General features: G+C 33.7%; 10 protein-coding genes and 1 long non-coding RNA gene across 19 annotated transcripts; 4 read left to right on the top strand and 7 right to left on the bottom strand.

Annotated features, from left to right (window-relative positions):
• Positions 1–5,544: 5,544 nt before the first annotated feature.
• Positions 5,545–12,288, bottom strand: LOC114734608 (protein KRTCAP2 homolog). Of its 2 annotated transcripts, none has more exons than XM_028922228.1 (5): positions 12,173–12,288; positions 11,201–11,359; positions 9,843–9,894; positions 8,365–8,431; positions 5,545–5,920 (listed from the first exon to the last, which is right to left on the bottom strand). In XM_028922228.1, exons 2-5 carry the CDS (start codon positions 11,354–11,356, stop codon positions 5,830–5,832), a joined length of 366 nt encoding a protein of 121 aa, XP_028778061.1. In that variant the 5' UTR covers positions 11,357–11,359; positions 12,173–12,288; the 3' UTR covers positions 5,545–5,829. The 2 variants fall into 2 exon arrangements, with proteins under 2 accessions (XP_028778061.1, XP_028778062.1); XM_028922229.1 differs by having other exon boundaries at positions 11,201–11,364.
• A 16,070-nt stretch (positions 12,289–28,358) lies between these two features.
• LOC114734656 (probable membrane-associated kinase regulator 4) lies at positions 28,359–29,599 on the bottom strand. The gene has a single exon (XM_028922297.1). The coding sequence runs from the start codon at positions 29,561–29,563 to the stop codon at positions 28,496–28,498; it is 1,068 nt and encodes a 355-aa protein (XP_028778130.1). The 5' UTR covers positions 29,564–29,599; the 3' UTR covers positions 28,359–28,495.
• Positions 29,600–34,208: 4,609 nt separating this feature from the next.
• Positions 34,209–50,666, bottom strand: LOC114734619 (myosin-9). Of its 5 annotated transcripts, none has more exons than XM_028922246.1 (18): positions 50,463–50,666; positions 49,018–49,239; positions 47,764–47,859; positions 46,680–46,732; positions 46,253–46,349; positions 43,934–44,007; positions 42,248–42,323; positions 41,494–41,604; positions 41,216–41,292; positions 40,524–40,590; positions 39,229–39,327; positions 38,350–38,457; positions 38,093–38,223; positions 37,905–37,971; positions 37,723–37,790; positions 37,468–37,561; positions 35,625–35,695; positions 34,209–34,930 (listed from the first exon to the last, which is right to left on the bottom strand). In XM_028922246.1, exons 1-18 carry the CDS (start codon positions 50,562–50,564, stop codon positions 34,561–34,563), a joined length of 1,983 nt encoding a protein of 660 aa, XP_028778079.1. In that variant the 5' UTR covers positions 50,565–50,666; the 3' UTR covers positions 34,209–34,560. The 5 variants fall into 5 exon arrangements, with proteins under 5 accessions (XP_028778079.1, XP_028778080.1, XP_028778078.1 ...); XM_028922247.1 differs by having other exon boundaries at positions 39,229–39,294; positions 42,248–42,350; XM_028922245.1 differs by having other exon boundaries at positions 37,468–37,558; positions 42,248–42,350.
• Positions 50,667–58,646: 7,980 nt separating this feature from the next.
• On the top strand, positions 58,647–61,645 carry LOC114734618 (probable receptor-like protein kinase At2g39360). The gene has a single exon (XM_028922241.1). It carries the CDS (start codon positions 58,958–58,960, stop codon positions 61,397–61,399), a length of 2,442 nt encoding a protein of 813 aa, XP_028778074.1. The 5' UTR covers positions 58,647–58,957; the 3' UTR covers positions 61,400–61,645.
• A 14,906-nt stretch (positions 61,646–76,551) lies between these two features.
• On the bottom strand, positions 76,552–81,014 carry LOC114734613 (protein TONNEAU 1b). The gene is made up of 8 exons (XM_028922237.1): positions 80,755–81,014; positions 80,102–80,234; positions 78,896–78,984; positions 78,691–78,810; positions 77,404–77,534; positions 77,273–77,295; positions 77,032–77,188; positions 76,552–76,882 (listed from the first exon to the last, which is right to left on the bottom strand). The coding sequence occupies exons 1-8, from the start codon at positions 80,839–80,841 to the stop codon at positions 76,831–76,833; spliced, it is 792 nt and encodes a 263-aa protein (XP_028778070.1). The 5' UTR covers positions 80,842–81,014; the 3' UTR covers positions 76,552–76,830.
• Positions 81,015–86,971: 5,957 nt separating this feature from the next.
• On the top strand, positions 86,972–90,272 carry LOC114734640 (ABC transporter G family member 6-like). Its single transcript, XM_028922278.1, has 2 exons — positions 86,972–87,989; positions 88,875–90,272. Exons 1-2 carry the CDS (start codon positions 86,972–86,974, stop codon positions 90,044–90,046), a joined length of 2,190 nt encoding a protein of 729 aa, XP_028778111.1. The 3' UTR covers positions 90,047–90,272.
• A 4,322-nt stretch (positions 90,273–94,594) lies between these two features.
• On the top strand, positions 94,595–96,961 carry LOC114734624 (ABC transporter G family member 6-like). Its single transcript, XM_028922253.1, has one exon. The coding sequence runs from the start codon at positions 94,625–94,627 to the stop codon at positions 96,833–96,835; it is 2,211 nt and encodes a 736-aa protein (XP_028778086.1). The 5' UTR covers positions 94,595–94,624; the 3' UTR covers positions 96,836–96,961.
• Positions 96,962–97,957: 996 nt separating this feature from the next.
• Positions 97,958–102,255, bottom strand: LOC114734614 (nifU-like protein 4, mitochondrial). The gene is made up of 6 exons (XM_028922238.1): positions 101,984–102,255; positions 101,247–101,408; positions 100,123–100,298; positions 99,397–99,500; positions 99,167–99,278; positions 97,958–98,534 (listed from the first exon to the last, which is right to left on the bottom strand). The coding sequence occupies exons 1-6, from the start codon at positions 102,207–102,209 to the stop codon at positions 98,466–98,468; spliced, it is 849 nt and encodes a 282-aa protein (XP_028778071.1). The 5' UTR covers positions 102,210–102,255; the 3' UTR covers positions 97,958–98,465.
• Positions 102,256–105,969: 3,714 nt separating this feature from the next.
• LOC114734648 (constitutive photomorphogenesis protein 10) lies at positions 105,970–111,112 on the top strand. Of its 3 annotated transcripts, XM_028922285.1 has the most exons (7): positions 105,970–106,337; positions 106,401–106,576; positions 106,833–106,898; positions 108,419–108,696; positions 109,219–109,292; positions 110,276–110,423; positions 110,694–111,112. In XM_028922285.1, the coding sequence occupies exons 4-7, from the start codon at positions 108,492–108,494 to the stop codon at positions 110,789–110,791; spliced, it is 525 nt and encodes a 174-aa protein (XP_028778118.1). In that variant the 5' UTR covers positions 105,970–106,337; positions 106,401–106,576; positions 106,833–106,898; positions 108,419–108,491; the 3' UTR covers positions 110,792–111,112. The 3 variants fall into 3 exon arrangements, with proteins under 3 accessions (XP_028778118.1, XP_028778117.1, XP_028778119.1); XM_028922284.1 differs by lacking the exon at positions 106,401–106,576; XM_028922286.1 differs by lacking the exon at positions 106,401–106,576 and having other exon boundaries at positions 108,457–108,696.
• An 820-nt stretch (positions 111,113–111,932) lies between these two features.
• LOC114734644 (membrane-associated progesterone-binding protein 4) lies at positions 111,933–117,822 on the bottom strand. The gene is made up of 8 exons (XM_028922282.1): positions 117,634–117,822; positions 117,350–117,426; positions 116,964–117,035; positions 116,627–116,664; positions 115,990–116,033; positions 113,950–113,996; positions 113,198–113,372; positions 111,933–112,335 (listed from the first exon to the last, which is right to left on the bottom strand). Exons 1-8 carry the CDS (start codon positions 117,730–117,732, stop codon positions 112,162–112,164), a joined length of 726 nt encoding a protein of 241 aa, XP_028778115.1. The 5' UTR covers positions 117,733–117,822; the 3' UTR covers positions 111,933–112,161.
• A 1,010-nt stretch (positions 117,823–118,832) lies between these two features.
• Positions 118,833–120,137, bottom strand: LOC114734602 (uncharacterized). 2 transcript variants are annotated; one of them, XR_003739182.1, is made up of 3 exons: positions 120,111–120,137; positions 119,117–119,174; positions 118,833–118,867 (listed from the first exon to the last, which is right to left on the bottom strand). It is a non-coding gene; the product is annotated as an uncharacterized LOC114734602 (long non-coding RNA). The 2 variants fall into 2 exon arrangements; XR_003739183.1 differs by having other exon boundaries at positions 120,106–120,131.
• Between the last annotated feature and the right edge of the window lie 14,547 nt (positions 120,138–134,684).

A 134,684-nucleotide genomic window follows, 5' to 3' on the forward strand; every position in this document is an offset into this window, starting at 1 on the left:
ATACATACGAATGTCACTCGTTGGTTTGATTGGATCCTACGTACACAGTCACATGGCTGCTTGGTGTGCTTTCACCATATTAGGATATTAATTAATCCAATGAGTTGGACCTTTTAGGAGGTTTAAACGTGCATTTAAATATCCTGAAAATTTTTTTAGATATATTTAGTATTTTAAAATATTTTTTATATAATCATCAGTACCCTAAAATATTTTTTTTTATAATTTTACACTCAGCAATTTAGAGTGTTGGATTTTGGCCAAAAAAATTTAGAGTGTTAGATGCACGAACAAATAATTTAGGATGCTTGAAAAGAACACTTCAAGATGCTGGATATACTAAAATATAATTTAGAATTGTAGACACACTTGAAAAGAATACTTCAGGATACTGAATGTATCATAAATTATCTAAAGATACTGATTACTATTGAATACACTTGGAAAAAATATTTTAAGGTGGTGGATCCTTCTTAGAATTAGCAATCAATTTGGCTACATGCAAGCATGTGTATTATAAGATTTTTCCTTTCTTAAATTTATTATTCAAGATCTGATACTACTCAAATTATATTATAAACATTGTTAAACTTAATTAAAAGTAATTTTTCGATATGATTTTTTTACCCAACACTTGGCCTATTTACTTTTAATTTTATAAGCTGTTACTTTATGAGATTTTGTATTTAAATGGAAAGCATTATTAGTTTTTTTTAGCTTCAGTTTTTTTCCCGCTAATTAGATTTATACATAGTTAAGTGAAACTCTAAGCTAAGAATTCTTTTTTATTTTATTTTTTGGGAGACATTTTGTAATATAACAAAAGTTCTTGCAGTTTGAATATTGGTATAGATTCCTAAATAATCTTAAAGGCACATGCCCTTTACATAAATACTTAGTGCTCGCTCAATGCTAATCCACAATAAAGTTAACATATTACATATACCACTTTGGTCCCTATTATAAGCAATTTGTAACTCATCCTTATATATCAAAAAAATGATAGTTAAGTCATTAAATATATCTTGAATTGATGAGCAGATTTACGATCTAATTCTCAGACTTACTTGAATCTCCACAAATACATCTGCAATTTTCCTTTTTTATCCTTTGAAAATCCTAATATTTCTTTCAGTCCATAGAGAGTAAACGACAGCAATGATACAAGCAAATAAGATTAACTTTTAAACCAACAAGAGTTGGTTTAGTTGGCAAAGAATTGGCTCATAATCCACAATGTCATGAGTTCGAATCCCGTTGTCGATATGATGGCCTTGTTGGCGGGTGACCTGTGAGTATTTCTATAAGTGTTTTTTGAGCCTGGAGGCAAGTATCGACTCTAGTGAGTTCTCAGGACCCAATTCATCTAAATATGTAAGTATTAGAAAAAAAAGAAGAAAGATTAATCTTTTGACCCTACAGAATTCAAAAACCTCATAAAGCAAAAAAAAGATTAATCTTTTGACTCTACAAAATTCGAAAACCTCATAAAGCCCATTCCTGGTCAATACTATTTCTAATCCTTAATATAAAAACTAATTATAATTAAATTTGATTTTAAATATAAGACTCAATTCACTTTATCTTTCAAATTCATAATTTTTTTTTCCAAATATCTGATTATAAAGATTCTGGTTTTCCATCAAGAGATAATTTCGATACACATGATTAAATATAGTTGTTTAGAGAAATCTCAACATATTTGTTATAATTAAGTAATTTAATTAATTTTCTTCCTAAATCAGTTATCTATAACTCTTATATTAAAGATAAGAGGTATTAATATATCCATGAAAGCCATCCTTGAAATCAAAGCGCATTTATGATGCCGTAGGTGGTGGGAGTAGTGGTGATGGGGTCAAATGGCCCAATCAGGAGGGGCAAAATGGTAAATTAAGCATGCTGATAATAAAAAGGAAAATTGAAAAACGACAACTCATGCCATGAACTTGGTTATCATTTTCAAAGAAAGAATGATTAATGTAATGATGATCTTTTTAAGTCCCCACTTAGCCTTCCCAAACGTAAAAGCTGTGGAAATTAAAGAAATATTAGTGGCTGGCCAAAAAAGGAAAAAAAGAAGAAGAAGAAAGGCACATTTATTCCCTGGATTTAGTTAGGTTCATTTTCTGGGAAAAAAAAGTTAACATTATCCATGGTCAGAAAAATATGATTATTTCTATATTTAATTTTTTTTTGAAGCCAAAAAAAGCCCCCCTTCGTAAGTTCCCTTATCCATTAGTAGCTAGGGCCTACTAACACTCTTCGTAAGTTCTTATAGAAGAGTATAGCAAAGTCTCTCTCTCTCTGTTTTTTTTTAAATTAAAATGACAGACATTAATAGTATAAAGTTAAACAAATTAAATTTGTAACCTCTCATTTAGAAGGGAGTATTTATATCATTAGGTTACAAAACTTTTGATTATGGCAAACTTTCTTTAAAAAACCACTCAACTTACACAAATTACAAAAATAGGACTTGGCCTCGTGTGACTAATCTTAATGTCTAGCAGGGGCATCCTAGGCTCCAACATCATGGCCTCTTGGTTGGCTTGTCTTGCATATGAAACTTTTTTCGGAAAAAAAGAAAAAGAAAAATTTTAATTGAATTTGGCTTCGAGACATAAAAAACATTTATAGAGAAACTTATATATTACCCAATAATAAATTTTTGACATTAGAGACATTATTCAAATCCGTTAGGATCTTGTAATCCAATTAACACTAAACATCTTTTTTAAGATTTTCATAAGCGTGAGACTGTAAATTTTCATTGGCGACCGCGTATTGCTAACTTTACTCATGATTAATTTTGGCACATTAATATTTTGGGTTTAAATTCTCAATAAAATTAAAACTGCTAAGTGACTGTCAATAATGCAAATGGTGAATCCATACCTATGGAAAATGACCCAACATTTATTATTAAAGATAAATAATTGATAGGTGTGAAGATGAAATGACATTGACGGAGCTTATAACTTGGCTAAGCTCACAACGCAAGGTCAAGAATTTGGGTGCTTTAAGAAGTGAACCAATCATCTTTATGTCTCCCATCCCCATTTATCATGTTTGTTCTTATATTGCAGCAATCCTGGCTTTCTTGCTTTCTTCCCATCAATGTTCTTTTCTTTTCTTTTCAATTTCCTCCCTCAATGATCCAAGAAGATGATAAATTTGACCATCTAATCAGAAATCTCTCTTTTCTTTTTGGTCAAAAAAGATCACCATATCTTTTCCAAATTAGCTTGACTCTACTCCCACTTGCTCAAATTCATGCTTTTAATCTTTCTTGAAGTTTCAAATTAAATCCTTTTATCACTTGTTCTTAGCCAAAAAGGATGAGAAGAAAGGCATAAATTAAATCCGTTACTGTCAATCATGCGTTTGGGAAACAAATGAAAAACAATAAAATAGAACTATGATTATAACTCACCTTTTTCTCTTTATGGACCCATCATTTTATAACTTTTTTATATGTATTTATTTTTACAAAAGCATAAAATTCAAGTATTCTAATGTCATTGGTACATAGTGTTGATAAATTCGTGCAAACAAAAGGTATGGTCAATTTTATCTTTTCTGTGAAAGAAAGGTAATGCTTTAGTCATAGAAAGTGTTCACTTTTTCTCTCAAATTTTGACTCTTCATATCCAATCTCATGACCAAGCAAGGCCTCAAGTTGAGATAAATAACATACATAGGTTAACAAATCATACATGTTTGTTTATTAAGTTTTGTGTCTGAAAAAGAAGCCATATGATTAATCAGACCAAGTTGTTTCAGATGACCAATAACTAAATTATGATGAGAAAGTTAGACAATATATCAGGGATGATTGAAAATGAGAAACCATAATAGAAAGTTTGTATGGGACAAGGATCTAAACCCCTTATCTTGCCTTTCTTTTCTTTCTTTCTCTTTCTTTCTTCCGCCCCCCTTTTTTAGCCATTGCTTGCAACCAGAAAACAAAAAACCGGATTGAATTGGCTGGTTTAACCGGTCAATGATCAGGTTTGGTTTTGATGTTAAACTGAGGGGGAGTTGAACTGGTAGTAAATTGGTCAAATTGAAGTGAATCGATAAAAACCAGTGTGAACCGATAATGAACTGGTTTGGATGATTATGTTATTATTGGTTCTATTTTTTTCTCATTCAGATTCCAATATCTTAGCTCCTATAGATTTAAATGAATTTTAATGAGGATCTTGGTATCAATTAATATTAATTTTAGTTAATAATAAACTATAAAGATCAAATTTCTCAATATTGTTATACTTTATTATTGTTACAATCAAGCTATTATTATATTTCTTTATATTTTGTTATCAACCATAATAAAAAGTTTGTATAGGACAAGGATCAAAACCCCTTATCTTGCTTTTCTTCTCTTTCTTTCTTCCACCCCCCCTCTTTTTGCCATTGCTTGCAACTACAAAACAAAAACCTGGACCAAACTGGCTGGTTCAACCGAAAAAACCAATAAACCAGCCAGTGGTCTGGTTTGATTTAGATGTTAAACTGAGAGGGAGTTGAACCGGTAGTAAACCAGTCAAACTGAAGTGAACCAGTAAAAACCAGTATGAACCGGTAATGAACCAATTTGAATGATTATGTTATTATTGGTCCTATTTTTTTTTCTCATTCAGTTCCCAATATCTCAACTCCTATAGATTTAAATGAATTTTAATGAGGATCTTGGTATCAATGATTATTAATTTTAGTTAATAATAAACCATAAAGATTAAAATTCTCAATGTTGTTATACTTTATTATTGTTACAATCAAACTATTGTTATATTTCCTTATTTTGTGATTAATGATTATTAATGTTATTATATTTTGTTATTTTTAATTAAATTATACTATTTTAATATGACTAGTTGGATTCTGAGTTGACCCGATCTGACCAATTAAACCTTTAAACCACTACCTCAACCGATTCAATGTCTAATCCGATTTTTTACTCCTTGCTTACAAATAAAGAACTCAAGAATAAGTTGTAATTATAAAACTGTAATTTATGAATACGAAGTCATCCATAAGAATAAAAACAAAGAAAAATCCTCTAAAAAAAGCTTGAAATTACTAAATTCCAAATAAGAAATTCTCACAAAAATATGTTGTTTTTTTACAAATTCAGCTATCAAAATCTATTAAAGTATTGTTGTTAAACCTGATTTGTGATTTAATAATTTTAAATTTGGAGATTCTCCCTGAAAAACAATCGCAACTAAATTGATTGAGCCAATCCCCTTTTGTAATAATCACAAATTGATAAGTGCATTTGATTTTAGCAACATCTAAAATGTTAACCACCTGAAGCCAGTATTAGTGAGACGAAAAATATGACCAAAGATTCAAGGTTATTTTTCTTTGAATTGAATAGGATTCCAAAATTAAACTATTTTCTTTTGAATCTAAATTTCAATTGACATATACAACCATCTATAGTAAAACTAGAGTTCCTTATTATTTGTGTTTGAAACTTCGATCCTCAAATATGAAATTTGGTGTGCACCAATAATTGAACTGATCACTTGCTAAAAAAAATTTAAACTTTGAGCACTTGTTATATGGTTAGCTCACCATCTATCAAAACCATAGTACAAGATTTAGCAATATTCGTCCTGATGATCAAATCTAGAACAAAAACTACCACTTTCGTTATACCAAATCATGTGCTCTGCAGAAAGCTACAAACAACTATAGTTCAGTGATTTTGAGAGACATGCTGCAGCAAGTTTGCAATTTAAGAACAGCCAGACAAAACCATGATTAAAACCCTGATCACTGAGAGATAATCGGCTTGATTGATTATGCAGTCTTTCAGTGTTTTCTTGCTTTGGATTCACTTCTGGAAAGAACTGCCCCCGAGAGCTTGTTAACCTCGTACAGCAAAACAACTGAGAACAGGAAACTGCATTTATAGACAAAACGTTAAAAGGTAATCAACTTAAGGTTTGCCATGCAATACTTGTAGCAGTTAGAACATCTTTTTAGCATCTAGATAACAATAGGAGATTCATAATTGGCCCCCATGTTGCTCTGCTCCACTTTAGTAAAAGAAATTTCTTTTGTTAAATTAATGCATTTTCATATGCATAAGATAAAAAATGCACACACACAAGGTTCTAAACTATACCAGGGTAAAGATGAACAAGCTACTCTATATGAATTCATCTTATATTCCCCAAAGCTCCTGTTTCTTTTTAATACACAATGGTTTAATTCCTCCAATGAGCACGCGGCTTTATGAAAGAAATATGAAAGCTTAGTTTCAGGCAGCTTTCATTCATGTTACCAATACCATTCACGAACCTTTAAAAACACTGCTTTTTTTGGTACCGTGAATCTACCAAGGAGACATACAATGCAATCTACGAGCTTATATTATTGAGCTCTTGTTTTTTAAAACTATTTTGTAAAATAATTTTGAAACAACGTTTATTAAAACAAGTTCTTAAAAAAAAAAAAATCTGTTTGACAATATTAATTCGGAATCGGAACAGTTTTAAAGGTGAGGAAAAAAAAAACCAACTTGGTAAAATTTGTTTTGAGAATGTATTTTGCAAAAAAAAAAAAAAGAAGAAAGAAATCATTTGATTGTATTCTAATTTCACCTTTTTAGTGACTAATTTAATCAAAAGGACATAAAGACAACCATATGTATTGCAAGGTTATTGTGATAACTTGTTTGAATATAAACACAAAAAAAGAGAGGGAGTATACTTACAACTTAGTTAAGATCTATTACCATAACAAGACAAATTGGTTCAACTAGTTGTTACATCATGCCCACATCCAATTTTCAATACAATCTCTTTACATTACCATTTCCACTGCATCTTCATTGGGCAGCCTCGATAAGTAGTCATTACTAGAGCTTGCTCCCTTAACCTCAATGTTAGGACATTTGTTCATGGCATCAATTTCTACAGGATCTATTTCTTCCCATATCACAAATAATTCATCACACAAATTCCACTTCCTCACATAATTATAAGTAGCACAACATGCTGTCCCTAGAAAGTTTATAATGAGGCAACAACTTAAGAAATTTGTTTTTCAAGACTCCAAGCAATGCTCAATTATCTTTTCTAGAGCTGAGTGCCTATAGTTAAGTAACTCTTCATAACCCCCACATCATCTGCTATGGTCTTCTATATTATTATACATGATACGTTTCACCCTCATAAGAGGGAAGAAACCCTCCCGTGCATGGATAGCTGGAATCAATTAGATAGAACATAGTATGTAAATCAAACATTTACGATATACTTAAATCCATGTTTTATTTGCCTTTTGATCTAGTTTTAATGTCATTTGTTTAAGTCTGAATTTTGTTATAGAATTGTTTGGATGCAATTGATAGTGCATGTATAAAATGCAAGAGTTCCTGCTGAGAAACAAACTTCATGCAAAGGTAGTATGATTTTAATATGACGTTTAAATGTACATGAATTCAAAGTGGGAAGACGGCACACGGAATACATGTTGCTTTTTTAATACACTTGCTAATACTGTGGATTTTCCATTTAAAGGTGAATATTAATATGATAATAATGAGTTTTGTGTTAATAAAATAAACATTCAAAGTCGACATATAGTCTACAGATATAGGTTTTTTTTGTCTGGTCGATTTTGACTATCCACACATTGGAGGTTTTCTTTCCCCATACATGGGATGAAAACTATTGAAGAGTGTTATGCACAAGAATATAGAGACCAAAGTAAACAACTTAGGAGTTGTAAAGAGTTACTTCATTGTAGACACTCATCTTTAAGAATGACATGCCTTCATATAAACCTTTTAGATAGCAACTCATAGTATCAGCATATTATACAGTATACACAAGTAGAATTTGCACGACGAATTATTTAGAATATGGGGAAAAATGGATCATCAATAAATTAATGGTATGAATCAAGATCCTGACCTATAGGGAACAAACTCCAATAGTGACAGCTTATCAAGCTTATTCAGTGCAACGGAAATGACAATGTATAGAACAGACTTCACAGTTCTTTTTGTTTTCTTCCTCTACAATCGAGGGTTGAACAAGTATGTCATGGGCCATGGAAAATAAATTTATGCGGGTAATCAAATCCCAGAAACTACTTCCGAAGATGTCAAATATATAGACGATGCAGTTAATACTTCTCACAACAGTAATCATTTCTCTATGTTTTGTTTATCCTGTGTTTAGTTAGGGTGTTTTTGGAGAGAAAGGTAGAGGACGGGAGTTGCTCTCAGAACCCTACAACTTCCTTTACTCTCCCTCCTACATCATGTCATTTATTGTTAAAATTTGGTTGAAATGAATTCCTATTGGTCATTCGTCAAAAGAATACATAACGTACCATGTTGTGATGCAAACTCGGTGGACAGTGCTTGCAGCAATTAGAGCCACTGCTTCCGCTATTATGACTGCAGAAGAATAATGGCCTTGCGTTAGTTTGTTGTAAGCGAAACAATAGGCACCACAAGCCGACGCCACCATCAATTATACTCAACAGCACTAGAAAGAGCCATAAAATTGAATGCCCCATCCTCAAACTTTACTAGTCTACATACATGAACCTAAATAATAAGTTGTCTATTTGATGTTATTGGATCATTATTGCCGAAGGTGATGTGAACAGCAAGAGAGGATTTGAAAATAAACAACACACAAATGGAAAAAAAGCAGGAAATTAAGGACTCACATGTACAAACACACACAAAGAGCATGTCAATAGAAACAATTACAAAATTAATCGGAAAATCATCAATATTTTAGCCTCTATTGGAAAAAAAATATATATATATATATATTCAGTGAGCTAACCTTGTCAGCTGTTTATTTTCCATAGAACGAGTAGACAGGTCATATGAAAATTGATGTTACAATATTAGTGGTAATTCATGTTGATTTAGCATCTATTCCCTCTGTATCTTTGAGAAGCCTAGGAGAAAGTAAAGCAGCAGTTTTACAATATTAGATTGCTCCTTGATATTATGTAACTTGATGCATAGTCTTCAATGTTATTATGGAATTCATTTGATCTGGATTTTTGATAAGTCTGAACTATAGAGAATGGAAAGAAGAAAAAAAATTGGGAATGAAGGGTTGCACTTAGACGAAATCTGTTTATCCTCTCACTTCGTTTGTTCTCCACAGTAAAACTGAAAGACTGAACAGGTCATATAAAATGAGCTTTTCTGGCATTTGAAATACTTTTCTAATGTTATTTCAAATTTCATTCCATCTGGATCTACAAGATGTCTAGACTCTAGAGCAAGGAATGCAGACATTTTAAGATATAGTATTGCAGATTGATGAACCATGGTTTTTCTTTGTACTCACTCTCTTCTTTTAGAACTAAATTAAACATCCAGTTTTATGCGCCTGTCAAAATCAACATGAAGATATAGAAATAGTCAACATGCCCCTGACAATCTTTTGTATCGAATAAACATTTAATAAAGTTAAAAGAAATGAACCATGCCATAGGGCTATACTCCACAGGAATAAGGTTGGATTCTGCTGCAGCGGAGCAAACATGAGGACAGAAGTCGAATACAGGAACACAAACCCATTTACAACATGACCGATGGTCCATTGAACGTGAGTCTTTTAGAAGTCATAACATGTGCAAACTTATGAGTTTTATGATATATCTGACACATAAGTAAGACCATTAAATTAAATCCATAAAATCTTCATTTTAACATACACAGTGTGAACAGCTTTTCTTGATAACCACTCACCTATATTTAATATCCACATCTAATGAGTGATCACAAGAAATATACAGTTAAAGCTAGGTATCAACATTCATAATAAGCATGCACTCACCAGCACCCCACCCGGTTCTCGCACCAACTGTTTCCTGAAAATTTCCAATGAACTGCAGGTACAGAGAAGTCAAGAAAATATAGTTCCATTATAGTTGCGTAGGATAAAAAATGTATGCAGCAGAACATTAATAAAAAAATAAAATAGAAAACAGCCCAAATCAATGGAATTAATCATTTTTATTTATCTTGTGAACATAGGTTACTATAGTCCGCCTGGAAAACAAAATAATATTGAGGGAGAGTGAGCATACGAGTGAAAACTTAATCCTAGAGGTGCCAATTATGCAGTATATTAGACACGTTTCCACATGCATTATACAAATCTAAAGTGAGCCACATTCTTCGTGTCTTATGAATAGTCTGGCCTATTATAGATTTTGCATTTTATCTATGACCAATGATAAAGGACTTCAGACTTCTTTCTAAATCCTTTCAAAATATTTGGCAAAAAAGTAAACACTATTCATAGCATAATCTATTGCCAAGGTAAGATGCAAACAAGTCTGTCACTCTGAGTTCCAAAGAATAACCTTGCAAGAAAGACAAAGACAACATATATGCAATTAAATCAAGACACTCATTCAAGCAGAGCTGTAAATGAAAAGAAATAAGGGTTAATATTTCCCACTTTCTCTGATGTAAGCATGAATAACTTTTCCCTTCTAAAATTAACAAGTTTCAGATCCTCAGTTAAAAAAACAAAAAAAGTGTTCGGAACAAAAAGTTATCATCATTCTATCCCCAAAAAAAAAAAAAAGGTTATCATTCAACAACAACTGTAACAAAGCCTCATCCCATGGGTTAGGGTTGGCTACACGGATCAAGTGCTAAAAAGGATACGAGAATGAAGGATCAGGTATCCGCTTGATACCACAGTAAAAGAAACAAGAAAAAAGACACATTTTTTTTGGGGGGGGGGGATGGCTCAGAAGAACCGCCCAATCCCTGTGCATTTTGAATCAAGAAATCTCTTAAAAAAACATGAGCAGAAACCTTAAATAAGTTTCACTGATGGTGACCAACGGCAACAAATTCTGAAGTTTCCCACTAACCAATGTGCCACGTGCTAGAATCGTCAGAAACAGTTTTTCATTTCACTTCTTTGAAACAATAACAGTTTTCTTGCTTTCTTAAGGGTTCCAATTCGTGGTCTATGAGGCGTACCCTATAACTGCTATGCAGGGGGACTAGAGAGCTATCTCTATCGAACTAATTTCTTTTCCGCCTTTTTTTTCCCTTTGTTATTCTTTTACTGTTTCATTAATTTTATAAGCAATATTTATCAACATATCAAAAGAAAAATCAGAAGGAATTGCAAGTGCTGAGGGAAAAAGTCAAGGTAATTTTAGAACTCACAGTTAGAAGCACAAGAAATAGGAGAGAGCTAATGAACCCTCCAACTATAGTAAATAATTCTGTTGATGCTAATTTCCCCCTATAAACTTCTTGAAGTGAGAGAATGACAGTGAATAGAAGAAAGGAATATAGCATCGAACTCCCTGGCCCTGCCATGGACTTAACAGGCAAACAAACAGAAAATAGTGAATTTTCAACAATAAAAATACAATAATTGTGAGCTGCAGCACAAGATGCCATCAAAAAGAAAGATATATATATGGAATAAAAAAAATGAAATATTCGTAATTTCATAGAAATTACTATAAAACAAATATTATAGGTGAATTAAAATGAAGTTATTAGAGGAGAGGGGCGGGGAAAACAGGTGTCTATGTCCCTAGAATTTTCATCGTTGATAGCACAAAAAGCAGTTTAACTCTGAGTCAGATTGATAAAGAGGAAGTTCGTAACCAAGATTTAGAACTTGTTTAAGGCTAAAATTACACCAAGGTAACATGATAACCATTTCTGAAAGCAATAAAAGCCTCTGCACGTCCAAACAACTTAAACTAGCTTCGATTACTCTACAGTTAGATTCATGACTCTAGGCATGTTTGAAAGAGAGCCATCAAGCCATTCGATCAGACATAGAGATAGAAAATATGCCGCATTTCATTGGAAAATCTAAAAGCACTTAAATTCCTGAGTTAAGTGAATACGAAAACAATGCTGAACATATTAAAAAAGGAAACATAGGAGTACAAGTCATAACAAGCAAAAACTTAACAGAACCCTGATTTGATGATAAATCAGACACATTTTAGTCCGCCGAACAACAAGTCCGCCGAACAACAATTGTTGGTTGATTAAGAAAAACAAGTATCTTAAAATGTAAGATGCAATATCGGAGTGTCTTTTTCCCCTGCATTTTCTCAGGAAACAAACAGAGCATGAGGTGCAGTAAGAATTGGAAAAAAAGAACAAGCATACCTCAGAAATCAGAGGAAACTGATGTCGAGTTAGTGCTTTACGGCAAAAACTCTCGTCGGCTTTTGCAACCTCGAGCCCAGAATGGCGCTGCAAGCTTTGTGAGCGTTCCGTGGCTGACTCGATGTTAGATCTGGTCGACGGTCATCAAAAGGTAATTTCGATATTATACGGAATTTCAAGGACAAAGATGTCCAAGCAAATAGTTAGGAAACTACGTCGTTTGGGTACAAGTATGATGAGATTTGGGTTTCGGCCCATAGAGCAGCCCACGGAGCCCACTTCAACTGCGAGACTTAAAAAAAATGATCAAGCAGATATGCCAATATATATATATATATATATATATATATATATATATTTATATAATGTAACTACTAAAAGGATTTTATTGGGCAGAAACTTACCGATTTGATGTATTTTTATTTTGTTCTCTATTTTATAAACTATTTTTATTTTTTAATCATATTATAGAAAGAGAAAATGACCAAAATATGACTGTTGAATTTGAAATGATAAAATGGGCATACAAATATATGAAATGACTAAATGGGTATGAGATATCAATCTGAATTTTGACAATTTGATAGAAAGACTAAAGTGCCCCTGAACCTCTCTAAAGACATGAACATGTGGTAACTCTCAATACGAAAGTTGTAATTCAAATTACAAATATTATCATTATCATTACCAAGATAGTGAAATTGGCTCCAAATACATGTTACTTGGGTTTGAAAGAAACGAGTTGTAAATGACAATAGCGAAATGGTAACTCTCATTACGAAAGTTGTAATTCACATTGCAAATGTTGTTATTATTATTATCGGTGTAGTGAAATTGCTTCCAAATATATGTTACTTGAATTTGAAATAAATGAGTTGCAAATGGCAATAGCGAGATGGTAACTCTCATTAAAAAAGTTGTAATTCACATTATAAATGTTGTCATTATCATTACCAGGGTAATGAAATTGGTTCCAAATATATGTTATTTGGGTTTGAAAGAAATGAGTTGCAAATGGTAATAGCAAGATAATAACTCTCATTACGAAAATTATAATTTACATTACAAATGTCATTATCATTACCGAAATAGTAAAATTGGCTCCAAATACGTGTCAGGGGCATTTTAGTCTTTTTATCGAATTGTCAAAATTCCAGATTGATACCTCATGCCTATTTAGTCATTTCATATATTTGCATGCCCATTTTGTAATTTCAAATTTCAACGGTCCTTTTTTTGGTTATTTTCCCTATTAGAAAAGGCTAATTCTAAATTTAAAAACAAATTAAAAGTTCAATTACCAAACTTAATTTATATACACACACACATACCTATCAAAAGGTTTTGAATCATTAACCAAATCGTACCAGAGTTAGTTATGTTATAAATAATGTGCGAAAAAATATTGTTCATTTTGATTTGATTAGATAGAAGGATCAATTATCAATATACTCTAAAAGTGTGAGTGGGTGCACGAGTGAAGAATATGGCTTCTTTTTTTTAAATTCTTAAGCATATAAGCTTTTATATATATATATATATAAATTTTTTAAAATAAAATTGATGGGCAACCAACTTTCCATTTAGAAATATAATAAAACGAAGGGGGAAAAAAACTAAAGTGAGCTGTGTTTCAAAGCATTGGTGGACCAATCCAAACAAATGCCTTTACTCAATGTAAGAAGTAAGTAGTAGTATTATAATTTTGGGAAAATAACATTAAGGTCCCACAGAACCAAATATATAGCAAAAAAATTCCTTGAAATCTCATAATTTTTTTGAAGTCCCAAAGGGACTTAGACACAATTTTCAGAATCCTCAAATGGCTCTCTTGCCCCTAAAGTAAAATATGTTGGAGCCCTTCCTTACGAGATCAAACACGGCTGGCTGTCTTGGAGAAGTTAGAAAACGCAGTGTTGAAGGGAGAAAAGTTATGGAGACCTAAGTGTTGTGAATGCCGAGTTGTGAACGACGGAGGGAGAGGAGGTGAGTTTTGAAGGACGGAGGCAGAGAAGTCAAGTTCTGGGAACAGAGGTCGCTGAATGACGAAGGCAGAGATGGTGATTTCTGAGAACAGAGGTAGCTGAACGACAGAGGCAGAGATGCTGATTTTTGAGAATGGAAAGTCACTGAATGAAGGAGGCAGAGACGCTGATTTCTGGGAATAGCAAGTCACTGAACGACAGAGGCAGAGATGCTGATTTCTGGGAACAAAAAGTGACTGAACGATGGAGGCAGAGACGCTGATTTCTTGGAATGGAAAGTCATTGAACGACGGAGGCAGAGATTATGAATGATGGTTTGTTTTTCCATCCTTTTTCCCTTTCATTCTTTGCTGCCAGTTTGTTGTTTAAAGCATAATACAATTGGTCATATCAGATATTGAAAAAGTTTTAAGGTTCATGAGGGGAATGAGTAGTGCGTTTACCTTCTGCATAGTCTAAAAGCTTAATTTCTTTGTATTTTTCTCCCAGATTGCGTTGTTTCCCATTACTGAAAACTAATAATCAGAATTCCCTTTTTTAGAAATTACTAAGTACATTGAGCTTGATGTAGTAAGGAAACCAACTTATGATTGCAATATGAAAAATCGAAGAAGGCATACGGTTTGTAATTTTACTGTAGTGTGGCTTTAGTTTATAATTTTGTTGTGCACAAGGCACATAAACAATACGCTTTGTACCGAAATCTGTCTTAGTTTATTATTTTATTAGTTATTTATCTGTATCTCTGCTCTCTATTTTACTATCTGAATGCGCATTTTGAATTTTCAAAACCTAAAATTTTGTTCAAATTAAAATATCTCCTAGTAAAAAATTTCTATTAGGTTATTATTTATGTTGTGCATTGCATTGCACAAGGGGAAAGAAATTAATTTTGGTCCTAAACCATAGATAATAATCAAGACAGAGTTGAGAGCTGCTATATTGGGCAAGTTATCTGATGCTATTGTCTTTTTCCCTCTTCTTTAAATCTTGGTGTGCCATGTACCAAATATATGTATTTATTAAATTCTTCCATTTTTTGACTTGCCTTCTATATCATGCAGAATTAGTCATAGTTTGCCTTTTTTTTGGCAGGTTAAGAAAATGGGGAAGGATGGAAGCAATGCAAGTGGACAAAGGAGCTCTAATTTTTCTAGTTATGCCTTGTTCACAGAGGAATTCTATAAGAAAACCTTGAGAAAGTATAAATCCCTTGAATCAGGGAATCCACATGTGAGGAAGGCCTAGGATAAATTATCTAAAAAGAAAAGGGAGGAATATTGTCAAAGGGCTCGGGAACAAAGAGCTCCTACAAAGTCCAAGAAGTATATAGTTCCTTTCTACACAAGATGTGCACCTAAACAATTTGTACAAGTTTGCAAGCATGTCAAAGAAAGGAAGGACCTGATGGATAGGCTAAAAAAGATAGGTTTTGACAAGTTGGTTGAATTATGTTGCCACACAATTCAAAGAGAATTGTGTGGAGAGTTTATGTGTGTATTCGACCTTCCAACAAAAAGTATTTCCATAAGAGGGAAGAGAAGGAAAATGAGGGAAAATGATGTGCATGACTTTATAGGGCTCCATTTGAGGGGGGAAGAGATTAAAGTAGCTGTGAGTAGTGAAGATGAAGTGTTCAAGCAATGGAGGATTGTGTATGGCAATATTCCATACAAGAAGATAGCGTCATTGTTGACCGAGGAGAAACAAGATGAAAATTTTGAGATGCTGTTTGTCATGTATGCATTGGGAACATTGTTGTGTCCTAATGCAAGTATTTGTGTCACTGATTATTTGTTGAAGGTAATAGATTGGGTAAGTTTGATTGATCATCTTATGTGTTGAATGAACTATACAAGGGTATTGGAGTGTACAAGAAACAATTGGAAAAAGGCAAGTTGACTGAAAAGAAGAAGAATGTTCTAGGTTGTCTGTACTTCCTACAAGTAAGTGCTATTATAATTTGTATATTTTTTTGTCATTTTATGGTCTGAATGTCGTCAATTGCTGCTGTTAACTTATCATTCATGTCACATGAAGATATATTGTCTACAAAAGTTTCCACTAGGGGAAACAAAAGCTTCACATGTTAAGCATGCTCTTGCATTTTGGGATGAAAAGAAAGTGCAGGAAAGAGTTAACATGGAGAAGGAGAGTGATCGAGGATTATTACATCCGGCTAGTCAAGCCACCAATTTTGATCTAGAAAATTTAACTCACTTGGTAGGTGGACTTGGAGGCTTAATGGACAATTTTTTTTTTTGCTGTTGCTTACAGATTGAAGTTCTGAATTTTATTTGTATAGGAGATCAAGAAAACATATGCTCAATTAGTGTCAATGCTGGGAGAGGAAATGATGTCCCTTCAGTTAAGACTAACGAAGGATAGTGACAATGTAAGTGAAAAGGAGAAAGATGAGGAGGAAGAATCTGAGTCAGAAGAGGAAAAAGTTGTCAAAGGAAGTGAATCAGAGGAAGAGGAAATTGAAGAAGATGGAACTGAATTGGAAGATGATAGAAATCAAGAAGAAGAACAAGAAACTCAATCAGAAAAGGAGATGGGTGGAGAAGAAAATAAAAGAGAAGAAGAGGATGAGGAGGATAAAGAGCAAGAAGAGGACAAAGAAGATGAAGAAAATAAAAGAGAAGAGGATGAAGAGGACAAAGAGCAGGAAGAGGACAAAGAAGATGAAGAATAAAAGAGAAGAAGAGGATGAAGAGGACAACCAAGGGGAAGGGAAAAAATATGTGAGGAAATCAACAAGGGTGATAAGTAAGGGTAAGACTCTTAGGTGTCCATTTCTGGATATCAAAAGGAAGCCTGGGAACAAGAGAACAATTGATGATAGGCAAGCTTTATTTGATATGTGTACAGCAAGGTGTGATGAAGAGGAGAAAAAGCAGTAAATATTATGTTTTGGTGACCAAATTTATATTATGTTACAGAATTTACTGAGTTCATAATTGTTTTATTTGCATTAGATACTTTGTATCAATGTATTGATACTTCCTAGCCCGTGGTGAGCTGCAATGTCTCCAACGTAAAAAATGGATAAACGACAGGGTGAGTCACATGTATATAGTTAACATTAGAATGAGTTATTTGATGGTAGAGTTGTAATTTCTTTGTATTGTAATTTCAGTTTATGACTATGGTGGTGAAGACATTTGTTGGAGATCAAAAGGATAAAGAGGAGCGAGTCAACCTACATATATTTAGTGCAGATTTCATGCAAAAGATGGTGGCAAATCCTTCAAGATGGAAATGGAAGGACCATGAAAGGGAAATATTACCTAAATATATTAGGTACAATATAAGGGAATGCGATTTCCTTTTCGGTCCTACGTTATTTGAAGATAATTGGTTTTGTTATGTTTTGGAGACAAAGACCATGACCTTTTACGCCCTTGACTCATTGGTTGATAGCATCACATACATGAGATTACAAGCAGAGGAAGAACAAGCAAAGAAGGGGGGTCAGCAGCAACATGATGCCAAAAAGAAGAAAAAAGGGACAAATAAAGGGCACTTCAATCCAAAACAATTTTTGCCAACATAAACTGTGTGTAGTTATTTACTACTATTATACTTGTCCATGTCTACTGTTATACTTGTCACTAGCATCTTGCGTAGTTGTCACTGCATGCTAAGTTATTTACTACTGTGTTAATTGTCGCTAGATACTTGCGGAATTGTAACTGGATGCTGTATTAGTTGTCACTGGAGGCTGTGTTAGTTGTCACTGGATGCTGTGTTAGTTGTCATTGGATGCTTGTGTTAGTTGTCACTAGATGCTGTGTTAGATGTCACTGAATGCTGTGTTAGTTGTCGATGGATGCTTTTATAGTTGTCACTAGATGTTGTGTTAGTTATCACTGGATGCTTATGTTAGTTGTCACTGGATGCTATGTTAGTTGTCGCTGGATGCTTCTGTAGTTGTCACTGGATGCTGTGTTAGTTGTCGCTGGATGCTTCTGTAGTTGTCACTGGATGCTGTGTTGTTAGTGATGCCTTTTGATTATGTGCTTTTTTTTTTTCAGATGAACTGTTTTCATATGATGCGGCATGCTGTGAAGCTAGAATTGTTTGCCAATGAGGACAAAATTGACAATGAAGTGAAATGGGCTAAAGTTTATGTGCAGAATGATATGTGAGTGTAATTGTTCGACTGTGTTATGTTGTTTGTTATTGTTCACAATAAAAATTGCATGGTGCTTACATATTGAATTTGCTTGGCAGTGATTCATGTGGAGTTCATGTCCTCTCTTGGCTACAAGAGTGGGATGAAACTGTTTGTGATGCTGCAGGATATACCATGCTATGATACTCCAATAATGAATTACAAGAGTTGAAGTTTGGCTATTTGTGGTGGTTGGTTACCCATCCACATAATGAACATAGGGATGAAGTGATGTCGATGCTATCGGACTACAACAAGAACAAGAAGAGGAGATAGAGGAGTCAATTAATTTTTGTTTTGTTATGCTAGGATGTGTTGTAAAATGATTGACAACTAAGGGTGTGAGCCATAAGTAGCAATAGCTGAATGGTCAATAGGTCATTTTGTAACAAACTGATCAAATTATGCTTATAATATTATTACCTTTGTTATCAGATGTTATGATACCAATTTCTTGGGGGTTTTATTACATTTTTATTTTTTTGTTTTATATCTTTATTGATATTGACAAATTTATGTAATATTAATAAGTAATATAACAAGAGTTAATGACAAGTGATATAACAATTTCATAACAAATGAATATGTGGATATTAACAATTGATATTCAAAATTTTTACAATTGAAGGTGTCATTTATTTATAATGTTAAGTAATATTTATATTAAAATATAATTATTAAGAAGGTGTTACTCAAAGTTATGTTCAATTGATAAGGGATAGCGTCTTCATTAACAAGCTAGAGTGCTCCATTGGCAAGTCACAGTGCCACCATTGACAAGTCAAAGTGCAACGATTGAACGATTGACAAATCATAGTGCCACCAATGACAAGTCAGTGTGCCACCATTGACAAGTCACAGTGTTACTATTAACAAGTCAGTATGCCACCATTGACAAGTCATAGTGCCACAATTGACAAGTCAGTGTGCCACCGCTGACAAGTCACAATGTCACAATTAACACTTCATTAATAATGATTATATATAACAATATAACCAAAAATATAATATGACAGAATGATTGAAAATATCATATGTTACCAAAACAGGTTATGTAACTTAAATTCATATTGTTGACAACTTACATTAGCAAACTAATTGACAAGTGACAGTGCTCCATTGACAAGTCATAACAGGTCTAATGACAATACAGGGTGCAGGTAATGACAACTTAAATGACAGCAAAATCTAACATGCCAATTCATAGTCAACTTTCATTTACACCTTCATATACATGAAACTACACCTATTTCACAACTCATTGCAAAAAAACATAAGGGTTGCATGTAATTACGAGAAATTAACTATTAGTGTGTATTCATTTATAAAAAATTCCCTTCACACCCATTCACAAAATATTCCCTTCACATCCATATACAAAAAATAGCTGATTTTAATATGTTCTCGGCTGGGATTTGGGTTCTTGCATGTCTTGACAGTGTGTCCAGGCTCTTTGCATCTTCCACAATGATAAACCTTCTTATTTTGGAACTGAAATTCTATCCTATTAATCCTTGGCCTTCCTGGAGGCCTTCTAGTTATGGGTGGATGCAAGAATGTTTGGGTCAGCATATGAGTCACAGTAGATGCATCTGGCTGTGGATAATCATGTGTTACAATTGGCCTCACGCTATTTGCATATATTTTCTCCTGTGTGAACAATTTATAACAGTCATCTATATAATCATACATGCTATGATGAACTAGTTTGATTGCCACACATGCATGTGGACAAGGTATTCCACTCATTTGTCATGCCAAAATGTGCATCTGTGAGAAATAAGATCAACAATCACATAGATGATGTGTCCCTCACGAATTGTTTGCACTGAAATATGGTCATCACCATAATATGTTGCCTCTATATACGCACCTTTTGCTATTTGTTCCGACAACTTTGATTTAATATTGGGTCATATACCATTTTTCCAGCTTCTCATCCCCATTTTGCTAGCAACCATCTTCTTCGCCAACTTCTCTTGATGCTTTTGTATCAAAACTGGTCAGGCATGCTTCCTTTCTTTCAACATCCATGCATTAAAAACTTGGCAAGATTATTGGTGATGTTATCCCATCTCTTAAAAGGAAATTTACTTTGTACCCATCTATCCACATCCCCATGAGATTCAACCCATTGTGCCAATTGTGGACAAAACAATCTTAAATTTCCCATTGTAACATTAAACTCATTGTCATGCCTTGCATATGCGATTCCATCAAGTAAATTAAGTGCATTCTCCTTGTTATTTTTCTGAGGTTCGTCTCACACCTCTATTGATTTTCACATACTGTGCACTATAATTTTCTTTCACATGTCGATAGCAAAAAGCATGTCTCTCACCATCAAATACTGTCCTAACAACACCGATAATAGCATTTCTCTGATCTGAGACAATTGTCACTTATGCTAATCTGGTTATCTCCTTCAAATTCTATAGAAATCAAGCTCGTTCATCATTTGTTTCTCCGCTAACAATACCATATGCTAAGAGAAACAACTCATTGTCTGCATCAAATGCACAAGTGGATAATAAAGTTCTTTTGTAAAGACAACTCAAATGACATCCATCTATATAAATAATTGGTCCGCAACCTTGCACAAAGCCTTTAATTGAGCATCCATATGCAATGAATAGCCTCTCAAATCGGTTGCTATCTGAGCCTTCCCATCTTACGATTGTATCAGGATCAGTTTCCATTAATCTCTCACACATCCAAGGAGTTACCTTATAAAAATCTTCTACTCGACCATGTAATTCCATTAGTGCTCTCTTCCTGACCCTGTATGCTTGAGTATAGTTCAATTGCACTCCATATTCTTTATACAAGTCCTTTCTAATTTCATTAGGACTCTTGTCAACATTGCACCTCAAGTCATCAATCACAATTGAAGCAGCTAAATTTGACCTTCCTGAGTGAGAAACAATTAAGTTGTCATGTGCATAATGAATGTGTTCACTTTTATATGTTCTGATAGTTAAAAACTCAGTATCTTGATGTGTTCCCGTTGAATATGCACCCATATACCATGGACAACCATCAACCTTGCACTTCACAATGATCTTTTGCTGATTATTCTTAATAAAAAGGTATAAAAACTTCTAGGATAGGTTGTACTTGTATAATGTTTCTCAGAGAACAGTGGTATTTGGAAATATGTGTCCTTCTCCAATAATCAAATCCTTCCATTTTGTGGAATTCATTTGTGGTGTAGGTGTTGGGATCATTTCAATAGCACAAGGAATTGATGATGGCTTTCCAATCACATCAAATAAGGTAGGTGGAGACATAGACAATTCATTGACACCTCCAAATGATTGATCAATCCTGCAGGAAATGACAAGTCAGGGCGCATGCATTGACAAGTTAATAACAAGACAGTAACAACTGACATACCAAAAAATGACAATAACAGATTTGTTAAACTAAACTTACACATCTTGCTCCTCTATTGTATTATCCCTTGCTGCTTCTATGTGGTCCTTATTTTATTCTCTTCTACATACACATGACCACTTAATGTTCTACCCCATTATCATCTACCAACTCCGCAAAAGTTTTTTTTGTCAAAAACAACTAAGAATTTCAAAAGAAATGAGTTGTTTTCTTTTCCAGCAATTGATAATATAATCTCCTTCAATTCTTCATAACTTATGCCCTCCTTTATATTTGTTGTTTTTACACTACCTTCCACATATCTCATATCATCTTCTCTATCATTTATAAACTTTCCACCTATGTGAACAAAGCAAAATAGATACTTTCTAGATTTACTGCCATCAGTAATTTAAACCTGCATCAAGAATCACGTAATTGTCATTGACAAGTCAAGGAGCTATATTGACAATTGTCACGGCACGCATTGACAACACAATGTCCCATTTCGTGCTAAGGGTTTCCACCCACACTAACCTCCATCTTTTTCTTCCTTTGCCACAAAACTAACGTCAGAACAGAGTAAAACCACCCACAAGCAACCCAAAAACAGAACATCCATGATCATCCTACACACCCAACTTAAATCACCAACATACACCAACCAAAAATACAGCTTTTCTATTGATTAACTTGTGAATCCCATTCCCAAAACCACCCACAAGCAACCCAAAAAGACAAAAATGATTTTCTGATTTTCCATTTCCAAACAAATGCACAATCTGTCAAGAAAGGTAGGAGAAAAGAGGAAAGAAAGTTCCACACCTGAAGATTTATGGAGATTCATATGGAAGCTCTTTGGAGTTTATTAATAGTAATGGAGAAGGTACTTCATCATCAATGGCTTCTTCCCTCTTTCCCAGTGTCTTCTCTCTCAAGCATATTGCGCGTGAACTCCTCACCCACCGTTTTTGTTTCTGATGGCAAGGGCAAGAGAGTAATTTGAAGATTCTAAAAATTGTACATAAGTCCCTTTGGGACTTCAAAAAGTTATGAGATTTCAGGAGACCTTTTTGCTGTATTATGCTTGTGTGGGACCTTAATGTTATTTTCCCTATAATTTTGAACCTACTAAACCCAGGCTGATCAAATACATATTAAACTTTCTTTAATAAATTTTTCATTTTATGTAATTTATATCCCTCATGGTCAAGATCTTACATATATATAGGATGAATATAATTTTTAGTTCCTGAAATTTGAGTCTATGTTAGTTTTAGTCTTTTAAATTCTAAATTCATGGTTTCAGTTTCTAGAATTTAGTCCATTTTAAAATGTTAGTTCCCGAAAGTATAACAGTGTTAAAATATATTAAAATATCATAAACAGTATTAAAGTAGTATCGTAGACTTACCAGATGGCACCTAGCCGGATCTTGCGTGGATAATAGAAGGAGGAAAAAAGAACATGTCCTCAAAAAGTAGCTTTTTAATCTTCTGTTTTTTTTCCCTCACTATTCATTTTCAAGAGATGTTCACTGCTACACTTTGTTATCTACATAAGATCCAGTTAGATATCATGTGGTGAGTCCACATCACCACTTTTAACCTCATTGATGACATTTCAATTAATTTTAATACCGTTGCACTTTTAGGACTAAAACCATGGATTTGAAATTTAAGAGACCAAAACCAAAATATACTCAGACTTCAAATATAAAAAATTATATTAACCCTTATATATATATATATATATGTGCGCACGCGCGCTAAATGGAACCCGAGCTGTTATAAAATATGAGTTGTATTGTTACCAAATAGACTAATATTGATTAGCAAGTTAATATAGGCTTGATTTATGGGTTTGGCTTCAGGCTTATTTCTAAATTTTGATGAAATGTTGTCGACTTTTCAATTTTCAAGTTCATTTTAAGTTAAGTAGCTGGCTAATATTTTTCGTCTTTATAACTTAAACAAATTGCATATATTTTTAAGTTTTGCTAAAATTTTGTGCTTGTGATATGTTAAAGAAAAATTTACTTACTGATTGTCTATTGTTTTATTCTTAATTTATCATTTAACTTAGTATTGTTATTAACATTTTCAAATGTTTATTTTAAAATTCCGTTCTCCTAATTTAATTGAAAAGAAGAATAAACCTTCAAAATCTCATATTTTCTCCCAATCTTAACCCCCACTATTCATTACATGACAAATTACCGCATTCCTGGAAAAATATTAATTTGATCTCTATAATTTACCTAAATTTTTTAAGTTGGTCCCTATAATTTTAAATTGTATACTTCACTCCCTTCCTTAATTACATTTTTGGTATGTATGCTAATCTCTGATTTTGTAAGAGTTTTCAATTAAATCCCTTCAGTGTCATGTGGGAAATTAAATCTACAAGTGAGAAAAATGAGAATTAACACCTCATTCCCTTCCCTTCAACCCCAGGCATCAATAATGATCTTAATTAATCTAATGATTTTAACCTAATTAATTAATCAATCAGATTAAGGTCCCAGATGAACATCAAACCACACGAAGCTTTAAAAAAAAAAAAAGTTTCAGTCTTGGCATATGGTCAATAAATAGTATTAATAGAGCCACCTGATCGATGAAAAGCTGTCTGTCTACCTACAGTATACAATAACCTTTTTATTATACATATATATAAATTATTAATTATTAATGTTATCAAAGGAAATATCTTTGTGTTTTAATTATTACAATAATTTATTTTGTCTCAAGAGGCAGACATGTGGGCTTCCATGATCATCATGATTACTACTGTTGATTACTTTCAATCTTTGATAATTAATTATAGTTGAGAGAGCTGATGAAACACATTGATTATGTGTCTTTTGTGTATAATTATCTAAAAAAGTCATTTAATAAGTGAGGCAGGCTCATTCAATGAATGGCCAATTTGATTCTCAACCTTTACAGGTAGCCATTAGCTTGAAATTATCATGATGCCTCTGAACATGAGGCCTGTTATTTAATAATTGGTAAAGATGTATTAATAGTTTAATCAAACTTAAATTTAGCAGTTACATACATGCATTTAATTTATAAGAAAGAATGGAGCAAATTGGAAGTTATTTAATTTTGATTTGGGTTTGTTGTTGGGAAGGATAATATATTAAAATAAAAAGAGAGTTATCCCTCTTTTTTTTGCCTTTTTTTTTTAAGATTAAATTGCAAATTCAATAAGCTATAAAGTTTAATGGTATATATACATAATTTCACCATGTTTAATACTCGTCCTGTCCTTACTAGATGACTTAATTTAAAAGTTGATGTTTATCCTATATGTAAGACATATTTTATATGTTTATCAAGTTTTTTCTCTAATTAACCCTATTGATATTCCTTGAAAAATAATCAAGTAGGAGAGTGAGGAAAGGAATTAAGAAAGATGATTAGAGTGTTTTAAAAATCATATCATACTAACTAATTTAACTAACATCTTTAATCTATTTAAATTAGTTAACTAGGTATTATATTAAGAATCAGAGGAGCAATTTGATTTGGTTGTTTTTCTACCAAATTCCAAGAAAATTCTTTTTCTCTGTATTCACTTCATTCAGATGGCTTTCATAACATTGTGCAAGGAATAATTATCCTACTTAATGTCATCTAGTGTGAGAGAAACATTCCTGTTCATAACAGTATCATTTAGTCTCCTCATCGTGTCATTAGAGAAATTCTTGGCATTTTAGCCTTTTCATCTACAACCTTCTCAGGTGAGAGCACAGAGACGCTACTTACTTTTTTTCAGTCTAAATGCTCCACTAATGTTTAAAGAAGGATTGGTACATATTGATCCAAAGGAGTAAAGTTCACACAAAAATGAAGCGTCATGTCATCATTTGTAATTTAGGACAATCAGTACTATATTTTCTTCATGATAGTACTAAGGATTTCTTGGAAATCATTTGCATCAATAAGAACAGATTTAATCTAACATATTTCCATCCTGTTATTTGGTAAGATTTATGAATGATGTTGTCAAATTTTTCTAATCTCTTATCTTTCTTTAGCCCCCCTTCACTTTTTCATTCCATTATTACTAATTATATACTCTTCCAATCCTTAATATAGGATCCAATTCTTGAATTCGTTTTGGTCCTAAATATAAGACCCATTTATCATATTTATCAATTTTCTCTAAATTACCCCTATGGATACTCCCTCAACCATAGTCAAGTAGAAGAAGGTATTAAGAAAAATAATTATGGTGTTTTAGAAAAAATGTGTCATTTTTCTTATAATTAACTAACTTACTTAACTTCTTTAATTTAATCAAATTAGTTAAATGAATCTTATATTAAGGATCAGAAGAGTATGTCTGTGCATATTATATGAAGCGACCGTGTAAACTTATCCTCTTTTAATATCATTTTGACTTTCATGAAAAGCAAATTTTAATTTCCCTTTCTCAAGTTTAATTAAAATTTCCAAGTATATTCTATAAGTTAGCCAAAGAAATAGAACGATAAGAAAAACTTCTAATAAATTGATTAAATGTTATTGGGTCAATACAGTTAGTCCTTATACGTAGTTTAGTTAGATTTTAGTTTTGATCCCTGTAGCTTCAAATTGTTAATTTTAATTTCTATAGTTTTATAATTTGTTTATTTGAGTTCAATGAATGGTCCATATAATTTTAACAATTTTTAATTTTATTTTTATAATTAAATTCAGACCAAATTATCTTTATGAAATTATAAAAGGTAAAATCAAAATTAGATCAACAACCAACGATAATATCATCCCAATATTATTAAAGGTCTTAATAATATGATAACTGGGAAAAGCATAAAAACACAAATCATAAGTTGCAAATAAAAAAAGGAAACATCAAAATTAAATGAAAGTTCAAAATACAAAAATGGGAGAAGAGGAGACATTAAATACTCCCCCAGCCCTTACTGCATAGCCTATATGAAGAGTTGATATTAATGCTATATATGAGATCTATTTCATATGTTTATTATTTTTTTTCAAATTAACCATATTACAATAATCAAATAGTAGATGAAGGGAGTGAATTAAGGAAAATGCGTAGGGTGTTTTAAAACGAAAACATTATATTAACTAATTTAACTAACATTCTTAATATATTTAAATTAGTTAATTAGGTCCTACGTTAAGACCGGAAAAGTAGCATGATTAGTCAATTAATCTGGCTAATACATGTGGTTTGCATTGTTCAATAAGCACATGTAATCACTTTGAGCCAAGATGTGACCATGATAATTTGAGCTTTTAAAACTTAAAACATAAATGTTATAGCTTTGTGTTTCAGCCTTTCAACATTTTAATTAACATACATTAATTGGACTTCATATATATGTAAAAGAGAAAATCCTAAAAATATAACTCTAAAATTTCAATATCTCAAATCAAGAATAACTACAAAAATGTGATGTCATTTCTTTTTCAAATATTGTCGATTGTCATTAAAGTACAGTAATTAAATACGATTGATTTAGAATTTTAAAATTTAAAGTTTTTTTTTTTGTGGATTCTCCCTTTGTAAAATTTACACTCAGAATACCAAACAAGCATTGGAATTGCTCAGCATGAATGACATATTCGCATGCCTTTATCTTGCAATCAACATGAAATAAGAGAAAATACGTAGAAATTGGACTAAAAAAAAGATATTAAAATGCATAAGATTTCTCCCTTAAATTAATAATAATAATACAATTAGTAATTATACTCATTAGACATATATACACCATAACTTGTAAAAAGGAAGATTTTACTTAATTTTTTCCTTAATTTTTCATTTAATTAGTATAGTTAAACATTATATTTATTGAATCTTTATCATTAAAAAGGATTTAATGGAGTCTTTATTAAAATCTATTTCTTTATGCTAGATTAAACTTTAGGTGAGTAAAGGGTCTTAAGAGACTCATGCGGGTTACATAACTCAAAGGGTATCTTTATAAGTATTAACATTGAATCTTCTTTTAATACATTTTTTATTTCTACTACTAATTAATATGATTAATCACTTACCCCCATCACTCCACTAATTAATAGCAATGCCATATATATATATATATATATATGATTTATCTATTTAATTATATAAGCACCATTGTCATTTTTTCTTAATTAGGCAAATGTGCTTGTCTTTTTTATCATAGGTCTGTTCAAGACATTATCAGTCACTAAATGTGATATATTACATTTGGTTTTCAATATAAGAGCTAGATAGTTAATTTGAGGATATTAAACAAGTTAGCTATTTATAAAAAAATGTGTGTTGACTTCCTTAAATTATCTTTATTCATGCAATCATATATATTAAAACTACATTCATGTAGAAATACCTTACGATTAATAGAGATATTTTTGAGAACATATTATAAATTTTGGAAGACAAGGCAAATTGTTATCTTATATTTAGGACTGTCAACTAGTTGTTATATTTAGGACTGAAAGTAGTATATTTCAATAAAGATTTGAAATTTGGTTTGTGTGAAGGATTATTCCCTTCTGCTGGTTCCATTAATTAGTTAGCACCATTGTCCTTTTATCTCGTGGCCAAAAATTCACAGCAGGCAAATGCGTTCGTCAAAGACAATAAGTCTATTGGAGAAGATCGAAAATGCGGCATAAGTCATATATATTTATATTTGAGATATCAAAGTGCCACAAGTATAGTCAGGATAACAAAATTTAATAACAAAGGCCGAACATTCTTAAAACTAGAGGAATTACAAGGAACCAAATCAAAGTTTGAGATCATCATCGATCAGCCCCTACAAATCGCAGGTATTTGTTGAGCAGAAAACGAACATAAACTTGTTGTTCCTCCATTATTATCACTTATACTGATCTGAGACGACTTCTTACAGTGAGCAATGGCTCCCTGGATCGAATTTTCTCTCTCAGAGTTCGTACTACAACACCTCTTGAGGTTTTGATGAGTTGCACTAGATTTGTTTGGAGCTAAAAAAGAAGAAGATGAAGAAGATGAAGATTTGTTGTTTCCTGATTGCATCAACTTTAGCCCCACTGAGAATGACCTCCTGTGTCGATTATTGCTATTTCCAGTTCCATTTCCATTTCCATCTTCACTACTCGTTCTTTTTTCTTTATTGTTTGTTCTCTGAATCTGTCCAAATGGTACTTTCTTCCCTGATTTCGCGTTCTTGTTCAAGCCCTTTGAAGCTGAGCTTTCATCTGCAACTTTTGTTGAAACTGCATAGTAGGTTTCACAAGAACAGGCTCCAGATTTGCCAAAGAGAGACCTAAGGTAAGCCCTTGAAGCCTTTATGGTGGACCCTAAGGAAGGCTTTTTCATGAGCTTCTTGGTCCATGACTTCTTGTTCTGGTACTGATGCATTTTTTCATCACCGATATGATCATGATCATGATCATCATCACCAAACTCGAAGATATACTCTTCTGGGTTTAGTTCTCTGCTAACTTGGCAAGACTCAAATGGCGTGTTGCATGTGGTTGTGGTTGGTGTGGGTTTTGTGGTGGTGGCTAAAGGAGTACTGAAGAACTCATCTTGATCAAACTCATTATGAAAGGTCTGGTTTTTGTGATCAAAATCAGGAAAAGGAGAGTTTTGAAGAAGCTTTTCAACCATCTGTAACCTAGGAGGAAGATGAAGAGGAAGAAGCTTCCCTTTGTAGAAAAGCTCATCAGCTGGGGAAGCTATAGCTTCTGATCTCTCTTCAACATAAGTGGAGGACATTTGAAACTCAAACTCTCTGGGTTGTGACTGCGAGTGGCAGAAGATGGCATTAGAGTACGAACTAACTTCCATGTCAATGAAATCTTCACCGCCAACAAGAATTTTTGCAGCCATATCGGATAAACCAGAAAACTCTCTGATCACAGTACTGATTAATTAACTTGTAGGGTTTATGGGAAGGAGGTAGACAGATCAGGAAGCTAGCTAGTTGAGCTTTTATCGATGGAGAAACACTGGATTTATATAAAAGTTCACAGCATAGTGGCACATCAAAAAGTTGTAACCTGGAATTATCATTATTGTTTTTCTCAAACTAGTTGCTTTTTGTCTGTCTTGTGCTGGAGGCATGGGGGACCCACCCAACTAAATTTTGCGCCTTATCTTTCATTATTGTCGTACGTGTGTTATGTTTTTATATTGTTAGTGCTCTGTGCCAGATAGCTCAGGAAATATCTGATATATAATTCTATCAGTGATCATCCCAGAGATGTGGCTCATCATCATATTAGCTCAACTTCAACCTGCACGCACTAACCAAAAAGGAAAGTACACGTGTGTGTGTGTGCGCGTGTATGTAGGTGAAACTAGCTAGTTTGAAACGTGGATTTGCTTCAAACACAGAACGAAGAAGCAAGTTTGTGCATAGTACCTTTGGCTTTGAATATATTGAGTTTAGGGTTAGAATTACTTTGCCTGAAATGCTTCTTTTGGTCCATAATATAAAAGTTAATTTGGCTTTTAATTTGATTCTAAATATAAAACCACAGTCCTCTTTGTCTTTATATTTATCCATTTTTCTAAAGTAGTTCTTATAGTAATTACACATATTAAACATTCTATCAAATGGTAGTTTTAGCTAATAGACATGATTAACAAGGGTATTCTAGGAAAGACAACACATATTTATTACAAATAACTAACTTAATAATCTTTTTAAATTAGTCCACTGGGTTTTATATTAAGGACCGAAGATAATATAAGTGAAGAAAAACCGAACACATTAACAAGGTTATAATGGATTCTTTGGCTTTTACATTAGGCCAAGCAAATGTAGCTTAATTTGTGGATATTAAAAAAAATTAGATTGTAACAAATATGTTATAATTTCCCTCTAAATTATATATATTGAAACTACCTGTCAATGTAGAGTCTTCTTAATATGTGCAATTAGAAGGGACATACTTTGAGTAAAAAAAAATGTAAATTTAAAAAGTAAAGTAAATTGAGGTATTATATTTAAAAGAATATGTTATCAATCAAATTTAGCACATATATATTGCTATGATATAATCTTCAAATGTAAGGGAACTATTTCACTTGGACACGTGACATGCACATAATGATGGCTAACACGGCAAAGATGATTTTCATTTTTCAAGTGTTACTTAAACATGACTATACGACTAATCAGCTTACAACTATACGCAGATTTCCCTTTTTCTTTGTTCTTTGTACTATTTTATAGGCAGAGAAGATTATGTATATATAGCAGAGAAGATGATATATATATATATATATATATATATATAACGCCATATATATATATATAGCAATTATTTGGACTCCACAAACTAACCAATGGCTCTTTCTAAGTGATTATGAGTGTTAATTAGTGAGATATATATATATATATCATAAAGCAAAAGCATGCACTTTAAGAAAGAGTATAGTCGCGTTTGTTTCAAGAATCTTGGCAACTTAAAAACAGTTCAATGCACCATAATAAGGCTTTTCTTTTTTCTTTTTTTTTTTTTTGCTTTTTGAGTAAATGGATGAAAACGGGGAGATGAAACAACATAGTATTAGGTTAATTAATTAATTATTTTGGTGTGTTTGAGAATTAATTAATTAATTAATGAAGAAATGAAAAATGGGAAGCAAATTAAAGAGGAAATAAAGGTTATTTATTGAGCCGACAAGTAATGGTGGGAAACGCCGGAATGCATGCAATGCTCGAGACTTTGTTTCTTGTCCTTCCTTTTAACCTACACCTTTTTACCTTAATATCCCCCCATTCCTTTTCACTCACTTTATTAGCTTTTCTTTTCTCCTCTAAACACTCCACATAATATAATATAATATAATTGTTTTAAATAAATACATCCAAAGGTATTGATCCTAGTGAAATGCTTATGGCTGCTTCAACACAAAGTTTTTGGTTTGAATATATGTGTGTGTGTAAATGCAAGGAACCTAATTTGGAAGAGGTAACTATCCATTTGGGCTTAACCTAATAATACTGAATATCAGATGTTATAAAAAGATAGTCTCTTCTGCTCTAAATATAAGAACTATATAACTAATTTACTAATATTACGGAGATTACTTTAGTATGTTTTTTTTGATAAAAATATGTATTGGTCTTTTTGAAATATCCCTTTTGCTAATCATCATTTGCATCAAAATTAACCTCTATGATAAAATAATGGGGATAGTTTGAAAAAAGAATATTTTTTTTTTTTGGGAGATAAAATGAATTGAGATATTATATTTAAGATTAAAGTAAATTCATCAACTAGCTAACATGTTTAAAATCAGATGGAATATACATATATGATATTAAAAAAAAAACCCTAACAAACTTGACTATTGATGAGTTTTGAACCGTATATGTGACTAATTTGTTCAAAAACTCCTTATGAATAAAGAACCCATACTAGTTATTTATTAATCCTGATTGTATATCTATATATTAATTATACCTCAGATCTCTTACATTCATATTATTAATTCTTCTTCTTCTTCTTGCATGGTCAATTGAAAAAAGCGATAAATTAAAGAAAATACTTGAGGCTGTAGATAACGATTAAGGGGGTAAATTTTTTCCTTATGACAAAAAGAGACATTTGGTGTATCTCATGTCTTTGGTATGGTTATTAATTATATTGGAATTAGATAATTTAAGATCACTAGAGACTCGACAATAATAGGAGATCATTTTCTTATATCAACCTGATAAATTTAATATATTTTTCCCATGGTAGTTACTAGAAAAGTTAAACCCAAATAAGATAAAGAAAATTAAATTATAATCTCCTCTCTTGCTAGCTTAGATAATTTATGGGTTATTTTTATTTTATTAAAGAGAATGTTAGGTATAATGGATGTGCTAAAAGGAAACACAGAAGTTAAAAGTTTGTGTGGTGTCTTAAGGCAGTGTTCCGTGTTACCTGAGAGTTTGCTTATTACGTCAGGTAATAATAATTTATTAGGTTCACTTTTTTTGTATTATTAGTGTTGGACTTGGTGCAAATTATTGCTTTTGTAAATTTTAAAAGAGTACATTATTAATTTACTTTTTTGGCTTTTTAAAGATGAAGTGCGTGGATTGAGATTTTTTAAAAATAATTTTAACTTTCAAGAATATAATCTTTTCACAAAAGTAATCAACCAAAAAATGAATGGTATAGGTAGAAAGAGGCTATGGTACTCCACGAAAAAAAATAATAATTTTTCAACAGAAATCTCTTTATAAAAGTATTCAACCTGAATAGCCAAGCTTAACCTATATAATTTAGGATAAATTATTCTGTCACATATTTTATAAAAGATAAGGGGGTCAAATTATATAAAATTTGGACGCATACGCATTAAGCAAAAGAGCCTTTATAAGTCTGGTTAGAAACTGCTTTATTTTCTTGATAAGAATATTACTTCCATCTTTGTCTCTTCTACTTAAGGCATTCCAGGCCCCTGGGCAATCATAATGCTCTTCAAAGATAACACAATTTCCTAATCTTTGTGTCACTAAGTGTGTGCGCATTTGTGTGTGAGAGAGTCTTAATGTCCTTTTAACACACTTTAAATTCATTTCAGGGTTGATCTCAAATTTGAACCATTCACATTAAATTTGGATGGTTTATATTTGATTTGATTTAATTGTTATGCTTTAATATTTTAGAAAATTGCAAATAAAGACTCCCAATATATAAAATTGTGATTTGAGACCCTGAATTTGAAAAATAGCAAATAAGGACCAAGTCTTACTTTTACAAATATAAAATGTGGGTGAAATGTCTACAATGCCCCTTAGCCAAATTGTGACTTGGTATACTGAAGTTGTCATTCGCTAAAGTAAACTTGTTATTTCCCATGGTTAGCTCGTCATTTGACATACCCTCAGCCAAGTTGTGATTTGATCTACTGAAATTGTCATTCGCTAAAGTAAACTTGTCATTTCCTATAGTCAACTTGTCATTTGACTGAGAGGCATTTCAGACAATTCACCACGATTTCATATTTGCAAAAGTAGGACCGGTTCCTTATTTGCTATTTTCCAAATTGAGAGTCCTAAATCGTAATTTTACATATTAGGGGATCTTTATTTGTAATTTTTCCTTAATATTTTACTATTTTAGTGGTGTAATTGTTTGCTAGTAATCGCTACTTTGTTCTAGTCATTCGTGATTAAACTTCTAAATTACACTTGAATATTTGTAAATATAATGGTCACTCACTGAGATACTATCGTCCTTTGCTGGTCCCAGTTATCATTGTTATTTGCTATATGTTGTTCTAATGTCCTTCATTATATGAAACTTGTGATTGAAGCAACAAGTATTTGCGAAAATAGTGGTCACTTGCTTAGATAATAGTGATTTTTTATTCACCATACTATTCTAGTAATTTCAGATTGTTACCTCGTGTACTAGTTTGCACTATATATGATTGAAAAGTTTTAGTGGCCAAATGGTTGTGCATATATTTGGGAATTAACTAAAAGGCAGATCAAATTCCACTTTGATCATAGGGAAAGAAGTTCCAAGAGGAAGAAAGATAAGACTATATTAACATGCAGCCCAATAACGAGTTGCAGTTGTTCATAAGAGTGCTATAGTTTGATACTGCAACAATTTGATCCACACTGCAGCTCCATTGAACGGTTTATCTAGAGTTTTACATTTTCACTTTGTGTCATCCTTGAGCTCCTTACATCACTGAATTAACTACGAAGTATACAAAACACGACACAACAAACATGTACTGTTCAAATACAATTCATGCCATATCTTTATACAAGTGTCGGACGGGTATCGGGCATCTACTATAACTCTGATCTTGAAGTATCAGTTCTCCACAAATCAGCAAGTATGCATTTGGAGTAGATGGGCCTAACTGCTGGCAGCTGAATTTGCATGCTCCAATTCCTTTTCAAGCTCATCAAAATCCCACCCACCAACTTCCTCTGTTGATAAGTCTTGGTCAAGCTTTCCAGAGTCAGATTCTAGTTCGCTCAATTCAGCTTCATGATTCAGCGGCTGATCAGTCCTGGCTGCAGCTGATTTTGGCTCTTCATCGTTCTGTGTCTCTGAAGGCTCAGTAACTTGAGCTGTCGCTAATGTGCTGCCTTGTTTCCTTTGAGATGAGACTTCGGCCTCGCCACCGCGGCTCTCAATTTCTAAATAGGGCCTCTCGATAGAATCAAATTGTGTCTGTAACTTTTGGATAGCATCAAAAAGCTCTCTAACATGTTCATCGTTCCTGCGTCACAGAGCACAATATTCAATTGGCTACATTATATTGTTCATCTCATGAGTTGCACTCAATTTTCAATTTGGCTCATAGTTTCAAGTGAGTTATCAGATTTTGTCAATGCAATTGAACATGTCTATCTTCGATGTCCCAAATCTATCTTAGATGTCCCAAATGTGCGAGGTTCAAGCCAACAAGAAAAAGGATAAATGACGTGAAATCCAGTCAAGTATATGAAATATAACGCCCACCTCAGTGCGTGAGTTGGCATGGTTGATACACAACGAAAAACACCGGGATGGCACATCCTCATCAGTATAATTTAACAACCCATTGATGAAATTTTATCACTTAGTGTTAAAAATTGAAAAATATTAATAAAGCAGTAGTCCCAATTATCAACTAATAAATTATAGAAACCAAGATGAAAATTGAGTGAGATTTTGGTGACTTGCAGGGTAATTCAACACATTCAATTTTTGGATAGTTAAATGGTCAAAATTTATGGAGTTTAGCTGGGGTTGAATGGGCATGCCCAAAGCACCCCTACTGTAGATGAAGTTATATTGCAATCTCTTGTATATTCCTAACAGACAAAAAGATCCTGGTTAACGTAAAATCCCACATCAGCCTTATTTCAAACTCAAAAAGTAATCCACAAGTTTTAATGAGGAAACATAAGATCAAACACACAAAGCAAAACCTGGAACTTTTCTCCTGTTGAGCCTCAAAATATCGTTTCATGCTATCCACTACACTGAAGGTGGTTATAATCTGAAATAAAGGGAGAAAACCATCATTAAATAAAAATATATTAATGCACTATTTCTTTCCCTTTGTAGCCCATCAAACTCGTATCAATCAGACAGGAGGCAATTTCAACAGAACTTCAAATCAAACAATACCAAACAGACAAAAGTGAATTTGCACAAAAATTTAATATGCAACACTGCGAGTGATGTTTAAGAAGCGTAGGGTGTAGTCATAAACAGACAGCATCAAAAGTAGCCACCAAGCCAACATCACGGTGAAAAAATAGGAAATACATTCACTTTTAATGGCGAAGAATTGATGGTATGAAGACTATAGGCAGAAGGGAATTGAGAAAGAAATTCATTCAAGATTCATCAACAGCCCATACCTTTTCATCTGAACACATATACCAGCACTGAATAAAAGAAAGACAGTCCCAAATACATACTTGACCTTCTTACAACTTCTTACTTAACAGCCAAGCCATATTACTAACAACTACCCAATCCCTCATATCGATTCCAACTTGTAACAACAGATAAGGAAGGCCATGGCCCATGGATGGATAAGCCAATTACTTTTAGGTGTACCGTGGGGGAAACATAATTTCCGAAATACTTAGAAAACTACATAAAAAATATTTGGGTAGTGTTGAACAAGAGCCTCAATTTACTATAGGAAGAAGCAAAAGCTCTGAGTGAGTCCAGGTTCTATTAAATGGCAAATTTTGGGGATTTTCTAGTTGGCTGTCACGGGTGAGAGAGTGAACATGAGTATAACGCATGAGATGCTGTATAAAGAGGCAGAGAAGATTTTGGTTGGTTTCTGGGAGAGCCTATGCCTCTTGAACACAGAGCTGTGATGTGTCTGTTTATGACTAGTGTATTCCTCCATTAAACCTACACTTTGGAGAGATTTGCGATTCAATAATACAACTCTGGAACTGATTTCATCATTTAGGCATCTAGAAAATTAAGAAACAGCATTATGACATACCAAACACATAAAATCGCACATCTTATAAATAGGCTCCATAAGTATCTGGGAAATTTGGCCTTCAGCTTTTGAGGAATTTGATAGAGTTTTACATAGGCTATCAAAAGCATAACACAACCCTCCTCCGCTATGATAGGAACCGGGGGCCTTTACTAGTTTATACTTCAGTGAACTATTATGTTTTATGCGTTTTATGTTTTATTATGTGTCTTGTATTAATTGTGACAAGTGTCCAGCGTTGGTTACATCATTGTTAGCTTTATATGGATGAGATAAGGTAGTTATTTTCAGTTTATGTACCATACTATAAATATCATACATGTATTCTGCCAAAACGGGAGATGAATGAAAAGCATTATTCGGTTTGCCTTAAACTTCCTCTTCTAAAATTTCAATTCTGGTTCTAGGCTCTCTCTCTCCCCTCCCTTATCTTTCTCTTTCTCTTTCTCTTCTCCTCTCCTTCCCTTTCTTTCTGTCCTAACTCTCAAGATCTAACACTCTACGCAAGCTTGGGACTGACTATAAAACATAGGCAAGGTTCCAACGCATGCCTTACTGTGGAAGTCAGCCGAACTTTGATACAAAATTGATGGAACCTCAAGTAAACATCATATTACTTATGTATTTATGGGACTGCAATTCCCTTTAACAGTGATAGGAAGCAGAATTTACAAGCTCTGATGGTTATGGAGGTAGAAGAAAGAAACAAGATGGGTAAAAAGGAAGCAAGCTCTCTCGCTTTCAAGAGGCCTGAATCTCTCCGCAACATACCGAATACCACATTAGAACATCCATACCTTGGTTTCGTAAGCCAAATATTCCTCCTCAAGACTTTTCCTTGGACTCAGATTCGAATCCTCATTATCTGTATGGGATGGCATCCCTGACCTGCTACCTCAGGTGAAAGAAATTAAGAAAGTAGATAAATATATACAGAGACACATACAAATTTATTTAACTTTCAAAGTACTTCATAAAGATAACTCAGAAAGATTAGCGAGAATATGACATGGCCGAGCATGCAGTAGATTCAAAGACAAAAAGGACCTTACCCATGACTTAAATTTTTTAGGTTCTCCACGAAAGAACCAATACGGCTGACCCAAGGCTCCAATTCTTTCTGTGCATGACACAGAAGATTGTATTACAAAAGGGTGAGAAGCTGTGAAGGGTATAAATATATGGCATAATACATCCTTTTTCTGCGTCTGAGTCGGTAAACCAAAAGCAATACCTTGTAAGAAGTAAGAAGTTGAATGGCCAAGTTTACGAAGTATTCCTGGTGCTTCTCCAGCTCACCACTTTAAATATTAAGAATTAGAGGAAGTATCACTTTGTCAATTATCAGAAGCAAATAAAGGCAGAATTATTATGTTGAAAGATATCATATCATTCTCTAATGCAGTAAGTCTAAATACTTACTTGACCTGCTTCTCATGAATTTCTGCATTTGATCGCTGGAGATCCCAAGTATCTTCAAGAAACCTAATCCAGATGTTCAGAACATCTGCTTCTACCTTACATGAGGTAATAGATTTTGAAAGTTCATCTTCCTGTAAATAAAAGGTTTGAATCAATATCTCCAACATCTTGATGGTGAAAGCAACACTGCATTAAGGCAAAACTAAGCATGATTACACAGTATCCAACAACAGATAGACAAAGAAAAAGATTTATGCCTTTGTTTTCAAATGTTCAATAATCTGATTATTTGCCTCCTCAAATTGGTCCTTCTCCTCTCTTGCATCCGATAATCGTGCTTGAGCAGCAGCCAAAGAAGTATTAACCTACAGATAGGCCACACTTCAATTATTTAATTTAAGGAAAACTTCGTCAAACCATATTAAATCCTAAACATGTTTACACACAGATGAAAGGTTTCCTTACAAAGATGCGTAATCATTTTATGTTGCTAGAAGAAACATCTTATAAGGTCCATACGAATAAGAAGTTAACAAATAAACAACCCTATAGAGAATATGAAGATCAGACGAATTTCAGTATCCCAACACGAATTTTAGTCCATGCTTCTGCTATGCCTAAGTTATGGTTAAAGTAAGCTGTGAAAGCAAAGAGTTCTGAATCCAAGTTACTCTGGAGTAAAGGAGCATACTCCGTGGTAATACAGAAATGTAAACTATTAGTTGAGAAGTGAAGCCAAAGAGCTCAATTGAAAATTTAATTGCATCCCATAAAATGTCATAATCAGAAACATATTTGTGTGCCAGTAATGTGAAAATCTTTCATAAGTGAAGTTCCAATATTTATAAGCTGAGTTCTCATCATGGAAGAACCATTTTTATAAACAGATAAATAATTATAGCAAAGAAGACCAAAAAAGGTAGCAATCAATATTATAAGAATGATATATGCCATGCTTGCATCTCTGCATATATAACACAATAACTTAAGCCATGGTCTTCAGAGATGCACACTTAATATCAGCCTTTTGGTGGGTTCCGCAGCTGCCTCAGTCTGAAATTGTGGTCTGCAATGCCCACTCCAACCAAAAAAAAAAAAAACCTAAAAAAGCACAGAAAGATGACTGATAGTGATACCTTTTTCAATTCAGCTTCAAGATCATCTTTTTTCCGTTGGAGCTCTAATATCTCAGCAACTATTTCCTGAAAACAAGTAGTAAAATAAACTGAACAACACAGCCATTACACAATAACACTGCTATTAAAGGTTAAGATGGAATCACAGCTTGACAAAAGGGTATAATACTCTAAATTCAGACCCTATTCTACCAAAGGCAACACAGAGAAGTCAAAATACTTCTGAAGTGGAATATATGAACATAGACACCTCACAAGACACACGAAAGTAGCAACAGAGTACTTAAACATGCCTCAGCACCATGGTTATACAAGCATGATAAAACTAACAACATCTAAAATGGATGCACAGAAGCAGAAATGAGAACATGGATAAGACAAATGATAGCTTTCAATAGGCTAACTCTCTCCCAGGTCTTTTTCCAGAAAATCCCTCCTCCCTTTTCTTCCCTGTTCCCCTTCCTCCAAATGCTGTTTTTACAGCATCATCTCAGCTGCCACTGTCACTTCAACATCCTAAAATCCATCTTTTGCTCTTATGCATTCTATATTCTTTGAGTGAAAACCTAAGGCTGCATTTGGTGCGCTGGAATTAGGATGAAAGAAACAGAATCAGAAATGAATTCCTCCTTTATGCATGTTTGGTATGTCTTAATCATGATTCTCATGAAATCTGGTTCCATCAAAAGTCCCAGAATTGGACTCCATGCCCTAACCCACGGAATTGATTAAATTCCATAGATTCAGTCACTTAGTTGCATTTTACCCTCTCCCTTGCATCTGCATGGCCTTTGACTTCTCCTCCTCTTGTCGACTCCTCCCCCTTCCTCCATCTCCAACAGCCGATGTGAGTTGCCCCCAGGCCCTTCAACTCCTCCCTCTCCAATCAACTCTTCCAATGACATCCAGATTGCAAGAGGAGAAGCTCAAGATCTGGAGAACCCTGCGACTGAGGAGCTCATTAGATCTCATCTTTCTAGCTATTGCTCTGTGGAATAGCTAGTAGAAAGGTGGCAAATGGGTTCCTTATTAATGTCATATCCTATAAACATTTTTTTATATTATATGACTGAGTTTCTTTTCAATTCATTATTTTTCTAACAATAAAAAATGTTTTCATGTACCTACATGCTATTTCACTGGCCATTTATTTTCATTTTGTGTATAATTTATGCTGCATTTTAACATTGCCATGCAATAACATCAGGTACCATAGATCGCCGAGCACTTTTTGCAAGCATGTGCCCTGCATAATTGAAGACTACAGATAAAGGCAAAGGGCGAGAATACACTACCTTTTCTTTTCCATTAGCTTCAATGGCTTTGGCCTCACGAACTTTTAATGCCTCCTCTTTTTGTAGTCTGCCAAATTATAAAGGGCCAAAAAATTTGTAAAGGATCAAACACATCTGAAGGAAACTATGAACCAATGAGAAACTAAATACTTTTTTATTGATATTTATTTCACGCAATCTTCAACGTATGAAATGCAAAGCACTGAAAGGGTAATCATAGGGTAGTTTATATTCAACATTGGACTTCAGATTATCTACATGAATAAATTCTAAGAGATTCACATCTGAATTCTGGGTATCTTTCCTGCAGTTTTTTGAAGTTTCCAAGAAATAAAAAGAAAAACAGTATTATAGATTATTTCCTTATCCACTTTTTAAACTATAATCCAAAACTATTTTACTTGTTAGATGACCCCAACCAAAAAAAAAAAAAAAATCATTAGAATGCTTACATGAAAGTATCAAACTTCTCTTAGTTCCAGCTTGGAATGAAATTTACTCATCAAGAACTGAAAAGGAGATATTACTAAATTTTAAAGCAAAATGAGATGCTTTCACGAAATACGCTCTCTCTCTCTCACATAACAACGAAATACAGTTTCTACCTTAAGCATAAACATGATTTCACAAAGAACTGATAAATAACATGAAATGGAGAACTTAAAACCGAATTCCATGATTTGATTTTCTACCTGTTATCTGAAAGACGTTTTTCAGCTTTTGCAGCAGAGCTGGCGAGAGATTCCAACAACACCTTCAACTTGTCAATCTATTTGTAAAAATGACAGTAGTGGTTTAGATAGAATTTCAAATAAAATATCAAACCGTGTTCACTAATTAATTCCTCAACAATAGAACCTATCAAACTGCATTTAGCTAGAATTTCAACAAATGCAGTTGGAGCCAAAAATGCAGGTTCTGAATAATCCCAAATCATGTTGCTCTACCCTCTTCAAAGAAAGAATTATACCTTTTGGGCATGAATCTCTGGATATTTTCCCATATTTAGAACTTTTTTCTTCAGTAATAGTTCTTCAAGTCTGGAACAAATTCTAATTTGTGAAAGAGCGACTTTTGAAGCCTGCAAAATGGTTCCATGGTCATACTTCATTTGATAAATTTAAAAAATAAAAAGTTATATGGTACAAGAGAAAGTGCCCCAGTCGCTTCAAAGTTAAAAACCTTTACTTTCGTCCGACTGATCTTGCATGTGCCTTTTTCTTTTTGAAACTCTCCCACAAAGTTCCAAATAGATCTTTATGGGTTCATGATGGTTTATATTCTAAGAAATACATATTCAAGGAAAAAGGTAGCCAAGGACCAGAAGTTTTATGCTATAGCGTGGTAAAAATAAAATGCTCAATAAAAATATTGTAGAGCGAAAAAAACAAGGGCACCACTTGAGCTACACTGAGAAGATAGGGGTAGGTGAGGATAATAAAGGGGCAAAAAACAAGAATTCAAGAGCCAACAACCTTAAATCAAGCAACAAGTCTTTTTTGAGACAAAAGGTGGAAATTGAGATCATAGGATTCTGATCCATACAAAGCATGCAGCATGAGCTAATCATATTATCCCTTGTTCCTGGTAAGATTGATAGGCTAATTGAAGACTTGAATTGTGCCGCACAGAAGCATGTTTACATTAAAATATCTTAGTCATCTGGCAAACATCCTCCAGACCATCAAAGGCAATTGAAAGGGAAAACTATGATAGCCACGCACCTTTATTGTTTCTTCAGCTGCTTCATGCCCTTCACTTGAATATAACTCTGAAGTTTCCATCTGGATGAGCTTTCTCCTAAGATTAGAGGACTCATCATCTATTCTGCAGTTATGTAATACGATAAGATTGGACTTTAACTATATACTACTTCTCTCCAAAATTTAGATTTAATGTTACTGATACATGGGAATTCCTAATTCCCATGTATCAGTTACTGTAAATTTCCATCCAATGATATAAAAAATTGACACGCTTTCATCTAAATTTTACAGTTCTGGCCTTGATTATTATAAGCCACGTTTTGCTCCTAAATCAACCACAACCCCCTACATAAAACGTAAGCCCAATTTTAGATCCATCTAAGCTCCAGTCTCAAACTCTTGACAAGTGATAACCCTTACCACAGCCTTCTAAAATATTGATTTCTCACTGTCTTAATATGTCAAAGCCAGCCACAGTCTCATCACAATTAACGTGTCACCATCAATAACAGAGGCATCTAACATCTCCATTAAACCCATGTTGGGTTACATGCCAGAGAACCTGGGGATGAGTTGAGTGCAAGCACATAATATTCATTTAAGATGGTTCAAAAATATTTACAGACCAAGTGGGCTTCATACATGTCTGATGTAAATCCAGGCCAGAAAAAGCAGGGGAGAAAGAGAAAGCTGAAGATGATGGGAGGAAAAGAGGAAGGAGGAAAGCAAATGGTTCAAAAAAATGACAAGCAATTGCTGAGGGGGCTATTTATATTTTATAGGGACCCCACAACAAGAAAATAAAACAAACAAGAATAAGAAAAATAAATAAAACAGAAAATATTTCTAAGTTTCTAATTATCTAGAATTTCCTACGCCTGGTAAGTTTTCAATTTCCCAAATATTCTCTTCATGTTCTCCAGTATGTTCGTTTAAATGTCTGCATTTGGTCCTAACGATCTCTCGTTCCTTTCTTGACTATACCCTTTCATTTTTCACACCAATTTTTTTTTTCGCTTTCAGAAGGAGCTCTGGGGATTTCCAAATCTTTCTTGTACAAACTGTTAAAAATATACAGGTATTAGTAGCAATATGAAAAGTTTGCTCTCTCAGTCCCTCCAGACACAATCCTGGCCTCATAAATATTTAGTTGGAAGGTTGTTATTTCTAAATGAGACAAAATATATATATATATATTGACAAACTCGTTAGTGCACGCCAAGCTCAAGATAGTAGCATGCTGTGATTGTTGGAATGGGAAAAATGGAACAGGAATAAAATCATCAAGTCCACCATGTTTGTTAATGGCCAAAATAAATTAAAATTGTAATTTTAGTCAATAAACTTCTTGTACCAGCTTAAGCATATTTTACATTCGATCACAATTATACACAAGCTGGTGGCAGCGGAGAAGCAAGGAATGGAGGGAATCACTGCTTGTCATCCAAGTCCCCAGAAAAATCTAGAGCTACATGTCTTTCAAGTCTCCTGACATTTCCTAGGGGAGCCTTATATTTATTAACATATAGAAAACTCCTTTAATTAAAGTAAGAAAAGGCTAAAAGCTTCAAGTCAACCTATTTTCAGACTACATCAACAATCAACAAACTCTTCAATTTAAATATCAGATCAAACCTAAAATGTGTATTTACCACAGACAAGGTATGAAGAAAGTTCCAAGAAAACTCATTGATTCGTACTGACCTTGCAATATCAAAATTGATTTTCAACCCAGTAATGGCATCTTGTGCAAACTGAAGCAACTCCTCGCGCTTCATCTGTATTAGAAGCACAATTCCCATAGTTACAAAGCCAATAGCTATTAATCGGTAAACTGCACTACACCTACAGGCACAGAACATAAGTAAGACCCTCTGAAATGCCAACATGGAATTTCATCAAATTCCCTTTCTTTCATGATACAGAACTTTCTAATGTTAAATAAGTAGTGAGGTACGAATGGGAATTTTCTCCTCCAGGAACTGGGGTAATGTTCCTAGTTGAAAAACTTTCTCCTCCAAAATCCCCAAACTGGGGTAACTTCAGAACATAGAGTAGGGAGGACTTTGGAGGATTTGTAAAAGTTAGCTGAAAATCCATCATTATCTTCTTGCCCTCACAAATAACTCCCAAAGGTTTTAATGACATCTTGATGGAAGATTGAAGACTATTACTGGGAGTAGGAAACCCTAGAATCTCATATTGATTTAATGTTATGTTTTAGATTATTAGAATTTATCTAAGGATTGGGTTGTTGACAGAGCACGATGGCGTCGTGTGATTCATGTAGCCGACCCCACCTAGTGGGATAAGGCTTGTTGTTTGTTTGTTGTTTTGTTTGTTTTAGATTATTAGGATTTCTTGTTTTTCAGATTTGATTTGGATTAAGATTTCATTTGAATAAAAGTAATCTCTTAGATTACTGGGGTCAACTTTTATTTAAATATTGTGATTTGCTTGAACTTGTAGAAAGGGGGAGTTGAAAATGTTTGTATATTTCATTGCAGCTAATCAAGAGATATATAGTCAGCCAATCAATTAGAGCCAAAAGAATAGGGCTACAAAGAGACACGGGGGATCAAAAGGAATCATAAACAATTCTAACAGATAAATGTATACGTTTACATACTTATATATATATAGGTCTCCACACTCCTCTTTAAGTTGGAACATAGATGTAAATCATGTCCAACTTCCCTACAAAATACTCAACATCTGCAATCTCGAGCAAGTCCTTTGGTGAGAATATCTGCAATCTTCTCTCTTAAAGGAATGTAAGTTAAGCGAATGATACTACCATCTATCTTTTCTTTGTTGAAATGTCTGTCTATTTATGGGAACATGATAGTATAAGATACCAAGTCCCATAATAAGTAAAATGGAATGCTCAATGGGATATTTAAGTAGATTGGTTCTCCCACCTCAACAGCTAGCTTTTGGGGTAGGGTTCTCTAATCCCACTTAGGTACCCATCAATTGGCATTAGAGCCAAGCTGTCGGCGACTTCGTAGAGGGCCACCCATGGAGGGTTTTGACAGCTAGGATGTCGAGTGAAGTGCCATAGAGCGTAGCCGTTGAGACGTCGGCTTTCCATGGGGGCCAATTGATGGGGACTTGGTAGTATGGGATACCAAGTCCCATATTAAATAGAATGGGATGCTCAGTGGGGTATTTAAGTGGGTTGGTTCTCCTACCTTGACAGCTAGCTTTTCAGGTAGGGTTCCCCAATCTCACGCAGGTACCCATCACTATCCTAACATAGTTTCCCCCCCCCCCCCTTCCTCGTTGAACAAAGAGACTCAACATGCGTAGTTCTGCCATGCTAGACAGGATTAAGTAAGATGTTGATGGCCGCCATGCTATCTAAATAAAGTTTAATTGGCAAATACACGTGCTCTTCTTCAGTTCTTTAAGGGCCTTCCTCACTCATCCCCAAACACACCATGTGACAAGTTAGTTACTAGAGGATATATTCTCCCTTTTGCCCCTACCTATAGCTCATCACTATCTTTATCTATTTTGGCCACTCCCCTCTTTTTTCATATCTTTTCATAAACATTCCCCCCTTTGGGATAATTAGCATCACATCCATTAAAAACCATATCATTGAATAAAATATAAAAGAGAAATTTCACATATTAACCTCTAACTTTCATGCTCGGTAGCCAGTAGGCCATGTCCCTCATCATTTTACCCTTTTAATTTTCCTCTCTCAATTAATACCATCATTCAATAACTCATGCTTCTCCAATAAGTTTAAAAATTGTGGAGATCGAAGATGTATTTTTGTTGCCCATCCGAAAATGTTTGTGGTGTATAATATTACATATTTAATATATCTTGAAAATCAAAACTCAAAAGCCACTAAGGAAAATGCTAGTCCAGAACTTAAAAATTTTTTGCATGGTTGAAATTTTAAAATTTGAATGTAAGCTACCTCCAAAGATCCCACCAACTCAATAAAACATGGGAAACTTTGTGCTGTCCTTATGTCAAGATATGAATAGAGTCATTCATCCTTACCAATAATTCTTCTTGATAGTTCAAAAATGTTATTGCCAGATTCTGAATGCTTCTAACTATGGCACTATGAGCATCTTTTCCCCCAGCAAGACAAAGCCTACAGATTGTTGTACGGAATATTGAATGATGAATAGCAGCAATAGGGATAATATAGTATGCTTCCTCACAAAACATGTAGATTTCAACGAAGATGAAGATGAAGATGAAACTAGCTGACCTAAAAAAGTTATTTTCAAAAATAAAATTTGGTCCTTTAAGTAACACAAACATGCCCCAAATCAAGGAGCTAGTAAACCTTTGTATTTTCAAAGTCAAAGAAGAAATTATAAGAGAAAAGGAATAAGACAAACCTAATATTTTATCAAACTATGCGATATGCCTCAGATTACTAGACATGCAAGAGAAATAGAAAAGCCATGAAACTCACCTGAAGATCTCTAGGAGAACAGAAACCTCTTCCTCATTAGGAACTTCAAGAATCTGAGGCATAGAAAAGAGTTAACCCTGAAGTTAACCTCCATAATCAGCAATTACAAAATGATTTAGACTTGCACAGGAAGACATTCTTCTTCCATTTTTATGACACCATCATATTGATGAATCTGGAGTACGACTGTAAGAATAAGACATATTCAATTCAATCAAATTGTTCATCGCGGCAATGTGTAAGAAAATCAATAAACTCTCAAAAAGAACTAAAGTGATTAAATAAAAACCATTTTGGATTTTGATGTATTTAGTTTCTTTCAATAAGATTGAATTTGTAATGTATAATAATCTAAGCCTCGATTTCAAATCATTCAAACAGTTTAGTTAACAGGGTAGTTTCACACTGACTGGCTTTTAGCAGACACAAAAACAAGACGGCTAATTTGAAGAGTACCAGAAAGCTGGACCTCTTTCTAGCTTGTCCTCATGTTTGACCCCGTTGTTGGGTTACATTTTTGTACATTTGCTAAGGGGAAAGAGGGACTGCATGAGGTTTTGTTGCTTGGGCTGGAGAGATCAAGGTTTCTCTCCTGCAGGCCATGGATGATACAATTCTTATAGTTCTTGAGGATAGGCAAAATTCAAGAAAGTTATTTCCTTCTTTTTAAAAAAAATAGAAATTAAGAAAGTAACTTCTGTGTTGACGTTTGCAAGTCCGTGTCTGGCCTCCATATTAACCATTCTAACAGTGGGTTGTCATTTCACAAGGATGAAGGAGCTCAGATCATTAGGTAGGCGAAATGGCCCTAACATTAATGAGTAAGCACATAATACACATTAAACCATATCCATGAACAGATCTTAAGAAAGTGGCTGGATAGCACCATTCTACCAGGAAGGGTCAAAAAACTCTCTTAAAATATGGAAAAGAGAAACTTCAAGAATCAGGAAAGTTACAAAATGTTACTCTCCATTTTTTTGAGGACATAGGAACATATAAGGTGATAATCAACCATTTTGCATAATTTTACAACTCAGCACAATTTTACACAAATAGCTGAGAGTCACATCGTTATACATACCATTGATAATATAATACCCTCCAAAGAATGACTTCGAATGAAAACATCACGGAAATTTAATGGTTCACCTCCAACATCAGCATCATAATACAAAACCTGATCAATAGCATTAATAGAACAATCACAAAGAGCTCATACAAAAGGATACTTTTATAATCAATATTAAAAAAAATACATCAAAAAAATCAAAACCATCCATATCAATTACAAGAAATCATTATGCATATAATGATCCTTCACCAATTAGGAATCACTAATTATGCATAATGATAATCAAAGTATCTTCTAATTTGATGGCATAGAAAATAGGATTCAATTGAAACTCTGATACAACCCATAAAAGTATCATTTCGTTGAGTTCTTTCCCTCTGCAATACCTTCAAATAGGAGAATGTATATTGGAGAACTCAGGGAAACCTCTTCCCAACCCAGTCTTTGCAACATATTTCTAGACTTCTATTATGTATTGAATTATGGAGTTACCTCATTGTATTTGTCTCCCCCCCCCCCCCCCCAAAAAAAAAGCGATCATTTGTTGAGATCCGTTTAAAGGCCTTTGCTGTAGAATTGACAGACTGTTTTTCACATTAAGACTACCGATCCTCTTTTTTTATATTCTGTCTCTTTCTCCTCTTCCCATTATCTCCAACCCTTTTCTCTCTGGCCCCACATCAATGATTCACATATCTGAATTCTGCATGCTCAATTAGTCATTTACATTAATATTTTAACACTGAGCAGGTTCTTCCAGGGAACAAGTGCTGTGATCAAGACAAGACATCCAACAGACTCCATAAAATCGTAGTATGAACTCTAGAGTCTAAGAGTCAATCAGTCCGTATTTGGGGGAAAAATGAAAGAAGCCATGATTGATGTAATTTAGAAACAATACCATGAAGTTCATGGCAACAGAATACAACCGCTCCCACACAATACTGAAGAAAGAGAAAACCTATTCCTATTGAATGACAAAAAAGAAGCAAACTGTCAATGAATTCCATTATAGTGTAACACAAACACGTAAAGCTTTTGTGTAAACAACAGCACTATCAGGAATTAGGAAAAACAAGCAGTCTTAGAAAAGACTTCTAGGCTAGACTCTGTCTCAGCAAATTAGAAACTTTAGCATACCATGCTTTCAGACACCACATGATCATTAACACTCCAAAAGTCAGGTAAATTGAGGAGAGTGTAATAAGTAAAATTCAGTTAGATTAAAATAAATCATGCCTTGAATACAAAACTTTTATTTACCATAGATGGTTTCCTCAAATTCTCCTTTGCTTTGTCAACAGCAAAGTGCTTCTCAAGGGTCTTCTCTTTATCTTCATCCAAAGCAGTAGACATTTCCTCAACCTCTTTAAGCAAAACTAACCATCTTTTAAGCAATTGTACTCTTTCAGGGCCCTGATAGCAAATAGCAGCTTCTTCCAATCTCTCGACTGTCTTCTTAACACTTTTGAAATTTTGACCAGCCTGCAAGAAAACCCAAGATTTAGAGATCAAATTAACCAAAGCATCTAATATGACCTTCATGGTCAAATCATCTTGACATCAAAGAACATCAAATACTGTTGTGAATACGGCATTAAAATTAGAACTAGATAGTCCAGGTTTTATGGAATCTTCAGGCAGTTTGAGTATTTAATTTGCAATCCAAAGAACTTCTAAACTCCTTGCAAAATGTTGTCATAAAATGCTGGGAAACTACAACATGGGTAGAAAGAAGACTCGATCCTATTCCCTAAAAAGAATAAGAATACAAATGCCGAGAAACCTATCCAAGTGAAACTTCTAAAAGAATTAGGGATTTATTATTCCAAGAGCTTACTGTTGTTTAGGAATCTTAGTTAACCTTTATCAATATCTTAGAGCATATCTTATACTCAATGCATAGCTTCATATTACTATAAATTAAAAAACAATGTGTGTGAGAGTTCACTGTGCACAAGCCGCCTTATCTCTCATTGTTATCCTGAATGTGACAATTCATATCACAACAAGGGAAAATTAAACAGTGCGTTCCTCTGGGAGAACTGATAAGTAGGAAACACTATCGCAACCCCTCTGCTGGCTAGTTAAGAAAAATAGGATATTTCTGAGCAAACTAGCCTACTAACGGTGACTTCAGAGTCAAAACTTCCTTTGGAAAGCAAGTTGCCAAAATTGTAAACATCTCAATAAACGTTTAAGCGGCAAGCTGCCAAACTTGTAAACTATCCTTCTTGTATGTTATGAGCTTGAAGTTGTAGAGTGAGTGGCCAATCAACCAAACGAAGAAGAGGAAAACGAACAGTTAACCCGGTTAATAATATCACACTTTTTAAGAATTAATAATAGAACCCAATACTGCCCAAAATGTGGTTAACAAAAACATTTCTAATTGAAAATTAAACAAAGATAGCAAAACCTAATTTGAGAACAACGCCATGAGAAGAGAGCGAAAACAAAATTACTAAACACTACTCCCATGCATGAGTTAGTCCTCAAAATTAACAACTCAGTCAATTTGGCTTCCAAAATCACCAAATCACCTACACTACAACGAATTCGTCGTATCTATGGATGAATTCGGCATTTGCTAATTTTCGAAAGTAAAAGTAAAAGGGGGATAATAATTTACTATGTTTATTGTAAGAAAATCTAAGAATTAATGAAAATAATAAGAAAGACCAAAGAGATAGATTATAGGGCATTACAATGCGATCTTCCAGAACTTTAGCACCCTCGGCAACGGCTTGGCCGGCATGTTGAACGACGGAGTCAGCATAACTCACTACAGACCTCAGCCAGGACGACATTCGTTGGCAAGCTTTCTGATGGTAATTAACAAACTGTGAACCCAAGAAAAGGAGTAGGCGATGGATAAAGCAAATTATGGGGGTTGGAGAGTTGGGATTAATAAGAACAGTTAGAAAATGGGTAACTTGTTGACCTGTTGACTTCTGAGAATACAATCATAGAATATAAACAGAATGTCTATTGAAGGGATCAGGTAGTCAGAAACCAGCAAGAGGTTCGGCCTGAGATTGCGAGCAAAACTTGTGATGGCCACATTGGGCCCGGGCAATCCAGGTTTCACTTGGTTCCAAACACACAATGCAGGCTACGTTTGGAACCATGTAAATGCTATGCGAGATTCCAAACATGTTCTTGGTGGATGATATGCTGAGTTTTGTCGGAATGTTGGCTGAGGAAAAAAGATGCTGACTCGGACAAATCAATAATAGCAAACATACATTGAGTTCTAAATACAAAAATCTAATTAATAATACAATTTGTATCGTAAATTATATATTACCTCCGGTCCTAATTATAAAAGCCAGCTGACTAATTTGAGGAGATTAAGAAAGTAAGTTGAGTTAGTTATTTGTCCTAAATAGGTGTTGTCTTTCCTAAAATATCCTTATTAATCAAGTGTATTGACTAAAACTATCATTGTTAGAAAGGCTACTTTAGAAAAAAGTGTATAAATATGATAGACAAAGTGGATTGGGGTCTTATATTTAGAACCAAAATAAAAGTCAAATAGGGTCTTATATTAAGGACCGGATGTAGTATTATATTTAGGACCAAGGTAGTATATTTTAAGTGAATTAAGTTTTGAATTTGATATTAATTTTGATATTCTTCATTATATCAAGGGGTATAATATAAAATCAGCATGCATGAATCATGATATATACACATTGTGACTTATTCTATATTCTCTATGCACCATAGATATAAATCGTTAATATCCCGTCTAATTGCCGGCCAAAAAAGATATCTTGTCTAATTTAGTAAACACAAAATTCAAGAAAAATTTTATTAAAGGCCGCTGCGGCACCTTAATTTCCTTCCACCCCAAATAATTCTGAAACTTCACTGCAGTCTTTTGGGGCCAAAATAAAATTAACTTATGTAATAAAAAGACCTTACTGCCCCTTATAAACCCAAATTGAAGCTCACTCCCTCATCCAACCCTACTGCATCTTTCGTCTTCCGTCTTCACTGCTACCGCTAAAGTTGTATTGATCTCGTTATGCCTGTGGTTCTCATTTTCCTAATCTTCTCAGTCTATAACCATCATTCATGACTGCTTTATAGTGCTTCTATTACTCAATCTTTTTTTTTTTTTTAGGCATCTTCAAGATGTGAAGAATTTCTAGAGCTTCAAGAAACTTGTGCAGTTTCGGTCACTTGTTTTGGGAAAAAGTTTGTTGCTTATGCCATTAAGTTGTGCAACAACTGTGGAGCCCCTCTTCAAGTTTCTCAATCGATTTTGTCATTCCCTTCACCATTATCTCACCCCACTCTTACCTTCCGTCATGGTTCTTAAGTTTTTTTATGTTATGAATAACAAATATACAGTGTATTATCTAAAAAATGGTGATTTTGTGTTGCAAAAATTCTTAGTTGTGGTGTAAATTCATGAATTCCAGTTGTTCAGATAAATGGTGATTTTTGTATTATGAAAACTCGTATTTTTATTGTAAATTCACAAATTTTAGTTGTAAAATTTTTAATGAGATTTTGCCCATAAAATAAGAAATATGTCTTTTTTTTTTCATAAATTGAACTATAATATTTGAACTCATACTTATGTGTGCAAGATAAATGAGTTTGTATAGTGATATGAATAGATAAAAAAATTTCATGATAATTGGGTATTAGCTGTCCCAAGTATTGCATTGAAATTGCCTAACACTTGAATTTAAGAAATTCACAAGAAGAATTAGTGCATTTACAAGTTAATTGCAGCGATTTCATGTCTAGCCCTATAATAAGTAAAATTGAAAAATTAACAGTAAAAATTAATGCATTTACAAGTTTGAGGTTTTATGTAACAAGTGAAGTTACATGTTATGGATTTTGATGTGGTATTTAGTATCCTTATTAATGACATAATAATCATTACGTGAAGATGGTAAAAGTGATGCAAAAGTCACTAGATGGAAGGTATTGAAGGTTGAATTTTGGGAACGAAACAAAGAGAAGATATGTGAGATAAGACCAATTACAAATGCTGCTTTAGAAGAGTGGAACAATATGGCTGACATTGAGGTTTTATGTGTTGTATTCATTGCATGGTGGCGAGAAAATATCAATTGTTATATTTCAAATTGGTATCTGATTTAAGCTAGTCCTAAATGTGTTCAAATTTATGTATATAGAATTCGTACAACTTCAATTTTAATATAATGAAATATATATTATAATGAGTGTATTAGTCAGTTAATTCTAATATTTTATTTTGTACTTTCCACCAATTTGCAAGTCTAGGAGGGATTATTCACAACTGGAAAACGCAAATTTGCAATGGGAATAAATATATCAACAAGAGAAACATGTCCACTTGCAAGTGAACTAATTTAATTCAAGCAATTGTACATGATAATTTGAAAGTATGGAAACTACTATTCACAACTAAAATATGCTAATTTACAACAAGGATACATAACAAGTAAAACACGTCTATTTGCAAGTAGACTAACTTGTTCAAACATTTACATATTTGCCAGGCAATTTCAATGCAGTACTTGAGACAGCTTACAACCAACCGTCATGAAATTTTTTTTATCTATTCACAACGATATACAAAATCATCTATCTTGCAAGTATACGTACGAGTTTAAATATTACAATTCAATTTACAGAAAAAAAAAAAAGGACATATTTCTCATTTTATAGTCAAAATCTCAAAAAAAATTTTACAACTAAAATTTGAGAATTTATAACAGAAATACGAGTTTTCACAACATGAAATCACTGTTTATTTGAACAACTGAAAGTCATGAATTTACAACGCAAACAAGGATTTTCACGACACAAAATCACCATTGTTTAGATAACACATTGTATATTCATTATTCACAGCACAAAAAATTGAAGAACTATGATGGAGGGTGAGAGTGGGGGTGAGGTAGTGGTGAAGGGAATGACGAAGCCGCTGGAAAAACTTGAAGAGGGGCTCCACAGTTGTTGCATAACTTAATGGCATGAGCAACAAGCTTTTTCCCAAAATGAGTGGCCAAAACTACACGAATTTCTTGTAACTCCAAAAATTCTCCACACCTTACAAATGCGTAAAAGAGAAAGATCAAGTAACAGGAGCATCACAAAGCAGTCATGAGTGACAGTAATAGACTGAGAAGATTAGAAAAACAAGGGCCGCAAGCATAACAATCTCAACACAACTTTAACGGTGGCGACGAAGACGGAAGGCAAAAGACGCAGCAGAGCAAGATGAGGGAGTAAGTTTCAATCTAGGTTTATTAAGGGGCGGCAAGGTCTTTTTGCTACATAAGTTAATTTCATTTTGGCCTCAAAAGACTATAACGAGGTTTCAAAATTATTTGGGGTGGAAAAAAATTAGGTTGCTATAACAGTCCTTTAATGAAAATTTCCCTAAAATTTGTAATAAATTATAATTTTATGAAAAATATTAATACCAGGTTTGTAGTTTTGTTGTGTCAGATGCGTTCTTACTTCTTAGCCTGGGGTATGAAGAATTCTGCTCATGCTAGTACAAGTTAAACTAAACTCCTTTGTTATTTAAAAAAAAAAAAAACACTAGACCACGTGATTAGAGGAATTAACCTGGAACTCATCCACTCTAATTAGAACTATTTGGATAAAAACCAAATTATAGTTTTTAAAATAATTTTACCGTATACAAAATAAATATATTATAAGAATTTTATCTCGATTTACGTGAACATGCTTTTAATAGGAAAAGCCAAACACTCCCATGTTGGTTATCTTTTTTATTAGGTTAAACAGGATTGGATTAGATTAGAGGGGGATCAGATTGGGTTTTTAGGCTCGGTACATAGCCTTAATTAGTCTGGTTGGTTTAATATCGTTATTAGTTTTATACTATACCTTGTTGTATTAATTGAACATAGATGTGCATGAAGTAAATTACACACAATCTAAAGAATAAATGTTAGAGTTTAAAGTTCATGAATGGCAGAGGATGTGATTTAAGAACTTCCTTGCTTCTTTTAATTAAACAAACTAAAAGCAATTATACTTATTCCATGGCCCCTCTTGGCGTGTAGGCCGGGACAAGAGACCACTTATTAATTATTAATTAATTAATAATTGTAATAATGCATATCTCCCTGATTGACTTCAATGAAGAGCAATATTCTTTGTTCTAAAAATTAATTACAAAATCATATAATTATCAGCTTTATATAAACTTAAAGAGCTAAGGTGAGTCCAGCAGATACGTTTAGCATCTTAAAGTATTTTGCGATACTCCCAGCACTTTGAAGTATTTTTTTAGGTGTGTCCAGTATCCTGAAATATTTTGTGGTGCGTTTAGCACTCTGAAATATTTTTTCAGGTACATCCAACAGCTTAAAAAATACTGAAAAAATACGTTATGGTGCTTAATATACATTCATTTAACGGACCTTTTAAGAAGTGTATGATGAAATTAAAACTGCTCATGAAATAATACTTTAAAAGTAAAACTGCTTCTGAAAAAACTAATACTTTAGGAGCAAAGTTAGACCACAAAATATTTGAGAGTAATAGATGTACTAAAAACATATTTTAGGGTGATGGACGCAAGATAAACTATTTTACGGTGATGGATGCAAATAATAAGTATGATAAATTCATAAGAGTCACAAAAACAATCTATCTCATGTCAAATTAATAATTTAACTATAAATTGAAGTTACTTAGATGAAGTAATGAGTTATATTAGAATACATTGCTGTAATCAGGAAAAAAAAGAATATTAATTATATTTGTTTTTTTTGGCCAAAAATATTAATTATATTTGTTATTATTCATTCAATGGATGACCATCAAGTTTCAGTCATGCAGCTTAATACAGCTGGATGCAGTGCGTATCATGCAATGTTTTCTATTACTTGTCACTTTCTAGTGGAGAATTTCGCTTTCTCAGTTTTTTTTTTTTTTTTGCTATCTGGTGTTTTCTTTAAATATTGTCGCTTTTCTTTTTTCTTTTTACCCCAATCTTTAATTTCCTTTCTAATATTATGACTTTTTCACCTATATCAAATGTATAATTTTATAATAACATAAAACATAATTAAGTTAAAATTATAAATTATGAACAAATTTGTATGTTTATTGCAATACAGATAACAAAAATTGGTTGGTTTCCTGTTTTAAAACAGTAGTATTTTGTTTTGAAAAACAAAAGGAAAAGACATTTAAAAACTTGTTTTTTATGTATTCTGGAAAATAAAAACATAGAAAGAGGGAGGGAACATCATATTTTTATCAATGACAATCATACTAAGTAAATTATTCATTTTTATCGGGCGAACAAGTTAAATTACTCATTCACCTTTCATCTCATCGTTTTATAATGATTCGAATACTTTTTTTTTTGAATTTTTTATTTTCAAAATTTGTTATAAAACATTATTCTATACAACTGTGATGTGAACATAAAGATAAAGAATTGAATTAAACGAGCCAAAGATTTTTTTTTCCCCCCTTGTGCCCTCCGCGTCACGTGATGTGTGAAAATGCTTATGTTTTTATTAGTTCATCTTTTTAATGATATAAGGGTTATTTAATTAATTTGAATAAATTAAATAAGTAAAACAAATTAATTATAATAAATATGATACTACCTCCTGTCCTTAATATAAAACATCGTTTGAAAATATAAGATCCTAATCTACTTTGTCTCTAATATTTATACTTTTTTTTTTCTAGTCATTCTAATAATAGTCGCTCTATCCAATACACTTGATTAGTAAGAATATTTTAAAAAAGACAACACATATTTATTACAAATAACTAACTTAACTTATTTTCTTAATCTCTTCAAATTAGTCAACTAACTCTTATAATTAGGACTGGAGGTGGTATAATCTTCCTAAAATATTTAATATTAAATGATATATCAGTTTTTTTCCTAACATATCAATTTATAAGTTAACTAAATGAGTTTAGAATAAAAATAAATATGAGAGATAAAATAAATTAAAATTTTATATTCAATCCCCACAAATTCTTATATTAGGGACCGAATAGAGTATCATAAAACTGTAACTTTTGGAGGCCATAAATTGAATCCAACTTATAATTTCGAATTATTAGTGGGTGTCTTTCTAATTAAAAAGAATATAAGGGAGGAAACACATGCAGGCGAAGCAACGTTATCTGCTCAGGTTTTTTTAATTTATTTTAGGTAGAGACATGATCTTTTAAAAAATAGTTATATATAGATACCAGGGCATCCATGTCCGACATGCTTTTAAAACTTTCAAATCAATCAACACTTCCTATAAATATTTCAAAATTTATACTAGATTGTTCTATTCACAAATGGAAAAAAATTACTGGAAAAAAAAAACAAATGGAAAAAAAATTGAAACTTGGTCTCTACAAAACTTACTTAAAAATAGATTATACACAATAAAAATTTGGTTATACAAAAAAAAAAGAAAAAGATGATGTGCAAGGGAAGATAATTGCCTATAAAAGAATATGGATTATGCACAAGAGAAATTAAATTACACCTAACAAAAGTTAAATTACACAACATTCTTAAGAATCATTTGCTAATTAATTTTTAAACGAAAGATTTATTCTCAATTCCTGCTCTTATTATGTTATATTTTTCTGGTCTTATTTATAAGTCACTTCTAACATGTTTGTACAAATAAAATAAAACCCTTAAATTCATTATTTGTGTCTTAAAATTTAATAACTTTCTAATTTTAACTTTTAATAAGATATACTCTTTTTAATTCTAAAAATAAAAATTAGATAATTAATTTATATAAATTTTATAAATTATTTTAGGATATTATTTATTAAAATATATGTTGATTTTTTTAAAATATTCTTTTTTAATCATTTTTATATAAACTTTTTATCACCTGAAAGGGATGACAAAACAATAAATTTAAGAGATAAAATAAATAAAAGTCTTGTATTCAAATTTAGAGTGTATTAAATATGAGTTAATATTAATGGCCATTCAAATTTTACGAATGATAATAAATATATACTACCTCCGGTCCTAATTATAAGAGCCAGTTGACTAATTTGAAAAGATTAAGAAAATAAGTTAAGTTAGTTATTTATAAAAAAAATAAGTATTCTCTTTCTTAAAATATTCTTATTAATCAAGTGTGTTGGCTAAAATTACAATATTAAAAGAATTATTTTAGAAAAAATTGTATAAATATAATAGATAAAGTGAATTAGGGTCTCATATTTAAAACCAAAATAAAAGTTAAACAATGTCTCATATTACATACTAGAAGTAGTATAATATAAAATTTACAACACCAATCTCATTAATTCTCACATATTTTTTGGGCCAAAGATTCTCACATGTATTGGCGCTGCCAGTTTTCCTCAGTTCAATTATCATTCTCTCTGAACAAAAATAAAAAATGGCGCTCATTCTCACAGCATAGGCCAAAACTAATGGCGGTGGTGTTCAGAGCAGTGAGCAGTAGTACGTTGAAAACGCGTATTGAAACAGCCAACCCACCTGATCACGACAAAAATCGATCCAGTGTTCCTGTTTCATCATTCAACGTTTCCTTTTCAGATAAGCCCACGCACTCCCTGTGAGAGCCGTAGAAGGAAGCTTCCCTCCTCCTCGCATTTATTCAGGAAAGCTTTGGAATTGATGGATGTAACAACTCTCATTGTAGCGTGACACAGAGTGAAAAAGGATTAGCTATCTCTGATAGCTGTCTTCACGATGATTTTGGTCCAACAACCTTGACCCCACTCTCTTCTTTATCCTTTATGGGCCCCCGTTTTGTTGCTTTCTGGTACCAAAAATCCCATGAATTTGTCAAACAGGACGTACGTCAGGAATTTAAAATAGTGGAATTGTTGGGTTAGTGTGTGATTATTGTATCTTTTTGTACCCATCGTGTTTCTTGGCATATACTTCTATATCTCTCTCTGGTTTCTTTCCAGGATATGAGAAGCCAAACTTGACTGTGAATACTTTTTTGTTCTGAGCCTTCTGGGTTTGAGAGGGGTGAAGCAATTTTGGCTTATTCATTCTTTTCATTGATTCTGTTCCTAGGTTTTCTGTCTCTTCTTTTTGAAATTTTCTGTCAAAGTACTGTCTTTTCACTTCTGCGTTAGTATTTGCCCCGTCTCATCAGCTTTTGGCAATCTGTTTGGGGCTCATCTAACATTGCTTTGTAGATTCCCTATCCTGTCTCTGCATTCATACATGGGTTCTTCCAGTTCCAACCATAAGGCTTTTATTGGAGTTTCATCCATTTTCTGGTTGATCTGGGTTTCATTGGGAGGTATTTCTGGCGATGACTTTTTCATAGACTGTGGATCTCCCAACATCACTAAAGTGGGAGAACGTGTATTTGTGGCTGATAATTCTACTTCTAGGCTTCTTTCAACCTCAAGAATTATTTTGGCAAAGGCAGACTCCGCCGTTGTTCTTCCATCATCTTTTGATTCAAACCTGTACCGAACTGCTAGAATCCTTGAAGGTGTTTCTCGATACACATTCCCAATCAAAAAACATGGTAGGTACTGGATTCGCTTGTACTTCTTCCCTTTTAGTTTTGGAAGCCACAACATGAGCTCTGCAAAATTCTCTGTTTCTGCTCAAGAAAGCACCACCCTGCTGAAAGATTTTCAGTTGGATAGTGGTGTTGTACGGAAGGAATACTCTTTGAACATCTCTGAGAGCCAGCTTGTACTCACTTTCACACCTTCTTCTAAATCATTTGCATTCATAAATGCCTTAGAAGTTATCTCAATTCCTGATAAGGTTATTCCTGAGCATGTTGAGAGTGTTCACCCGCAAGGTGATGATGATAAGAATCTCTGGAAGCAGGCTTTGGAAACTCTTGCCAGAGTGAACATGGGAAATCAATCTGTGTCACCTCTAAATGATAGCTTGGGCCGTGATTGGGTGCCAGATGGTTCGTTTCTTATTCACAGGAATTTTGCCAATTTCACATCCAACGTTACAGCAGTTAATTTCAAAGCAGCAAACATGTCAGATGTTATTGCACCAGCTGAGGTATATGGTACTGTGACTTCATTGAAAGTTGTTGATCAAGATCCCAGATCCAAAGCAAATATGACATGGCTTTTTAATGTTGATCCTGGCTTTGATTATCTGCTTCGGTTTCACTTCTGTGACGTTGTGAATCTACCACCTGACACTCTCTTCAGTGTTTATGTTAACTCGGGGCTTGTTTCTACTATCAATGTTGGCACGGCAATGCCGCATCAAGGAGCCCCATATTATGTGGATGCAATCACAAGAGTAAGTGGTAGCTCTAATTTAACTGTCTCTGTTGGCACACCTAGTCCAGGTGATAATGTTTCTCCAGTCTTTCTCAATGGGCTTGAGATCATGAAAATGAGCAATTCAGAGGATAGCCTGGTCTTGGACCCTAAGAGCAGTTCCAAGAAAAAACTTGGTATCATAATAGCAGGTTGTGTGGCGGGTTTGGTTGTGATTCTTTTAGTTGCGGCTATGGCTGTTGTGTTACTATACCGAAGAAGGAGGAACCGTCTCCATGTTAGTCATGAAAATGGGAAGGACCTTCCTGGTATGAGTGGGATGGATCATTCTAACATCTTTTCCAACTCAAAAATTGGGTATCGTTTTCCACTTGCAATCATCCAAGACGCAACTAATAATTTCAGTGAAGATCTAGTCATTGGTGTGGGAGGTTTTGGGAAGGTTTACAAAGGAGCGTTCAGAGATGAAACAAAGGTGGCTGTGAAGAGGGGATCATCTCAATCGCAACAAGGTCTTGCAGAGTTCAGAACTGAAATTGAGATGCTATCTCAGTTTCGCCACCGGCATCTGGTATCATTGATCGGTTACTGCCACGACCAAGATGAGAGAATCATCATATATGAATACATGGAAAATGGTACATTAAAGAACCATTTATATGGATCAGATGATAAACCAAGCTTAAATTGGAGGCAAAGGTTAGAAGCATGCATAGGAGCAGCCAAAGGGCTTCACTATCTTCACACTGGCTCTACCAAGGCAATTATTCACCGTGATGTTAAATCAGCAAATATACTTCTGGATGAGAACTTCATGGCTAAGGTTGCTGATTTTGGTCTTTCAAAGACAGGACCTGAGATTGATAAGACGCATGTCAGCACTGCAGTGAAAGGAAGCTTTGGATATCTTGATCCAGAATACTTAACAACACAGCAACTCACAGAGAAATCAGATGTTTACTCCTTTGGTGTGGTCATGTTTGAAGTCCTCTGTGGTAGACCTGTGATAGACCCATCACTCCCAAGGGAAAAGGTGAATCTGATTGAATGGGTGATGAAATGTCTGGAGAGAAATAACTTGAAAGAGATCGTGGATCCTCGTCTCAATGATCAGATAGAGTCAGATTCGCTGAAAAAGTTTGTAGAGATTGCAGAAAAGTGCCTAGCTGAACATGGCAGTAACAGGCCTACCATGGGAGATGTGTTGTGGAACTTGGAGTATGCCCTAAGACAAGAAGGTGCTGGTCGCCACCAATCGTCACAGATTCATCAAATGGATCGCTCGAACACTGGTTTATCAGCTACAGAATACACCATGGGAAGCATGGGTGCCATCTCTGATGTTTCAATGAGCAAGGTGTTTGCTCAAATGGTGAGAAGAGAGGATATGAGGTAGAACATGTTACATATGATCATTTGATTTTTCCAATGTGAGTGGCTCAAGAAAAGTAGTACTGCAAAATAGGTAGTTGGGTTTTGATTTGATTCTTATGTTACACTGGAGTGAAGTAAATTCAGTGCATATTGTTGCATATGCCATGTGATACGAGGACACAGCATAAGCATTGTACCTAGAATTTGTTTAATAGTTGGTTTTCTATATTACATTTTGTTCTCCTCTATAAAGATGATGGTGGTCTTACATTTCTATTTTGTTTAATAAATTTAGTATCTGATACTGCTACTAACTAATTTGAATTTGAGATGAGCAGACCCAATAGAAAATACTGGAAAAGTTGTTTGGCTTTTTTGGCTAGTAAATTGTTTGGTAATGCTAATATTGGTTTCCCGCAGGAGACCAATTTTCAATATAGAAAGGAGATATTGAAATGCGAAGTTACCATGTTTTCTATTACCATCAACCAAACCAACTTTATGATTAAAGTTACCATTTAATTAGTCATCCATTCTCAATTCTTCATGCCTTTTTTTGCCACTAATTACCATCTATTAGGAGAGAAAAAGTTCAAAGTTGTAAATTTGACATCGCATTTAAGGAAAATGTTTTCCTTGTGGTTTATATATATGAATTTCTAATTATATGATATACTATCTCGGATCCTAATTATAAGATCTTGTTTGTAGATTACAAATAAGGTCTTATAATTAAGACCGAAGGTAGTAGTTACTTTGTATCTAGAACTTGGGCAAATGACTTCCACCTTGATGCTATATTTGGCACTCATCTACTAAGGTGATGTCATCTTACATTTCTAGTTGTTAACATACAAATATAATTATGCTTTAATCAAAAGATTAAAATTTTTTTTTTTGGGGATGCAATTATTTCACTCTTTATTGACTTAGATTCGGAATGTGAAAAGAAATGAAAAAAGTTAAAAAAAAAAAAACGTGGTTGGTACGATAATGTTGGTTTCTCGGAGCCAAAAACAAATTTCCAGGATTTGGTCAAAAGTTATCATTTTGTCTTCTTTTCCCATTAACTATGCCAATTTGATTATTTGATGGCTGTCATTCTGTCTTCCATTCCCATTGAAGTCTCAAATTTGTTGATCTGGATGACATCCTCATTGGTAGCATCATCAGCTTCTGAGGAAAATCAGAGATCAAAAAGTGTACAAGTCAAATGAGACATTTGGTCTTGGAGATATTTCCGGTTTTCACTCTGCAATTTTCTGCGTGCAAGTAAGTCAATAATAATAATAATAATAATAATAATAATAATCATCATCATCATCATCATCATCATCATCATCATCATCATCATCATCATCATAAAAACATAAAATCTGTTTGTGGTAATGTTCTTTTATGTGTTTTCATCAAATGATTTATACTACCTTCAGTCTTTAATATAAGACTTTGTTTGACTTTTATTTTGGTCCTAAATATAAGACCCCATCCACTTTGTCTCTTATATTTATATATATTTTTTTAAAGTATCTTTCTAACAATAATAGTTCTAGCAAATATATTTGATTAGCAAGGATATTTTAGGAAAAACAACACCTATTTAGGACAAATAACTAATTCAACTTATTTTCTTAATCTTCTCAAATTAGTCAACTAGCTCTTATAATTAGGACTAGAGGTAATATTAATTTACTCACCTCAAATTATACCTTAGTCTTAATTAAACTCATCAATACTAAAAAGAGAAGAAAAATTAGAATGCTATTAATTAAACTCATCAATACTAAAAAAAGAAGAAAATCAGAATGCTATACGTATGATCATTACGCTTCAACTGGGTTATTCTATTCCTCCTCTTGAAAAGCAAAGAACTTAAATCAAAATACTTAATAATATGCCGATACACTTATACAAAACTTCTACTTCGAGCACAAACAATATAGTCATAAACAGTTAAATGAAACGAATCCATGAAATAATTTGATTGAAATTATTTCTTCAAACAAACTTTCAGAGTAAAATTGTACTTCAATCTTTACATGTTTAAACGTTCTAGGTTGGCTAATAAGTATTTTCCTACTAAAATCAATTATATGAATTTCATGGTATCATTCTCATGTATAAGAAACAAATATCTATGTTTTTTTAAAATAAAATTAAACTATGTTGTTTGTTCATACATTCAATTTACACCATCAATGAAATTTGTTTCTTCTTCGATTCTATTTAAGCTTCTTGGTCTTTTGTACTCCCAAGAGAAAGGGAAAGATTTGGGTCACATTTGATTATTTAGTTGTGATATAGTAGTAATTTGATTCAAAATTCCGGGGTTCAAATTTCTTACCGAATAATTAATGATTATGACATAATCATAAGCTATTATATTATTTTCCGTGCAAGGCACGCAGGGATGAAGTCAATTTGGGTAGTAATTTCATTTGACTGTGACATCCTTAACATTCAATGCGGATTATGATATTGCTTTAAAGATATAAATAATAAATTATTAGTATAGTGGTGTTACATCCATAATTTATGTCGTCTATGTTTAATGATGTGATTAAGTTACCAAAAATCCTGCCGGCCAAAAAAAAAAAAGGTTGCCAAAAATCCACAGAACATAGCTTCATTTTCGATTTTCCATGGAACTACCATTCAGGTCCTAAACGTAAATCATTTGTAAAGAGAGTTTTGGTCTATGTTACTTGCAGTATAATCTCTCTGATATTTATTATAGGTTTCAAATAACTAATTTATAGATAACAAATAATTAGTTATAATTAGTTAAAGGATAACAAATATTATAGGTTAAAAATATAGTATTGTTTTCAAATATGCCCTTCTAATAAATAAGAAAAAGGATAAAAAAGACTGTACAGGGAAATGTGATAAAAGAGTATGGTAAATGAAAAGAACAACTAATTAAGAGTAAAATTGGAAAAACAAAATCCACGAACACAAGTTGAAACTTATAAAATAGACCACAACTCTCTCTAAATTTAAAGCTTATAAATAAGACTTGGAAAGTATTTAATGCTTATTTTTTAATCTAATTCTTATTTAATTCTCATTGAAAAGTGAGAAAGAAGGTAGAAATATGTGAATAATTTGTAAATATAGAAAGAAAATTTTAATAGAAGTAAAATCGACAAATTATATCAATTTAATACATTTCTTAGTACGTGAGAATGTGTTATGAGTTAATTATATTAAGGATTAGAGTAGTATATACCACCTCATATTATTAATATAAAAGTTAGAAATATATGTTGAATTTTTTAAACTGTTATCTTTAATCATATGTATAGGATTATCTCTTTATGAAAATATCTAACAATCAATAAGAATATTTTTTAAAAAAATTATAAATTTAGTAAATAAATTAACTTAAAATATTATATTTAAGATTAAATTTAATCCTAAGTAACTTAAGTTAAGAAGTAATAATTTAATATATATTTTTATGGGAGTAATATCTAATATTACGAGTTACGGAGATAAACATACCACTCCCGAATGTTTTATAGCACAGGTGCTAATAATGATGCTGATTTGACGTGTTTGCTTTTATTTCGCTTACTAATAAATAATTGAAGGTGTACCCTTTTACCTTGCTTCTGATTTTGTTTTTTTGGAGAATAATAAATAAAGATTTAAGAAATTTTTAAATCCCAAATCAGATTTGTTATCACATTTTTTAATAAGTTTTGGCAACAATTATTTGCAAATAACAATATATTTTTGTAAGAGTATTTAATTTGAGAATTTGTAATTTTTATGGTTATTTTTTGTTATTTCCCCTTTTTTTCACCTTTTTTCCCAGAACCTGACACTATATAAAATTGGATTTTTTTTTTCAACATAAAATTGGATTTCCTTATTTGTTTAATACTTAATTAAATGAAAGGGCAGCAATAAGATCAGAAATAAGGCTGTTTATAGATTGGATTTGATTTGCTTTGGGCAAAAATTATACCGAACCAACCCAATCCATTCAACCAAAACACCCCGGATACCGTAGTTCATAGCCACGTGCTCTAATCCTCTGAGCTACAGGCTCCACCCCGTCTCCACTGGATCTATTCCCCGGAGTACCCTAAAAAAAGGGAACCTTTCCTCTCCCCAGTCATTTCGGCTCTATTACTCACTACATCAAAAAATTTCCATGAATGAAAGATGTAAATCCATTGGAAAATCAAAAATACGTATGCCGAGGTTTTTGTATTTTTGTACCCAAAAAAGGTTGATGGATTTTATCATGAAGTCCCTTTGGAGCAGTTTAGATCCTGCTTAAATAATAATCCTCCCATCCTTAATATGATTTAATTATTAAGCTACTTTGATCCTAAATATAATGTCTATTTTTAATATTTGTTATTTTTTCTAAATTATCTTTATGGATATTCTTGAAACTATAATTAAGTAGAAGGGGAGGAAGGATATTAAGAAAGATGATTATAATGTTTTAGAAAAAATATGTCATATTTTTTATAGTTAACTAACTTACCTAACTTCTTTAATCTAACCAAATTAGTTAAATAGTTCTTATATTAAAAAAAAGTGACTACTTTCTTTTTTTCATAAGGTCTATATTCAATTTTTTTGGCCAAGAATATATAAACCAACCAACGAAGTTAAGCTACAGACAGCCTTTCCAAGTTAACTAATACTACCATTCGCATCACTTTCTATTATTGTAAAATATAATAACGTATTATTGTAAAATTTGAACTTCAAAGTTGAGTTAATGTTAATTAAAAAAATAATGCTTAAGTTAATGAGTTGATTAATCATTTTAATATTCAATTCAAATGATACATAAAAAATTACTTCCAAGCATCAATAATACGCATTTTTTGGACCAAAATATTGCTAATATGAATGACATAAAAACATAATTGGGGAATAAATGAGTCACAAACGTATAGCATAAATTAATCAATCAAAAGATTTGTTAACCATTCACATTTTCAATCATTTCGCAACAGTTAACGCGGTGAAAATCAGTAATAATAGAGATTGGTCAACAGTCAGAATCAGTTCAACAGGCCATCAGTAGCCTTGCCAGAATCATAGAAGCAAATAACACACAAAATAGACCAAAATGCAAGAAAATTGATAAACACACAAAATGACAAAAGCAGCAAAGCAAGCAACAACAGCAGCAAAAATGGCCCCAGCTAGTCATCCTCCTCCTCAGAATGTTGATCCCCCTGATCCTCATCACCCTCTGCATATGGATCGACAGCCATATCATCGCCCGAGCCAATACCAGCCCTAGAAGTTCCAGCTTCATGTTCATCTTCCGGTGACTCTGCCTCAGTGCTTGTATCTTCCACATCCGGCGCGTCAATGTCCAATTTCCTTGCAATCTAGACTAATAGCTCCTCCATGCGCCTTTGTCTACGTCTCCTGTGACGTATCTCTCTGTCCAATTTCTCATGGAGGAGATCCAAGCTTTGAGTGGTAGGGTCAACATTGGCACTGGCTCGAGCTTCCTGTTGCCTCCTATATTCCTCGGGGAATTGTTCAGCAAACATGGCTTCAGTGATCCGTTGTTGTTCTCGTTCAGGAACTAGATTAGAGTAGTTGAATGGTGAAACAGGTTTGAACTTTTGGTCTTTGTCTTTCCACTCTACCCCCACTTTAGATAGCAGATCCGATATGAGGTGAGGCATGACGAGATTTGTATTGTGGGCTCTGCAGGCATCCTAGATGGCATCAAAAATCAATTTTCCTACATCTACTGTTGCCTTGATCATAAGCAGATATATCAGGAGTGTCAGATTCCTTGGGACTTCACTGAGATGTGTGGTTGGCATAATGTTTCTTGTGACAATATGCAACCAGATTCTGGCCTCCGGTATCATGTCTTTTCTCATAATATATGCCTGACCCCTCTTAGGCCGCACCCACATCGCATCAGAACCAGTGAGTGTTGCTGAGATGGCATCGAGGGGAATCTCCTTCTGATTGTTGAGATAATACTGATATTGGCACTTGTCCACCTCGGGAAGCTCATAGTGATCTCTGATGCGCACCGGAGTAATGAGGAAACGCTGGTACCGTATAAACATCTCATTACTCAAGTTTGTTGCCACCCTAACATAGAATTTTCTGACCAGCTTCTCATTTCCTTCACCTTTGGGACCAATCAGATTTAGGAGGTTGAGCTTCCTTGCTTTTTTATAGAACCCGAATTTATTTGTGCACGGAAATTCTCTTTCTTGATGCAAACCTCTTTTTTCAATGAGCTCTTTAATTGGAGGATCAGGGGAGGTGGCACGGGCTTTCTTCCTGGGGGCCATTGGATTGTTACCTCGCAAGACAGGGGACGGAACGCACTGAAACAAGACAGAGAAGAGTGGCTCCTACGGTTAGAGATCGAGCGGCGATTCCAGGGAGAAGCGACCGGCGGCGACAGAGAGATAGACAACAATTGGCGGTTTCGAATGGACCGAAAGAGATGACAGGCGATTTCGAAAGGGAATGAGGATGACTGGCGATTTTGAAGGGGGGGAGATTATCTGAATGGAGGGGAAACTGAATGGGGGGAGAAATTATCTGATGGGGAATGGGGAAACCGGACCGGGGGGTTTAAAATTGGGATGGGGAGTGAAAAGACCAAAGGGTTAGGATTTTAAAATTAAAACAATGAATTTATCCTCAAAACCGGTCAAATACACTGGGGCAAAGTGGGTATTGAGAGAAATGAGTAAGGTTAAAACGGGGAACAAAAAGAAAAAGATCAGATAATGCGAGAAGGCACTGCGGCGGATTCAGCAAGGCGCTGCGGCGCCTTTTACCAAACTGCAGAATCTTGGCTTAAGTAAACGTGCCGCAGCGGATATGTTCAAACGCCGCGGCGGTTTGTACCGAGAGGGATCTAAAACCAAATAACTTGTTCACCAAATAACTTGACCGCAAGTGGACGGGTCGCAAGTAATATAAAAAGTATCGTTCCCTCAGAGACTAAGGCTAGATGAGTTGAAAAATTATAATTGTGTATTTGATTAGGTTAAGTGAAACAATTGTTGTAAAAGAGTTTGTGAAATGAAAGTTAAGAAAACAATGGTTTAAAACAATATAAAATCAAATCAACCTTGAAACAATTAAGAAACTAGGGTTATTCTTCACTAAAGTACTTCATGAAACTGGATTAATTACTTCTCAAATAGTGCTTTACAATAAGTTCAGTTAGCCTGGGTTTACAGAATTGATTAAGCTTTCTCAAGTCAAAACCAAATGTTGCAAACACAATTAAAACGCAGCAATCTCTTGCATTTGTTTGAAAAGGTTGCACTTTAAAAACCAAAACCCATTTAGTCTATGTTAGGTCAACAGATACATCTCTGATCCATCGACAAACCATCTATTTAATCAATTAAATTTCTGGACTAGCATGTTTTTGCCAAAGTTCACGAATTAGTTTAACTTTCTCAAGTTAAACTAATCAATCAATCAATCCAAATGATGGCCAGACAAAAGGAAGCATTAAGCTCAAAGTAAAAACAACTGAATATTATCATTAACACTAAAGAGAGAGTAAAACCCAATCTCAATCCATACAATATATCAAAATAACCCTAGAAAAATGGATTTAGCTATACATATCAAGTAAAGAACTACAACTATAAGAGTATCTAGTAGTCATAGCAGAAACAAGAAGGGAAGAAGAAGGAAAACCAGAAAATTCAAGTATCAAGCTTTGAATCTTTTCTAGCTTCAAGCCCAAAAGTTCCAAGCCTCCAAAACTCCAAACCCTAGCAGAGCCAGCCTCTAAAATTGCTCCAAAAGTCGAACTCTCCCAGAAAAACTGAGTCTCCACCTCTATATGCCCTAATTTTTTAAGTTACAACATAAAACGCACAGCTGCGAAGGGCCAGGCGCTGCGGCGCCTATTATAGAATGACTTTGAGGCTCAGGTGCCGCAGCTCACGTGACAATCGGCTGCGGCGGATTTTACCGAACAAGTTTTCTCTGAGATAGCTTGGGCGCCGCGGCAGATTCAGCAGGGCGCCGCGGCGGATTTCACAGAGGCACACTCCTCCCTTTCTGTTTGATTCGCTGCGGCGTTTTCTCCCAGAGGCCGCAGCGGATACTTCTTTTCAGCTTTTCTCCATTCTATACTCTCCTCAGGCTTTGTTTCTTGCAAAATTGACTTATAACCCCATAAAAGAGCGTTAAATCAGCTTAATTCAGTAGGAATTTTGAGAGGTTATCAAAAGGCAAGTGCAGAGCATACTTAGAATCTCTGGTGACAGAAGAAAGACATTATAAGTAAGGCTTTCAAAAGAGAGAAATTTAGAGAACTCATGAGAAAAGCACATTAGTATTATACAAAGAAGTTGATACAACTCCTACCCGTAACTGGAAGCAGAGTGGGGTTTATATAGAGGCTTGGTGCTATTACATGACAAAGTTCTAATAATAGATATCATTATGACGGGTAGGTGTCATAATGACTTGACATTTAATAAACACAACCACCCTATTAATGACACAACTACCAACTACTCTAATAATAACAACTACTTTACTTATTACAAGAAAACGAAATAGACTATAGGACGAACTACTTTAATAAAGTAAAAGCGGATGGCAACATAAAATAGGCTTATGACGTGTCCTTTTCATCTTTAGAGTGACACAAAAAGAGATTTTTTGATGATGGTGCTCCTTAGTCTTTGTTAATAGGTTCATGGCTGGGAGACAGGTTCATGATACCTTCTAGGTCAGGGTCATCTGAGTCGTAGTGTCTCCTTGTACAGTAGGATTCTTCAAGTTCTAGGTCAAGTTCATCTTGGTTAGGATCCTAAGGATTCTCTTGCAAGGAATAGGAGTTGTGACTGAAAACTTGGCTGTGGGAGATGGAGTCCTTCAAGTTGAGTGAGTTGAATCTGTGAGTCTCCTTGATAAGTCTCTTGGGTCGCTTTTGCTGGTAGAGGGACTTGTGATCTATTTGGTGGAGGTCTGACAGCACTCATGATGAAATCTCTCTGGAATTCTTTAAGTGTTGTGCTGCTGGTTGGCGGTGAACTTGGAGGGAAAGGTCCAAGAGAAAGACATGAAGTGTCTTCTCTCGTGTCTAGCTGATTAAGTACAGTTAATGTCTTCCCAATTTTCTCCATTAATAATCTTTCATTTCTTGGCCATGAGGGAGTGGTAACCTAGAGAATCAGATGGTTGTCTGTGTAAAGCTTTTAGGTAGCACTTATACCATAGTTTCTGAAAAAAGTATACAAATAGAAAAATTTCTTTTGTTTGGGAGATGGTAAGCCCTAGATATTATGATTCTTGAGAATTTTTCAAAGTTTTCCTCTCTAGTAGGGAATAGCAGCAATCATCTCAAAGAGTGTGGCAAGAGGAGAATTTTCATTTCTGGAGTCATTCAAATGATCATGTATGACTATGGCTGAGAAGACTATGGCACAAGTGTAATTGGTTGAGACAGACCAAATGTACCATAAGAGCTCCTCTGGTATGAGTCCTTTAATGATGGGAATAGTAAGGCATGGAGCATCAGCATCAAAGTGCTAAGGATATGGGTAAATTCCAGTATTCATGAGAAGACGGTGGAGCCAGTAGAACATAGTGCTTCCGGCAAGGTTTTGGACATCTGCTGGAGATTCAGGACAGGATCCAGGAGGGAAAATAGTGGATTTCATTCTGTGAGGCATTTCTGGTTCAGAGATGGTTACGATGAAAGGGGGTTGGTGTTTGGAAAGTGACAAGAGTTTTGGAGGTTGAGAAGCTTTCTGTGGTCTTGAGAGGAAATCTGCGATGATGTTTTGGTAACCTTTGAGGTGATGGACAATGAATTTATAGAGAGAGAACTAGTCTTTCCATCAGAGTAACAGGCTGTCTAGCAAAATCATTCCTTTGGGATTAAGCATTCTGAGAAAAGACGTATTATCCATTTCTACTCTAAATTGATAAGAACTGAGGTAAAACTGAACTTCTCGATTCCTTTTTTGACTGCAAAGACCTCCTTATAGGTACTATGATAATGCTTTTCTGACTCCTTGAATTGTTTTCTTGCATGTCCATAGTAGAATTTCTTTCCATTTATTTCTTCAATTAAGACATCTTCTCAAAAGTCATCACTAGCATCAGTTTGAAAGATTCGCAATCCTTTGTCAGGGATCTTTAAAGGAGGTGGTTGCTATACAATTCTTTTGAGAGTTTTGATAGTTGAAGTTTGCTCTATACCCCACGCTGGAAGATTCTCTTTTTGCGAAGTGTGGACAGCTGGCTGGTGTGATTAGATACATGAGGGATAAAATCTCTAAGATAATTAATAATCCCCAGAAACTGTTGAATTTGCTTTACTGTAAGATTATCGTCTGAGAACTTGAGCAATTCCTTTGCAATATGTGGTCCAGGATAATGCTGACCTTTTTCAAAATTCATTCCAAGAAATTCTATACTTTTGACACCTATTTCTCCTCTCTTTGCCGACAACATAATCCCATATTTTTTAATTATTTCCCCAAATTGGGACAATAAAAGTTTATGAGAATTCTTATCATTTAAGAAGAGTAAAAAGTCATCAATATAAATGAGGAGGTTATCAAGCATAGGTTCAAAGATTCTGGTCATGGCCTTTTGGAATAATGATAGGGCAACTTTGAGCCCAAATGGCATAACAGTCTATTGGTATTGGGCATATGGAATACAAAAAGCAGTTTTGGGTCGATCTTCTGGGTGGATACCCAATTGCCAAAATCCCGCTTTAAGATCAAACTTGGAAAAGATTTTTGTATCTCTAAGATGGACTATAAGTGAACTAGGCTTTAGTAAAAAGAATTTGTCATCTTGGAGAAAAATATTGAGAGGTTTATAGTCAATGACTAACCTTTTCTTTTTTCTTTTGATTTTTAATCTCTTTTCAATGTAGAATGCTTGGCAAGCCCAATCAAATTTTGTTGGTTCAATAAAGTCTTGTTTGGTGAGCTTGAGATCTTCTAGATTCATCCCTGGATGAGAGGCTTTTGTGAGATTGATATCTTCATTTTTCTTGAAGGGGAGTTTTATGAAAAACTCTTGATTTTTCCATAATGGAAATGGATGAGGGAATTGTTGATGAATATCAGCACAAAACTTGAGGAGATGATCTCTAATGCTTTCATATCCTAGTGGTACTTGTTGGATTTCAAAAAAATTAGAAATTTTAGTATATGCACTAAAGAAATTTTTATATCTAATTCCTTTAGGTAGTACTTGAAGATTCATAGTATGATAATAGGTATCAAATCCAATAAGGATATCTTTCCTAGGGAGATCATTACTAAGAACTTTCATCTATAGAATACATCTTGGGAAGGACTGAATACCAATCTTCCTTCAAATAATATATTCAATCTTGAATGTTTTTGAATCAACAGTAAGGAAGAATTGATCACAAGGGATCCATGACTCAGAAGGAAGGATATCAGAATTCATGATGGTTCTGCAAGCTCCAATATCTATGAAAGCAATAACAGGAATTGGTTTTTCATATCTTTCTGGAAGGATATGGATTTTGACATTAGGTTTGAGAGTGACTTTGTTGTGTTCTAGCTGAGAAGCCAAAGAACCATGGAAAGATGGATACACGAGTTGTTCAAGGGAATATAGATACCCTTGAGGATCATCATCTTCTTGGGATAAAGATTCAGAGTTAGTTTCTTCATCTTTAGAGAAAGGAAGAACATATTGTGTTTCTTCATCCTGAGCATCTTGTTCTTCAATGACATATTCAATATCTTCATCTTCATTGATCATTAGAACAGTCTACAAGTATTCCAGCATCTTCACATCTTTTTTGTCTTGTTAGGACAATTTTTTTTTGCAAAATGTCCTTTTTCCTTGCACAAATAGCACCTATCAGATTTCTTTGAATAAGACCTACGTCTTTTGAAGTACCTCAGGAAAGGCTTTCTAGTTCTTCTTCTGGAATAAGAACCCTTTGGATATCTGAATTGACAATAATGAGATTTCTTCTTGGTAGAACAAGAGTAATTTTTATTGTCTTTGGATTTTATCTTCAGATGAGGTTTTTTGCAAGCATGCTTTAGCTTTGACTGTCCTTTCAGCATTTCTTTGAAGAACTTCTGTTGTTCACAGAGCTTATCCACAGTTGCCAATGCCAACTGGTGTATTTCTCCTATAGAAATGTCAGACATATTTCTATGAAGTGCATTGATAGCTCTATGAATTTTTGGTTGCAGTTCATCCAGAAGAGAGGCAATAAAAGTATGCTTGAGATTGATATCATTAGCTCCTCTGAGCATGTAGTATTTTTCAGATATTCTTTGAAAATACTTTTGCAAGTCTCTTTTATCTAAAGAACAGCATTTCATCTCAAAGTATTCTTGGCGATATCTTTTGTCAATGATCTAGAAATCACCAATGAATTCCTTGTGAATGAGTCCCAGAAGAGTTCCTACATTATTAACTCTGGCTGCTGCTATCTTTTAGTAATCACTGAGGCTTTGAAACCATTCTTTTAATGTTCCTGTTAGTCTCAAGAGAAACTTTGTAAGAACTTCCTCAAGATTTGTATCATGCCTGGTAAGTTGCAAATCAATCCATGCCCCGAACTCATGGAGTCTGTTTCTCCATTTTTCTGGAGGAATGTCATCAAAAGTGAACCATAGACCTGTAGTAGGTTTGTAGTCTATTCTTCTAAGGTCAGATATATGAGGGACAAATGGTTCTTCATCAAAAAGATCTTCAACTGTAGGATCTGGTTGGACCACTACTACTATAGAAATATCAGCATGATATGTTTCAAAGTTAGAATTAGAACTGTATTTAATAGAAGGATCAGACTCAGTTTCAAAGCTTCCATCAGATGATGATTGATCTTTATGCAAAGATTGAAAAGTGGCTATGATTTTGTTTGGATCAACAACTTCTTTTCTTTTTTTCCCTGTCTGGAAGAGAATCTTGTTTTGGTGGAGATGATGGCGGAGTTTTTATTATAACTCCTTGAAAGGATGGTGTTGGTTCAATAAGTTTAGTATATGAGGATGACAGCTGAAAAGGTCTTTCAGGTGAAGAGAGATGAGGTGGTCGTATTAGAGGTTTAGGAAGAGGATTTGGTTATACAGGTGGAAAAGTTGGTTGAGGTTTTCTTAGTTGTCTTAAAATGGGATAAGACATTTTGAAAACCTTACTGTAATCAGATTTTCTGGGGTAAGAGGAAGGTGATGTTGGATATGTAGGAAGTTGGAAACTAGAGAGGTAAGATGGATAAGGATCATAGATGGTTTGTGAATGATCTTTTGCAATATCTAGCTCAATTCTCTGTAAATCCTTTTGGATTTGTGATAATTCTTGCTCTTTTCTGGTAAACTCTAGTCCAATATATCATTTTTTTGATAAATCTCTTCAGATATGCATCCAGTTGATAAGCCTGAGAAGACAAGATTATATAAAACTGTTTGACTTGATCAGAGACGTGATCAAGCCTGCTTGTCAGAGTATCAGTTCTGAGAGTCAACAGGTCAAGCTTTGAATCAATCTTTGCGAGAGTTCTGTTCTGGCCGACCGCATTCTGGGTCTACTAATTAAGAACTTCTTCTGCTATTGAGACTGGTCTGGTTTCACCAGTAGGAGAGATTTCTGTTGGAATAGAGAAAGGTTTTGCTGCAACCTTTGTTTCTCTGTTGGTTCTTCTTTCAAGGGAAGAAAAATCCTACTTATAAGGATCTATCATTGCTATATACTAGATGAATTGTCAAGTGACAGGAATCACCGGATCAGTCCTTTGTTTAGGAAGAAGATCTTCATAACTTGTTTCTTTAAGCAAATCATATAGAGATAATCTACTAGAAAAAACAGTAGGAATAGGAACCTTCCAATTTCTAGTTTTCTGCTTTGAGCCATGATTATCATCACCATCATGACAATAAAATCTGGTTCAACTCATAAACCAAAATGGTTCATGTTTGCTTTTATTAAAAAGTTAACATAATCTTTGATTTCTCAAGTTTGTTCTTATTTTGATTTTAATCCCTCAAATTTTAAATCACAAGTTTTAGTCTTTTAGGAAACAAAATGGTTCAAATTTTTATTGAATTATAAGAAGTGATATTTTCAATGAAAAGAAATCTAAAAGATCAAAACCTATAATTTAAAACTTAAAAATTCAAAACTAAAATAAGGGCAAAATTTAAGAAACAAAAATTATATTAAACAACAAACTGAACATCTTTTTTTTTAAAAAAAATATATAATACCACAATCATATCAACTCCAAATCTCATGCGAGCGATTGCCGATGGCACAAGTAGTGGTTGAGCAAATTGAACATCCTTATTCCTTAGTTGGGTCGTTAGTTACAGACAAATAGTACATAACAGTCCAAAATCTTCAAAATGATTTTCTTTCATGCATGGAAAAGATCAAAAGAATGAACACAAGAAAAATAACAGCACTAATCAATCTGCATTTTGAGGTGCTATAAAACATTAATGTTACTTCGATCTATTTTATTAAGGTAATCCCAAAAACCACATAGGAATTATCTTGAAATAAGAAAATAACTAATTTATATAAATTAAAAAATTAAAAAAGTTAATTATATGCATGAAAAAGTATTAATTTTCCTGAAATGTTTTTCTATCTAGTTATTTACGTTAAAAAACTATTACCAATGGGCACAACCAATTGGAAAATAATACCCCTTTGATCCTTAACATAAAATCTAGTTAACTAATTTGAGTAAATTAAAAATATTAATTAAATTAATTAATACAACATGTTATTCTCAAAACAATATAAGCATTTTTTTTAATTTTCTCCTTTTATGTCCTACTTAATTATCATTGAGAAAAGATCAACAAGGTTAATTTGGGGGGGGGAAATAAACATATGAAATAAGCAACTTTTTAATTATATCGTATATTATAGATGAGAAGAGAAGCAAGTATGGAGGACAAAGAAATTAAAATCCTTCATTCTTGAATTAGTTCCTACATTTAAAACTGAATAGAGTATTTAGCAACATTAAAAGCGCTAAAGGGAAAAAAAATAATTTCTTGGGTCAACCACTAAACAAAGTCATGAAGATGAATGATGCACAAAATAACCTGAAGAAATGGCGCCACATGCTCGTACGAGCTGAAATGAGGGAAAAAAATGACCTAAAGGAAAACGAAAAGCCCAAGATAACAACACAACAGAATGCAAAGCAAGAACTGTGAAATACTTCTCACTCATTTTTGTCAAACCTTTTTCCCTGGATTCCTTGACAAACATGGCACCCAAACAGATGCTGAACAAATTCATTTAACAAACATAAGGCCAACAGAAGGAAAAATAATTAGTGAAAGCCAGTGGAAAACACTACTAATTCATGTCACATCACGCACTATCTAAATCCAGCCTCTTCCAAATATTGACAGAGGCCGGTGATTCAGAAAACAACGTAAATACAGTGGCATTATACATGTGACATCACCATTACATGTGATCAGACCTGCCATCATCCTCACTATTCACATCACCAGCATGTCTGCAGTCAAAAGAGCAAACATAAAAACAGGATCAGCGTTCTAAATCCCTTCATACTCAACTGCCAAGGTGATGACAATATGAGAACAGATGCTAAGTAGTAACTAAACAAAAAATGGTGAATAAGTAAGGAGTTGCATTGGAACAAACCGCCAAGATGATGTCAGATTTCTAGCTTTTCTGTCCAACTGAAGGTTCTCCAGAGCACTAGAAGCTCGAATCACATCCTCTGGAAGGTCATCATTGTCATATCGCCAATTGTACTCATCCTTCCGGTAACCAGCCATGGAAGATCCTCCTCTTCTATCTGAATACTATAGAGCGTAAATTAAAAGGAAACTTCAAGCATACAGACCAAGCAAGGTTAAAGGTCAATCAATCAAATACTCACCGGATGGCTGAGAAGGCACGGCCCTGCAAAAAAGTAAGTCCGAGAAGCATATTAACTGAGTGAAAAACATCAGGTACAAAGTAAAAAAAACCACCACGAGAGAGATCAGAGCAATAGAAATCATTATGCACCTTCCAAGGGGAGGTAAGCCACCGGCAACAGATGATGAAGGCCTTCGCATGTTCCAGGATTCTAGGTTTGGCAAGGGCTCAGTTTCAGATGTAGTAAATCTCCTGCCACCAGCCTTTGCTTGGGATAAATTCTGCAAAATCATAAATCACTTGACAATCAGTTAAAGACAAAAGACACTTGCAACGGCTAACACAGATGCTTCCCAATAGTGATGATGAACCAAAAATTGAGAACAATGACATTTTGTGTTGCGTGAGACAAAAATGTTGCCCCCAGCATGTCATTGATAGAAAGAAGAAATTATCTTAACAATTTCACCAAACATTATATTTCTCATTGTCCTTTCTTCCAATTGTCGACAACTCTATCCCTTCAACCTTAGCATAAGCTACCAATTTCCCTGCTTTCATGGCCACATACTTGTTCAGAAGCCCACAATTGCATCCTTACATTTTCTTTTACAACACAGCCAGCATAAATAATTGTCCAAGGAGTAAATATCTCATTCTCATCATAGACACTAGTCCTCATCCACTTGGAAGTAGCGATGCTTAAAATATACCAAAGAAGCATAAACAAATGTGAAGACGTAATACCACTTCACACACCTAAAGGATGGCACTGAAAGCTAGGGAATACTTGCTGTCATGTCACAGCAACTAACATTTTAATTATAGACTTTTACTCAAGTACCACCCATGGCTGTCAAATATGCAATAAGTAAACTTGTTCAAGGAGGTCAACTCAATTCTAAAATCGCGAGTGTTACTACTTCGCATGCTTCTATAAATAGCAAAGGAAATACATATACTGGTTATAAAATAATACTTAAACTACATTTGATCTAGGGAAAAAAAAGTAATAGACAACATCAAACCTAATCATCCATAGGCAATGTCCTATGTAGCCTGGAGACTAGCATGCCCTAGGATACACTCACTCATAATTATTTTTTTCCCCCATGAAAAATCTACTTAATGACATAATGTTAAACTATATTACTTGAAACACTAAATATAGAGCATAATTACAACAACAAACAAGCCTAAGTTTACCCAGAATTCTGAGCAAATTCACACATTATTCTACCATAAGCTTGATTGAATTTATGAACCATCTTTACTCGTGATTTTAACAAACATGAAGAGACAACCATTTAAAATAATGCATGTACAATCTTTGACTCCCTTCTAAAGAACAAATTAAGTACGAATAACTACTATCATGAATGTTCAGTCAAGATGGAAGTTATAATGATAAAGGCCATATAAAATTAATGCAAAAACCTCAAACTTCAAGAATCCTTCAAGAACATCCAAAAGCAGAGGGCTATCTCCATTTCTGTTAAGATCATATCCATTCTTGCTGCTAAATTCTTTTAACTCAGCCTTCCAAGAATCTTTTTGCTGCAAGACATATAAAGTCAACCAAATTGGAGTCACAGAGGGAGCTAAAACAAAACAACGTTATTGCGCACAGTCACTTGCTTACCAAATTACATTCTGGAAGATAAACCTTTAGTGTATGGTTTAGTTGAGCCCAGTCTAAATATTCGCACACCAGGGCAGTAATGAGTCTACCTGCATTGGAAAAAGGTAAATTTTAATGCAAGGGCACGGAAGTTGGGATGAGATACATATTCTTCAGTTATGAAGAAGATTAACAGATGCATATGATGTTGACGACCTGAAAACTTGTACATAAAGGATACAGAAATCAGATTGCAGACACAAAGTGACAAGGTCAAGGTAAAAAGGAAGCTCCCCCCAACCCCCCCCCCCCCGGGAAAAAAAAAAAAAGAAAAGAAAAAGAAAACAAGATGACATGGTCCATGAGATGATTCCACATTCATGACACAAGAACAATAAAGTCCAAAAGGAAATTGCGCACAGAAAATGTCTATCTATTATGTTAAAAGCAAGGATATCATGCCCTGTTTCTTCAAGACCATTGATAATTCCCCATGCAGTGATGCAGACCCGTACTTAGAAGACCATAAATTGGGCAAACCCAAATAAATCAGGCATGACTTGGTTTCTAAACTGTGTGCGGTTTCCTTCAATTGAGCAGCCCAAGTTGAAGTAGGAAAGTGACACAGGCAGCAATAATATCAAGGAATTCACTGTTACAAATAGCCAACTACCAGTAGCTCAGTCCTGAAGCTCTTGGCTCTACATCACGCATGTAGTCTTACAATTTTCACATGCTCCACCAAAGCCACACTATAGGAGATAGTTTCGTCTAGCTTTAGCTCAATATATATACAAGGCCACAGTAACTCTAATTTAAGTGATTCTGCGAAGGCTACAGCTAGAGATTCACCTGACCCACACTTGGACAACTAATATTTAATATATTAATATCCTTGAACCATATCAAGGGGATGAGAATAGAGGAATGGCAACTTCCACTCCCGTGCTCGACACGGCTGATGAAGCAAAATAGAAACATTTGAAGACGATGGGGAAATTGAGGCGTTGCTTAAAGATGATCAATTTTAACATATTGCATTTGATGGAGAATTGGTTTAGTCTTTAGATATCTTGGTTTGCTTGGAGTTTACCAGGAGGATCATTTAAGTACCTAGTCATGCCATTTATAACACATAATTATCAAGATACCCTCCTAGAAATACAGGTAAAAAGCTTAACCGTTTGCAGTAAATGTTATAGGATCTTGAAAAGAGAAACTACAAACCCGAAGGAGAGGCGTGAAGTTGTTTTGCTCGATCATTGCAGCTACCAAGCAATGCAGGCGGTAAACCTTCCTCTTTCTCTATTACCTGATCCTCCTCTTCAATAGCCTCAAAGACACTGGCCCTCAGTTCAGCCTTAAAAAAACCAAATCAACCGACTAAGAGAAATAATCAAATAAAGAGAATAGCATAAAATATTATTTGGGGACAAAAGAACATTCATTATGAATTGGGGGGAAAAATGAATAAAGGAACAAAAATGAAAATACAAAGACCCAGAAAATGAAAAGTGAAAAGCCCACAATTAGTTCCACAGTATCGTTTGAAAGAACAGCATAGCACCTCAGATCGATTACAGTTTTAACATTTCATTCCACAGGCTCAATCAATATCCATTCCCGGCTAAATTTCTTACAAGCTTTCATTTTGCAAGACCCGTTGCAGACCCACATTACAATCCTCCGCATAATTCGGAAGGGGAAAAGAAAACCCTAGATATATCTTAGCTACCATCAAATAAGCACCAGCACAATTTGTTAAGGAACTCGGAACAAATCTACCCTAAATACTCAATTGCCGACAAAAATAATTCAAAATATAAGCAAAATAATCACGATTCAGTCAAAAAAAAGAACAGCGAAAACAGCAAACATACTCGGATCCTGGCTAGGACGCCTTTCTTCTCGAGAGTGCGGGTCACAAGAGTCTTGAGGTCCATCATCTCCCTCGTGTAGTCGTCCATGGCTTCCAAAAGCTGAGCTTCCTTCTGCGGTTGGCTCTTTCACAGGGTGTGGTGGAAAGATACTTGGCTTCCACTCCAGTGGATGTAAAGGCGCGTCAGCGCCAGAGACACACAGCGGAGTCGGAGGGAAAGTGGGCAAAGGGCCAAAGGCGATGGCAACGTGAACCGAGGGGGAATGAGATTGGAAAGAAAAATAAGAAAGTTAAAGGAGGGATTCAAAAGATAATGAAATGGAAGTATATGCAACAGACCGGAAAAAAATTGAATTTCGAAATGCTTGTTTCGCCTGGAAAAAAATGAAATGGTGAGATGGCAAATCACGTATGAAATGACTATTATATTTTTAGGAAGTGTTTGAATAGAAATTAAACTATAATTTTAAAAATATTTTTAAGATTTACAAAATAAATATGTAAAAAAATTTGTTTTGTTTTGTGAAAAAAGTATTTTTTAAAAACACTTTTAAAAATTACCAAACACATCTATTTTAATAAAAAAATTTACAAATATGAGTGTAATGAATATTATATAATTTATTTTTCTCCAAATGATCTTTTTAATCTAACTTTTTTCAATTATAATTATAAATTAAAATATCATACAATTTTTGGTCTCTTAAATTTTCATGAATTTTGCTTTTAATTCGTTTAACTTCAAATTATAAGTTTTGGTCCTGAAAAATTAAAATGATCTAAGTTTTTATTAAATTATAAAAATTAATATTTTAGATGGAAAAAAAAAACTTAATGAATCAAAATATATAGCTTAAAATTAAAAAATCAAAATCAAAATAAATTTAAAAGATCAGAAATTATATTTCTAGATTAAACGAAAAATAGTAAACTTCACGTATAATTAAATGTGCAAGTGTTTAACCTTTGTTGGATCAGAAGTTTAGGAGTTGCCGTTGCCAACACTTCTAAAATCTATTGTCCGCGATGCTTAGCTTCCTTATTATAAGAATTGGCAGGTCTTAATTATAAGAATTGGCAACTCGTCACGTTTGACTATTGATATTTTATATTTCAAAATAAAATAAACTTAACAACATTGTTTTAAAAACAAATAAAAAAAGGGGGGAAATCTTTTAAAATTACTTCATAATTTAAAGACAAGCTCAATTAAAAAAACTCTACAGTTCTTCTAGATTATCATGTCACCGAATGCAATGATTTCAAGCCCATATTATTTGCCGGAGGAAATTTGCTTTAGAGGAGAGAGAATCCCATCGTTAATTTGGTAAGGCATAGATGACATCGCACTTTAAGAGTATTTTAAGAATTTCTCAAGGGCAATTTAGTTTTTACCTTAAATTATTTCCAATCAATATCTCACGCATTACTTAATAAAATATTTTATTTAAAAAAAACCTCATGAAATATTTTGTTTTCATTATTACCCATACCTAAAGGTGTTCAGCCTGTCTTGATCTCGATTTTATTGAGATCGGATGAGCCCCTCCTGAAATTTTTCAAGACAAAACAAGCAGGGACAATACAAAAAAAAGTATTGAGACGGGACAAGACAGGAGATAGAATTGTCCAGTTCGAGTTCTTTTACTTTTTTTTAATCATATTTTTTAAAATTTTTCCTGTCCTACCATTTTGTAGTGCAAATAAAATAATAATATCTCCAAGTCCTAATTTCCCTAACTCACTCATTTCTCCCACTAAAGCTTTTGACCGTTCGCCCTCCCCACCTCCCCTTTCTCTGTTCTCCTATTCTCTTCAAAGTTTGATTCTCTTGTCTCGCTCCCCAGCTCTAGCTAGCGACCCTCATGAAAGTCATTGTCCCCTTTCTCCGTTCTCCCATTCTTTTCAAACTTTTGTGTTCAAATTTCACTCTCCATCCCCTTTCTCCCTTCTGATTGGAAGTCTGAAACTTCGTGGCTTCGTTCTGACCTCCAGTTCGTCGTCGATGTCGGATCTCTGCTTAGTCTGTTGAATGTTGTGAATTTTTGATTGCTGTCTCATCTCAACTTAGATCTTCTCTAGGCCCTTCTGATACCTGTGAGTTTTCACTGCCTTTCTTCAACCATTCTTGTTGAGTTCGAATCGACAAGATTTGTTGTCTAATTCTTCATTCTCATAAGATTTTATTTGAATTACATTTTCCCTTCTATTTTTTTTTTAAAGATTTGGGATTATTGTATAGATTTATAATTCTAGTTTTTAATGATTTGTGTGTTTTTTAATGCTTATATGTTTTTTAAGATTTGGGACAACTTTATATTCAGATTCCTTACAGGCCCAACAACTCCAAAAACGTTTTTAAAAAAATCATACCAAAACATCCTCGTCCCATCCTGTCCGACGGGACAACACTGGGATGACGACGGGACAGTATTTCTATCTTGTTACTTTTACCGAGACAGAACCAGAATGAACTTGTTCTAGTCCCAATCCATCCTGTGAACAGTTTTATCCATACCAAAAATATTTTTCCTTCAACCTGGATATATTGTGCTGGGCTTGAGTTTTGAGTCATTAAACTCAGCCCACTACATAGCCTGTGAACAGCTTTACCCATACCAAAAATATTTTTCCTTCAACCTGGATATATTGTGCTGGGCTTGAGTTTTGAGTCATTAAACTCAGCCCACTACATAGAGTGGATTTTAAACTTGGTCATTTCTGGATACAAACCTAAAGCACCAAGCCCAACCTAAGCCTGCTGTAGGATATTCAAGTCTTTCCTTTTCCAAGCATTTTTATTAGTTTTTTAAATTTAATCTCTCCTAAAATAATTGCCTTCGCAACTCAATTCATGATAATCTTGTATTTTTTAAAATTTAACTGTTTATCAATAAAATTGTTATGAGTAATATCTTTCTAGTTTCTACTAATCTATTACTCCTCGTTTTTAATAACAACTCATTACTCGCTTTAGCCTCTAAATTTGATTCTACACATAATATTTTAATTCTTTTTTTTTATGTTTGTCATTTTTAAAACAAATTTATCTAATTCAAAAATTGATATATAATTTAATGCTATATTAAAATATTTTAGAAAAATCATGTCACATTAATGATAATTAACTAATTCATTTAAATTTTTTAAGAATTTAGTTTAAGTTAAAAATAGACAATGAAAATGAAGTTACCAATAGCATAGTAGACAACTTCAAATCAGACAAACACTATTGGTTTTTTTTTTTTTTGTTTAATTACAAAGGCAAACTCACTCGTGATACAAATAACAAGAGTAGACTCAACTAGAAGAGGCATATGCCTCCCTCATTTGTTGAAGGTCCTTAAAAAATCTCTATCTACAACTTGAATCGACCTCACTTATTAGAGTTGTCTACGGTCCTACTTTATAACCATTTCTAGCCAAAATATCAACACACTCAATATTTTTCCAAATCAGCTAGCATAATAGGCCAAATACTCAAAGCCATGACACCTGTTGAAATTTATTCTCTCTAGTGCATGTGAGACTTTCCAATTCAACCAATCCTACAAATCACTCCTCTGGTCCTATTTACAAGTCACTTCCAACATGTTTCATACAAAGCAAGAAAAATCTTAAACTTTATTAACTTTCATTTAAAATTCAATAACTTTCCAACTTTATTCCCATTCAATATAAATTATATCTCATATAAACAAAGTCAACTCAATAATAAATAAAAGGTAAGATTATACATTTATACAAAAAAATTCTCTCAGTTCCTTATAAATAGGACCAAAAAATGTCTTCTTTTTCTACCCTATAAATAGGACCAAAGGAGAACCATTAAAAAAAAAAAAAGACAAGAAAAGAGTTAGGATGCATAAAAACCTTCTGTATCTGTTTCTCTCTATCACAGTGTCTCAATAGTTGTATCAAACTCTCCTTACTTCCACACCCAAAAGGATACATGGGTGAATCAATTAGGCCTCTCTTAGTTCTCATAGAGTTAGTCAAAACTCTCTCATGGGAAATGTGCCACATAGAGAGTATTTCACTTTCTTAGGAACTTGCCAGTGCCACAAACTCCTCCAAGCAGGATTCCCCTCCTTTGCTACTAGTTGGGAAAGAAATTTATAGGTTGTACAGGCTGAGAAGTTTTCGACATTTGAGCTTTTCCAGCAAAAATTATGTCGTTGATTGATGTTGGAAACTCTAACCTAGAGAATTCTCCTTATGACCCACTCTGGAAGAAATTGTTGTAGCTTTCCCACACTCTATCCTCCATGTTCATAATAAAAACCAACCACTCTGTCATTCGGATTAATCTCATCCAGATTTTGATTAGCAATTTCTATTAGGGGTTTGTCCACATTCACCTATGGTTCCCACCAAAAGCTGTTATCCTGCCTGTTACCCATCTTTTTCCAATCCCCGCCAGCAAGTGCTCCCACACTTCAGTGATGCCGTTCTAGGTACTCGACATATTCTTCTTTTTGTTTACTGTTGGAATGGGTGAATTCCCATATTCATAAATGGCTCTCAAACATTGAACCCATAAAGCATCTTCTTTAATAATCAATCCCCAACATAGCTTCATAATACAAGCTTTTCTAGGTTCTTTAGGCCAAGACCACCATCTTGTTTGCTTTGCAGCAGAGTGTCCCAGGAGATAAAGTACTCTCATCTTGACACAAATAGACAAGCGGAGTCTCGCCTTCTGAATTATATGTCCAAAGGTTGCATTAGTAACTCTCAAGTAAATAAGCAGCACACTTAAATATTTGCCAATATTAGCAATAATGCCGATACCCAACCTTTGACTTAGAACTAAGGCTCTATTGATGTTGATGCTGCGAGAGAAACTAGCTTTTGATTTCTCCAAATTTATTCTGTGTCCTAAGGCCAAATAGAACCTTTCCATCACTTGCTTGATTTTCTCCACTTGACTCAGGAAAGCTTCCACAAAAAGCAACAAATCATCCGTAAAAAAATAGGTAGGAGATTGGGGATGCTTCCCTATTAAAACATAAAGGTTTTCACCTGTCTCCATTGCATTCAATTAAAATTATATGACTTAGTCTTGTCATACATAACACAAACAAATAGGGACTAAGGGGTCCCCCTGATGAACCCCTCTAAACGGGTGGAAGGTAGGTCCAACTTCACCATTCCATAGGACTACCATAGACATAGTGCTGACACATGCCACAATCACCTTTGAGCTTTGCTCCTAAACCAATAATCTGTAGAGTTTGTAGTAGAAAGTTCCAATCCAACCTACCATGAGCTTTCTCCATGTCTACTTTGATCGCCATATACCCTTTCCTACCCGGTTTGGACCTTATCCGATTGATTATCTCCTGTGCAATGATGATGTTGTCACAACTTGACCTGCTGAAAATAAAACTACACTGATGTTGGCCGACTAGGTGGTTTATTACAGCTCGAAACTGATTAGCTAACAGCTTGGTGATAATCTTTAAGCTCACATTACATAATGATATTGGTCTCATATCCTTAAATTTGGATGTAGCATGCTGCATTCCTACAAGTCTAACACAAGTAATCCATAAAAAAGGATAAACCATTTTTTTATAAAAAGAAAATTTTATTCAAAATCCAGATAAAAGGATTACACTAAATAGGACAAACCATTAAAATTATTTTATCTGTATGCTACAGTTTTTAGTTAATAATATAATTTAATAATTTAATAATTCAATGATAAAAATAAAACTGAATAATTTTATTTGCCCACCATATGGTAGAGATTCTTACAAGTTTATTTTTATTAAAACTCTTTTGTTTGGACCTCAGAGTTATTTTGTGGTTAAGAAATCGACTTTCTGGAGATGGAAATAACATATTTTAAATATGTGGGCTAAGCAAACTGCCATTTTGAAAACTACGAAACCTCCCAAGAAATTTCCAAACAGTAAAAATACAACAAAACAATTTAAAACCTAAAAACAAATTAGTAATACATTAAGAGTTAAGTTTGTTGGGAAAAATATTAAGCGTTAAGTTTTCCCCCCCTGCCTTTTCTTCTTCTTCTGAGTTCCATGCAAGTATATATTTCACCTTTTCTTTTTCGCTTCCTCCGAGTTCAAATGCCATACAGAAAAAGACTAACGTCGTTAAGACACGGCTTTCCAGCTGAGTTTTCCGTGTTTCAAGAAACCCCAACCAGCAAGTTACGCCGTTAAAGAAATAGGACGCCGTATCTCGATCTCATGGACATTGGCGAACCATCGTGCATCATAGTAGCTGAATTGCCCACCCTCCGGGAACTCTTCCAGCTCGAAGATGACGCGGAGAGGGAAGCCGCCGGCTACGACAGTATCGCGACGGAGTACCACACGCCTGAACGGACTGATTCAAGTGTCGTGCCAGCTCGCTCGTCGTCTTTTGCGCTCACGTTCAATAATCTCACATACAGTGTGAAGGTCCGCCAGAGAATGAACTTCTCAGCGTGGTTCTCGCGACAAAGGAATAACCGTCTCGGAGCACCAGAAACTAAGATTCTTCTGAATGATATCTCCGGCGAGGCTCGCGACGGTGAGATTCTTGCCGTTATGGGAGCTAGTGGTTCAGGGAAATCCACTCTGATTGACGCCTTGGCCAACCGAATAGCTAAAGGCAGCTTGAAAGGGAGCGTGAGATTGAACGGCGAGGCCTTAGAATCGCGGCTTCTGAAAGCAATTTCAGCCTATGTAATGCAAGATGACCTTCTCTTCCCGATGCTCACAGTGGAAGAGACTCTAATGTTCGCAGCTGAATTCCGATTACCATGCAGTCTCTCTAGATCCAAGAAGAAGATGCGAGTACAAGCTCTGATCGACCAGCTCGACCTCAGAAACGCAGCGAAAACCGTCATCGGCGATGAAGGCCACCGTGGTGTGTCCGGCGGCGAACGACGGCGTGTCTCCATCGGCATTGATATAATCCACGACCCGATCATATTGTTCCTCGATGAACCTACATCGGGACTGGATTCCACGAGCGCATTCACGGTGGTGAAGGTCTTGCAGACAGTTGCACACACCGGAAGCATCGTCGTCATGGCCATCCACCAACCGAGTTCGCGAATTCTTGGTCTTATCGACAGAATAATCTTCTTATCTCGCGGGGAAATTGTGTTCAGTGGTTCGCCTATGCAACTTCCCCACTTCTTCGCTGAATTTGAACACCCGATTCCAGAAAATGAGAACCAAACCGAGTTTGCATTGGACCTGATTCACGAGCTAGAAGGTGAGATGCTTTCTATATCCAAATCTATAAATGCGGAATAACACAATCCTGTTCAGTACAAGTCAAAGTTAGGGCTAAGGTGAATTAATGTCGGGCCTGGGGCCACTTCTCTATTTAACTGTTCTTCTGATTATTAGATTTTAATAAAATAAGATGATATTCTGTAATTATACTATTTTTCTAGGAAAAAATTGCAGATTTTTCTTTTTTTTGAAAGAAATCTTAAAATAAAAATACAATCCTCCATCATTTTATAACTGTAAAATATTAGAACATCTGTCATTTATTTAGAAGATAATAATGAAAAAATAAAAAATAAATAGAAAGATAGAACATTATTTTTTTCCTGGTGGAAGAAAGATAGAACATTAGAGTCTGAATATTATAATCTACTTGTGTGGTAATTGACTAGATGAAAGAAAAAATTATTGTGGAGTACTACAATATATTAGCAACATATAGATATTACTCCTCTAGTCCTAAATATAAGACCTTTATATACATTAGTATAAGGGTATTATATTTAGAATCGGAGAAGTACATCATCTATTATTCAAGAGAAACTTGTCATTTGCAAACTCAGGCTACCTTTTGGTAATTCAATTGCTTAGTGGGACTGTATTTTCCTTATATAAAACCAAGTGATGATAGTTTTATATGGAACTCACTCAGTTATTAATTGACTATTTGCATAGTGTGTATATGCTGTTTGTTTAATTGCAAAGGCTGGTTAGGACAATATCCATTCGTATTCGTATGGCCTAGTTGAAAACAAACTATTGGGAATGTTATATAGGAAAAGGGACTAGAAAATCTTGTGTCTATAATATCATCGTGCCTTTCTGCAAGTGATTATTGATATTGACGATAATGTATATCTCTCAGAGGGGTCATCTAGTGGAACTCATAGATTGGTGGAATTTAACAAGTCGTGGCAGAGCAAGAAGCAGTCGGGAAGTAATAGTGGCCCATCAGAAGGTGACTATCACCATGGATTATCATTGAAAGAAGCGATCAATACAAGCATGTCGAGGGGAAAACTAGTGTCAGGAATCACAAAAACAAGTGATAATAACGCAGTAATAAGATCATCATCAACTTCAAAGGTACCAACATTTGCGAACCCAATGCTGATCGAAGTGGCAAAGCTCTCAATACGATCATACACCAATTCACGAAGAACGCCTGAAATATTCCGGACCCGATTGGCCATAGTACTCATCACTGGCTCACTTTTAGCTTCAGTGTTTTGGCGTTTAGATGATTCTCCAAAAGGGGTTCAAGAAAGGCTTAGCTTCTTCGCTTTCGCCATGTCTTCCACCTTCTACACTACAGCAGAAGCTCTCCCTTTGTTCCTTCAAGATCGATATATTTTCATGAGAGAAACTGCTTACAACACTTACCGCAGGTCCTCTTATATCGTCTCTCACGCTCTTGTGTCCTTACCTTCTTTGCTTGTCCTCTCATTAGCTTTCGCAGCGACGACGTTTTGGGCAGTGGGGCTTGATGGAGGATGGTTCGGTTTCTTGTTCTATTTCGTCTTCATATTTGCTTCTTTCTGGGCAGGTAATTCCTTCGTCACCTTCCTCTCTGGTGTGCTACCTCACGTGATGGTCGGATATACCATAGTGGTGAAGTCCTTAGCATATTTCTTGCTGTTCAGTGGATTCTTCATTAACAGAGACAGAATTCCAGTTTATTGGATTTGGTTTCACTACTTGTCTTTGGTGAAATACCCATATGAAGCTGTGATGCAGAACGAGTTTGATGACCCAGTGAGTTGCTTTATGAGAGGGGTTCAGGTTTTCGATAACACTCCACTCGGCGAGTTGCCGGGTTCCGTGAAACTGAAGCTATTACAGAGCTTGAGTGCTACATTAGGGACAAATATAACGAGCTCAACGTGCTTGACGAGAGGCAGTGATATATTGCAGCAGAATGGGATAACTCAGCTAAGCAAATGGAACTGTTTGTGGGTAACAGTGGGTTGGGGATTTTTGTTTAGGGCTCTGTTTTACTTCTCGTTGTTGCTAGGGAGCAAGAATAAGAGGAGATAATTGCCAATGACTTGGTTTTGGGAAACTAATTAAGCTTACAACAGTTATGTATTCCTACATTTTAGGGTCTGACATTCTTTATTCTTTTTTCCTTTTGTTATACTGTACAATGTGGACACTTGGTTGGAAATACAGAGTAATTGATGTATTGGTCCTTTATTCTTTTTTCCTTTTGTTATACTGTACAATGTGGACACTTGGTTGGAAATACAGAGTAATTGATGTATTGGTTTGTTATTTTTCCTAATACATATATAATCTTTGTTAAAATTACTGTATAGATCTATGTAAGCAATTAATTAATCGTTAAAATGTTCCCCAACAAGTAAGCACATGACAATAATAAGATTTGATACCAGAAATAACAATTGGTCATGACATAGTGACGATTTAAAAAACTTTTATTAGATTGTTTGTGTGGAGCTGCCCAATAATTTTCTCAAGATCTTTCCCATCGCCAGCTACCGGCGATGCTTCTCTCTCTCTAGCTTTATACTCTCTTTCTGATCCTAAATATAGGACCCATTTTGTAGTATAATTAGAATCGGAGGAGTACTACTTCTGATTTTTAATATAAAAGTTAGTTAACTAATTTGAATAAATTAAAAAAATTAGTTAAATTAGTTATTTGTGTTATTTATAATAAATGAGTGTTGTCTTCTCTAAAATATTCTTGTTAATTATGTGTATTAACTACAATATTTAATATGTGCAACTATTACAATGATTATATTAAAAAAATGGATAAATATAAAAGATGTGGATTAGGGTCTTATAATTAAGATTAAATTGAATGTCAAGTTAGCTCTTATATTAAGGTAAGATGTAGCATATAGGATTCTACATTATTTCTTCAGCATCCATTTTCTTTAGCTTTCATAATAATGTGTTACTCTAGCTGTTCTCTTGGTGATGGTTTCTCAAGAATTTCCTCTTTATTTTTCAGTCATTTTTTCCTCTTAATCCCTCTATGCTTTTTTTTTCCCAAAAAAAATATTGTATGCATAATCTTTTTATAACAGGAAAATGAACTCCATGGTTGATCTTACAAATAGAGTTATTGACGAAATTTGTTCATCCTCATTCCCAACCCTTCGACGAAATTTAATAAGCGAAGAAAATGGATATAATCTCAAGTCATTAATATTTATCCCTCCAATTCCACAAAAAGACTATTCCTAGATTTAAAAAATCAATCCAATATCCATCTCTTCAAGCACATGTCAACAAGGGTATACTTATTCTCACTCTTTGCTCCGTTCGATGTTGTAGTGTCTACTCTATTCTTACAGTCGATTTTGATGTTACTGGTCCGATCTTAAATAAAACATTCATTCTAAAAAATGAGTTTTATATATTTAGAACCGAAGAAGTATTATTGATCAGAAAGTTATTCTCATATTATTGGTTAATTTTACTCATCTAATCCTATTTATAAGTCACTTCCAACATGTTTGACACACATCAAGAAAAAACTTAAATTTCATTAACTCTTATTTAAAATTCAACAACTTTCTAATTTAATCCTTATTTAATATATATTGTACTTCATGTAAACAAAGTCAATACAATAATAAATAAATGATAAAATCATACATCTATACAAAAAATTTCTCTCAGTGCCTTATAAATAAGACCAAAAAATATCTTCTTTCCCTGTTCTATGAATAGGACAAGAGGAGTATATCGTTTGCTTTTTCCACACATGTAATGGGATTACTCACACAAATAATTCATTTTTAAATTAGCTTCATGCAAATTGTTGGCTTTAAATTAGTAATATGAATGATCATTTACAATTCCATTCATTAAAATGTTACTCTTTTGGTTCTACTTATAGCTCATTTTTAACATGATTCACACAGATCAAGAAAAATATTAAATTATATTAAATTTGCATTAAAATTTAATAACTTTTTAATTTTATCTCTATTTAATATAATATAATATAATATATAATATAATATTACATTAAAAAAGTCAATATAATAATAAATGAAAAGGTAAAATTGTACATCTATATGAAAATTTTTCCTGAGTCTTTTAAATGGGACAAAAAAATTTTATTTTCTTTTTTTGTCCTACAAATAAAATCACATGAGTATATTAGCAGTTGGGGTCAAGGGTTAAAAAGGAAAATACATGTCAAGACTTCTATGTGATTAAGGAAAAATGCTGAATTCTTAATATGCGTGATATTGTTGTAAATGTCCTATATTATATTTTAAACCGGACGAAGTTTCTCTCGACTCCATTTTCTCTTAATTATATATTTTCCCCTTCTATCTGTTTAACTCTGTTTTTGTCCCAAGGAAAAAGCACAGATTAAAAAAACAGTAAACAGATTTAAAAAAAAAACAGTACTAAAAGTAAAAAGGTGATTTTTTTGTCTTATTTATTTAGGTAGCTTATATATATGAATTAATTTTTTAATGAAATGCCTTCTTCTTACCGTTATTTATTATTATGGTGCGAAGAAATCAGAGTAACAACCGGGGACCAATATTTGATGACATGGCAGCCATATCAGCTAATTATTTGATAGCTCAGGAAAAAGTCAACAGCGTTATGAAATGGGGACGCGTAAATTAAAAATTGGGTAAAATTATTATTAATGCTACTACGTAGATAATTTCATGTAGTAGGTAAATGACTAGTCAAAGACTCAAAGTGCCCATGATTAACATATTAGCCAAATTCACCTAAAAAGAGCTATGTTTTTTAATTTTTGGTCAGACACCTAAAAAGAGCTATTACTCATATAATTTATACAATTATTTTGTATTAATATAATTTTTAGTTTTCAAGTTTTTTTTATCTTAGTTTTAGTTTTTCAAATTTTAAATCATAAGTTTTCATCTTTTAAAGAATAAAAAATCTAAATTTTTACTAAAATATAGGAACCAAAACTTATAGTTTAAAATTTAGAAAACCAAAATTAAAATAAAAACAAGCTTAAAAAAATTATATTAATCCCAACTATTTTTCATAATTTCGTAATATGTACTTACCCAAGAAATGTATCAAAAATTTACTATAAATAAAATTTGACATTCACGCATGTCTTTGACGGACAAAAAGTTCCTCTGGCCTTGGAGTTGCTTTATGATTAAGAAACTATTTTTTGGGGACGAAAATGACAAATATGTAAAATATCAGGGGGGGCCTAAGCAAACTGGTATTTTTAAAAACTGGGACGTTACTGCCTTTTTCCCAAACTCGCAAAACCACCACCAACTTACCCTTTTTATATCCTTATTGTACTATTATTGTTGAGAATGCATTAAGAAATTCTATTCCAGTCAAACCAAAATTGTTGAGACACAAATACTAAAAAGTACAAAATCATACTTGATAATTTCCTTAGCACATATACATGTATTGTTTTCACAATGGATGTTAATTATAACTTGAGTACCTTTTTTTTTTAATATGCAATTAAGGAAAGATACGCGTCTCTTAAAAACTAAGTGATTATTACCTTTCATGATGTATGAGGAAAAAAAAAAACTAAGTCATTAATTGAAAAAAAAATTACATAGGGCCTAAATTTTACAAATTAAATTTAAATTAATACTCTAGTCCAAAACTTAAAAATAAGAATTAGATAACCAATTTATATAAATTAAGACGATTATTTAAATTAATTATTTGTAAAAAAATGTAAGTTAGTTTTCCTAACCCTAAAAACAACCCAATTACACCAATTGGTATGCCTAATCAATAGAGATGATTTGAAAAAAAATAACAAATATCTGAGATAAAGAGAATTAGGAGTTTTACATTTATAATTAAAGCTTAATCCTTAATTAGCTCCTATATCTCAAAAATCATAATTATTTCCAACTAAAAATTAATATAATGTTTTACGAGACTTGCAGTCATTTTTTTAAAAGTAAATATTCAAAATTTTTAAGATCCTTTATTCTTTTTAAACAAAAAAATTATACTAACTTTTTGAAGATAATTTAATTTAATTTTTTGTAAAATACCAATTCAACAAGATACAGCCTTGATGAGCCAACTGTAATATACCAATAAAAAAAAACAGAATTGAATTTTACCGCAATATTGATCATCTAGAAGCCAATTACGCAACATCCTTAATCCTATAAATGAACCGCACACCCTTAAAATAAGTAGATCAACCCTCAACCTAATTCTCATAAACCCCAAAAGTTTCCCAAATGGGCCAACACACACCCATTACGCCACGTGTCACCACTATCCAATACCTAACTTCCACGTGCACCGCAGCCTCCTTTCGAGAAAAAAATTAAAGACTCAGATTAAGAATTGTAGGTCACCTCTCTCACACCTCCCTCACCTTCACAAGTTAACGTATAATAATATCTCTCGCGCCCTCCATTAATTCTTGCTTCATTCCTTCAAGTTTCCAACCCGCCCCCCCTTCTCTCTCTCTCTCTTCATTCATATATATTCAGAAAAAGCCACAATCACATTTCAAGTTTCAACAACTTTCTCAGGCTGTTAAGTCACGTATCTCTCTCATCTGCATGTTCTTCAAATTTATTATCAAGGTTGAAGTTCTTGAGGCTGCAGCTTTTCCATTCAAGCATGTTGTCTTGTGGAGGGGAAAATCATGGGAGGAGAAATATGGTGTCGTGTTTTCGTGTTGTTGAGCCTGAGGATTCACCACGCTCCGCCCCGCCGACCCTTGGACAGTTTTTGAATTATTACGGGGACGTTCGGAAGGAAGAATCAGGTGATGGGGGCGACACGCCGGAGCACCGTGCACTTGATATGACTGACGTCGGACTTGAGCAGCGCTCTGTGCCTTTTGTGCTCGAGTTTAGCAACCTCATGTACAGTGTGAAGGTTCGCCGGAAAATGAGCTTCTCAATGCTTTATCCGAAGTTGAAGGGAGCGGCCGCGGCGGATGATGGAACTAAGACTCTGCTGAATGATATCTCCGGAGAGGCACGCGACGGAGAGATCCTCGCCGTTATGGGGGCTAGCGGGTCAGGGAAATCAACTCTGATCGACGCCTTGGCTAATCGAATTGCCAAGGGAAGCTTGAAAGGAAAAGTGACGTTGAACGGCGAGGCCTTAGAATCGCGGCTTCTGAAAGTGATATCGGCATATGTAATGCAAGACGATCTTCTCTTTCCGATGCTCACGGTGGAAGAGACTCTGATGTTCGCCGCCGATTTCCGATTGCCTCGCACGCTCTCAAGGTCCAAGAAGAAGATGCGAGTACAAGCTCTCATCGACCAGCTCGGTCTCAGGAATGCCGCCAAAACCGTCATTGGCGACGAAGGCCACCGAGGGGTTTCCGGCGGCGAACGTCGCCGTGTCTCCATAGGCATTGACATAATCCACGACCCCATCATCTTGTTCCTCGACGAACCAACCTCAGGGCTCGATTCCACAAGCGCATACATGGTGGTGAAGGTTTTGCAGAGAATCGCACACACCGGAAGCATCGTGATCATGTCCGTGCACCAACCTAGCTCCCGACTCCTCGGACTCCTCGACAGAATGATCTTCTTGTCTCGCGGCCAAACAGTGTTCAGTGGCTCACCCATGCAACTTCCGATCTTCTTCTCTGAATTCGGACACCCAATACCAGAAAACGAGAACCGAACCGAGTTCGCTCTGGACCTGATTCGCGAGCTCGAATCCTCACCTGGGGGAACAAAGAGCTTGGTCGAGTTCAACAAGTCGTGGCAAAGCATCATGAATCATCCAGGAATCAGAAACGAGAAGATTAATCAGAACGATTTGTCTCTGAAAGAAGCCATTAGTGCGAGCATCTCCAGAGGAAAACTGGTTTCAGGTGCGACAAACACCAACAACGTAAGCCCAACTTCGATGGTTCCAACGTTCGCGAATCCATTCTGGGTTGAAATGGTGAAACTTTCGAAAAGATCATTCACCAATTCACGTAGAATGCCTGAACTGTTTGGGATTCGATTGGCTGCCATTTTAGTAACTGGGTTTATTCTCGCCACCATGTTTTGGCAATTAGATAACTCTCCAAAAGGCGTCCAAGAAAGACTCGGCTTCTTCGCTTTCGCCATGTCCACCACTTTCTACACCACCGCCGACGCACTTCCGGTGTTCCTCCAAGAACGATACATTTTCATGAGAGAAACTGCTCACAACGCTTACCGGCGATCATCCTATCTCATATCCCACGCCCTGGTTTCGCTACCTGCATTGCTTATACTCTCACTGGCTTTTGCAGCGACGACGTTTTGGGCGGTGGGGCTCGACGGAGGATTACAAGGGTTCTTCTTCTACTTCCTCGTCATCTTCGCTTCGTTCTGGGCCGGAAACTCCTTCGTCACCTTCCTCTCCGGCGTAGTACCTCACGTGATGCTGGGATACACAATAGTGGTAGCTATCTTAGCATATTTCTTACTGTTCAGTGGATTCTTCATCAACAGAGACAGAATCCCAAGTTACTGGATTTGGTTTCATTACTTGTCTCTTGTGAAGTACCCATATGAAGCTGTTCTACAGAACGAGTTTGATGATCCAGTGAAGTGTTTCGTAAGAGGGGTTCAAATTTTTGATAATACGCCGCTTGGGGTTGTGCCAGGATCAACGAAATTGAAGTTATTGGAGAGTTTGAGCAGCACTTTGGGGACGAACATAACCAGTTCAACGTGTTTGACGACAGGTTCTGATATATTGCAGCAGAATGGGATTACACAGTTGAGCAAGTGGAATTGCTTGTGGGTTACAGTGGGTTGGGGATTCTTGTTTAGGATTCTCTTTTACTTCTCTTTGTTGTTGGGAAGTAAGAACAAGAGGAGGTGATGATGATAATAACGACTTGGTTTTGTTAAAATCAAGGGCTTTCATATTCTTTTGTTTTCTTTTATTACGTTTGTAACTGGTCTTGTAATAAGTGTTTGTGATATATGGTACCAAACCAAGCATTTGATTAATTACATGAACAATTATTTATTGCTTTGGCGTTCATGTTTTTTTTTAACTTCAATTAATAAAAAATTAATGATTCAAAAATCATCTTGTGCTTCTGGTTTTAGAAGAGGCGGCGCTGATAACAATCTAATATTACAAACGGAGCATACGTCGTTTTTACTAAGGCAGATTACCTAACTATGTTTTCAAAGGAAAAGGTTGACTATGTTTAAAATGAAGTTTAAGTGCAAAATATTATTTGACTATGCTATTTGCATTGCTAATGACTTCATTATAAAGAATTTTGATTTTTGAGCCATTCCATTAATTGATGTCAACTTTCTGTGGGATAAAGATGATACGTTGTTCACCGAAGCTGATTAGACAATTGAGTGCATACGTGGTTAACTCTTAAAACCACAAAAGAACAATCTGTATATAGATTCTATATCCTCAATATAGAAATTAAATAATTAGTTGGCAGGGATTAAAAGCATCAGTTAAATTAATTACTTGTGAAAAATGTGTTTCATTCCTTGAAGGAAATTATTATTTTTTGTTTTGGAAATGTTTTAATATATACAATTAATATAGTGAGAGTTTATGAAAAGAAATATAAATTTAGAAAACAAAATGAATTAACATTTTACATTTAGAATCAAAGCAAATTCTAATTCTAACAGGACCATAAATTAAGCCTCATTGAAAACCAGAAACTTCACGAGATATTTTTCATAAAACAAAAAATGTAACGAAGTTTAAAGACTTCAGGAATCTCACCTTAAGAAGTCCGTGTTCAGAATGACCTAACAATGACTGGACACTGGAGAGTTGCATGAACCTCACAGGTGGTAACAGTGTTTTGGAGAAATCAACCAAAACACGCTTCCATTGATGTCAAAGGTTGGGTTACTCAAATTTCCACTGTTTAAACAATATTTCAGGGTTTTCGTCTGTGACATAGCTGTTTCACTATTCTTGCCCTCTACGTTGATCTGTGCTACAGCATTTAACTTCCAGCCCAAGCTATTCCAAACACTGATCAATTCAAACAGTAAAAGTCTTACCACACTAACTACAACCAACATGCTCAACAGACTAATACCACAACTGAGGACAGAAACAGTCAGCAGAGTTGTAAGCACTGAATTCCTCTTCCATGTCATTGTGCTATTATAAATTTCTGACTTAAATATACATGTCACGTGAGATCCAAATGAGTAAATGGCATGCCATTGGAATACACCTTTATTTCTTTCATGTACTGTGGGTGCACCCAAAACTGCTTTTGAAGTATCTAATCTATGAGATTATACGCTACAGAGGAGGGAAAAAAACCATGTGGTGTAGGACTCAAATGAAATTAGACACATGATCTGCTGCCATACTTGAGAACCGCCTTGCGCCTTTTCACAACCAAACCAGATGATGAAGATACTGTTGCTTGGCACTGAAAAGGAGTATTGAATGTGGACTTCTAGTCTGGCCAGTGAACTTGTTCATCTTAAACTAACGAGTCAACCTACTCCATCAGCCCACTTAATGCCGCTTCCTCAGATTCAGCATCAAGTTCTTGCTCCACACCTTTAACCTGTAATTGAACCATTGGCGGTCTAAAGGTAAATCACCAATTTCTAGATCAAATAACCAGTTAGAAAATTGAACTCCAGAGATAAACAGATTGAAATAACTTCCAAAACTTGGATAATCTAGGAGCTCCCATATAAGTTATTCAATGATGTAAACTCCGCAAAACTTACTATGTCAATTGTTCATCGCATGGTTGTCAAAATTGAGATTTATAAAATTGTACAAGTGTAAGAGTATGGGTTAAGAAAATATATCGATTAGCAGACTCCATTTTCAATAATTTCGTAAGCTCCAAGTTGAGTAGTTCATAAAAATCTAACAATGGGGCTTGTTTCATTGGTTTCTCCTCACCCAACTCAATTCTAAACAAGCCCCTAATAGAGGAAGGTGGTTTGCCCGGCTGTGTTTTCCCCCATTCACACTGCAAAGCCACAATTCTGCAACATCTCCAAAACATCCACAAGCATTCATGTTTCTATGGACATGCACTCAAAATTTACACAAGAATATGGTTATAAAAGACAATTCGCCTTCCCAATGCAGTATGACTGCCAAAGGGAGATCTCCAAGCTGGTTATTCATTTTGATGAATGCAGGAATTTCATGATAAAAAGTTATCAGAGAACTTATTACCTCTGGTACGTAATGCATCAGCATGTTCTCAATACCAGATTTCAGTGTCACAGATGAACTTGGGCAGCCACTGCACGCTCCTTGCATTTTAAGTTTCACAATTCCAGTTTCTCTGAAGAAAAGAGAAAATTGATTAAACATAAGTAAGAAAATATCACCTATATAGATGTGTTCCTCAAGCTTTCATGAAAGTTCTTTCAAACCAATAAAAAGGTGCAAGAAGAACTTACTCATCAAAACCTCGATACTCAATGTCCCCACCATCATCTTGCACAGCTGGTCGAATACGAGTTTCCAATAATTCCTTGATCATAGCAACTATTTCAGAATCATCCTGCACGGAAACCATGTATACAGGTCAGTCAAGAGCCTCTCATGTGGTTAATGCACATTTGTCCGTCTGTCAAATACTCTTCATGCAACTTAGAAATGTTACAGCACATTCATAAATTATTAGACACTGAGAAAGACTTTTGGGGTGGGGAGGGACTCATCTACAAGCAAATTTATGAAAAAGGATAACGCACCAATGATGAATTTTAGTGCTAGTTTATATTAACAAACAAAAAAAGGTATTGGGAAAAAAAAAACAATTCAATTCTAACTTAACATCTCCATGCTAGTCTTAATTATAGAAATCGATTCTATTGTGATGCTACAATGACTCATAAGATGTGGTTAAATTGCTCCAAGGAAGAGTAGCAGGACAGGGTGGAGGTGGGAGAAAGGGAGGGCAAAGGAAAATGACAGCCTGATTACAGTGTCTTCCTCTCATAAGTATGAAGTGTATAACTACTGTAGTCAGCCAAGCTTATTAGTATGCAATATATCCCAGAAAACAGAGTACTATCCAGATTCGACAATGTTCCATGCCTTGAAATGTAAAGGCAAAGAAAGAGCTAAAAGGAACAAAGAATCAGTTCAAAGCATCTAAAATCAAATATTAGAATATTTACTTCTTGAATAGCTGTATCCTTGGCCGCTGCAGCTTGTGAGTCTAAAAACAGTGGCTGCCCTGAAGAATAGAAGTCCATAATTGCTGCAAAGATCTCAGGCTTCAGGATGTCCCAAGAAAAATCATCTGATTTTGTAACAGTGACAAAGTCTGATCCAAAGAAAACCCGAGTTATACCTGCATTACAAGGGACAAGAATACTTTTAGGTTTAACCTATATAATTTGGAGGTGTCCACGGCGTTAGACAAGGAAATGCTGACTAAGATAAAGAAATTTCTTTCAATGAAATCTTTTCTCGGAAGCCACAGAGAAAAAGCAGAGGGAAGGAAGCTATTTAACCACCAAGGAAGTTGTGAAGAAAAACTGCAAGGACATACGACCCCATGAATTATAACCATGGTCATTCAGATAACAGAAACTCTGGGAAGACAAACATGTGGTTGACAGATCCTAAGTATCCTTCCTTAATAACAGATCATGGCATTCCATATTAAATTTTAATTTTTGATTAAAAGGTTGTTATCAATTATCTTTATCTTAATTGGTAATGTTTCCTCAAAGCAATGTAACCACATTACAAGTTCCGGCACAAGAGCCCTCTCACTGGCAGTTCGGCACTTCAAAATTTACGCTGAAGTCCACTAAGGTCCAGGGAAGCATTTTTTGATTTGAGAGAGAAACATAAATATTCTAGTTCATGGATTAGCAACTATCTTAGTTATAGCCTTATAGAAACAAAGGTCTTAGTCTATTTAATTAATTTAAAATTTTGCAATTTAATATAACAAAATAGAGATTTTAATTGGAGTCCGCACAAAATAAAAGCTACCATGTAATCTGTACTATCTTGCTTCTAGTTTTATTCCCTGCTTCTATCTCCTCTATTCTCCTTCCATCCCTTGTCTCTCTTTCATTAAGTTACTTATATACCAACTTTTTGTGTCAAAATTGATTTCATTTGGAACATGTTGATCCACTTTTAGTGGCGATAAATTTAAAGCAAATAAAATAATGATGATACAAGTGACAGACTGTTTAGAAAATGCGATGTTTTTGCAGATGAGGCAAAAAAAAAAGGTTCCTCTAAGAAGTAAGAAGCCAAAGATAACATAAGATAATCATACCATCTATTCCAAAAAGTGCTTTTGCTAATGGAGAATTCATAGCAGAACGAGCATTTGGAAAGTCTGCACTTCCAACTTCCATAACAGGCTTCCCAGGGTAAAACATTAGTGATGAAGGATTGGGAGTGGACTGTGTTTGGATAAACATGGTCCTCCTTTGACCTGTCCAAATAAGAAGGAACAATCATTTTTAGTGCTCAGCTACCACAGCCAAATCTCAAAAAACTTCATATACCGCCTATAAGTAAAAACCAACAAGATTAGCCTTTTGTGTTGTCTCAAAGTAAATCATGACCCTAGAAATCAATAACTGACCATAAATTGAATATCCTAGTTCACGACTAAGACGGGGTTTCAACTAAATTAGAGCAGTAAGGAGCATAAACGTCATTCAGATTCAATAAAAATATCACTATTATAAAAAATCATATCTGCTTTCGCTGCAGCAATTTCCATCGAACCCTATTTTCTCCTCAGCAGCAAAGAAAATGCATAGACGAAACTCAAATGACGCAATAAAGCTTGTTTTTATCATAGCTTGAAGCCCCAGACACCAGAGAGTCTCAATTTTTTTTTTCCCATTTTGGGGACCCCTTTTGCCAACAATAAAACATGATAAACAGAAAGTCCTACAATCTGGTTTATTTCTACATACTCCTGAAGAGTTACTTTTGCCGCCAACACGGCAGAGTGCATTTATGATCTCAAAGAGCATCTATCAGAAGACAAAAACGTACCACCAAAAGGTGTCCATTTCTTCCTATATAGAGAATCTACAGAGGAAGATTGCAACGATGAAAATCCATAGGTAGATGAAGCATTTCGGCTCCCTCGAAACGATGTCGCTGATGAGGCAAATCGAATGGGACGGCGAGATATGAATATGAGGCCATGTTCATTCGCAGCTGCTTTCGATGTATGAACCTGAAGAACTCGTCCGGCTAATCGCCCAAAACCCCTCATCCCTGGTTCTCTGTAATCGCAAGCCCCGTTTCGGTCAGAAAGTGTTCTCGATTCTCAAATGTTTACCACGCGGTTCGATTGCATTATAATGTCATTTTGTACAAATGGAAACTTGGAATATTCTTACCAAAAAAATTAGGGGAAATTACAAAAAAATCCCTTAGAATTGTAAAAACACAGATAGGGATCCTTGATAACTTCACTTTGGGTTTTGACAACTTCATGACATATTATTATTGTCAAAACCCAAAGTAAAGTTGTCAAGAGTCCCTATCTGCGTTTTTGCAATTCCAAGATCTTTTTTTGCAATTTTCTCAAAAAATTAAATACGCTGCAATTAAGTTCAAAATTAGTGATAAATTTTTCTTAAAATTAAACTTAATATAGAACCTAATTATTAAGTTGATTTTGGTCCTAAATATAAGATATATTTTTCATATTTATCAATTTTTCTTAAATTATCCTTATGGATACTCCCTCAACCATAATCAAGTAGAAAATGGAAAGAGGGTATTAAGGAAGATAATTTTGGTGTTTTAGGATAAACATGTCATATTTTTTATAATTAACTTATCTAACTTTCTTAATTTAATCAAATTAGTTAAATAGATTTTATATAAAGTATTGGATGATTATTTAAGAATATTTTATCAACAATTAAAATTTTAATATCACCATTTTTTATTAATGCTTTTAGAATAAAAAGATTAAAAATATACTTTTAAAAGTTAAGGGACCAAATTAAAATATTATATAAAGTCAAAGGATTAAAAGTATACTTTAGCTATATAAATATAAAGAAATTATCTTATTTTTTTATGCATATACAAGACTAAAATATTATTTTAATAAACTCAATTTAAGTAGTGATGAGGCGACTAACTAGTGTATATATGAGAAAAATTTATAAATTGAGAGGAAGACTTATAATTTATCACAGTTCCTTAATTTACACTCAATAAGAATAGTAAAGTCCTTGCAACTCAAATGATATCAAACACTTTTTTTTTTCCCCTCTAAAGGGTATAATCAACATGAGTCAAGACAAAAAAAACAGTGAAAAATAAATCCACTTATAAATTTTGAATACACTAGTAGCATTATAAATTAAAATATTTTTCTAAATTTTAAAAATACAAAAAGATGACACTAATTTTCAAAATGCTAAATTAATACTGAGGAGATTTTGAAATGTTAGTAATTTTACAATATTAATCCTTATTTTTTAAAACAATAATCAAGCTTCGTTACTACAGATTGCACCAATGACTAGCCAGAGTATTTAGATGGAAACCAAACCATGATTTTAAAAATATTTTTACAATATACAAAATAAATATGTAGAAGAGTTTGTATCGTTTTACAAAAAATTGTTTTTAAAAAACACTTTTGTACAATCCTGAACAGCACCTGAGACTCTAGCACTGACTATTTGCCCCGACCATCGCCAAGCCCCTAAAATATCGATATCAACAATAGGTGGCCATAAAAGCTCTAGCGATGGTAGCTTCTTTTTTTTTTTTTTCCCCAAATAAGAAGTAACATTGTAATATCACCAACATTTTAAAATATTATTTTAGTTAATTCATAAAAAAATATTTTAATTCTAAGTATCGATTAGGGATTTTGAAAATGGGTTTACCTTTTTTGGTTTTTGAAGTTCAAAAAATATTTTAGTGAAAATTTTCCAAATCAATACCGTAGCCCTTGTAGTTCTATAAATATCATCCCTCACAATGTGAAAACTTGAATTCCTCAAAAACATCAATTATATTTATACGTAGCCTTAAGCCTTGTGTGGTTTCCCTCAAAATCAAGAGACACAGAAGAAACTTTGTGACTCTACAATGCGAGCAATCGCACAACTTTGCTGAAGCTTTTGAGTTTCGCCAGCAACGATGGCATGGCCTCTCTCTTTTCTGTTTGTTTTCTCTCACCTTGTTCTCACATCCTCTGCTTTGATTACCCTTTTTTGTTCAAATTAGAAAGGTATTTGAGTAGAAATAAAACTATAATTTTAAAATATTTTTATAATATACGAAGTAAATATGTAAAGAAGTTTATTTTAATTTTAAAAAAATATTTTTTAAAAACATTTTTTAAATTATTTTTAGGACAAACTCCGCATGGAGAAAATCTTGATTCTTGTGCTCACTGAGAGAAGGAAAGCTCCCCGCCGCATCTAGATGATTGTCGATCCGCTAAGAAAGTCAAAATCTGAGAAGAAGAGAATGATGATTGAAACGTTGAGCTCATAACAACCAATGCTTCCCTCACTACTCTACAGAGATAGCTGGTCTGGATCGTTAATGTGATTAAATCGTAGCCATCCATTTCAATATTCTAAAAACACCTTCAGGACCCCTCAAATGTTTCGATCTTCTGCAACTTTTTGACACAGTCTGGTGGAAAATATTCTGAGAGGCAAGATATGATTAAAAAAAAAACTCATTTTTTCATAAAATATTATTATCTTTTAGATTTTTTTCACAGCTAAAATCACAAAAATCTCTGTTAAATGAATTTTTTAGATGTAAATTTCTCCCATTTAAAATGGATGTTTTTTCCTTATATATGTACTACCTCTAGTCTTAATTATAAGATTTCATTTATAGATTACAAGCAGTGTCTTATAATTAGGACCGAAGATAGTAGTTCATAGAAGATATAACATTGTACTTGTTTAACGTTATAAAAGATATAACTATTATATTTATATAATTACTACTATTTTCGGTTCTCAAGTATATATAAAACTCAATTGACTGATTTGAAAATATTAAATAAATTAAATAAATTATTTTAAAATATGATATTTATTGTTTTTCTTCAAAATAATTTGTTTAGCTTACAAATTGATATATAACGATATATATATTTTAGAAAGATAATATAGCATATGTTATAATTAAATATTTTTTAGTCTTTTAATTTTTTTAAAAATTAGTCAACTAAATTTTATATTAAAAAATGGAAGTATAATACTATTGATTATAAAAAATAAAAATGTTTTGTTAGAATACATCATGACTTCTTTGTTGTCAACGTTATGGTTGTTCTTCATTTTTGTTGCTTTTGCCTGTAAATTGGTTTTAGCTTCTAAATGTAAATTGGTTTTAGCTTCTGTGTATATTCGGTTGCAATAACAAAGATATTTTGTAATAAAAAAAGTTCCAGGCGGCACAGATTTTGTTTTTTGCTATTAGAAGTCAATATTTTTTGTTGATTATTTCTATTTAAGTTTAGCCATGATTTTTTTAATTAGTTTAAAAAAACAATAAATATAATAATTTGTTTAATCTTCTTAATACCTTCTAATTAATCAATTAACTAGGTTTTATATTAAGAAATGGAGATACTAGTAATTATGTAAATACAACATATAAATCTTTTACAATGTTAAACAAAAGCAATATAACATCTTCCATGAACTTCATAAGGAAAAATATCTATTTTAAATGGGATAAATTTACATCTTAAAAAAGAAAAATCCCAAAAAAATATATTTAAATTTTAATATTTCAAATCAATCTTATTTACTAAATTGTATTAGCAATTAGTAATATTCGACAAGTAAATGACAACAAATTTTTATAATTATTTCTGATTAAAATTTTTAAAATTTTAAAGGTATTTTTTGCAATTTTTTCTTTTAAAAATTTCTATAATGAATATTTTTTATGAAAAATGAGTTTTTTTTTTAATTCATATCTTGCGTCTCAGAATATTTCCTACCAAGCTATGCCCCAAGTCGTAGAAAATCGAAGGATTTGAGAGGTCCTGAAGGGGTTTTGAAAGTATTGAAATGAACAGATCAATGAACAGATACGATTAATCACACTGGCTCAGATCAGCTACTGATACTGAGAATGGAATTCTGAGCCTCTGAGGGGATCTGCTCCAAGCTAGCCACACTCTCTGCGACTCTGCCCATCTCACTCTCCACTCTTCAAATCTTGTCTGGAGCTTTTTCCTCTTCTTTCGTTCATCATCGTCGTCACCGTTGTTCGTACTTGAAGCTCGAAAAGGCGCCGTTTTGCCTCTTTTCCGTCGCTGCCGTGCCTCTTTTCCGTTGCAGTTGGTGCCATTGTTCCTCTTTTCCTTCTCCTCAGATGTGTTGATTGTGTGGTACTCTTCCTCTCTACCAAATCCTTGTGTGTTTGGGTTAAGAAGCTTGAATCATTCTTTTAGATCTGCTGTGATGCTGAGTGAGGGGCTTATGTTCTTCGTCCTTCTGCGACTCTGTGAGTGAGGGGCTGGATTTGTTTGAGTGTATCTCTATTCATGAAATTGCTGTTTGCTCCAAGTCCTGTGACTCCGATCGGTTATTTGATGAAGGTGTCGTGTGTTTGATTTGGTTGATTCCGGTACTTCCCATTGTTTCTTTTAATTTTGTTAGGGTTAGGGTTAGGGTTAGGTCTTTTAAATGAACCCGGTCCTTCCCAAATTTTTTTTTTTTTTTGGATTTGGTTGACTCCACGTTGTTTGATCATTTCCTTATTTATTTGAACAAATCTGATTTCATTCGTAGTTTACGGTTTGTTTTTTATTCTTATTACTGCTATGTTAGAATGCTTATCCGCTTTTGCTTCTGTTTCTTGCTATATTTCCAATATGAATCAGGGACATCCAGAACGCCATGAGGAGCAGATGGTGGGATTTCTACTGTGATTTCTTTGATTAAATTAGGTACATTCTACTCTCATGCAGATTTTTAAAAAAATTATTACCGGTTTTCAATTAAAATCAATAAATCTTACTTGACTTTGATTTGGCTTTTACATAATTCTTCCCTACAACACAATTGTATACGTTTCTTAAAAAAGAGTTAAGGAGAGGGGAAAGGGGGTTATGGGTTTTGTTTGCTCTAAGGGAACCAAGGGATGTGAGGGGAAGGGTCAGAGGGGAGAGAGGAGCGGAGCTAATTGCTTATCTTTTTATTTCAATTTGTTTGTTATTTATTACAGTATTTATTCTCCCTTTGCTCTCTCCCTCTCCTTCCATTCTCCCTTTGCTCTCTCACTCTAGCGTGCTTTTCCATCATAAACATCCACATTATAATCGATGATAGGAATTAGAGAAGAGATTAAGGATAAATGAATTTAGGCTAGAAGGTGCAATTGTTTAGAAATAATTGTAATTTGAGGCAAATTTAAAATACTAAATTACTTTTAACCACTTTTTAAATATTTACAAGATAAAAGATATCTTAGATAAGAGATACATTCATGGTATGAGATAGTAATTTTTTTAAAATAATTTTTAAACAGGAAATTGATTTTATTTATGTTCTCATTTATTTAAGACGAAAATTTAAAATATGATTTTGAAATAATAAAATATATACTGTTCTAATTAAATATGATTGGTTAAGATGAAAGTTACATAGTAATTCAAGTGAGATAGAATTTAATGTAAATTTTTATCTTCTTTTGTTTTGATTGAAGCAAGAAAGTTGTAATCTTAAATAATATCATAATAAAAATGTGATTTAATTTTATAAAGTATTTTTTATTTCTTTAATCCTATTTTCTTAACAAAAAGTGTTGACATTAAAATTTTAAATATTAACAGTCCTAAGTGGATAATCTAAATTGCATGTAAATAAGATAGTTAACTCACGCACCAAGCGCACATTCTCAAATTAGGGTCCAGAGTTAAACAAGGAGGAAGAAAAAGAAAAAAAGAAAAAAAAAAGAATTAATTGCCCTTGTGAGTTGGTGGGGACACTTCTAATCTAAGGTTTATGAGCTAGGGTGAAGATAGAGTTAAATTATGTTCTGCATTTGTTGAAGCACTTAATTCATCTCACTTGAGATAATGGCAAGAGTTATGAAATTTTTTAAATTAGTGACTTTCAGTGAAGGTTTTCAAGGGCAGCAAAAGTTGCTGCCAAATGGTTGTCATAGTGAACTTTTAATCGTTGGCTGAAGTTTAGAACATTTAATCCCAAATCTTTTGTTTATATGCATATTGAATATATAAAAAGAAAAAAATGGCATCATTGAAGTTCTACAACAATTGGCATGCAATTTATGAGAAAAGAAGATTTCTGAAATTGAAGAAATTCTCAGTACCAAAACAATAAGAGAGATCGAAGAACAACAGACGAATGTTGTGATAGAACTCTGCAATGTTCTGTTCCGGTTATGCTTCACCTGCAACTAATTTGGGACACGCATTTTGTGGCTTCATTTTTCTTTGAGCAGTGAACGCTATCTCTCACTTTGTGAATGATTCTGCATAGTTGTGAATTGGTGGTGGAAATTGGTCAGTATAGAGATGATGATGTCAGGTGGGGGAGGAGGAAGATCTTCTTCAACATCTTCATCGTCCTCATGGGCACCCGCAACTTCTTTCTCGGCATCGGGAAAGAGGATTCAGAGAGAAATGGTAGAGCTCAACAATGATCCCCCTCCTGATTGTTCTGCTGGACCAAAGGGTGACAATCTCTACCACTGGGTCGCAACTATAATTGGCCCTGAAGGTCTTAACATTTGCTCCTTATCTTTAGATTGAATATGTGTTTAATGTTCTTTGTTAGCAGTCTTCTTTTTTGCCTTTTTCATAGCTCTCTTGAAATATGAACATAGGGTTGTGGATGTTGGTTCCAATAGAATATGTGTCAGATTGTGATGGCTACTTCCACTAGATCGTTGCTAAATATTATAATGATTCAAGTTAATCAAGTTTACTGGAAGGTAGGGAATTTAATATCCAAATAAATTGAGAAATTAAAAGGTCGACTTCTAAATAAATTGTGACAATATCCCAAGAGAAAGTTATCTTTTGGTTTGTTATGAAACTATATGCCAAACATGTGATCAGGGTTGCTTATGCCTGCCAGATCGAAATTTTAACATGTTGAGCGAAGTTTGGTCTACCAACAAGGCCTGCATTCTTTTTAATGAAATTCAAAGCGTTTTAGTGATATGTGAACATAGGTTATCTACATGTTGCATTGGCATGAGAAGGCAATCTTGATAAACTTTCCTTTTGTTCCGTGTAGGGACACCTTATGAGGGTGGCATATTTTTCCTTGACATAATATTTCCAAGTGAATATCCCTTTAAGCCTCCGCAGGTATATTAAGCAACATTGTTCTTTGTCAAGTAGTTCTATTTAGTTATAATTGCTTTTTGCAAAATTGGAGTAATAGGGTGGCATATTTTTCCTTGACATAATATTTCCAAGTGAATATCCTTTTAAGCCTCCACAGGTATATTAAGCAACATTGTTCTTTGTCAAGTAGTTCGGTTTAGTTATAATTGCTTTTTGCAAAATTGGAGTAATCTTATCATTTGGCCGGGTGAGGTTAGAGATAAAAGAAGAGTACTTCATGAGTCATGACTAGAGAAAGGGAATATATTGTGTTTTTATAACTGTTTCAGATTGCATTGAACATGTCAATCTATTTCTCTTGTGTCGTTTTATTTTTCTTAGAATTTTTTTACTTATTTTTTTGGCTGAGGTAATAATTTCAAAATTTAGGCTACTGAATTATTTTATTTATCTTAGCCTTTCTAAACTTTCAACTTACCATAAGATGGAGGAGATTGAGGTCAAGGGAAGAGAAGAGAAATTTAATCATTGATTTAGTTACTTCTTTCAAAGTATGCTTGGATTGAGGAGATAAAATGGAAACACTGTTCATTCTAATTTAAACCAAGAAGAAAAATGAAAAATGAAAAAGTAAGGAAAATAAAAAAATCCGTCCCCTTCTTTCCTCATCCGTCCTCAATCCAAACATGTGTAATATATGCCAAATTGTGCAACAAATGTGAATCAAAGGGAGAAGCTAGATGAATGAGGGCACATAAGTTTTACCTTTTGGCTCTATACGGGGGAACTTTTACTGCCTGGCTTATGGTTTTTTTTTTTTTTTTTTTTTTTTTGGGGTTCTATTTTGTAATGTAAGTTGGTTGAGTTTGGATTACTGAATGTTGAATGGTAACTTGTTAGTGGTCTCTCAAGTCTGGAATGTTGAGTGATAACTTGTTAGTGGTCTCTCAAGTTTGGTTTATTTGTTTGGCTTTGTTCCTCAAACAAGCAATCTTGGCTTGCAGGTCGTATGCAAGACTCGCATTTACCATTGCAATATAGAGACTACTGGCCGAGTTAGTTTGGGTATATTGAAGGATGGTTGGAGTCCTACACTAACTATTACTAAAGTGCTACTTGCTGTTAGATCGATTTTGATAAATCCTGACCCTTGTAAGTCATCCTGGTTCTTTCTGAATCAATTTGAGAAATTAATGGGACGTCTTAATTTTCTAAAAATAGAAGTTGATATAATGCTGCACATTGTGTATTGCGACTCAACTGGATTGATGCTTTTTGTTTCAAGTCTTTAGTCTGAGTCAAGTAGATTTCCAGAGTTAGATATGTGTTAGTATTGGTGATGCCAAGGCCTATTATAACTTTTATACTGAGAATCTATGTCTGTCTTTGGAGTGAAGTAGTAGGATGTTATTGGTATTGCAGATAATGCGGCTGTCCCTGGTGTTGCCCACCTGTATTTGGGAGATAAAGCAAAGCATGATGATATTGCTGTAGAGTGGACGCTTCGATTTGCAAAATGAATGTTATGACTGTGATCACATACATTAGTGTGCAATAACTGTGATCACATCATCACCTGTCGCTATCACAAGCTTTGTCACAAGTCGTGTCTTGAGTGCACAATATTGCACTTGGTACAAGCGACGATGACACCAAACAGTGCATATTGTCGGGTAGAAAGTTTCAGTCAGCTTCAGGTTTTATTAGTCTGCATATGATTGTATTATTTCAGTCAATACATCTATCAGCTTCGCTATTTTAATACCTAGTTCTAGTCAAAATGTGATGTCTTGCTTCGATTGTAAACTTTCACTGCTTCACACGCCTTTTTCCCCTTGAAAGAACATATAAAAACAGGTAGTGCACTAAATGGTCATGACCGCAACATGTGAGCCGGTATGATTTATGGGGAAGATCAACAGCGGGCAAGTTGAAATGATGATGATTTTGAATGGGCCATAAGACTCGTAGCGTAAAACAATACGGACTACAATCTCTGGGGCTAGCATTAAAAGGCAGCCCATTTAGGGATAAAGTAAAACGCATGTCCGTATGTAGTCATTGTAAACAATAACTGATTGAAGATGTGTTTCAAACTCTTGTTCAATATTAGTGGTTGCAGGCTTAACAGGGACGGGGCCTAAGGGAAAAAACATATAATATAATACAAATAAAACATTCATATAGCGTCTAATATAATTAAATAATTTAATTTTTTTAATTGTTTAAATTAATCGAGTTTTATGTTGAAAACTGAGTGGTATATAAAGTATTGATGAATACGTCTCAACGAAGAAAGTGGTATATTCTATGTAGTTGAAAAACTTCCAAAAATGGCATATCTCAAAATTGCTAGACAAGTTATCAAATCATTTTTTGGGGGGGGGGGGGGGACAAATGTTCCTGTATCTCAAACTCTTGGGAACAAATAAATGAATAATAAATATTTAAAATACAAGAATATATCTAGAACCCATTAAAAAATTGCGACCAAACCTCTCAACTATGAATGGTACAATTCAGGTCATATTTCTTGCAAAATCCCAACACAACTCAGTTGTCTACTAAATGCGACCAAATCAATCAATATATCAACTTATAGTAGATTTTATTACACTGTTACTTTATATGATCAATTTCTTTAACTTTAGTCTTTGGTCATTTCCTCTTGATCTCTCTTTTTGGGTCATTAATATTAAAAATAAACAGAAGTTTTCAAACTCAATCCAGAGTTGCTCTATACAAGAATCAAACTAGATCTAGTTGATTTTCTATGTTCATCTCTTAATATACAAATCAAAATCCCACAAATCACACCCACCAATGAGTAATTTTATGTCCCGGCCAAACGAAAGGCCATAATAATAATAATCATCATCATCATCATATGTTAGTTCAAGACTTTGCACCTTTTGGCATGAAAATCACAGCCAGCATACACCTCTAAGCCTGTTTGGCTCAGTTGATTTTCTTCAAAGCAGGCACAACGTTTACTCATTTTTCCAGTCAAAGCAATCTCAAGAGGCCTCTGAACAAGCCTCGGGAAGCCGGCATCACACCATACCTGATCACAGGTGCAATCTGTTATACAACTGAGTAGATTCAAGTATACTTTCTTCTAAACATGAATGGGATGTATAATGAAGTATCAATTTACATTAGCCAATGACGATTCATGTCATAATAATATGACTTATCACACAAACCAACGTTTCATATGTTTGCATACAATTACAGGATGGCTGGATAAACCAAAAAAATTATCTACCAGAGAATGTTTAATACCGAATTTCTAGTGGAAAAAAAAAACAGATCATTGGGTTTTTCACGTTTGAAAACATTTCAATTACAAGCGTGAGCAAGTATTTAAAGAAACTAATGATTTCTAGTAAGATCAATTAGATTTCACTACAAAACAAACAAGTCATTTAATAATTAAAGCAACTATTAGATGCATTCAGAGACTTCCCGCAAGTTGAATATTCTCAGCACCTTTTCACTCAAATTCACTTCTGGTCGGTACAAACAAACACCATCAAAACATTTTCAAAGCTCAGATTAATTATTTCCAATACGGAATTAGGATCCAAAACTCTCTAAGAAAATATAATACATATTCCGACAATCCTTTTTGTAAAAGTGGCGACAGGATTTTAAATGTTTATACAACTTAATCGTGGCTGGGCACAACTCAGCATAATTGGCTGCTACCATATGGAATTTCTAGTTCATTCTTATAGTATTAATGCAGAAATACATGAAACCAAATTATGGCTAATATCTACTAATGCCACTACAGCTGAAAAAGTCAGAATTACTTAGAGGTTTATAATTAAAAATGAAATAAAATTAATAAACTATCATATTGCTTCTGGACTCCTTTTCAAAGCAGAGAGATATAGGCACTAACGAAATATGTAAAGTACCTCTCCACCCTCATCTTGACTCCATCTTGAATTACAACTAGGTTGTTTAGACTCTTCGATCTTCTGCTTTTCCAAAAGTTGTGCGCCTCTAGCAGCCTTTGCTTCAACACCTTTCAAATATTTAGTAGGATGCCCTTGGGTATCATAGTATCGACCAACAACCTTACCAACATACCTACATAACAGGCCCAAAAAAAAAAAGTGAGTGTATGATATTGTTATAAATCATGAACATTAAATACTGGGTTCAATTGTGGTTTTACTGATTCTATGAGCCACAGGGGCTTAATAATAATGGTTTGCTAAGTCTATAAGGCCTTAAGCGTAGTTAGGTAAATAGCTAGGGTGATTAGAGTTATGTTACGATGGCTGTCTATATATAACAGGGGCAATCTATTGTTATTGTTGTTGATTGTTGATGAATGAAATATTCAGTGAATTTTCTTCCTTCTCTTGTCGCTGATTCTTCCTCTCTTCTCTCTTCTTCCCCCTACCTCTCTCCTAATCGCTGAAATCTCTACGATACCTCATCAGATATATTCAATTTGCTTAAGCGAAGATAAGTTAGCAGAAAGCGAAAACATATCAATGTCAATTTAAAGAAAACTTCAAGATGAACACAAGACTAAATCATACTATAAATACAAGAAAAGCTTGAAATGGCCATAAAAGCCTTGCTATAATGGATGTAATCTTAATAACTTCCATTAGCAACTTCAACAAAATAGCTGATTGTAGAAAATATGACTCACTTGTAGGTTTTAAAGTAGAAGTTCCTCCATTCAACAATGCTCTTCACCTGTATGCACGGTATAATTAAATCATACAAATGAATACCGAATCATCGCATGAATGCCAATGCATGTCTAAATGTGGATTCCAGAACCGAGACAAAAAATAGGTCTTATTTGGAGCGCCATAGGGAATAATCCACAAATGATAGTATAAAAAGCACTAAATAGAAGTAAGGCAAGAACTTTTTGTTCACACATCTAATAGCTTAAACCTATGACAAAGTCGTCAATGACAGCATTAGATCTCCTATTCAGGAATTTAATATTTGTCATCCCCTATTCACTTAATTAAAATCAACTTTCAGCAGTAGATTCGGAATGCAGGAGCTATTTCTACACGTCAAACCCAAAGGGTTTTGGTATAACGAAATAAATTAGAGATAATAATTGGCAGCATATAGCATAAGTTTGCCTTTCTTCTTTGTTTAGTTAAACTACAGAAGCGCAACAATTGTTTTATCTATAGGTATGCAATCTTTCCTCTATTATATATTTATATAAAACACAAGCCTCCCTTAGTATCGAGGCTTCACACATCATTTGCTCTATTTGCTTTATTCTTTAAAGCAACAAAAAGGGGAAATTCCATATACTTGCCCTCGTCCTTGCCTTCAATTGCAAAGTCCGCCTAACTTATAAAAGTTGTAATTTTACACCCTAATCCGTCAAAACCCATTGCAGTAACCTTCCACCATCTGAGTTGGATGTTAAATCTAACTTTGTTCCACTTATACGATCTTATCTTTGCCTTTGACTACAATGTCCCCCCAACCCAAAGCAGAAGGTAACATATATAAATAACTCCCCAGTTTTCAATTATAGACATATTTGACCCCATAACTTCCTTATTTTCCATCTTACCTCTATTCCTCCTTCGACTATGGGTAAGAATAGGTAGTGGAATCCTATCAAATTATATCTGGCAAGAACTCACATCAAAACTATGGAGAAAAACAAGAAATTGCCAATAGAAACCCTGTAAGTTAATGATGGACCGCCATGACAAGAGGATCATGCTTAGTAAGATGCATAAAAAGGGGGAAAATACTTTTCGCTGGGCAGAAGCTTGACTTGCTATTCTGAAGAAAGAAATAGAGAGTAGGGTAGCTATAGGATAGCTGTAGTCAAAGTCTATGAGTTGGGGCTCGTGAAACTCACTTTTGGGGTCTATAAATCGTTCCTTTTGGGTTCAGGAGGGGGTGTGGAGAAATTGAATTGTGGTCTTGGCCCTTTGGGTGGAGAGAGCCAACCTCTCAAAAGTTTGGCAAGTCTATTAGTCGATTGTGTTGTATCTTGTTCTGTTTGTGTATCTTGTTCTCTTCCTTGTTAGTTTGCAATCGTCACTTCTATTGTCGCTTATATAGCTTATGTATCAGTATGGCAAAGTCACCTATTCCCTGGTTATTCAGTAAAACCACTATCAATCTCAAGTGTTCCCTTGTTTATTTTTGACTCTTGGTCTTGTGGTAAGTTTCTGCATAAGAGGATCCTATCACATGATCACTAGCCTCAGCACAATCTCATCATACTCTCATGGACCACCAACTCAACCCTACCTACACCCTTGAAGCCATAGTTCCCCTGGTCACTAAAACAAGGCGCATGAAGGATTTGGCAGAATCACATCCCTAGGTACGCACGAGGCATCAGCAAGGTTTTCAAGGTGAAAGAACAATAAGTACAAGGATGAAACAACTAACACAAGCTCAAACTACTTTGAACCTAAATGTCACACTATTCTCTCAAACCATTCTATTAACATGTAAATCTGGTTTTATCTTTTATTTACACAACGCTCCGACATGCATTGGTTGCATGGGTGTCCTCTTGAGCCACTGAAAAGTGTCAAGCAATCATAATAAAGAAAAATCACAAGTGTTAAAATAACCAACAATAAGATTCATGTGAACCACGGCCAAGTTAACAAGACATATTTTTAACAAACCTACACTTCAACAACATAAATTATTAGGAAATCTATAAACCATCAATAGCTACCTCAGTGCTAGATAAACCACGCAATGAGTCTGTGAGTCCCTCTCCTGAAGAAGCAAGTGGCAAAGAATTAAGACAACTTTCAAAAGTGGGCAACGCTTAGACATCTACAATGTTTTGGCAAAAGAAAAAAATTGCTTCTTGGTGCTGCAATGGTAAGTTCTATTTGCAAACAACACAGCAAAACCACAATAAAAGATAGTTGCAAAAGCATTTCTAATGCTTTATGCACACCTTTCAAGGAGTGTTGACATATAGTATGTTCTTTGTTATTTAGCAGCAGTGATTTTCCTCCTTCATGTTATGATGTTTTCCTCATCTCAAAAATAAAAATGAAAATCAATAAATTCAAAAATGTAAATTCAGGAAAAGCCAAAGGGGAAAAAGATCATATCATACAAAACAAAATTTCCATTATTAAGAATGGTGAACTGGAACAAGATACTAATATAAAAGCTGAAGAAAGAAAGTGTCTTATTGCATTTAAATGCAACTTGTTATACGAAGTAACTATACTCTTTCAGGTAGTCAACACAACATAAGAAGAGTCATTCACGTTTCATGCTTCTGCTTAAATTCAAGAGTTGCATTATTCATTCATTCAAAAGATCAAATCAAACCAGCGCATCTAGTTATTTACCTGTGAAGTTCCCAGAGACAAATGCACGAGAAGCGTCCCTGAATTTATTGAAAATTTTGAAGGCAAAACTATCAGTACTTATTCAGCATGAAAACATACAGCTAAATAAGCATTAAACAAACTTAACATTGATTAAGTAATCTTAAAATTTCCGTTGGAGTCTCATTGACTCTTGCTAAGCTTCTCTAATAACAATTCCTATTAAACTTAACAAGCTTCTTGTCATTGCTAGTTCAGTTTTTGGATTGACTTATTTTTTAAGAAAAAAATGTAATTATTTACATCAGATAAGCAAGAACATGTACTTTAAGTTTTTAGGAGAGGATAACGACCATACCTTCCAGCAAAATGATTGTATCCGCCTCCTGAACCATAATGAGATTTTCCTTTTGTTACATCAAACACAGATCTATCCAAAATCGAAGATATAACATCATAGTCAACAAATAGGACTCAAAAAATAGTCAACAGAATCAAACGACAGTCAACTCTCAACAACAAATCAATAAGCCAGGTCAGGAATCCCAACCTTACAATTAACCACCTATTCCCAACCAATCCTGTGTGCACGCACACGGAAAAGCAAACAGCAACAGTTAATGAAGAATGCTATATTTCGGCTCACCAATGCAAGTAGTTCCAGACAGACGTTGTTTAAGGTATATTGATATCAGCACCCATTACCATCCCACAAACAACGCAAAGAGGAAAATAGAAGAATACCCGATAATTCCTAGAAGGATTGGCAAACTTTCATCGGTTCCATTGTACAACGCAAGTTCTTCAGGACTGAACAATCTCTAGAAACACAGAGCACAGAGTCAAAATCATTGACTCAATCTACTGAGTGATAGAAAATGATTTCACTTAAATAGGTCAGAAATAATCAAGAAAACATGAACGACATTTTCGAATGACACGAGCATTGGAAAAAGAAGAAGGATTCCTTGCCAACACTCTATTGGTAACACAGAATAATCAAAGACGCGGGAATTCTGCATACTAACCTGTCCAGAGTTGAATTTGAAGTGAAAAGTTAAAAAAGCAATAAGAGCAACGAAAACAGTCATCCCCAGAAAAGGGAACGTTGCCATCTTCCCCACCATGAAATCTACTTCTCCGAACAAATTCCTTGCAAAGTGCGCAATTTCATACACCAAAAGGCACAGCCTAGGCCCATATGTTATGAATATGATCGCAACAAAGTAGGCTGGCTAGCAGGGCCTGTGAAAATGAGACAGAATGGATCTGTGAGACTGAAAATAAATTTTATGTCTAATCAATATAACTAATAAATCACAATAACAAGTAAGCCGGGCCAGTTACAAATGGGAGCTCCCCTTTGCCTTCATGGTTTATAGCAACAGTAATGGCTCAATGAACTGTGGCAGCCCATAATAGTGAACACAATTCTTGTTCAAGTGAATGAGTTGTGTGCCTTACTCAAGACAACGCAGTACTTGTTGCACAATCACATCACATCACAGCGGTTTCAAATTTTGAAATTTCATCGACCATTTCTCTCTCTTTCATTTTCTTCCATCTCAATTTTTCTTCATCTCTCTCTCTTTAAAGCAATGACTACTCATTTTCTCTCCCTTCCTTCTCACTTTCTTAACCGGAATCCCAATCTCTCGTCTTTGTATCCCCACCATAAAAAATGTATCCCCGTCATCAAGCCACCATATTAATATAATTTTTTTTTTCTTTTTTTGTTTTAAAAAAGAAAAGAAAACCACTGAACCAGTATAAAAAATAAATAGCAAAGAGCAAACCACTGAACCATTCGAACTAGCAATCAGCAAAGAGCAAACCATAGATTGCTCCAAAACAAATACTCAGATTACTCATGGCAAAATAACAAACCATTACAGTAAACTCATTCAGAGTCAGATTACTCAAAAATTGAGTTTAAAATTGGAGTCTTGAGAAGATCATAGGAGACGAACCATGAGGGCAAGAAGAGGAGGATGTCCCACTTGCAATGAGAGGAGAGATGGAGCTCGAGCTCAAGCTCTATCTGGTTATTCACTTTTTGCTGAAGCTAGATAAGGGAAAAGCCGAAGGGGGAAGAGGGAATGAGTAAGGAGAGATAGAGTAGAGCTTGTCAGCTCCAACTCGATTTGGCGGCAGCGGATCTGCTTCCCCGAAGATAAAACAAGCAAAACAATTTAGCCCAAACCTTTAATAACCTTGAAGCACTGTACCGACCAATAGCAGGGCCTCAAGTTTAGCAATCACCTGTCATATTTAAGAGGGAACTGATTGATCATTTTTCTAAAGATCAGGATCTTCTCTTCTGAAGAAAAGGACTTAGACATTAAAGGAAAAGAGATATATTAAGAAAGACGAAAAACATAAGCCAGGACGATTCCACAGGCTAAGGGCAAAAACAAAAAACAAAAAATAATATACATATATATATATATATATATAGACAGAGAGAGGCCACACACGCAAATAAGTATATAAAGGTAAAGCCATGCTTACGAGTATGTAGCAAGCAGTGGTACGGTACCACCAATGTCGAAAGCATTCCACAAAAAATCTACACAGAAATGAAGAAAAGAAAATCATTTATACGATTAGAATACAACAATAAAACAAGCCCTATAGTTTACACCAGGAACTAAGATAAAATTCAGGTTACTTCATCTAGGAGAAGCAACAAAATAAAAATCATTTTCATGGGGGAGTTACTATATTCCTTTGCATTATAGAATGATAAAATTTTGTTCAGGATAGCGGAGATTGTGTCATTCTAATTCTTCTAAATAGCTATACATCTAAACCATTGTTGTTTTATAGATTAAAAAGTGTGATCATCGTCAGACTTCAGTTTTATTCATATCATTTTAAGTAGAAATTTAAAAAAATCATAAAAATGAAAATCTCATGCAAAAAGTTTCTTTTATTTCCGTTTCTTCTCTCTCGCATCCAGCATGCAAAAGCATATACTGTCTGCACCCTCAGTCTATTCATAATGCTAAACCACTTGCTTTCTGTTAAGTATTCTATTTCCATTAAAAAAAGTGTTCTATTAGAGAGAGATGAAACTTAATGTGTTGAAAAACTAACCCTACTGATTCACTTTCAGGTTTAGAACCTAACTCGATAGAAATTTATGGGTGATACTGGCAACCAAAACATGTTTAAGTTAAGGCTGCAAAGCGGACCCCAGCATTTATCTTTGCACCTTGCATTAGGTCACTGATAATTAAGTTTATACAGAGCCTTAATACTAGTGCATCGTTGAATCAAAATATGATGCAAGAAGATTAACAGAAAAACCACAGAAACATCCGAAGTCAGGTAGAAAAGATATTAAGATAAAACAAAATGCTGAAACAAAAATGCAATAAAATCAAAGCGAAAAAAAGAAAAAGAAAAGAGCGACAGGTCATTCTGCCGGAACTGTAGAAAAGAAATACAAGAAGCAGTCGGTGGACTGGACTCGACAAAATTTTCTTTGCTTTCACCAAACCTGACTGAAGCCCTCAAGCAGTGCAGCTATCCATTAACTAGTGAAGGCTATAGAGATCGGAATCCGTCTTGGCGCGGAAGGTCTGAGGGAAGAGAGCTATTTGTAGTCGTTTGACGATCTTGGGGTCACGCGCGCCCCAAAATCGGCAGTTCGATTTGACCGTTGTGATTAGGGTTTTACTGTGGGGTGTGCAAAATCCGAATGCAGCTCGAAATGGTCCGGTTTAATCCATTTCAGTCTAAATAAATTATATAATAAAATTAGACTAGATTATATCAGACTGGTTAGTCAGGTTAGACTGAGTTTCGAATGAAGTGATCAGACTACTTGGACTGATCCAGTCCAATCTAGGTAAATTTTTTATTTTTTAATAATTTGTAATTTAGATATTACCTTTAATTTTTTTTAATGTTTTTAGAGCTTTTTATGTATTTATAATGAATTCTTAATATTTTAGGATAAGTTTTATATGATTATAAGTATTTTTTATTGTTTATTTAAAAAAATTGAAAACTTGGATTGCCTGGACCAGCCTGGTGGACTAAGTCTAGTCTAACCCTATCTCGAGTCATCACTAGATTAGACCAAACCACAAACTGTCAAACCCAACTCGACCAAAAATCAAACCAAATTTCAGATTAGACTCTGGTCTGGTTTGATCTATCTATTGTGCAGCCCTAGTTTTACATAAGAGCCGGGCGGCACAAATAGAGCGTTTCTTGGTGGAAAGGTTAAAACATGTTTAAATAAAATGTGTAAAATGAAATTTTTAATGGATTGTTTTTTTATAATAATTATATTATATTATCTCCTAAAAAGGATCACATTTTTTTATCTAAAAATTTAGAACTCGTGGTATCTTTAGTAAATATGTATATAGGAATCATTTTACCTTGCGGTTAGAAATAACATTAATTAAATCTAAATAAAAAATTATTGTCTAACTGAAAACTAAGTTAAATTCTTTTTTTGTGACAAAAAATATTCTTTCATTCAAAAATATGGAAAAAAAAAGATATAATAAATATCTTTTTTATAATATCTACATCATCCCCCAATTCAGAGAGCGGAGATTTCTTTACAGGCTGGAGGCCCATCTAAAAGTCCATCCCTCCACCACGGGCCTCCAATCGTCTGGTCTGGCCCACTTTGATGCCCATGTCTCTTCTTTAGTTTCCTTCATAACTCACATTGCTAAATTAGTGTCTCCGAAAAAATTATCTTCAATAAAAAAAAATCTGTGTCTAGTGAAAATGAAAAAAATAGAATAAAACTCATTTTTCTTTTCATAGTAAATGTAATTATGTATATAATTGTTTTAATTTTTTGGCGGAAAATATACTTGCTCCAATCTTAAATATGGGTGCAGATAAATAATTTATAGAAATTAAGAAAACTAATTATTTAAAAAATTGTGCTAATTTATCTAAATACCATTTTTATTATTTGAATTAGAATTATTATTTAATATAAATTCTTCAATATGTGTAATTAATAGAAGAATCTGAAAAAAAGTTATAAGTTTAAGAAAGATTACGATAATAAATCCCTGTTCCTATATATGGAGCCAAAACCCGGAAATTTTTTTTTTAAAAAAAACACTTCCAACAAATAAGCGCGGGAAAATAAAATTCGTGGTTTGTTTTGGAGAAGAAAAAATATGTTTTCCTTCCCACCAGTACACTAACAGGCTCACAGCACAGCAAACAGCAAATCAACAAAAACAATCAAGAAACAAATATGGAATGTAAACATGGAATATCTAGTGACTATCAGATCATCCTGCTGGTAATTAAAAATATTATATTTATTTTATTAATATCTTATTAAAATATTAGTTTTTTTAATTTCTAATAATTTCCAAGTAAATTTTTTATATTTACAAATTTGTAAAAAAAATTTACAACTTATCTTCTTCTTTTTTTGCTGGAAAAATTTACCATTTATTTGTATATTTGTGACTTCTGTTTTTAACATTGTACTAAAACCTGAACCAATGACCCAGTCACATGGGCGGTCTGGTCAAGCCTCTAACTTGGAATTTTTGTGACCCCGTGTGAACCATCCTAGCCCGGGATAACTTGGGATTAACCCACTGGGATGGGTGGGTTACTAGTCTACCTCCTTGTTGAAAAAAATTGTCAGTTACCATAGCCGAAGTTTGAAGCTGAATACTTTCCTAGTGACAAGGGTAATAAAGAAGAGGAGTCGTTTCAATAATAGAGGACAAGAGGGGTGAGAGTGGTTATGTTAGCCTACTGCTGATAGTTTCACTGGCGACTGCCATGAGATTTTTGGAGAGGGCGAGATGCTGGTGTGTTTGGTGTCATCTTCTCAAAAGATGCAATTAGCACTATTGTGGCTGTGGACGAGTTGGTATCTAACACGATGGTAGTTGGAGTAGCGGTTGGAGATAGACCTGGGAAAACGAGTTAGTCCTACAGGGCTGAAATTCAAAAATACCCCATTTTATTAGGGTCAGCCTGTAACATTCCATTTTTTTTTCCTTTATCTTATTATAGGATTTTGGTTATATGGATGAAATTAATTTATAATATTTAATATTAAAGTTTATTGAATAAATTGTAAATCATAATTTCGATGATATACATATAAGTTATATAAAAAAAATAAATGAAAAAAATTATTATTATTATTTTAAAAAAATTAAAATATATATATAAATAATAAAAAGGCAAGTGGGTGGCACGTGGGCCACCCACTACCAGCGGGAAGAAGGGGGGTGTAAGCCCCTGTTGGGCCGTGGCCCTCTTTTAATAAAAAAAAAAATTGCATTTCAAGTGGGGGTCACGTGTACCCCTACTTTCAAATGCTTTCCCCCGCCCCTTTCTCCTTCGTGTCGCTCCTCTGGTCCATGTCCTCGCCGCAGCCGCGATAATGAGTGGGCGTGAGAGGTAGTTTGAGTGTGTGAGAAAGGAAGGGCTCTACTTGGATACATATAAGATATTTAGGTAAGCTATTTTTATCCTACTATTTTTATTTAACTTTTTCTTTTTCATTTCTGTAAATTTATGGCTGAAAATAAAGCCTAGGACTTGTTAGATTTTTAATTTTTAAGGTTTCTAATTTAGTATTAGGATATTAATGGAGCTTATGTGGTTAGAATAAAAGTCTTATGACTCAGATTTTAGTTGGATGGTTGATTTGAGACAATATAAGTTAGGGTTTGGTTGGGAAATTGTGATTTGTGTTAATGATGATATTAATTTCAAAATTTATCTCTTAGTTGGGTTCATTTGAGGTTACATTGAGGATCCAATACTTAAACTTTGAGGATTGTTGTTGAAATAGTAATGTTGATGATTCTTGGTGAGACTTTAATTAGTGGAAGTTGGGTGTTTGGAGTAAATTGAGAAAAATATTATAAGTTATTGATTCTAATGAATGGGAAATGATTAATGGAAGAAGGGAATAGGATTGTAATAATGATTGGAGGCATAGATGGTACATGATTATTTTTCTAAGAGTTAAAGTAAGCACTTTTTGGAGATTTTTAGATGATTTGAAAGGATTATTCTTATTAATAATGTGAATGAGAGAAATAGAGTTGGGAAGTACTAGAAATTGTCACTTGGAAGAATAGATGAATTATTATTTTTCCTAAAGATAATTTTTTTTAAAGTAAGCCAATTATGGGGATTTAGTTAATAAACTATTCTAATACTATATTAATTAGTCTTTTTATATTAATATATGTTTATCAATTTATTATTGTAGAGTGAGCTTGGTTTGGGCTCTTGGGTCTTGAATCCTCCTACTTTTAGTTCTTGTGTCAAGAACTTGAGGTAACCACTTTCTAATTTACCTTGTATGCTTGTTGATGTGATTATAAGCATGTGTTGATATTATAAATGTTATCAATATGTGTTATGGTGATTTTTGTATGAAAAGTAATTTATATATCTATATCAAGAGTTATGTTTCGTTAAATTTATTAGTTAAGTGGGCATGAATTATTTCATCTTATGAATATCTTATTGATGTTGAACAAATTTGATTATTGAATCTGAGAATACTTTATAGATATAAAATTATGTGGAATTGGATGGTTGGATTGTGCTGTGTTGGTTGTGCTGAAATGTAGTTGTGGGAGGTCTGATTATTTATACCACGTGGTATAGTCGCCACTTGGCGCCCAGTGGTTGGCATTAACATTCTTAGGGCCCTCGGTATCACCCTTCCTTTGGCCGGATCAAGGGTCAGCCCAAGGGACATGACACCTTTCCATATTCCAAGGAAAGGGAACCCATGGTCCGGTATGAGTTCTGTAACTTTTGGCTGAGTTACACCTCATTATTGAAGAGCTTGGTGCAATCTTGTAAAAAAGACGAATCATGTTATGTGTGAATAGCCCATGGGTTCTGTCAGAGGTTACAAGGAGGTTATAAGGATGGTTGATGAAGTTCTATGCATGCAAGTTACTTTTTGAATTATTATATATTGTTTTTTGTAAAGATGTTTAACTTATATGTTGTTTGGAATTGTACTTTGCCCGCTTAGTTATCTTGTAATCACTCCCTGGATACTTGTTGAATTGGAATTGTGGTTACTGGGTCAATTTGACTCACCCCATGGTTATTTAACATTTTTCATGCGAAGGTTCAGGTGTTGGTCCCAAAGGGAAGGTGTCCGAGGCTTGAGTTTTCCTTTCCACTCTGTATAGCCTCTATTTTGGTATACATGATTTGACTGATGTATATTGCCAAACTTTAGGGCCTTTTTGTTATACTTAACATAATCATAGCCTTTCCGCTGCATTCTAGACTTGTACTATTGGGCGGAGCTCTTTTTGGACATATGTGATTGTTATTTTGATTGCAATTGATAATGGGCAGTAGTGGTAGTTATTTTGGTGGACTTCAAATGCCCTAGCCCATTTACAATTGGTCTTAATTGTATTTGAGATTCTAGAGTATTACTGATGGATTTGATATATACATGAAAAATCAAATGTTGATCCTTTCTGATTTGATTAACTATCTTTACTATTCTAGAACAGTAGCTATTACTCTGTTAAAGATTTGGATTGTTATTGACTATGGTAGATTTCTATTTGATTAGGTTTGTCCTTCCTACCATGGTTAGCCTTTTAAAGCAATTATCGTTTTGAAAATGTTTATTTATCATGAATTACGGGGGTTGTTACACGGCCCTTGGGCTTTCGGCCTGTTTAGAAAAAAAATTCTATTTTTCATATGTTTTATCAAAAAATAAAAATCAACCAATAAAATTACTAGTAAAAGACATAAATATGAATAAAATTAAATCACAAATACAAAATATCATTATATCTAAATGTCCATCAACATACAAAAAATCTAAAACATCCATTAAACATAACAAGTCAATAACGTTAACATTCAAAAGTTCCATTAAAAGTAGACAAATGTTTTCACTAAAAAAAAAAGTGGACAAACACTATCATCATTATCATCAATTGTAAGAATTTTTTATTATTCTTTACTAGTAATAAGCTCTTCTTAACTTTTAAAAATATCAATAATTTCTTGTCAATACTATTTAGCTATGTTAGGGTCTAATATGTCTTCTTTCGTCCTTTTTAATTGAATTTTTTGCCTAATAGTAAGTTTATTTAAAATTATCAATACTAAGTTTGTTTTAGAGGTTTCAACTTAGCAACCACTAGGGATTGATTCTATGTTATCTACTTACTACCTCCGATCCGAGGTCTTATAATTAGGATTGGAGGTAATATTTTTCTCAGGTTTTAATTGTAAAAATCACTTTGCTGCACAATCTCGTGGAAAGTCTAAAATATCATAGCACTTTGAATTGATCCATAGTATACTTTTAATGAGCTAACTATGTTATCTTTTTTTTTTTTTTTTTTGCCTTTGTTCAATCTTCTTTGGTTTGTCTAGCTCTATTTAAATATAGAGTAAAAATTATGATATAGTCACTATAAAAAAAGTGTTAACTTATTTATTAAAATTTTATAACATATATACAAATTGATATGTATCTATTGGTTTAATTATTAAAATTTTTGTTTTAGTATGAGGAATATATTTTGTTTATTTTAATATATAATTGTTGGTTCAAATAAATACAAATTTGAAATCTGATTTAGGATATGAAGAATATATTTTTATTTATTTTAATATCATTAGAGATTGAGGTGTAAGTTGAGAGTGAGTGAAAGACTGAAAGTGAAACTTAGAGAAGAGTGTATAATAGGGGTGTTCACCAAACCCACTAGCCCCGTATACTCGCCCGAGCCCGAGAAAAAATGGCCCAGCCTAGCCCCAAAAAAAATAGCCCAGAGAAAAATGGGCATTTTTGGGCTGGGCATATCATGGGTAGGGCTGAGCTGCGGGCAGGGTATGCTGTCCTGCCCATTTGGCCCTGCCCGTGATATATATATTTATAATTCTTTTTTTTTCCTCAGAAATATATATGATGATATATAATATATATTATTCTCCCTTCGTCCATTTGCCTTAGATACACTTAGTAGTATACGTAATTCTTCCTTCTTAGTATTTTTTTTAATGTTTTTCTAATCTTATTTAGTACTCCTCCGGTCCTTATTATAAGACCCAATTTGAATTTTTATTTGGTCCTAATTATAAGACCCAATCCATTTTGTCTCTTATATTTATGCATTTTTTTTCCAAGATAATCCTTCTAATAATGATAGTTTTAGCCAATATACTTAATTAGCAAGGATATTTTAGGAATGACAACACTTATTTATTATAAATAACCAACTTAACTTACTTCGTTAATCTCCTCAAATAAGTCAATTGGGTCTTATAATTAGGACCGGAGGAGTATCTTTTAGTTTGTTTTCATTGTTGACTGTCTTGCATAGATGCAAAAGCATGCTCACTTTAGTGTTGTATTAAAAGATATATCAATTTAAGACAAATCAAAGTTATTGATTTGTTGAATTTATTGTTTCTTCAAGTATTCATTTTTTTATAGCTGTTATAAGATACCCTTACTTTAACTAGAAAATTTTTCTCCGAGGTATCACCATTTGGACTTGAAAGCCCGCCCCACCTAACCCGTTATTGCCCAGTCCAAAAATGGTTAAGGCTTCTATGGGCAGGGCAGGACAAGACAGCAGGCTACAAAATACAGCCCGCTCATCTTTCGGGTCGAGCATCAGGCAGGGGGTATGCCCTGCCTAGCCCTGCTCATAAACACCCTACTGTGTAAAATGTTAAGGATTTAGGTTAGGGTCAAGAAAAAAATATAAATTAAAAAAATTATTGTTGGTGAGTTTAAACGGGCTAGTCTGTAACCCTACAGGGCTGGCCTTCTTGTTTTCAAGCCCTACAGGATTGACCTTTTTAAGTCCAAGTTTCCTTTGAAGACCCCAAATTACAAGCCCGACCTTCAATTTAAACGGATTTAAATGGCCTGGGCCAACAGGCTCGGCCTACTTTTCCGACTCTAGTTGGAGAGCAAAATGGCAATGCGCATACAAACTACTGAGCAAAATGATTGCCATTAAAAATCCAGATCTGAACGCATACGATGCTACTTATGAAGTAAGGAGGAGTGGAAGCTATCACCTATTCTTATCATCTGATCACTTATGCGTGTTGAAGTGGGGAAAGAGAAGCATTCTGGTGTTGGAAAGAGATGAAAAGGAAAGAGAGTAGGAATGGAAAAGAATAAGAAATAGAAAGAGATAATTCAGTGAGTGACTTGAGGAGAGAGAATAAAAAAGAAAAAAGAAAGAATAAAGAATAAAAAGGGGGAAAATTTCACATGGTATTTAAATAAAAAAATTAAATATTATTTTTCATTATTAAAATATAAATATTTTATGCATTTTAATTAAATTAAATTTATTTTAATTATTACTGATCTGACTCTGGATTGACCTTAATGTAACCCACTGACCCTTGACTCATTGCTTTCACTAGTCTGGTTTTTATTACTTTGGTTTTTATTTTAATACTAATGGTAAAATCATGTACAACTCTAAATCGAACTTCATCGATTCAGCAATGAAGCCCTCCCAAAACCTTTATTTGAACCTTCTTTTTTTTGTTTTTGGCTGAAGAACAGGTTTTGAAATTGACTGAATTAGAGCCTTTTGCTGGGCACTTCAAAACAGCTACTCCCCTTCTTCCTTCCAACCAAAAAAAAAAATACATTTTTGTATACGTGTAAATAAGATTGCATGATCGATCGTATTACACCAAAAGCTCATTTGACACAAAATCATCAAAAGGATATAGAAACAACACAAGAGAGTGCAGAACTGAATTAAATGTATGCACAATCCAAGGGGATACTCCATTGAAACCTGATTGTTGACACTTCAAACTACTTCGTCTAACTTCTGTACATTTTTCAATAAAACCAGAATAGCAGTCATGGTGCAGACAAATTGACGATGTGAAAATCTGTGTGACACTGGAACTCCAATTTTAATACAAATTGGAGTTCAACTTGAATGTTCATCTCATATGTGTATTGTACACTTACTCATTAGTATAAATTGATACTCCTCTGGTCCTATTTATAAGGTAGAGAGAGAATATATTTTTTGATCATATTTATAGGATACTGAAAAAAAAAATTTGTATGCATAGACCATTTTACCCTTCATTTATTATTATATTTACTTTGTTTACATCAGATATAATGTACATTAAATAGGACTAAAGTTGAAAAGTTGTTGAATTTTAAATGAGAATTAATGAAGTTTAATATTTTTCTTGATCTGTGTGAAATATGTTAAAAGTGACTTATAAATAGAACTAAAAGAGTATTAATCAATCAAATGGTATCCATAAACTTAGCCAAGAATAATCATCTAATCTCATGATAAAAGCTCTAAATGGTTGGAAACTCTCACCAAAGAGAGGGGATGCGATTCCTAAGATCGTCATGGCATTTGGAAAGGCATATTCGAAGTCAAGGTCTATCATCTCAAATTAATTAGTCAAGAGTGCTATATCGCCTGGTGGCCGGAGTTAAGGATTAGTTTTCTTGCCCTTAAATCATGGGTGAGTCTAACATTCTTCCTAAAATTTGTTCGCCAGAAAAGAAAATCTCTAACTTCCTTGATCAACTGTATAAAGTCCCTCATGATTAGGTGAATATTCATTTTAAATCAGGTTGAAAGCTTTCAACAATAACTGTGTATCCTTGATTGCAACATATATTCAAACCTTCCAGTAGGATGTCAAAACTTCGGCAACTAGTAGTGAAAAAACTAAAGGGAAGGAATTTGAGTTTTTCTTTTTCTTTTTCTTTTTTGGGGGTAAAAACACTTTATCCACTTGCCGTTGCGATCATGAATAAAGTTTCAATGAGTTGTTTGTCCTTTTTATCCTTTGAGATATCAATATCTAATTTAACCCAACCAAATTTGAGGTAGTAATCATTTGGAATGTACTTTTAATTTATTATCAGTAGTTTATTTTGGCGTTCATTTTGAGGTCATCAATAACTCTCTGAATGCTAATAAAGTCAATATTCTTCCCAAGAATGTCTTCTTCTGGATAGAACCTACAAGATATGACTTTAAATATAAATAATATATTATCTCATGTTCTAATTATAAGACTTCGTTTGTAGTTTACAAATAAGATCTTATAATTAGAATTAAAGACGACACATTAGTATCCCACAAAGCTAATCGTCCAGAGGTAGGATAATTAAGCTATGAAGTTTAAACCATTCTTCAAAGAATATGACAGGACAGCTAAAAAGGATAAATCTTTTGATCTATGCCAACTCTTTCATTTTATGATAGCACTGACTTGAAGGCAAACCTAACTTTCTTTTATAAGAGAAGCTCTTTTTCCCCCTAAAAGGCCATTTTCAGATGTTATGCCAAATTTGTTTTCAGAAATATTTTTAACTCTGAAAGTGAATTCTGAATTTTGCAGTAGATTTGCTTTGAGCTAAACCCATGCTAAGGGGAGTGGAGGGGTTTAAAAAGAGTTGAAACTTTAAAAACTAATTGACAGATGAATGGTCAGCGTAGTGAGATCTTAATGGAACATGGGTTATTCTGAAAAACCGAGGGATGGAATTTGAAAGGGTTTTAAAATTTCTTATTTGAAGGTTATATCTAAGTAACCATCAAGTATGATTATTTTTTGTTGTTTTTATTTACACTGATATAAATATATCTGACGATTTATGTTAAAATTATTAAATACTAGTTTTTAATAGTCAAATATTAAGCGTTAAATGTGAGCAAATCTATATTTAGTGGTGTATACAAAATGAAAATCATATTCTCCATTAGATTTAGGCGAGTATATTTGGCAATATTAGTTTCCCTAGTTAATTAAGTCCTGGAAATTAATGCTACCTCTGATTCTGAATATAAAATTTATTTTGTAGTATAAATATTTATATTTAGGACTGGAGGTAGTATATTATATTTTCTTCAATCCTATGTATGAGTAATATTGTCTTACACAGGGTTGGTCTTATAGTAGTACTCCTCCGGTCCTTAATATAAGACCCATTTAACTAATTTGATTAGATTAAGGAAGTTAGGTAAGTTAGTTAATTATAAAAAAAGTGACACATTTTTCCTAAAACACCATAATCATCTTTTTTAATACCTCATCTCCTTCTTCTATTTGATTATAGTTGAGGGAGTGTCTATAGGGGTAATTTAGAGAAAATTGATAAATATGAGAAATGGGTCTTATATTTAGGACCAAAACCAACTCAAGAATTGGGTCCTATATTAAGGACCGGAGGAGTATATAAGTAACACCTTGTCTTTGTCTAAAAATTTAATGCTGTTGTAAATATTATGTTGTGTGGATGTTCATAACTTCTTAGCCCCTTGGAATTCCTTCTCATGGTTAATGGCATTATACCTTATAACTCCCAAATTGAAGGGTTTCAAGTATTGATTTCCTATAACCTCCAATTGTACAATTATGTTGCTTAATTCCTTTCTTTATGTACTTGTAACTCTTTAAGTTAGTCTTCAATATTGGGATCCTATAAATAAGAGATGATGTACACACATTTGAGGCAATAAAGTGAATGAGAAAAGGCCATTGTCTTCTCTATCTCTTGCTACTCTTCATTCTCCTTATTTCTTGTAGTTTTACAACACGTTATCAGCACGAGTTTGCTCTGAAAATTTGAGGTATGAGCCATTTGTAAATTAATATATTCTTATAGTACATGATAATACTTTTTACTAACTTCTCCTTAACCAATTATTCTTTTTATCTTATTATCACGTCTAATTTTAATTTTCTATATATTTGCTATATATTATGTTGTTCTTTTATGTTATTTATTAATTTATTCTTTTTATACATTTTAATTCTATTATCTCCCATTTTGATATTGTGTTATTTATTATATTTACTTTTCAATACTTCTTGTTCCATTGTTTGTTTACATATATCAGTTTGGTTTATATTATGTGATTTTATATCTATCACAATATTATATATATGATTATATAATATTATTTATATTTGGGTTTATTTGTTATTTATATTTGATTATGAATTTGAATTTATTTCATTACAATATTATTTAATTTCATTTTATTGAATGGCTAGAAGCCATATGTGATTAGATGACCAGAAGTCATATTACTTTTGTAATTGTTTTTTTATGAAAGAACACTATGGATGCCTTTAAATGGAATGACAAGAAAAATCTATGGCACTTTGATGATTTGATAGTGACAAATATCAAAGCCTTGAAGGCTACATGGTGACAAGTTTTGAAGCCTTGAAGGCTACATAGTGACAAGTATCAAAGCCTTGAAGGCTAATAGTTCAAACATCAAATGGCATAAAAGAGCTTTATTTGAAAGATTTTTGCTATAGTCCTGAAGACTAATATTGGAAGAAATTGATTATGTGCTACTGAAAGTAAGGAACATGTGTATAAGAGTGATAAAGAGCATGCCCACATTGTACCATTGGAATTAATAATTAAAAGGCAATAATCTTTGGTTTCAGCTATTAAACCATAATTGAGATATTGATACCTCTATAGTCAAAAACAATTATAAGTAAATATCATAATATGACCAGAAGTCATATGAACAAGTATATCCATTGAAAGCAAATGTTAAAATTGGTTATGAAACCAAAAGATTAAGAGATATTATGAAAAGTATGAAAATATAGTTATGATGCCCAAGGTAATGTCTTATAAAGAAATATGCTCAAATTAGTCAAAGTTGAAAAATATAATCATTAGCCTAGAAGGCTATATCTAGAAGGTTATATAATATTATTCTTGTGATTGATTGGTAGAAATATATTATTATAAGTATTTGATATTAAGATATTGATAAACATTAAAAGTAGTTATTGGTCACTTTGAAATGTTAATTTATTGTGCCAATTTACTTGCATATTTATGAATATGAATTATGAATATAATTTATTTTCATATCAATAGAATAGCCAAAAAGATGTTCATATTATGATATTGATATTTTATTGTACTATTTGTGTGCAAATTAAAGAGATGATATATTATTAATATTTTGTTTATTTATATGCTATTTGTATGATCTTAGTTTGAATGATTTATTGTGGTTTATTGACAATAAATTTTATTATAAGCATTTGAAGTTGTTTTGAGTTTAACTAAATAAGAAATTAATTGAGAAAGAAAAATTAAGCATTCATATAATATGTAAGTATTTTTTTTCCAAATGACATATTTTGAGTGTTGCAAATTAAATAAATGATATATGGTATCTTGATTATTATTGAAAAATTCTGAACAATACATTCAATTTTACATTTTGTTCTCAAAAAGTTTATTTTAAAAGATCATTTACGTTTTATATTCCTTTCAACTATATGAATTTGCTTATGAAAAAAAAAAAATAAAGCATGTGCAAATGATAATTATAATTTTAAAAAAATTCTATGAATGTTAGATTAGTTCAAATACCATTTAATCTTTAAAGTTTTGAACATCTTGAAATAAAATAATAAAAAAATTGGATATTTATATTCCTCTATTCTAATGTTAAGAGGTATGTTAATCCTTTTTTTTTTTTTGAAATGATGAATCATTGATCTTATATATTCAAATTAAATTAGTCTTGTTGTAACATTTGTGAGAAAAATAAAAATCATATATTTATGTCACATTTAATTGAGAGAATAGAAAGTTATTTAATTCTATTGGAAAATTTGTTATAAATAGTTAATATTGATTTTGATTTGGTTGGACAAAATCATCTTTGCAGTATGTGTAAATTCTATATATATTGCAAATTAAATCTATAATACTAATAGTTATTCATTATCATGTACTATGATGTTATTAAGATGAATTTGTCTCCTCATTCTTCTTAAATCACATAGTTCCTGAAGAACTATGTGTAAAAATATTAATATAGTTCCTGAAGAACTAATGCAAAATTTTTTTTGGGCGAACAAAGAATTGATAGTGAAAAATATAACTCATTGATCAACATCAGAACTTTGATTCTACAAAGGATCTAAAATGCAATAGCCCAATTGAATTAATACAAGTGTGAGTTGATGTTAGATAAAGTTTTACTTATATAAGAAACTTATTACAGTAAACCAGAAGTTTACTTATCTAATTAGATTTATAGTTGGTATGTCTTGTTTGATCATCACGAATCATATATATGATGTAATAAATCATTGATGATTATTATTGACATCCATTGAAGAACCAGAAGATTCTTCATGAATAGACAACATATTATATGATTCAAGAGTTCATATAATTCTTGTTCTCAAAGAAAAATTGATTATATTGATATCAGTAGTTATGATGTGAAATATATCTCTACATTCCTAAAAATATATCAAAATTAGATATATGGGCCCATGTCAATAGCATGTAAACCATACAAGTATTCAATAAATTTGATAGATGCATCTATAAGATGGTTACATGTATTATTATTAATTTGCAACCTGAAGTTTGCAAAATTATTTGAGTAATCATTATGTTAAGTGCACAAGTTCCAGACTATGAGATCCAGAAAATTTCTATTGAAAAAGATTGTGAATTTATGTCCCAGAATTTTAGTGATCAACATGCATTTGTTAGAAAAATAATTGAAAAGTCTAATTAACAGAACGATCTGGCAGAATTATTAGCCTCCATGAATGGCTAGATCAATACTTTTGAGAACAAGATCTTCATCTCAGTGTTGGCTTGTTTAGTTTGATATGTTGCAACATTTATACAAATCAAGCCAACAAAATTCTCCCAATGAAATTGGCTTTTGGTCAGGAGCCAAATACTTTCCATCTTAAAAGTTTGAATGTGCAATGCTTATATCTATTGATCCACCACAATATACATATAGATGGATATAAAAAATTAGAATGAATGTTGGGTAAGAATCTCCTTCTTCTTGTTTGTATCTAAAAGAAACAAAAGGGATGTTTCTAAAAGAAGCAAATGAATTGAGGAGACTCATACTGCATGATTAATTGATTGTCATTTGACAAAATTTTCCCAACATGAAGGGGAGAAATTGAGTAGCTGGAAAAGGTAACATATAGAATGCATTATTATTATCAAGTATAGATCCTCAGATATATGATAGCATGA

The sequence above is a fragment of the Neltuma alba genome, unplaced genomic scaffold (assembly GCF_004799145.2).
Source record: "Neltuma alba isolate B1F8T4 unplaced genomic scaffold, ASM479914v2 tig00013120_pilon, whole genome shotgun sequence".
Lineage (NCBI taxonomy): Eukaryota > Viridiplantae > Streptophyta > Magnoliopsida > Fabales > Fabaceae > Neltuma > Neltuma alba.

Coding starts and splice junctions, on each gene's coding strand:
- LOC114734608 (XM_028922228.1), bottom strand. CDS start 11,356: ATGGCAGGGCCAGGGAGTTCGATGCTATATTCCTTTCTTCTATTCACT. Junction 8,432..9,842: donor GAGAACCGGGTGGGGTGCTG/GTGAGTGCATGC, acceptor ATTCTTCTGCAG/TCATAATAGCGGAAGCAGTG. Junction 5,921..8,364: donor CGAGTTTGCATCACAACATG/GTACGTTATGTA, acceptor CTATAAATGCAG/TTTCCTGTTCTCAGTTGTTT.
- LOC114734656 (XM_028922297.1), bottom strand. CDS start 29,563: ATGGCTGCAAAAATTCTTGTTGGCGGTGAAGATTTCATTGACATGGAA.
- LOC114734619 (XM_028922242.1), bottom strand. CDS start 50,564: ATGTCGTCCTGGCTGAGGTCTGTAGTGAGTTATGCTGACTCCGTCGTT. Junction 40,591..41,215: donor AAACGTCTTTCAGATAACAG/GTAGAAAATCAA, acceptor ATAATTTGGCAG/ACTACAAAAAGAGGAGGCAT. Junction 37,791..37,904: donor AACTTCTTACTTCTTACAAG/GTATTGCTTTTG, acceptor TGTCATGCACAG/AAAGAATTGGAGCCTTGGGT.
- LOC114734618 (XM_028922241.1), top strand. CDS start 58,958: ATGGGTTCTTCCAGTTCCAACCATAAGGCTTTTATTGGAGTTTCATCC.
- LOC114734613 (XM_028922237.1), bottom strand. CDS start 80,841: ATGGACGACTACACGAGGGAGATGATGGACCTCAAGACTCTTGTGACC. Junction 78,811..78,895: donor ATCTTCCAGAATGTAATTTG/GTAAGCAAGTGA, acceptor TATGTCTTGCAG/CAAAAAGATTCTTGGAAGGC. Junction 77,296..77,403: donor GGCTTACCTCCCCTTGGAAG/GTGCATAATGAT, acceptor ACTTTTTTGCAG/GGCCGTGCCTTCTCAGCCAT.
- LOC114734640 (XM_028922278.1), top strand. CDS start 86,972: ATGGACATTGGCGAACCATCGTGCATCATAGTAGCTGAATTGCCCACC. Junction 87,990..88,874: donor CCTGATTCACGAGCTAGAAG/GTGAGATGCTTT, acceptor TATATCTCTCAG/AGGGGTCATCTAGTGGAACT.
- LOC114734624 (XM_028922253.1), top strand. CDS start 94,625: ATGTTGTCTTGTGGAGGGGAAAATCATGGGAGGAGAAATATGGTGTCG.
- LOC114734614 (XM_028922238.1), bottom strand. CDS start 102,209: ATGAGGGGTTTTGGGCGATTAGCCGGACGAGTTCTTCAGGTTCATACA. Junction 100,299..101,246: donor AGCACTTTTTGGAATAGATG/GTATGATTATCT, acceptor CTTGTAATGCAG/GTATAACTCGGGTTTTCTTT. Junction 99,501..100,122: donor AGGATACAGCTATTCAAGAA/GTAAATATTCTA, acceptor GTTTCCGTGCAG/GATGATTCTGAAATAGTTGC.
- LOC114734648 (XM_028922285.1), top strand. CDS start 108,492: ATGATGATGTCAGGTGGGGGAGGAGGAAGATCTTCTTCAACATCTTCA. Junction 109,293..110,275: donor ATCCCTTTAAGCCTCCGCAG/GTATATTAAGCA, acceptor CTTGGCTTGCAG/GTCGTATGCAAGACTCGCAT. Junction 110,424..110,693: donor TTTGATAAATCCTGACCCTT/GTAAGTCATCCT, acceptor TTGGTATTGCAG/ATAATGCGGCTGTCCCTGGT.
- LOC114734644 (XM_028922282.1), bottom strand. CDS start 117,732: ATGGTGGGGAAGATGGCAACGTTCCCTTTTCTGGGGATGACTGTTTTC. Junction 116,034..116,626: donor TGTCTCTGGGAACTTCACAG/GTAAATAACTAG, acceptor TTGCTTCTTCAG/GAGAGGGACTCACAGACTCA. Junction 113,373..113,949: donor TTCTACTTTAAAACCTACAA/GTGAGTCATATT, acceptor CCTGTTATGTAG/GTATGTTGGTAAGGTTGTTG.